General features: G+C 43.1%; 4 protein-coding genes across 5 annotated transcripts in view; all 4 read left to right on the forward strand.

The window, feature by feature from the left end:
* Positions 1-18,701: 18,701 nt before the first annotated feature.
* LOC140357106 (helicase ARIP4-like) lies at positions 18,702-86,298 on the forward strand. Of its 2 annotated transcripts, XM_072442024.1 has the most exons (23): positions 18,702-18,739; positions 31,656-31,784; positions 68,257-68,485; positions 69,021-69,154; positions 69,258-69,431; positions 71,514-71,716; positions 72,154-72,336; positions 72,735-72,868; positions 74,002-74,204; positions 74,880-75,083; positions 75,173-75,311; positions 76,055-76,232; positions 77,237-77,446; positions 77,535-77,653; positions 77,733-77,848; positions 77,981-78,080; positions 78,697-78,902; positions 80,089-80,258; positions 80,514-80,710; positions 81,513-81,706; positions 81,874-81,963; positions 82,038-82,133; positions 82,243-86,298. In XM_072442024.1, exons 2-23 carry the CDS (start codon positions 31,688-31,690, stop codon positions 83,094-83,096), a joined length of 4,230 nt encoding a protein of 1,409 aa, XP_072298125.1. In that variant the 5' UTR covers positions 18,702-18,739; positions 31,656-31,687; the 3' UTR covers positions 83,097-86,298. The 2 variants fall into 2 exon arrangements, with proteins under 2 accessions (XP_072298125.1, XP_072298126.1); XM_072442025.1 differs by lacking the exons at positions 18,702-18,739; positions 31,656-31,784 and adding an exon at positions 55,686-55,784.
* Positions 86,299-98,334: 12,036 nt separating this feature from the next.
* On the forward strand, positions 98,335-105,162 carry tmem115 (transmembrane protein 115). Its single transcript, XM_072442026.1, has 3 exons — positions 98,335-98,962; positions 101,143-101,507; positions 104,683-105,162. The coding sequence occupies exons 1-3, from the start codon at positions 98,471-98,473 to the stop codon at positions 104,930-104,932; spliced, it is 1,107 nt and encodes a 368-aa protein (XP_072298127.1). The 5' UTR covers positions 98,335-98,470; the 3' UTR covers positions 104,933-105,162.
* Positions 105,163-121,855: 16,693 nt separating this feature from the next.
* Positions 121,856-133,133, forward strand: rhoab (ras homolog gene family, member Ab). The gene is made up of 4 exons (XM_072442028.1): positions 121,856-122,020; positions 124,304-124,424; positions 130,378-130,508; positions 131,160-133,133. The coding sequence occupies exons 1-4, from the start codon at positions 121,865-121,867 to the stop codon at positions 131,331-131,333; spliced, it is 582 nt and encodes a 193-aa protein (XP_072298129.1). The 5' UTR covers positions 121,856-121,864; the 3' UTR covers positions 131,334-133,133.
* Positions 133,134-138,278: 5,145 nt separating this feature from the next.
* The window catches only part of LOC140357105 (uncharacterized), a 12,872-nt gene continuing 6,971 nt past the window's right edge, over positions 138,279-144,179 (forward strand). Inside the window, exons 1-4 of the mRNA XM_072442023.1 lie at positions 138,279-138,551; positions 142,391-142,471; positions 143,643-143,695; positions 143,766-143,819. Coding sequence (XP_072298124.1) covers positions 138,341-138,551; positions 142,391-142,471; positions 143,643-143,695; positions 143,766-143,819 — 399 coding nt within the window. The 5' untranslated portion in view covers positions 138,279-138,340. The remainder of the gene's footprint in view (positions 138,552-142,390; positions 142,472-143,642; positions 143,696-143,765; positions 143,820-144,179) is intronic.

Consider the following 144,179-nt stretch of genomic DNA (forward strand, 5'->3'; position numbering starts at 1 on the left):
GGCAGAGGACACAGACACACCGCAGGCAGAGGAACACCGCAGGCAGAGGACACAGACACACCGCAGGCAGAGGACACACCGCAGGCAGAGGACACAGACACACCGCAGGCAGAGGACACAGACACACCGCAGGCAGAGGACACACCGCAGGCAGAGGACACACCGCAGGCAGAGGACACACCGCAGGCAGAGGACACACCGCAGGCAGAGGAACACCGCAGGCAGAGGACACACCGCAGGCAGAGGACACACCGCAGGCAGAGGACACACCGCAGGCAGAGGAACACCGCAGGCAGAGGACACAGACACACCGCAGGCAGAGGAACACCGCAGGCAGAGGACACAGACACACCGCAGGCAGAGGACACACCGCAGGCAGAGGACACACCGCAGGCAGAGGACACACCGCAGGCAGAGGACACAGACACACCGCAGGCAGAGGACACACCACAGGCAGAGGACACACTGCAGGCAGAGGACACACCGCAGGCAGAGGACACACCGCAGGCAGAGGACACACTGCAGGCAGAGGACACACTGCAGGCAGAGGACACACCGCAGGCAGAGGACACACCGCAGGCAGAGGACACACTGCAGGCAGAGGACACACCGCAGGCAGAGGACACACCGCAGGCAGAGGACACACTGCAGGCAGAGGACACACTGCAGGCAGAGGACACACCGCAGGCAGAGGACACAGACACACCGCAGGCAGAGGAACACCGCAGGCAGAGGACACAGACACACCGCAGGCAGAGGACACACCGCAGGCAGAGGACACAGACACACCGCAGGCAGAGGACACAGACACACCGCAGGCAGAGGACACACCGCAGGCAGAGGACACACCGCAGGCAGAGGACACACCGCAGGCAGAGGACACACCGCAGGCAGAGGACACACCGCAGGCAGAGGAACACCGCAGGCAGAGGACACACCGCAGGCAGAGGACACACCGCAGGCAGAGGAACACCGCAGGCAGAGGACACACCGCAGGCAGAGGAACACCGCAGGCAGAGGACACAGACACACCGCAGGCAGAGGACACACCGCAGGCAGAGGACACACCGCAGGCAGAGGACACAGACACACCGCAGGCAGAGGACACACCACAGGCAGAGGACACACTGCAGGCAGAGGACACACCGCAGGCAGAGGACACAGACACACCGCAGGCAGAGGACAAACTGCAGGCAGAGGACACACTGCAGGCAGAGGACACACCGCAGGCAGAGGACACACCGCAGGCAGAGGACACACCGCAGGCAGAGGACACACTGCAGGCAGAGGACACACTGCAGGCAGAGGACACACCGCAGGCAGAGGACACAGACACACCGCAGGCAGAGGAACACCGCAGGCAGAGGACACAGACACACCGCAGGCAGAGGACACACCGCAGGCAGAGGACACAGACACACCGCAGGCAGAGGGGAACACCGCAGGCAGAGGACACACCGCAGGCAGAGGACACACCGCAGGCAGAGGACACACCGCAGGCAGAGGACACACCGCAGGCAGAGGACACACCGCAGGCAGAGGAACACCGCAGGCAGAGGACACAGACACACCGCAGGCAGAGGACACACTGCAGGCAGAGGACACAGACACACCGCAGGCAGAGGACACACCGCAGGCAGAGGACACAGACACACCGCAGGCAGAGGACACAGACACACCGCAGGCAGAGGACACACTGCAGGCAGAGGACACACCGCAGGCAGAGGACACACCGCAGGCAGAGGACACACCGCAGGCAGAGGACACACTGCAGGCAGAGGACACACTGCAGGCAGAGGACACACCGCAGGCAGAGGACACAGACACACCGCAGGCAGAGGAACACCGCAGGCAGAGGACACAGACACACCGCAGGCAGAGGACACACCGCAGGCAGAGGACACAGACACACCGCAGGCAGAGGGGAACACCGCAGGCAGAGGACACACCGCAGGCAGAGGACACACCGCAGGCAGAGGACACACCGCAGGCAGAGGACACACCGCAGGCAGAGGACACACCGCAGGCAGAGGAACACCGCAGGCAGAGGACACAGACACACCGCAGGCAGAGGAACACCGCAGGCAGAGGACACAGACACACCGCAGGCAGAGGACACACCGCAGGCAGAGGACACACTGCAGGCAGAGGACACACTGCAGGCAGAGGACACACCACAGGCAGAGGACACACTGCAGGCAGAGGACACACCGCAGGCAGAGGACACAGACACACCGCAGGCAGAGGACAAACTGCAGGCAGAGGACACACTGCAGGCAGAGGACACACCGCAGGCAGAGGACACACCGCAGGCAGAGGACACACCGCAGGCAGAGGACACACTGCAGGCAGAGGACGGGACCGGACAGTTGTTGAGTGATCACATGTGCTGGTCCCTCATGTAGAGACATTATTTATATGGACTGATAATCATGCTTTTATGGCCAGATCACAGTTTCGTAAGCGCAGTTAAAACCATACTTCTGAACTTTCTCCAGGGAGATACAGTGGATAGGTTTAATGCTAGACTGTGGAATATTATAGCCAATGGAACAACATTTCCATGGCAACCAGCAGGAGGAGGCTCCTCCAGGCCAAGTACAAGACAGCTTTTTTCAAGGTTTTGAGTAAGTAAATAAATAAAACAAATAAATCTGTTTTGGGATAAAAACATTGCTTCAAAGCCGCATATTATATGAGTTCATACACTTATGATTGCTTATTCTTTGGTTTTTCACAAAGGGAGCATCATTACTAAACTACATATGCATTTTGAACTAGTTTTTAAAGACTGTTATGCTAAATAGGATGTGTATGAGTCAAAGGGGGCGGGTCTGCTCAGACGTGAAAGAGAACGCTCCATGAACAGTGGGAGTAGAAGCTAAAGAACCAGGAGAGACTGACCAGAGAAAATGGATTGATGTTTAAAGATGTCAACGTTTACTACTACAAGAGCAAATCACAGGACATAAGGAGACTCGATATATTTAACACTGATGTTCAGAACAATGTGCAGCTCAAACAGCAACTCTTCAACGGCAATAGTTCTGTACAGAAAATGAAAGACCAAGACGTGGCGCTCCAAAAGACAAAGACGTGGCGCTCCAAAAGACAAAGACGTGGCGCTCCAAAAGACAGAACAACAGCTAGAAGAGCAAATAAAGAGATCCACTATCTGTACAACACTGCTGTTCAGGACAGTTTGCAGCTGAAACAACATAAACAGGATGATGGAAAAAGCGGTACATGGCAAAGGCTGAGATCAAAAACAAACAGGTCAATGGCAGAAGCCTGCAGCAGTAACAGCAGCGCCACCGAGCAGAAGAAGTGCAGAGGAACTCCAACAACGAGCACTGAAGCTGTTGGAGAAGTGGCCAATGAGCCAGCAGCTGCCCTGAAGATGCAGGATCTCACCTCCAGACTCGTCACAGAAGAAGCTGAGCAGGAAGCAGGAGGATTTGGAGTCTGGAGCCTTGAATATGAGCAGAGGAGGTTGCCCAGGCACCAAACGTGCTAAATATCCTCCAGCATTTCCCCTTCATCTTTGCATAAGGAAAAATAAAACATACAAAAAAACTTGTTTCAGTACAGTATGTATATTAGTAGTTATTCATGTTTTATTGTTTTAGATGTCAAAAACACAGCCTTACAGGTAGCTCAACAAACTCCATCATTTATCATTTTATGTCAAATACAAAATGACAAGAACGGTGTGGCTACCTTTAAGATCTCAGGAAACACCATGTCCAGCTGTCAGAGGAAAAACAAAGATAAAAATCAATGTAAAGATAATTGGACGGCGTAATGGTTGGTCTGGTGTTGAAAGCAGGGCTTGATAAATGTCCCGTACGTTTCTCCAGATCGATCTGACAGACTGTGGTCATTGACACAGAGAGCGCTGAATACTTCAACAGATTGAAAGAAGGTCCACGCCAACATTCCTCTGAAACAAGCGCTTACCCTGTGTCGTCTGGAGTCAAGACCGAAACCCTGTCATTTCTTACCTTTCTCTGTGTCAAGTAGAATGTGTGAAACCATTTCAATAAAAAGACTACTAATAATTGTTATTTTATTGATTTGTTCAGGACAATGTGTTAATGACATGATACATGATATACATGCTGTAAACACACCCGGCTGTAGCTATGGGATCATTTGCAAAGCCTGTCATTCATACACCAGCATACTACCTGGAGTCTTGCCTAAGGACACAATGGCAGTATGTACTACCGCCCCCCTGTGGCACCTGGCATTCCAGCAGTCTCCCATCCAAGTACCAACCAGGTCCATCCCTGTGTAGCTTAGCATGACCAATACTAGCTACATGCTAATGAACTTATTCCGCCCCACCCACTTTTCCCTCTTCTCCCACGTGATGAGCACTTCTGTTGTCATGGTACTTTCCATCCAGCTGGAATTCCGTTGGTTTGAATGGAGAACGAGGGAAATGTTCACGTGACCATCAAGTCAACAATGCACCGATTTCCTGAGCAAAACGTCTTTTGAGTCTGAGTAGAACTTATTTCTCTGGAGCTCGGCAGCCCGATGTTCACTAATACAAGCGGAGGAAGGAATAATCTGTTACAGTGAAATTCCACTATGAAGTTATGGTACCAATACCTGATTTTGGAATAATATGATGGATGAGAAAACACTGTTAGAACATGTTTAAAAGTTCAAAAAAGTACATTTTGCATAAGACGTGTACTTTAAAATGTTGGAAAACAGAACACTTTCTTGCATATTCCGAGCATCCTAATTGTTCACCACGGTGAGTTCATAAGCGCTGTTAACAACGCAGAGGGCGTTCATCTGTGAATGGATTTAAACAATGATCAGAGCTGAGAGAAAACTCCCTCAGAGGCAGCAAATGAGCGAGGTTTGGTTTAATGAACTGAACAATGCAACACGGAACTTGTCTTTAATAAATCGCTCTCTGGAGTTTAGACCCAACTAAGCCCAAGCAAGATTCTGCCTGAACCTGACCCAACCCAGAATATTCTATTCATTATTTTGCTCTGAAGGTTGCCTCTGTATAAATAAACTGAATAATAGCCTCATGCTTAAGTATCTGGAGTTTTACATTCCATTCAGTTTTTTACTGTCAGAATCAGAGCGTCTGGAAGAGCTTCATGTGTTTTTCATGTCTTTTACCTGCTCTTGTGCAGCAGCTGCTGCAGCGTTTGTCCCTCGCTCGCTCCTTTCACTCTTTCATCTGTGTGAGTCACATTCAGACCTCCTCACGCACACGCACATCACATTTAGCCTGTACAAGAGTCTGAAGCACCACGAGAAAAGACATCTGCAAAGTTCATAGGCAATCCGTTATAAATGAGGCCCCGGCGCGGAGTTTAACCGTAAAGTAAAAAGCATGCTAACCGTGCTAACCGTGCACTCGGTTACAGCGGTCTCTTTTTGACCAAATACAATACATCTGTTCTGGGGCAAAGCAGATTTGATCAACTACATGGACAAAAATGGTTAGTTAGAAAGAGTTCGAAGTCTTGACGAGTACCTTAAAATGTCCAATTGTCTACATTCAACTATGTAGACTGTGTTTGTATTTGTTGACCTCAACTAATGATCTTTTAGGACATATTCTGACCTCAATAGCAGCAGCATGAATATTATCAGCCTCTTCACCATCTCGAGTGTGCACTACTTTCTTTTTGTTATATCTACCAAGTTAGTCATCTAAACCTGTCCATTTGTCATATTCATTGTATTCTCATGTCCACCGGTCTCTTTGTAATACATCTATCCTGTTCATTGGGTTATGGTTTCAATGTGTGATATACTGTGTAGATACAGATAAATATATAAAGTCAAATCAAGGGTACAATAAAAGGGAACATTTTCTGATTAATTTGCCTCTTTTATCTTTAGCCAAATCAACATTGAACGCACTCACAAATAAAAGGTCAAATAATGAAAGCTGAAAAATATTTTGCGTTCAAGTATTCAAACAAAGAGAGTTCTATTGTATTTGTCATGACTAAGATGGTTGGATCTGCCACATCATGTTTATGATCTTCCCTGTGATGGAGAAGAGGATGCAGAAAGATGATGTGGTGCGTGGCTCCCTCTAGTGGACATTATGGATTATTCTTTGCATCATTAGTATAAAACAGGGCTATTCTATTATATTTTCCATGAGGACAGATTTTTAGGAGGTCTAATGTCCGGATAGTACAAACCTGCACCACAATCAACAGAAATCTATTGTTTCACTGAAATGAATACAAAAGAAAACAATATTGCTCCGTCACATAAAAACATGACAAAAGCAAAGACCAACCCAGTGTGGATCAATAATCAGACTGTAACTGCAGCAGATCAGAGCAGTAGATCTAGAACTAGACCTAGTCCTGAACCAAGACTAAACATGTGGATCACATCAGGGTTAAACTACATCTGGAATAGGACTCGACCACAGAACCAGGACTATGAGGTCTTAAATATAAACTACATTACAACAACTGATTCAACCGATGTTAAAGCAATAGTTCAGTATGAGCCGCCAATGGAATAGCCCTGGGTTAGTGTTTGCAATGTTTCATATGTTGATGATGTTTTGACTTACAATAGTTGGACTTCTGGCCAGTTTGGAGGAGAAGATGAGAGAAATGAGAGGGACTTTCATGGCTAACATTTACATCTGGTTTAACAGAGCTTTTGTTTACTGTATTAAAGCAACTGCAAAGGCCAGAGAATCATCATCTCTAGGTTTATTACACATTCTTCCCTTCCCAAGTCCTTATGGTTTACAAGATCACCCACGATCTGACCCTCCCGAAAGTGTCAAACAAGCCTTGCCCAGAGAAGTGAAGACTCTGTATATAAAGAACCAGAGATGCACACACTGACAGTAAAATGTACTTATATAAAGAACCAGAGATGCACACACTGACAGTAAAATGTACTTATATAAAGAACCAGAGATGCACACACTGACAGTAAAATGTACTTATATAAAGAACCAGAGATGCACACACTGACAGTAAAATGTACTTATATAAAGAACCAGAGATGCACACACTGACAGTAAAATGTACTTATATAAAGAACCAGAGATGCACACACTGACAGTAAAATGTACTTATATAAAGAACCAGAGATGCACACACTGACAGTAAAATGTACTTATATAAAGAACCAGAGATGCACACACTGACAGTAAAATGTACTTATATAAAGAACCAGAGATGCACACACTGACAGTAAAATGTACTTATATAAAGAACCAGAGATGCACACACTGACAGTAAAATGTACTTATATAAAGAACCAGAGATGCACACACTGACAGTAAAATGTACTTATATAAAGAACCAGAGATGCACACACTGACAGTAAAATGTACTTATATAAAGAACCAGAGATGCACACACTGACAGTAAAATGTACTTATATAAAGAACCAGAGATGCACACACTGACAGTAAAATGTACTTATATAAAGAACCAGAGATGCACACACTGACAGTAAAATGTACTTATATAAAGAACCAGAGATGCACACACTGACAGTAAAATGTACTTATATAAAGAACCAGAGATGCACACACTGACAGTAAAATGTACTTATATAAAGAACCAGAGATGCACACACTGACAGTAAAATGTACTTATATAAAGAACCAGAGATGCACACACTGACAGTAAAATGTACTTATATAAAGAACCAGAGATGCACACACTGACAGTAAAATGTACTTATATAAAGAACCAGAGATGCACACACTGACAGTAAAATGTACTTATATAAAGAACCAGAGATGCACACACTGACAGTAAAATGTACTTATATAAAGAACCAGAGATGCACACACTGACAGTAAAATGTACTTATATAAAGAACCAGAGATGCACACACTGACAGTAAAATGTACTTATATAAAGAACCAGAGATGCACACACTGACAGTAAAATGTACTTATATAAAGAACCAGAGATGCACACACTGACAGTAAAATGTACTTATATAAAGAACCAGAGATGCACACACTGACAGTAAAATGTACTTATATAAAGAACCAGAGATGCACACACTGACAGTAAAATGTACTTATATAAAGAACCAGAGATGCACACACTGACAGTAAAATGTACTTATATAAAGAACCAGAGATGCACACACTGACAGTAAAATGTACTTATATAAAGAACCAGAGATGCACACACTGACAGTAAAATGTACTTATATAAAGAACCAGAGATGCACACACTGACAGTAAAATGTACTTTGATTGTAATATAGCAGATGTGCTTTTATAACGATAATGTATGTTATGTAATCAGCCTTTACCTCGTTAGAATTGAGTAAATTGCACTGCTAAACTACCTATTTAATAGCTAATACTGTAACTTCAACACACAGGCTTCTGTATCTGTATTATATTATGTGACATGTATTGTGTTGTACACTGTAAAATGATGCACTTTGTTCCCTTTTCCTTTTCCTCTTCCTTTTTGAGCACTGCAGATGGAAACTAGCTTTCAAAGCTGTAATCTGGTACAAGCATATTTGCCCTCAGGCATTATGTAACTGCACGCTGTTAAATAAATAAATTAATACAAATACAGGGTCCATGAAAAATATGGAAAGTATGATGCATTAACATAGATTCTTTTGTACCGAGGTGGTAATAACCAGTCATTTTGAAAGCGTACTCCTTTTTCTGCCTTGAGAAATACTTTATAATAAGATATGATTTTGTAAAAAAATATATAAATAGTCAACATTTTGGCAATGCCCATCATAAACTTTCATTTTAAATGATTGAATGTTGGCCAAACAAAAGAGCACCCGCTTCGTCTGTAATGATAAAACTATTGATGCTCCAGTTGAAAACATAAAGTCTTGACCATGTAGTAGTTTCAAACACAGTTGTCGGTGAAATCCCTCATTGGTCCAGGCGTGTTCCATTGTAGAAAAAGCTCCAGTTGTTTCATCTGGACTCAGTTAGAAATGGGCTGGACTTACCACAGCATAGTATAAATATCTGAGTTCTCGACCTAAATTCTCTTATTGACAATGACTCTTGGATGAAGTCGAAACGTCTAATCTTTTTCTAACTGAGTCCAGATGAAACAACTGAAGCTTTTTCTACAATTCAAACACAGTTGTATAATAAAAGCACGTGTCAAGGTCTTACACCAGCACTGAGCGGCTACAAGGGGGCGATGTGAGACCAGAGACATCAAACCTACTACCAAAGTATAGTATATCATAAATAATGCAATTGGACAGAAGCCTTTGATTACATTTTGTTTAATATTCAACACAATTTTCAAATAGCTATTTTTAAAACTTGCATTATTTATGGTCAGTTCTGTTCTAAATTCATTATTTCAGATTAGCTCTGCAAGTGAAGTGATGAGGCGACTGCGTTGATGCCGGGGCCACTTCCGGGAACTTTCGCCTGAGCTGAGCGCGAGCCCCCACGAGCCCCCACGAGCTCCCACGAGCCCCCACGAGCTCCCACGAGCCCCCACGAGCTCCCACGAGCTCCCACGAGCTCCCACGAGCCCCCACGAGCCCCGAGCCCACGGCACGAGCTCATGGCGCGAGCGCAAACGCACGACAAACCGCCGCTGCGCCGGTTCTAACGGTAACACGGGGAAAGACGCGGTTCCTCCGTGTGCGGGAGCTGATGTTTGGAGGCGGACTCTGAGGTAAAGACGTTTTCTATTCTAATGAAGCGCGTCGTTACCGGTGTTTGTTGTTACGTGAGCTCGTGCGTCGCGTCGGTCCGGCGGAACAAAAGGATCGGGCTGCCGTAGACTGCAGACCCCCCCCGGTGGTGCCCCCGGTGCACGGGTTCTTGTCATGGTTCTTGTCCACAACTTCTTCCCGTCAGAATGTGCGGTTGCTTTGAGTTTCCGGTGCAGGCGCGTGTCATTCTTGATGCTTTTAACTCGTGAATCAACGTCACTAATGTTGACTTTTTTGTTATGAAAAATCATCATTTCACTGACTCAAAGTTGTCTTTTAATTGGTGCATGTATCGTTGATTGTCCTGCGTTTGAGGCTCGAGCGCTCAGAAAATTCCTATTTTCACCTATCCCCTATCCCCTCCCACAGCTCTGCACTTGTTTGCGGTTATTTGCTAAATTAGGGCCTTTATGACACGTGTAGGGGTTTTAAAATGTCACGTGGCCACTTTTCATCTGTATCTACTGCGTTGTAACAACAAAATGTCCCCATGTGTGGACAATAAAGACTCGTCTCGTCTCGTCTCAAAACAAGCGTCTCCTTTAAACAATTGTCTGAGCTAATGATTGATGCACCATGAGTCACTATAGAAATATATCTTGGTTAGAGTAACGCAATTACAGTCAAAATCAAATTGCAATTTTTGTAACTTGTATTATTATTATTAATAATAATAATAATGTTTATTATTATTAGGCCCGAGCGCCACAAGCTGGCGAGAGGCCTATTAATCTTGTAAGGCCGTGCGAAGCACGGCTGCGAAAGTGCGCACGTAGTGCGCACGAAATCGAGCGCGAAGCGCTCGCCCACTTCCAAACACTCACTAACGCACTCCTTCACTCATGCACGCCCCGTGCATACTAATTAGTAGTAGGAAAATGGAACATTACCGTTGTAAACGGGCGAAGCCCGTGCAAAAGTGCGCACTAAACGAGCACTTTACATATAAAGCACTCATTTGCGCTAAGTAGCTCACGAATACGTTCCCCATCTCTTGCATGTTCCGTGCATATAAGCATGTAATGCAAAAATTGAACATTATTACTGTATAGAGGGCCAAAAACACAAAGTGGGCGGAGCCCACTCAAAATTAACGAAAGTACCCGTCAGTGACCAGGGACCAACACCATGAGGTAGGAAAGCGCGAGCGCTTTCCGAAAATGTATAGTTTATGATATTTGAAAAATGGGAAACATTGTTTTCGCATCGGAATATTCTTCTTCTTCTTCTTCTTCTTCTTCTCGGGACCAACCCCCCTATTTTTCACCCAGTGAACATTGACGAAAAGTCACAAAAATGTTCACACCTCTAAAAATCGTGCCTCTCTACATTCTGGCTATTTCCCTTTTCTAAAATAAAAAAAATTGGCGCGTCAGCGCCCCCAAATGTACCAAAAATGCATTGAGAGATGGGAAATGACCCAAAAAAAATCTGATCGTAGAATCATGAAATTTGGCGCAGAGGTAGATGGTGACAAGAGAAGTAAAAAATATTATTACGGCAACGCCGTCCGCCCAACCAAATGTCGGCCATATTGCTTCAAAAATGGCTAAACATGACTTCGGAGTTTTTCCAAACGTCGTACTTTTACGAACTCCTCCCAGGGCGTTGGCCCTAAAAAGCTGAAATTTGGTGAAAATGCTACTGAGGAGTGGGACATCAAAAGTTATCCAAATGACATTGACCCTGTCACGGTCTCTGTGCGGCGAAGCCGCAAACTGTAGCTAGAATTTCAGAAATCTCCCATATTTAAAATTTCTGCCGTTTGCGCAGATAAAGTCCGAATTGCGTCAAATTAGAATCAGTTGTTAAACTCTTTGCCCTAAACCTACTTGAAGTGAAATAAATTCATTTGGCGCCACAGCGCCCCCTACAGATTTTATATGGAGGTTAAATGTTTAGTTTTGCGAAATTATATGAAATTTGACACACAACTCAATTTTAGCATCCCCATCAAAAAAGTCAATGAGACCCATGTCATAATTGTTATGGCGTTGCCGTAACGATGACCGAAACCTCCCATGTTATTCCAATGGGGCCAGAACATGTTTACACTTTAGACTTTCACAAACTCCTCCCAGGGCGTTAGACATATTAACCTGAAATTTGGTGAGACTCATCTTCAGGACCATCAAAAGTTATCCACATTTTCATTCAAAGAGTCACGGTGTCTGTGCGGCAAAGCCGCACATTTTGCCAAGAATTCAAAATAAAATTGCTTTTTGATGGTAAAACAAAGGGGAGAAGATGTGACAGCGTCACAGATTCAGCAGTAGGCGTAATAAAAGGACCATTGGGGCGCGTTAGCGCCCCCTCCTCTTGCGGCGTGGCGGCGGCGGCGTGGCGAGGGCCGATCATTGCCGCTTGCGGCTTTAATTATTATTATTAATATTAATAATAATAGAACATCCGTAGACGATACAAAGTAGGATTCTGTAGGCGATACATTGAAATATGAATTGAACTAGACTCATAAAATCCCATATGGTCTTATTCTGATGTAAATACAGACAGTTTTTCCTAGTATCAATATTAGTTCTACTTCTACTTCTACTCGTACTACTATCTCTACTATATTAGTATAGATTAGCTCCTGGATATGGATTTTCCTGACAATCCCAGTAAGGTATGATATCATTGTTAATGTGATTTGGGTGTTGGATCAGATTTTGTATATACTTGTATATAAAATACAGACCTGATTTCTGAACATTACATAAAACGATGTGGAGTGAAACAATGTTTAGAACAGAATCACCTTTATTGTCCTGGAGAATAAATCTGCTTCATGGTTGCTGGAGATGAAAGATTTAAACAAAAGACATACACTTAACAATACTTTAAAACACACCTTTAGTAAAAGTGCAGTTCAAATGTTCTGTGCAAGGGGGCGCTATTGATGTTGAGCTGTTTGATTGAAGCTGGGGCAACATATTCAGAGATGGTCGAAGTGCAGAATGACTTCAACAAGGGATACGACTAAACACACTGGCTTAATGGTTTAGCTGATAACATTAACAACATACTGTTTATGGTCACTAAACGGGTCAGAATTAGACCACAATGCATTGCAGCCAGGGGCGGCAACAGGCCTGTGAACTGTGCACGCGTCTGAATGATGGTCTCTGAAATGTCTCCATAAACGATTTTATTCTGCTAATGCAATTATTCTAGGCAATGTTCTTGTATCAGTGCAGCAAATAAAAGAAGGATTATTTAATTAATTGAATAACTTCTGAACTTAAATAAACAACTGTACACAATAAACTTTCACCAGAAATTCACTGTTTTTTTTAAATCAAAGAACTGAATAATTTGGTCTGCGAGATCCACATTAAATAAAACATGTGTGATTGATATTAGTCAGTAAATACTACAATACTACATATTCCCGGAGTTCAGTTCACTTTTTTATCCAGACGTCAAAGATGTATGGGACACTTGTCTGCTCTCTGGTGGCGCAATGGTGTATTACAAATATACATAGTAGACCAGGCAAATGAAAGGGTGTGTTTATGGATAGGACATTTGTAAAAACTCAGAGTAAATGTCCAGTGCAGATGCAGTAAACTAATGTCTATGTAACACAACAGCTATCTCCGATCACTTTTAAAAGTAAAATGCATATGACCCTTGTATGACCCGACCTGAAGCCGTCCCACTGGTTAAAGTGCCTTCTGTAAATGAGAGTGACCTCACTAAGTCCATGTGGACATGTCTGTGATGTGGGCAGAGACAGAGACTGTCCCTCCCACACAGATCTGGACCACAGAACTGTGACTCAGCTCCTCCTGTTAGTGTTACCTAACCTGAAAACAAGCACCACATCAGAGTGACCAGCAGATTTAGACGCTTTGATCACATTTAGGATCAAGATGTTGTGTTGAAATTGGGATTAGAGTGAAATTGTTTTCCGCTCAGATTTTATTCCTGGTATTTAGTGATGGACTATTGCATTTGTAGATAATGATTTTTATTTATTCATTCATTTATTTGAATTTTTTCAAAATCTAAAATAGAAACTGGTGCAAAATGGCACAACCCTATTTTGGAACATTTGTGTATGATTTTTGTTTTCAAGGAATCACAATTCAGTACTTGGCTGTGTGCAGGGAGAGGGCCAGAACTGTTTGGAAATCTCAAATCTGAAATGCTGGACCGTATGCACGAATCAAAATACAACCCGGATAAAGGTAATAATGAGGAAAAAACAATGTAACAGGATAAAAAGTGCATACAAATGGAAGATCCAGGTCACAGTGCTCATTTTGCACTCATATTTAGACTGAAATGCTCTTTTCTGGTCCTGTTTTTGCATCCCCGCTGTGTCCCGCTCCATTGAAAGCTGTGGCGTATTATCTCTTCAAAAGGAGCGCCGTAGAGTATTTCAAAATCAATACATGCCACAGCTTCTGCTCTATTTATTTGTCCGTGGAGAGATTCTTGAAGATGTCCAATGTTCTCTTCATTGTGCAAAAGCCGTAGAAGTTCAACTCTTTTACTGTTGAATCAGAAGAAAAAATAAATAAAAAAAGTCTCCCCACCACACAATATTTATTTCACTAAAGGTTTATATTTGAGAAACAAAATGCCTTGACAAGCCTTGGTGCGAATCACTATGGTCATATTTCAAGGAATTAAGAAAGGTGATAGAATTATTTCAGTATAATTGAGTATCTTTATCGTAAAAATGCTACAAAAATATTAAAATCATTTGCAATAAGGTACAATGTAATATTTCTGCACTTAATAATTTTACAGACATTTCACATTTGTCTGATAATTAAACCTCAACGTAGATACATTTTTAAGACTGTTATCACATTTTCTGACTATTGTAATCGTGATAAATATAGAGGTCTTAATTTGTGTCAATATCCCCCAACCCTACTTGTAAATCTATTGTAACAGCCAACGGTATTATTGGCCCTTGTGACGGTGCGATATCACAATCTTTCGGTTACTGTTGCATTCCAGTAATTTAGAGTGTTATTGTTTTCTTGTTTTCTATATCATTATAATTTTTTGGCTCCCTCCCCAAACGTTTTACACCCCAAAAGGCTAATGGAATATATACTAACTTGTTTATAGGTAATCAAAGGCTTCCTAGAGCCGCTAAAGATTTCCTTTACTTCGCTTTATCTCCACTCATCGACCCGCCCAGAATCAGAGTTTGTGCACAGCGCTTCCCGATAATGGTCCCGCCATCCCTGCTTTCTGTTTTAAGTTGACATTTATTAATTTCAATGTGATCCGAGGCCCACGTGACATAGACGGGAGCGAGGCCAGATCACAGTGTCGGTTACAGCGGGGAGCAGGGGATTATGGGTAAGTGGGACTGCAGGACTGGTGGCATTCAAGTAGCATTGGAAATAATAAACACTGTGGCAGAGTGGTTAGCCATCTTGTTTCTCTTCAAGGAGGCAATGTCCTTGTTCTTTCTAGACTTTTCAAGATGTCACGATTTCAAATTCAAAATCTTACGATTATTGTGAGAATAAACATTACAATTTGACAATTATTCACTAATTATTAACATCACAGCCACATTTTTTTCCCTCCTCGTTTTCTTAACACATTACCGTTCCTCAATATGTGACCTGCTCAATGCAATTAAACTTTCTGAATGATAAAGTTGACAAATTTTTAAAAAGCAAAATGAGGACAGGGTGAGCAGAAAGTATTACATTTTGCTTCATAAATTGCCACATTTCTTTTAATTGAACTAAAACTTGAAACAATTTTTTTAAAATGGAAAACTTAATTTTTGTCCTAAATGGTCACATTTATATAGCCCTTTTCTACCGTCAAGGTACTCAAAGCGCTTTACATCAAGGAACCAGTCACCCATTCACACACACATTCACACCCCAGATATACGCAGACACTGGGGGGCAAGTTGGGTTAAGTGTCTTGCCCAAGGACACAACGGCAGTATTCACATGAGGCAGCTGCGATCGCACCGCCAACCTGCGGGCCAGTGGATCTGACCGCTCTGACCAGTCGAACCGCCGACCTTTGGATCAGAAGACGAGCACTCTACCACTGAGCTACTGCCATGAATTTAATTTTTAGGGTCTTCGTGATTATATTGTGACCTAAATAATCTATTAATCTAATAAGACCTTGCTCAGTTAAAGGACCTGATTTTAATGTCACTTTCAGAGAAATCCCCTTTATAATATGCAATGTATTTGTTTTGGTAATAACAAGTTTTGTCTAAGCAGGTATATTCTTTGCTAAGAATTATGGAAAACAACTGCCAGACACGGTCCCAAACAGTCGATTCTCTCCCATTGTAAAGCGTTAGAAAAAATGACATATTGAGCGGAAATCGGTGCGAACCACACAGAAATATCTACGTTTCTGTCATGTTGCAATACACAGTCCGCGTCAATAGGAACGCTCTCCAATGCAGTGGTTCCCAAACACACAATTGGCCAGGAAATGTCTTGAAAGAGGGAGTTTTCCCCACAGTGCCAACAGGATCTGTCAGCGTGGCAGAATCAGAATCAGCAAGTTCTACAAAGAATAAAAAGCCGTTTTCGGGCCACACAGGGAATTTATGCATTGTCGACTTGTTGTAGCGGCCAGAGTTCTCCATTTAAACCAACTGGACGGGAAGTGCCATTACACCGAACGTGCTGATCCGTTGAAAATGGAGGAAAAAGTGGGCGGAATAAGGTCAATAGATCATTTCTGATATTGATACTGAATGATTCTCAGTGAAACTATCGATACTGAATCAGTGAAAGTATTGATACTTTGGCACATCCTGTTTCCAAAATGAATGGACCACGTGTCACTTCTTTATAAATACAATCATTTGAAGTGGTCTTTTATACTTATACTGACAGAATGTGTGCATAGAGGCTCAGTGCTGCCCTCTACTGCCAATTTTCGCTAGTATTGACGCGCCCACATTCATAAGCAAGACGTCACTGTGACTCTGAGGTCAATATTTAGTTTTTTTTAATTTTAACACCCCTTAGTAACTACAAACAAAAGTTGGTCCGGCTTTAGGAAAAAAAAGTAGTTTGGTTATGTATTGGAATAGTCAGTCATTTAGGTAACTGCAGTAGTGTTTGGGATTTGGGATAATCGTTGATTCCTTATCCTATCCCTGCATTCTGTTGCATCTTTGCACAAGACACACATCCTGCCTCCGTGTAAGTGCTGAAAAATACGCCAAAAGCAGATTCATGTGTCAGACAGTTACTTGACACGTCCTTTTTCCTGGTCCACCACCTGCTTGTGAGTATAAAGATGTTATTGCTTAACCTGGAATGCTCCATAGTTTGACAATAAATGTGTCCATCTCCGTGGAGACAATCAGAGAACGACACCGGGCCAAGTTATTGGTCTGTGAATGGTATTTTATTTTAGCAACACTTAAGGCAACATGCTATACTGTGAAATATTCCAGAAAAGCCGTAACATTTGCCAAATTCCATGCGGTAAATGCTGCATAGTTACAGGTGTATTTTTTTAAAAGGCTGATATAGGTTACAATCTTATAATGTTGCTAAACCATGTACTAATTCTGTACTTGATTCTTCCTGTACAAAAAGAGTAGAATGGTGCAGAAGTGCAGGCACAGAGGGTGAGGTGGACCCAGGGTGTTTGCTCTCTTTATGGAGAGTTACACAAGCACTGACCTGGGATCAACTGCACCACAGCACAGGGCGGTCAACAGTTAAGCAGAAGAAAGGAACTCTTTTGTAAATGATCTTGGTTAATTAGAAACGTATAAACCAAGTATAAACCAGAAGTTGACCAAGCCAACAATAAATTCAAACTGACCTGAAATTGTATTCATCATTTATTACATAGGGCAGCCAAAAATAAGTTATACTCTAACTTATTTATGTAAAAATAGTATTGGTACAATGTAATGGTCCAAGACATTATTCTTATTACCTTTTATAAGAGTAAAAACTATTTGGGGAAACTGTTTCTCAAGTAAGCATAACTGTAAGAGTAACTGTGTGGACATAATATCTGATCTATAAGCCGAAGAGCTTATATTCTGAAAGGATAGTCCACGGAAATTAGAATAAGTCAATCCTAAACACAAATGTTCAAATGATTTGTCCTGTTAGACTTACTCGCAGTGGGGAAGAGTAACCAAAGTATTTTACTGTTGGCGCTAACCTTGTACCAACCCTGTTATAAACTTTGACCTACCATTGATCTACCAGGTATAAAACCTTTTACCTCGAGAACAATCACTGTCTGTCCCAGTGTTCCTGTTGTTGTACTGTTCATATATTATATTTGAATCGCTCGTATTCTACACATTATGTTAACATATATTTTATGTTGCACCTTGGCGCTGAAGCAAGTTCTTCGAAATGTTTACCAGCAATGGAAATAAATCTGATTCTATAAAGTATTCTCTAGTATTTAGAAGCCGTCTGACGCCATATTTCAAACTGATCTGGTTGATAATGTGTATGAACGTCCCATCATCGTGCATAAAAGTCTCATCATTCTAGTGGAATAATTGCTTGGTGCAGCTCTAGACTAGAATCAAGTTCAGATCTGGACTCATTGAGAACAAGCCTTCTAGCCACTTTAACCAGAGCTGAACCCAAACAGAACCAAGTCCAACTAAACCAAGACTAAACATAAACTGGATCCAAACCAGGCCACAACAAGGACTTATCCAGGTCTGAACAAAAAACACATTTAAGCCCCTTTAATCCCAAATGCACTCCCTCCTTTGCCATTACCTGCACCTTTAAACCAGTAAACCCAGTTGTGCTTTGTTGCATACCATCACGGCCCCTCCCCCCATGCAGTCTTAACCCTATAGAGGTCAACGCGGTCGCTTCCCTATGCAGTCCTCGTATGAACCCACACAAACCCACTGACCCCAATACACACGCTCCGATTGGCTATAGCACTCAGCTGGAGCCAATGGCAGACCACCTATAGGCCCGTGGACGACGCCCCTCATCAAAGACTACAGGGTCAGTATAGATCTGTAGGTTTTTGTGGAGGATTTGGAGTCTTGAATGTAAGTAAAACTAACCCTTTTTGTAGATGGTTTTGACATGAGAGATGTAATGAAAGATGTTTGCGTTTTGGGACTTCTTGAATCATGCAAACTTTTATATTTGTGTCTGTTTTACTGATGTCAATAGTGTCTGGTTACCCTTTAAAGCTTCACTGTTTCACTTTTCTTAATCCAGGGAATTGTAATCATTTTGAGTGGAATGATTTGCATGTCTTAATTGTTTTATTTATTTTTTGACAATATATTATTTGACAATTAGAGTAAGAATCATGTGTTAGGATAAGAGGTTAGAGTTGGGCAACATCCCCTCTGGAATGTACATATTAAACATTAAACGCTGCAACTTACCCTATTAAATATATGTTTCAGCCATTTGACAAATATTCACCCTCTTTTATGTTGGTAAAATAGATTACATTTTAATTTGATTTGAAGAACTAGTCTACAAAAGCTGAAACCCTTGAGCGCTGCTGCAGTTTTAAATCATCACGCTAGAGCACTTGGCTCTGCTGCATATTAAAACATCAGTTTAGGCCCAAACAGCGCTGTCTAGAAGAAAGAGGACATTACTTTTTAATGTTGGACTTGGAGCACTGAGCAAGACATGTTGAGTAATGTGTGTGAAGCTAGACTTGGGTGTTTGTGGAGCTAGACTTGGGTGTTTGTGGAGCTAGACTTGGGTGTGTGTGGAGCTAGACTTGGGCGTGGACAGATTCTGACTTTATCAACTCGTGCGTAAAGGTTCATCTTGATGTACTTACTTTGGATGTTATTCTTTTAATTTCGATGAATTACAGCGTAAAAGTATCTTGCACTGGGCTGCTCCAGGTCTCAGTTTAAGATAAGATATTCCTTTATTGTCCACACATGGGGAAATTTCATTGTTGCGACGCAGGTAGATACAGAGGAAAAGGACAGATCACTTTAATAAGTTTAAATAAAAGTTTGAATGCGTTCAGGAGAGCCAGCCACAGGCCCCAGAGGTATTTGGTTTAATGAAGACGTGTATCCACTGTCAATCGACACTGATGGTTGAGAACAAACATTTTCCTCAAACAAATTGGAAGTTCAATTTTGGGTCTTATTTAACTCCGTGTGTGGTTTTCTCTTTGGTTTAACTTCTTTAAATCTGCTGATGCCGTTGCACAGATGAAAAGATGCGTCATTTCTTGTGCTCAGACGTGTCTTTGTGTGTTGTGTGCATCTGGTATAGAACGAGACAAGACCGAAAGCCTCGTTGTCACGCTTAGTTGTGCTCTTTTGTGTTAATAAGCCAGTTGTGCTCTAATTCTTGTTTTGCTTGGTAGTCTTTGCTGTGTTGTCTGTGTGGCTGTGGTGCAGAGAGACGGCTGCTCTGTGAAATGGAAAGAAACTGTTGCTTCTTTAAAGCATATTTCACAATAAAACCTTCAGCACTTTATATTGTCACAATATCGCACATTAATGTGCATGATATTGTACCAATATGTCACAATATCATCAAGTAAATGTATGTGATAAATATATAATTATTATAATTAAAGGTTGAATGGACGATTTTTTTGGCCCAAATCTGAGTCTTATTTCCTCGTGGCGTGGACTGCCCATTAGTCCTGCCACGTGTCAATCATAGAACTCACCTGCAGCCACGTGTGGCTCGTCCCCACGTTTCCGCGTGTTTAAGCGCATTGATCTATCATAATATAGTTCCCTCAGTGACGGGGCAAAATGAAAATGGAGAAAGACAGTTCGAGCTGACTCAGAAGAAGATGGAAATCTACGGGAGACGAGAGATGTGATGTGATCCGTCGCTAATAAACAAACGCACGTGTGTGTTGTATCAGTCCACACGGGGGAGTGGCACGCGCACAGGAGAGGCATGTGCACGGGGGAGTGGCACCTGCACGGGGGAGTGGCACCTGCACGGGGGAGTGGCACCTGCACGGGGGAGTGGCACCTGCACGGGGGAGTGGCACCTGCACGGGGGAATGGCACCTGCACGGGGGAGTGGCACGTGCACGGGGGAGTGGCACGCGCACGGGAGAGGCATGTTCACGGGGGAGTGGCACGTGCACGGGGGAGTGGCATGTGCAGTGGTATGTGCTATTTTAAGGAAGATTAAGACAATTTTAAGCAGATTTGGCTTTAATTGGATGGACAGGCAATATTACCGTCTATTTTATAAATAGGGGACATATGATTATATAAAAAAATAAATATCTCACAACTCTATTGGGAGTTAATTTGTTTAAGGTTAGGGCTTTGGAACATAGAATGTCAGTCCCCCCGCAACAGTGATGAACTTTATGTCCTGTCACGGTAAGGCTAACAACAATTATCATGCTAATAGCAAACTTCCTGCTTGGAGGAGAATAAATGCTCTATAATTAGCTGCAGACAGTGCACAATTAACTAGTATTCTCTCTATAAGATCTGCTTTTACAACATTTCACCAGGGCAAAACTCATTTGGCAAAACTCACTGACTTTAAGTCATTTACTCAATTAATTGTTTTTGGATCACAACATAAAAGAGAAGGCGTGGAGTAAGTTATGAATTGTGAGTCATCTCCATTTTTGTTTTTGCTTGTACTTCCAGATTAGTCTGTAGATAAGTGTAGTGTAGACAGTGTAGATAAGTCTGTAGATAAGTGTAGTGTAGATAGTGTAGATAAGTCTGTAGATAAGTGTAGTGTAGATGGTGTAGATAAGTCTGTAGATAAGTGTAGTGTAGATGGTGTAGAGAAGTCTGTAGATAAGTGTAGTGTAGACAGTGTAGATAAGTCTGTAGATAAGTGTAGTGTAGATGGTGTAGAGAAGTCTGTAGATAAGTGTAGTGTAGACAGTGTAGATAAGTCTGTAGATAAGTGTAGTGTAGATAGTGTAGATAAGTCTGTAGATAAGTGTAGTGTAGATAGTGTAGAGAAGTCTGTAGATAAGTGTAGTGTAGATGGTGTAGAGAAGTCTGTAGATAAGTGTAGTGTAGATGTTGTAGATAAGTCTGTAGATAAGTGTAGTGTAGATGGTGTAGATAAGTCTGTAGATAAGTGTAGTGTAGATAAGTCTGTAGATAAGTGTAGTGTAGACAGTGTAGATAAGTCTGTAGATAAGTGTAGTGTAGATGTTGTAGATAAGTCTGTAGATAAGTGTAGTGTAGACAGTGTAGATAAGTCTGTAGATAAGTGTAGTGTAGATGTTGTAGATAAGTCTGTAGATAAGTGTAGTGTAGACAGTGTAGATAAGTCTGTAGATAAGTGTAGTGTAGATAGTGTAGAGAAGTCTGTAGATAAGTGTAGTGTAGACAGTGTAGATAAGTCTGTAGATAAGTGTAGTGTAGATAGTGTAGAGAAGTCTGTAGATAAGTGTAGTGTAGATGTTGTAGATAAGTCTGTAGATAAGTGTAGTGTAGATGTTGTAGATAAGTCTGTAGATAAGTGTAGTGTAGATGGTGTAGAGAAGTCTGTAGATAAGTGTAGTGTAGATGTTGTAGATAAGTCTGTAGATAAGTGTAGTGTAGATGTTGTAGATAAGTCTGTAGATAAGTGTAGTGTAGATGGTGTAGAGAAGTCTGTAGATAAGTGTAGTGTAGATAGTGTAGATAAGTCTGTAGATAAGTGTAGTGTAGATAGTGTAGAGAAGTCTGTAGATAAGTGTAGTGTAGATGTTGTAGATAAGTCTGTAGATAAGTGTAGTGTAGACAGTGTAGATAAGTCTGTAGATAAGTGTAGTGTAGATGTTGTAGATAAGTCTGTAGATAAGTGTAGTGTAGATAGTGTAGAGAAGTCTGTAGATAAGTGTAGTGTAGATAGTGTAGAGAAGTCTGTAGATAAGTGTAGTGTAGATAGTGTAGAGAAGTCTGGTAAGTGTAGTTGGGGTCAACACCTACCCAGAATCAGAAAAGTTTAATTGCCAGGAACTTGCTTCAGCGATATTACATACTCTAAACCTGGCGAACCAATTGATCCCCTGGGCATTTCTTTTCTTTATCTTTAAAAGTGACTTAATATCCAGCTGATTTATAAAGTCCTTGATTGATTTCTGAACGTTCTGCGTGTCTGCCATGCGCTGTTATTGTTTCGCCGGGAAAGTTCCACAGTACGGCATTTTACTCGTCCAACTGGGTTGTGGGCGGGGCTCGTCTCGTCGAGGGTCACGGTAGTTCTCTAAGTGTCCGATTCTGGTTATTGCTGACTTATCGGGGTCAGTGTGCCTCCACGTCCGTCCTTAATCTGCTGTGTCTCCCTCTGTGTCACGCTCACATTAGGTAACGCCGCGGTGCTAAATACAGAAGAGGCAGGTGCTGGTTTCAGGTTCAGGGTTTATTTTTGACCCAAGCCTGGCACCAAAACGACAACAATGGGGTCAATAAACATGTGAGGCTGCTACCGATCTAGAACGCCTTCAGAGGGATGAAACCCACTGCGTTTCAGTTCTTCTGATCAACAAAGGGGAACACTAAATTCACCTGACTTGACAGAAAAACGCCATCAAGGGTCAGACATGTTTCAACTGACCCATGCGGAGAAATCGACAATAGGCTAATCCTCCGGTAAGTACTGCGCCGACAGGTCGTCCCAGATGGAATCTAGGTCAAATGCAGAGGGCAGGTCTCTATGTGGGGAACACTTGTTTGTATCCAAGGTCTGGTGATACCGCGATACTAATCAATACTAAAACTACTATTGAAACTAAATCAGTCAGTACCTTGTGCTTGCAGTAGGGGCAGTGGTGGTTGCTTCAATATTGTGGGTTCTTTTCCCGGCCTCAATCGTCTGCTAAAGGTTTCCGGTGTCACATTTAATGCTATAACTTTCCTGCAAAAAAAAGCTTTGGGCCAGAAATGTGTATATGCTGTACGTTTTGTTTTTTTTATTCCCGGATTGAAAAAGAATCAATACAGATAAGTAAAGACTGGGACGGAACATATTTATTTTTAGAATGGTCTTGATCTTTATCAGAACTAGGGATGTCAAGATTGATTATTCCCATCACAATGTAATCGTCGGAACAAAAACAAATCGTTACAATTTAGAAGCAAAATTACATCTTTTTAGTTCAATCTATCATCCAAAAATTGACTGAACTGTAAATAACTGTCAGATTTAACTTGATTCTGTCTTTCAGAAAGTTCAGTTTTGTAAAGCCGTGTCAGACCAGGAGAATGAAAGAAAATTCAAGACTTCAGTGTTGTTTGGTCTCGATAATCGTGAATAATCGTCACATCGTGGTGTTTTTTCGCACAATAATCGTCACACTAAAATTGGATATTGTGACATCCCTAATGGCTACAACGTTTTAGTGCTAATGCTAAATTACTAGACGTCTATTATCCCCGGTGGCACCTTTTTTGGGCTCTTTGACCTGCATGTCGCCCGGGACAAGAGCAGTCTGACCGGTGCATGTAAGAGTCAAAGTGGTTCAATAGAGTTGTAAATGAAAGCCTTCCTCCAGCTCTGTGACTGGCCCCCAGCAGACACACTGACCTTGTAGCGGCTCTGACAGGTTTACGCAATTCACATTATTCCCTCAAAGTCAAGTCAACTCAACGTTGTATGAAAAAACCTCTCAAGCTTGTAAAAGATACCATTTTATAGCTTTATTAGAACATCCCCGAATCCTGCAGAAATGAGATTTGACACAAACGGTGAGACCAGATGCATAACTTCTGGTGAGTCGAGGGAAGCTATTTATGAGCTTTAAAAACGCTTCTTTAAATATTACTAGATGACATCAACCCTAGCAGTTTGAGCTTTTGAAGAGAACTGTAACTCGTAGATGCCACAAAGGCACAAATGAAAGAAAACACTTCAATAAACACTTAACATTTTAACATGGTCAAAAGTTAGGAAGTACTAGAAGTGTCTACTATGTAATCATATAGATAAAACGATAAAATCGCAAATAGTTAGTAATTCGCAACAAAAAGAAAAAGTGTAGAGCATTTTCAAACATGTTATTCTGAATAATTTATTAAATACACTTCCCATTGTTATCGATGTTAATCAATAATTATGATAATTTGGTTCGGTTTGATTTCAGCCCTCGACCATTTCCCTAATGTCTGTACCCTCTCTCTCCCTCAATTTCATGCTACACGTTACAACTGTTCTGTCGAATGAAGCCTTCAGCCTGAAAATTAAATGTATTATATATGTTTTTGATTACCTCCTCCTCTTCTAATTTATCCATGCTTGGAGCTGGCCACAAACACTCCCTTACCCCTTCTGCACATGTGATGTATTTACGTCCAGAGCGCAGAGTCCTGGAGTGTGCAGCATGCTGGCATCGCTTCTTCTATAAGTTTTTGAAGTTGGTTCTTTATTAGCCCGGGCCTTATGTAAGCTCCTTATGCAAGTACCCGGCCCTCTGCCCTCCGCCCTCCGCCCTCCGCCCTCTTCCCTCTGCCCCCCGTCCTCTGCCCTCCGCCCTCCCTCCTCCCTCTCCCTTATCATTTATTCCCCCGTATGCCTGTTTCCTGCTCGCCTCTCCAGGTTATCACATGGGTACGTACGAGTCGGCCTGAGCACTCCTGATAAAAATGTGCGGTTATTGACCTAATTTACTGCAGTGATGGAGGGAAAGAGAACAGAGAACAGGACATGAGGTTTCTGCTGTAGAAAACGCAGGTTGCCAGTTATGAAACATGTTGGAACATGACAGATTTAAATCATTACTACAGTTATTAATGTCGATGTACAAAGGCTGCGTTTGACTGTACATGGGGCAGGGCTATGTGCATTTGGGGATGAGAACAATGTGTGTTTCTCTCTAAAGCCGAGATTCTCAAAGTGGCTCCGTCACACAGTGAAACGAGAGTCAACGAAAAGACGCAAAGTAAAAGCTACGGTCAATGGTGAAAACAGAGAAAAAACATTGTGATAGTTTTAAAACCCAAAGATCAAGCTGCAGTCGACAGGGGAACAAGGTTTGTAATATGAATTAATGTATTGTTGAACTATTTTAAATGTTTATTTTACAAATTTATGGACTGTTATGCTAATGTAATGAGCTATGAACAGTGATTATACGAACAAAATGTGAATTATTCTTTATTTGTTCTTCCCTCGCTCTGACGTTGGTTGAATGAAATAGAATGGAAACAATGAAAACTATGTTGTTGTTGTTGTTTTATGGCGGTTGGCATCCGAGTGTTGCATTACCGCCAGACTTTATTCCTTAGACTGTTGTTGCTGTTGTTATTGTTTTATGGCAGTCGACAGCCGAGTGTCGCATTACCGCCAGACTTTATTGTTGTTGTTGTTGTTGTTGTTTTATGGCGGTTGGCATCCGAGTGTTGCATTACCGCCAGACTTTATTCCTTAGACTGTTGTTGCTGTTGTTATTGTTTTATGGCAGTCGACAGCCGAGTGTCGCATTACCGCCAGACTTTATTGTTGTTGTTGTTGTTGTTGTTGTTTTATGGCGGTTGGCATCCGAGTGTTGCATTACCGCCAGACTTTATTCCTCAGACGTTTCGTAGTCCTCAGACTCTGTCGTAGTCCGTAAAAGTACTCCTCCCATTGCTTTGGTGTTACAAAGCCCATGAGGTCATGATATGTCTTTGTGACTAGAATAGTTGTTGTTGTTTCAGAGACCAGACTTTATTCCCCAGACTTTGTCGAAGTCCTAAAAGTTCTTATTCCATTGCTTTGGAAGTACAAAGCCCATGAGGTCATGGGACGTCTTTGTCGTTTTATCCTTTTATAAGTCCTTCTTCCATCACTTTGGCGTTTCTAGGCCCATGAAGTCAAAGCGCGTTAGAACATCCTCTTGCTCCTCATCCTCGGCTCAGTCTCCAACACCCCCCAACTCTATAAACGTTTACCCAGCCCTGTGCTACATAAGTAAGCAACCACAGCCTGACACAAACCCTGTGACTGGATCGCCAGAACGTTCCGCAGATTGAACTCCCGCCCATTATTCCGAAACCACAAGGCCAACCCAGCCCTTTCTCTATCATAAGCCTCACAGCGAATCAGCACATGCTCGACAGTCTCTGGTACCCGACAGTGACCACACAGACCGGTCGGATGTTTGCCTATCCTACTCAGTGACCAATTGAGTCCAGTATGGCCAATCCTCATGCGGGCGAAGGCCCTTTCCTCCCACGCGTTCCTGCCCATAGACCTGCAAGGACCCACACTACCCTGTATGTGATAGAGATGCCGTCCAGTAACACAGTGGCTCCAAAATTCCTGCCAAAGGCCGACCACATGACTCTTGATAACGGGCTTGATTTCAGATTTGCTTAACTCAACCGCCACATCAATTGATGGCCGCCTAAGGGAACGTTTAGCCAGTGTATCAGCCATTTCGTTACCATCCACCCCCACATGCGCAGGGACCCAAATGAAGGAAACCCTCACATCCTTCCTGGACAGGGAGAGCATCAGACAGAAGATGCCATTCAACACATCCTGTCTGCAATCCGATTTCCCAGATTTAATGCTTTGCAATGCAGAAAGGCTGTCAGAGGCCACCACAATGCCGCAACACTGCAAAGCAGATTCCGCCCATTCCAATGCCAACCGTATCGCTATGAGTTCCGACGTGAAAACAGAAAGGCGATCTGTCAACCTCTTCTTGACCGCCAGCCCCAGGTCAGGCACAAAATAAGCGGCGCCAGTACGCCCACTCTCAGGATCCCTAGACCCGTCGGTATAAATAAACACATCACCTGAGTGCTTATCGATGAGCGCTTGAACGGCAAACTGCGGTGCCCTCCCAGCGACTCCTCTAAGCTTGCCATGCAAGCTAACATCAACAGGAGCCGGGACAAACTTCCACGGAGCTATAGCAGACAAAGCCACCGACGGGCTCACACGCAGATCACCAACCCCCGCAAGCCGCGCCTTCGCATTTCCTACCTGGCTAAAAACCATACTGCCAGCCTCATTCTGCCCCCCATCAACCCTGAGAAAGTCCCTCACCGGGTGAGAGCTCGTATGACCTTGCACATTCACCCAGTAAGCCAACAGAAGTTCTAGCCTCCGGAGCCGTAACGGCAATTCCCCCAACTCAACCTGCAGCGCCGAGACAGGGGAGGTCCTAAAAGCCCTACAGCAGATGCGCAAGGCCTGGGCTTGCTCCACATCAAGCTTCTATGGCTGTTGCAGGTGATGATATAAAGCATAAAAGAGGTATTCGGAACTTTTCCACTTTGACTCAATGGGCTTTGAAGACAACATGAACGCTGTAGTGAGCAGCGCCGGCAGGAAGTAGTCTGTGTGACGTCCTGGACCTGCAGCAGGAAGTAGTCTGTGTGACATCCTGGACCTGCAGCAGGAAGTAGTCTGTGTGACGTCATAGACCTGCAGCAGGAAGTAGTCTGTGTGACGTCCTGGACCTGCAGCAGGAAGTAGTCTGTGTGACGTCCTGGACCTGCAGCAGGAAGTAGTCTGTGTGACGTCCTGGACCTGCAGCAGGAAGTAGTCTGTGTGACGTCCTGGACCAGCAGGAGGAAGTAGTCTGTGTGACGTCCTGGACCTGCAGCAGGAAGTAGTCTGTGTGACGTCCTGGACCTGCAGCAGGAAGTAGTCTGTGTGACGTCCTGGACCAGCAGGAGGAAGTAGTCTGTGTGACGTCCTGGACCTGCAGGAGGAAGTAGTCTGTGTGACGTCCTGGACCTGCAGGAGGAAGTAGTCTGTGACGTCCTGGACCTGCAGGAGGAAGTAGTCTGTGTGACGTCCTGGACCTGCAGCAGGAAGTAGTCTGTGTGACGTCCTGGACCAGCAGGAGGAAGTAGTCTGTGTGACGTCCTGGACCTGCAGCAGGAAGTAGTCTGTGTGACGTCCTGGACCTGCAGGAGGAAGTAGTCTGTGACGTCCTGGACCTGCAGGAGGAAGTAGTCTGTGTGACGTCCTAGACCTGCAGCAGGAAGTAGTCTGTGTGACGTCCTGGACCTGCAGCAGGAAGTAGTCTGTGTGACGTCCTGGACCTGCAGCAGGAAGTAGTCTGTGTGACGTCCTGGACCTGCAGCAGGAAGAAACATTGTCCATTAATTAACTTTTGTATAAACTAATATCTCTCTATTGAGATATTAATATTGCTTCCTCTTCCTCCTCTTCCTCCTCCCCCTCCTCCCCCTCCTCCTCCCCCTCCTCCTCCCCCTCCTCCTCCTCCTCTTCCTCCTACTCCTGCTCCTCTTCCTCCTCCTCCTCTTCCTCCTTGTCCTCTTCTTCCTCCTCTTCCTCCTCTTCCTCCTACTCCTCCTACTCCTCCTCCCCCTCTTCCTCCTACTCCTCCTCCCCCTCCTCTTCCCCCTCCTCCTCTTCCTCCTGCTCCCCCTCCTCCTCCTGCTCCTCCTCCCCCTCTTCCTCCTACTCCTCCTCCCCCTCCTCTTCCCCCTCCTCCTCTTCCTCCTCCTCTTCCTCTTCTTCCTCCTCCTCCCCCTCTTCCTCCTACTCCTCCTCCCCCTCCTCTTCCCCTTCCTCCCCCTCCTCTTCTTCCTCCTCCTCTTCCTCTTCTTCCTCCTCCCCCTCCTCCTCCTCTTCCTCCTCCTCCTCTTCCTCCCCCTCCTCCTCCTGCTCCTCCTCCTCTTCCTGCTCCTCCTCCCCCTCCTCTTCCTCCTGCTCCTCCCCCTCCTCCTGCTCCTCCTCTTCCTCCTCCTCCCCCTCCTCTTCCTCCTCCTCCCCCTCCTCCTCCTCCTCCCCCTCCTTCTCCTGCTCCTCCTCTTCCTCCTCCTCCCGCTCCTCCTCCTCTTCCTCCTGCTCCTCCTCCTCCTCTGGGACATAATGCAGTAAAGACAAACAGCTGTCAGCCGTGTTGGTGAGAACAGGCTTTAAGTTTTTAAAGTGACGTTCCTTTCCATTGTTGCCAGGCAGAATTCGCTGCTGAGTTTCTAAGGTTCAAGGTTTTGCCAGTTGAAAACATTAGTGATGCATTGTGGAGAATGTAGTTGTCCACATGGCTCCAGACTTGCTGGAAGTACAGGGAGAATGTGTAACTGGGCCCTTCTCCCATTGCAAATAGGACACACTGGTTGTTCTGTTCTTGTCTTGTGTCGAGCGCTTGTGTCTGAAAAGTGCAGCAGGTTTCTTGGTTCAGTTTGGTATTAAGTGCCTTTTTAAAGTGGATGTCTATTTTTTATGCAAATCAATGTGTCAAAGAAAGTCCATAGATGCAAGGAATATAAAATATTAGAGAGTCCTTTTAAAAAAAATATATATATATATATAATATAATATATATATAATATATATATATATATATATATATATATATATATATATATATATATATATATATATATATAATATATTGGTAGAGGAGAAGGAATGTACTGGTTGCTTCCCAGTACAATAAAGACCCAAATAATAGAAGGGCTAGTTGATAAAATTGACAAAAATACATTTGCATCTAAGAAAGCTTGGTAACTGATCATTTAGAAAAATATACAAATGCCAGAACTATTTTGACGATGACGATGCACAAAAGTATAGGTGGCATTTTGAATACAAGTTGTCTTTTGAATAATTGTGTCTTTACATTGTTTGAACCTTTTGTTGGGACATTCAAGGCAGACGACAGGTTAACCGCTCTGCCACTGTAACACAGGGACAACATGCAGACTTGGAATCAAACCCACAACTCTAATCACAGCTTGTAGTAAGTTTAGAGCCTCCAGGTGCATGATTTAGGTCAAGTTAAAACCGTTGTAATGGGGCCAGCTCTGACTCGTTGTTACATAAGACACACTGGGTCCTTCACAGTGCTGCTATAGAACCTTATGCAAATGGCACTGGATCAAGTCGTTTTGGGCCTGCAGAGAACGCGGCTCAAATGTTATGTGCCCTACTTTGAGACAAGGAAAGCCGGGCCCGTCCTTCAAAGTGTTGCACAAAGTTACTGCAAAGTCGTATTCAACTGTAGATGCAGTACCCAGTTTATATGTTTGTCTAGTATCTATGTTTAAATGCACTCCGTAATGTGTTAAATCAACAACGAAACGTACACCGTGAAGTCACAGCATTTTATTTTGAAGGAACATCCTGAAAAAGAATGTATGGAGAATATGTTTGTAATTTTATGCCGGCACATTTTCTGCTGATTTTCCAGATTGTTTTTCTTTGAACAAGTATCAATACAAGAAATAACATTGCATAACAGGACTTTTCTTTTTAAATGATCCACGTGGTCTAAACGGGTCTCGAGTGACAAGCCTTTTCCTTTATATAATATTATTATGACAACACGAGCTCATTTCAGAAGACATTTGTGCACAGTCTTACATTAACATTGTAGTGTCGCTGACCCGAAGACCTGTCAAACTTGTGACGTGTCCAGCAGTGATTTGGGGAGATTTTTGCACACTGCGCATTAATGAGCATTTCTGTAAATGTGCCAGTTTTAGCTGTAAAGTCCATTTTCAACTGTAGTACCTGGGCAAGGTGTAGTCGAGGAACATATTCAAAATGAACAAAAATATATACATTCATTACAATTAAAATGAGTAAAATTGGTAAGATATGATTTTAACAATTTAATTATATTCTCAAATCCAAGAACCCTATTCAAATAAATCATTTGAAATGTTGCTCCACCATTGAAGAAATCCTCAATCCTCAATTTCACTCAAAACATTTAAAAGCACAGCCTAAATAATCAACTGTGTCAACATCAGTCAAGTCATTTTACAAAATAATTGTATGTATTTGAAATGATTATATTTTATTGTTTATTTACTGAATTAATGTCAATAAGAAGCTATAATTAACCTCATTATTGTAATGTATGTATACTTTTTTACTGTTATGTAGATGGAAAGTAGCAGAAGCTAAATCTGGTACTTTTCTTTTGTAACATTTGTTCTAGGAGGACAAGATGATTCAGTTCATTGATAATCGTGATTATTCCGGTCACAATATAATCGTAAGAACTAAAAAATAATCATCTTTGCAAAAGAATGAAGTCTGATTGAATATTTGTCTCATTTCCAGGTGAGATGTGCCTGAGGTAGCAGAGTCTGAGCATGTGTGATGCAGAGGAGGCCATGTGCTGGGACCAGAGGAGCACTGACGATGACGAGGAAGACTACAGCGACGAAGAGGGAGAGGAGGAGACGTGCTGTGAGTACTTTTCATACTCATAATGTATTGTTTCTAAGGACGCATACTGTATCGTGCACGATTCTGAATATTTAAACATGATTTTGAGTAGAATTTGCTTTGGTATCTCGTGTTTTAAAATAAAAGGCCAACAAAAGCACACATCTTTATATCAGACATGCATTTCCCAGGTCAGGAATTGACTTGGAGCACCATCTATTGGCCGCAGAGGGAATTACAAAGGGGAAATAAACAAACCTAGCTTGCTCCCGTCATGCTAACGTAAGCACATAGTTGAAATTAACACCATTACGAGTCTTACGATGATTTATGGACCTAAACATCAGAGAAGATCTCAGAACTCGGCCTATAATGTCTGGGCTCAGAGGAGAGGACTCAGATTACTCAGGATCCATCAACTAGCTAAAATGTATGTATTGATGTATGGGCCTTTAAAGCTGCATTGTGTCACTTTTCAGGTGGCGCGTCTGCTACCTCCTCGTCACCATAGAGTTGTTATTGCTAATGCTTCGTCCTGCGTGTGCCACAGTTTAGCATCAAACTTATCAGTCACCATGGAGACACGCAGGTTACACCAGGCCAAGTTACCGGTCGGATCTGTGGCAAGGCGACACCGCTCATTGTGAGAACGCATGTTTTTCAAGGCTTTTCTAACATTATAAAAACACATGTACATTAATGTAAGATGCTGATATTTCATTTGGGCTGACCAAAATACTTTAATGTGACAATGCAAATGTGTTTTTTTACAAATGTGTTCAAAAAGTGTAAAGAAAGAAACAAAAGGAAAAAAGACAAAAGGACCTGCACTAAAAATGCGACTACACTGCTCTCATAAGACTTAGTAAAATAGGGTTCTGAGTTTATAACTAAGGTGGCAAAAACAAAAAAAGAAAGAGAAAATGTTAAAGATTGAAAGCATTATTTCTACTTTGTCTTCCAAATACAACCATTTCTTTAAATCCCCCACTATAAACTGACATTATGTGATCATTCTAGTTTGCTGTGATCTGAGCAGGTAAATGGACACAAATGTGCACTTATACACTTACTTACAATGGGGAGAGAAACCAACACTTTAAATCAAGCGTAAAGTACTGTTTGGAGTACAGTGTGTCGTAAGTATTGTGTCTAAATACATTACTCTAGTAAACATAGTTGAGTAAATGTCAGGGGCCCCTCTGCCCCTGACTCGTTCCCTAAGTGGCTGTTCGAGTTCACATCCTATCCACAGTTCTACTCCTGCTTTCCAAACCCATTGTCATTGGTTACACAACACATGATTTATCTCTGGCTTTATTAGCTTTGGTGTGGGAGGAAGATTTAGCGTCGCTCTAACTTCAGTGACGTCAGAGGCTTTGGGTGACACTGTCCTCATTATGAAACACTTCAAAAAGAGAGAAGGACGACAGCAGCGGTGAACATGTCCATGATGTGGGCAAATGATACGTCATCATGTTAAAACTAGAACTTACTCATTTTGTAACAATCATAATAATAATGCACTGCACTCCAACAAAGCAGAGGGAACTACTAGTTATGAGTCGACTAATCTATTTATTGAGTTTGAAAATAAACACAAACAGAAGAAGTAGTTGAAATGACTGAAGTTGTTTAAGTGCAAAGTGAGAATAACATATGAACATACTGGTCAACAAATATATAACATTTCAATTATTTTGTAGCTCATCAACATTAGAATATTGAGTAAATAGTTTATTATCAAAACTATTGTAAAAAAAAAAACACAAAAATTCCCAGACTCGATTTGCAGATTGAGAGTGACTATGAGAGTCGAAATGTGTTGTTCTTCTAAAAGTCAAGACGATACAACGTAATGTTTTCTACAGTGGAACCCTCCTGGACAAACGAGGGACGACACCGGCTTTGTCTCAAAAGCAGCATAACTGGGAATCTGGACGAATGACATATGTTGAATGATTGATCTGAGGCTTGATGCAGCCGGTGTCACTGTGACAGATGGAGTTCTGCACTGAACCTGTGAAGAACATTCTCACACCTCCATGTCTGAAGCCACAGCACGGCAACCGGGTTGTACATGTGCATATGGTAACCGAGGAGGGAGGAGGAACACACACAAGAAGGCAAGGAGGAGGAGGAGGGAGGAGGAACACAAACAAGGGGGCGAGGAGGAGGAGGGAGGAGGAACACACACAAGGAGGCAGGGAGGAGGAGGAGGAGGAAGAACACAAACAAGGAGGAGGAACACACACAAGGAGGCAGGGAGGAGGAGGAGGGAGGAGGAACACAAACAAGGAGGCAGGGAGGAGGAGGAGGGAGGAGGAACACAAACAAGAAGGCAAGGAGGAGGAGGAGGGAGGAGGAACACAAACAAGGGGGCGAGGAGGAGGAGGGAGGAGGAACACACACAAGGAGGCAGGGAGGAGGAGGAGGAGGAGGAAGAACACAAACAAGGAGGCAGGGAGGAGGAGGAGGAGGAGAGAGGAGGAACACAAACAAGGAGGAGGAACACAAACAAGGAGGCAGGGAGGAGGAGGAGTAGGAAGAGAGGAAACAAGGAGGCGAGGATGCATCTGAGTTGGGTCCGGGGCTTATAAAACGCAGTGGGTTGTACAACGTATTGTGTAACTGGAGATGTAACTTGTGTAACTCGAGATGTAACTTGTGTAACTGGAGATGTAACTTGTGTAACTGGAGATGTAACTTGTGTAGCTGGAGATGTAACTTGTGTAACTGGAGATGTAACTTGTGTAGCTGGAGATGTAACTTGTGTAACTGGAGATGTAACTTGTGTAGCTGGAGATGTAACTTGTGTAACTGGAGATGTAACTTGTGTAACTGGAGATGTAACTTGTGTAGCTGGAGATGTAACTTGTGTAACTGGAGATGTAACTTGTGTAGCTGGAGATGTAACTTGTGTAACTGGAGATGTAACTTGTGTAGCTGGAGATGTAACTTGTGTAACTGGAGATGTAACTTGTGTAACTCGAGATGTAACTTGTGTAACTGGAGATGTAACTTGTGTAACTGGAGATGTAACTTGTGTAGCTGGAGATGGAACTTGTGTAGCTGGAGATGTAACTTGTGTAACTGGAGATGTAACTTGTGTAACTGGAGATGTAACTTGTGTAGCTGGAGATGTAACTTGTGTAACTGGAGATGTAACTTGTGTAACTGGAGATGGAACTTGTGTAACTGGAGATGTAACTTGTGTAACTGGAGATGGAACTTGTGTAACTGGAGATGGAACTTGTGTAACTGGAGATGGAACTTGTGTAACTGGAGATGTAACTTGTGTAGCTGGAGATGTAACTTGTGTAACTGGAGATGTAACTTGTGTAACTGGAGATGTAACTTGTGTAGCTGGAGATGGAACTTGTGTAACTGGAGATGGAACTTGTGTAACTGGAGATGTAACTTGTGTAGCTGGAGATGTAACTTGTGTAACTGGAGATGTAACTTGTGTAACTCGAGATGTAACTTGTGTAACTGGAGATGTAACTTGTGTAGCTGGAGATGGAACTTGTGTAACTGGAGATGTAACTTGTGTAACTGGAGATGGAACTTGTGTAACTGGAGATGTAACTTGTGTAGCTGGAGATGTAACTTGTGTAACTGGAGATGTAACTTGTGTAACTGGAGATGTAACTTGTGTAGCTGGAGATGTAACTTGTGTAACTGGAGATGTAACTTGTGTAACTCGAGATGTAACTTGTGTAACTGGAGATGTAACTTGTGTAACTGGAGATGTAACTTGTGTAGCTGGAGATGTAACTTGTGTAGCTGGAGATGTAACTTGTGTAACTGGAGATGTAACTTGTGTAACTCGAGATGTAACTTGTGTAACTGGAGATGTAACTTGTGTAACTGGAGATGTAACTTGTGTAGCTGGAGATGGAACTTGTGTAGCTGGAGATGTAACTTGTGTAGATGGAGATGGTTTTAGGATGACCATACGCCACATTAAAAAGCATAACTGATATTTACAAATACTATCTATAATAATAGATTTTAAAATCAATTGCCAGGACCACAAATTAGGGTTGAGACATAGTAAAGTTCACAAATCTACGCTTTGCTTTTGTAAAAATAAGAATGAGATGCATTCATCTTGGACAGAAAACCATTAATTGTGGAACACTGCCATGTTTGAGCCAAAAAGTCTCTTCTATTTCCATTTTTTTCTCATTGACTGTCCAAAAAGACAAATGTGACGCACTGATGACAAACTGGAAATGACACATACTGGGGCTGTGCAGAAAAATGTACTTTTGATTTTGGCCATGTTTTTTAGATGGTTAAAAGCTGCTGTTAAAGTTCAAGTCTGAGTCATTATTACCCCCAGATTTATAACTTGGTTTGTAGGTTTTAGAGCGAGACTCTGGAGGTGACGCTGACACTTTCTCTTTGTCTGAGTTCAGCTGGAGAAAGTTGTTTTGCCTCCACACTGACTCTGGCACCAGCAGGAGGCCCTCTGGCACCAGCAGGAGGCCCTCTGGCACCAGCAGGAGGCCCTCTGGCACCAGCAGGAGGCCCTCTGGCACCAGCAGAGGCCGGTCCACACACTGACCTGTTGGATGCAGTGACAGAATCCACTGGTCCAGATTCACCTGCGACAGTGAAAAATAGATCTGAGTTTTAAAGCAGTAACTTTTTTTTGAGCTTTTGATCATATTATGTCATTGTTCCCTCATCAGAATATACCTGAGCTGTATTTGGCTTCATTTACACTTTTTAAACATTTGATGAATTTTGTTATCAAGTCCTCTCCTTCTGAGCCTTGGAAAAAACCTTTGTTCAAAATTTCCCAGATTTGTGACATAATACATAGAACTCTAAGATCGTCAGTGCTGTTCTTAAGTCACTCATTTTGAGCATTTCTGCTCTCATTAAAACTTGCATGACTACGCTGGCTGAAAGCTAGCTTTTGTTTATTCCCCTTTGGAATTCTCTCTGCTGCCTGTACATGAAGTTCTAACGTTTAGGATATACAGGATTTTCAGTTCTAAAATATGATATGCCAAAGTAAAGTTCCTCTAGAGTCTAGACCATGTTTAAAGGGTAAATAACAATGCAAATAGAGCAGAAGATGTGTACTTTAAGATAAGATAAGATATTCCTTTATTGTCCCACATGGGGAAATTTCATTGGTGCAACGCAGGTAGATACAGAGGTAGATACAGAAGAACAGATCACTTATAGGAAGTCTGAAAAACACTTTCACTAGAAGATCTCCTATAAATAAATAAAAACTCCCATAGACAAATAAATAAATAAATAAATACCATTGCATGTGATCACGACAGTAATTGCACATGAATATGTGTCACGACAGCACATAGATTGCACATGAATTTCACAGTAATTGCACATGAATTGCACATGAATTCCAACAGCAATTGCACATATGACAGAAATGCACATCAGTATTAGGTTAGGTCAGTATTGCGAGTGTTCAGTACTAACAGTTTTTGTTATAAAGTCTGACAGCAGCAGGAAGGAAAGACCTACGGAACCTTTCCTTCACACATCGAGGGTGGATCAGTCTCTCCAGAGCGGACAGAGTGTCCTGCAGGGGGTGACACTCATGGTCCAGCATAGATGTGAATCTAGCCAGGACCCTTCTGTCCCCCACCTCCTGCACCGAGTCCAGAGCACAGCCCAGGACGGAGCTGGACTTCTTGATGACTCTGTCCAGCCTCTTCCTCTCCCTCTCTGTGATGCTGCTGCTCCAGCAGGCCACACCGTACAGGAGGGCTGATGCCACCACAGAGTCATAGAAGGTCTTCAGGAGTGGCCCTGTCACTCCAGAAGACCTGAGTCTCCACAGGAGGTAGAGCCGACTCTGGCTCTTCCTGTACAGTGCGTCTGTGTTATGAGTCCAGTCCAGTTTGTGGTTCAGATGAACACCCAGGTACTTGTATGAGTCCACTCTCTCAATGTCCCGTCCCTGGATGTTCACTGGTGAGGGGGCAGTGGGGTGGCGTCTGCGGAAATCCACCACCATCTCCTTGGTCTTCCCCGCGTTGATGAGGAGGTGGTTCCGCTGACACCAGTCCACAAAGTCCTGCGCCAGTCCTCTGTACTCCTCGTCATCATCGTCTGTGATGAGTCCGATGATGGCAGAGTCGTCAGAGAACTTCTTCAGGACACAGCTGTCCGTGTCATGTCTGAAGTCTGCAGTGTTAAGGGTGAAGAGAAAGGGCGCGAAGACAGTGCCCTGGGGCGCCCCCACACTGCAGGTCAGAGTGTCAGACACACAGTTCCGGGCTCTCACAAACTGGGGTCGGTCTGTGAGGTAGTCCAGGATCCACTCTGCAGGTCGTACTCCACACCAGCCGTCTCCAGCTTGTCCCTCAGGAGCTGATGGTGTTGAAGGCGCTGGAAAGATCGAAGAACAGAATCCTCACAGAGCTGCCAGGCTTTTCCAGGTGAGAGAGAGAGCGGTGCAGCAGGAGATGACGGCATCCTCCACTCCGATGCCAGACCGATATGCAAACTGCAGCGGGTCCATGGCTGAGCTCACGGTGGAGCGGAGGTGGTCCAGGACCAGCCGCTCCAGTGTCTTCATCAGGTGGGACGTGAGAGCCACTGGCCTGAAGCTGTTGAGGTCTTTGGGGCGCGATGTCTTAGGCACAGGTACCAGACAGAAGGTCTTCCAGACCTGTGGTACCACCCTCAGCTTCAGGCTCATGTTGAAGACATGCTCCATAACTCCACACAGTTCATCTGCGCAGGACTTAAGGAGCCTGGGGCTGATGCTGTCAGGTCCTGCTGCCTTCCTCACTTTAATCCTCTTCAGCTCACTCCTCACCTGTGCTGCTGTGACAGTCAGTGGTTGGCAAGGGGACCGTGTGCTGGGGGGATGGGTGAGTCCAGGCGAAGTGGGGAGCTGATGGTCCGGGGCAGATAAGCGAAGAGGAACAGCTGCAGGGCATTGTCCAGCTGTGGAAGAGGGAGCATGCAGCTGTGCAGGGGGAGGGGCGGGTGACCTATCAAACCTCAAGAAGTGAGCATTTAAATCATTCACCCACTGTAGATCCCCCTCTGTCTGGGCAGGGGGGATTTTGAAGCCAGAGATGGTTTTCAGGCTCCTCCACACTCCCTGAATGTTCTTTTGCTGCAGCTGCTCCTCCATCCTCCTCTTGTAGCCGGCCTCAGCCTGCCTGATCTTCCTCCTCAGCTCCTTCTGCACAGTCCTCAGCTCCTCCTTGTTCCCTGACCTGAAGGCTCTCTTCTTCTCCTTCAGCAGAGCCTTCAGTTCACGGTTAATCCATGGCTTGTTGTTTGGAAAACACCGCACCGTCCGGGAGGGAACAATGTTCTCAAAACAGAAGTTGATGTAGTCCGTGATGCACTCTGTGATGGTGTTGATGTCCTCCCCATGTGGGTCATAAAGCTCAGTCCAGACAGTGGTGCTGAAGCAGTCCCTCAGAGCCTCCTCGCTCTCAGCAGACCACATCCTCACCTCACGGGACACCACAGGCTGCCTGCGCACGATGGGTTCATACACAGGCCTTAGATGTACAAGGTTGTGGTCCGAGCTGCCCAGGGGAGGGAGGGGGGAAGAGGAATAAGCCTCCTTGGTGTTGGCAAAAAACAAGTCCAATGTTCTATTGTCTCTGGTGGGGCAGGTAACATACTGGGTGTATGTTGGTAGAACAGAAGAGGGAGAAGCGTGGTTAAAGTCACCAGAGATGAGGAAGAGAGCCTGTTATTGTCATAATTATTGCTAATGCAGTTGAATTTTTGCCAGTAATGCTTATATTGTTCTATTTGTTTACACGCTACTGTAAAGTGCTCACAGAAAATATGTTTCCCACAATGGTTTGTACAACAAAGAGACTTAAACTTTGCAAGCCTTCAAGACAAATACTTATAATAATCTTTCACCAAACTCTTACAAACTTTCCAAGCGTTCCCATGACGACATCGTGATCACTTCTCATCCAATCATGACGCTTGTGTATATTTTTATCCGCCCTCAGAAGGACCTTTCCTCTGTTCCAGCAGATGGGAAAACATGTTTATTCACCGACCTGCAATCACCCACACCCCTCTTCTTTACGTCCGTTTCCCATAGCGACTGTTGCCAGAGTACAAGCCTCTCAGCCTCCTGTCGCCGGGGAGACACTTCCCTCTCTACAACGCTCCACCACCCCCTGTGCTCCCATAATTCCCCTGTATACCCCACGGTCCTCCACACTATATATGTATATATATATATATATATATATATATATATATATATATATATATATATATATATATATATATATATATATATATATATATATATATATATATTATAACTGCCCTAGATGTTTATTTGACCAGAAATGATCAATGATAGTACAAGTATAAGTCAAATAACTAAACAAATGCATCAATGATAAACTGTAAATGTGACACACAGATACTGCGGCAGATTAGACAAAATATGCGAGCCAAATATTGGTCAAATTTTCTTTTCTTTTTTTCAAAATCAAAAGACAAAAGAGAAACATGGTACACTTTTCAATGTCAAACTGATACCGATATGTGGGGAAACCTTTCGATATCATCAGTACCCATATTGGAACCAGCATATGACCCATTCCTAGCTTTGGCCCATGGTTGCTTGGTAACAGTTGTGAAATTACCTATATCCTACCTATACATCTGCTGCCGTGCCAACCAAGAAGTATAATTAAAATTTGAACTTCATCAGAATTGTCTAACTAGGGAACGGTAAGAGTGAAGCTCACTCTTACGTAAGATGCAAGAACCTGAACATGAAAGCCCCTCACAGTCATTTAAAGATGACTACAATAAATAGAGAGAAAAGCAAAAGACAGACTTTGTCTACACAAATTGTATGAGGCCAAAAAACAGCTAGCGATAGACTTACTTATTAATTACTTTGTGGATAATACTGTATGTTCTATCGTTGGGTTATGAGATTGTACTTATATTTTGCACAGTTCCTTCAGCTTTGACTTCGCAGGCTTCAGACACCTCTCAATATGAAGACTTTTGTCATCTCATGCTCAGCCATTCATATTTAGATGAATGTGAGGGGCATGAATGAGGTGTGCGACCAATTTGTTTGCACATTAAATGTGTTTGGCGCTGCTGCTACCGCCACCGCCACTACCACTACTACTAATGAGGGATCACACCGGTTTGTATTTGAACTACCCTTAAACAAATTAAAAAAGAACTAGGATTAGGTCTATGATGTATATTAATGCAACCAAAAGCCGCCACTGATGTAGAAATATGTATTAAAGGTATTTTACCCATTACCCTCTCCAAACGAGCTGTAAAACAGCTGCAGTTCATCCAGAACGCTGCTGCTTGGGTCCTGACTAGAACCAGGAAGTATGATCACATTAGTCCTGTTCTCAGGTCTCTGCACTGCCCCCTGTGGTTCAGAGAATAGACTTTAAAGCAGCTCTGCTTGTGTACAAGTCTCTCCATGGCCTAGCACCAAAGTACATCTTGGATATGTTAGTGCCATATGAACCATCTCGGACTCTGAGGACCTCAGGGACCGGCCTCCTGCTGGTGCCAGAGTCAGGACTAAACATGGACCGGCCTCCTGCTGGTGCCAGAGTCAGGACTAAACATGGACCGGCCTCCTGCTGGTGCCAGAGTCAGGACTAAACATGGACCGGCCTCCTGCTGGTGCCAGAGTCAGGACTAAACATGGACCGGCCTCCTGCTGGTGCCAGAGTCAGGAGTAAACATGGACCGGCCTCCTGCTGGTGCCAGAGTCAGGACTAAACATGGACCAGCCTCCTGCAGGTGCCAGAGTCAGAACTAAACATGGACCGGCCTCCTGCTGGTGCCAGAGTCAGGACTAAACATGGACCGGCCTCCTGCTGGTGCCCAGAGTCAGGACAAAACATGGGGAATCTGCGTTTCAGTTTTATGCAGCTAAAACCTGGAACAGTCTTCCTGAAGATGTGAGACAGGTTCTACTCTGACAATGTTCAAATCTAAGCTAAAAACAGTTTTGTTTAGCTGCGCATATGACTGAAAGGATTTTTTCTTTGCACTCTTCTCTTTTGTTTGTGATTTTATTAGTTTAGAAAATCAGTTGGATTGATAATTTTTAATTTAGTTAATTTTATTGTATTTCTGTTTCTGTAATTTCTTTGTGATTTGAATGCATTGTTCCTGCTGTGTGAAGCACTTTGAATTGCCTTGTGTATAAAATGTGCTCTACAAATAAACTTGCCTTGCCTTGCCTTACCCGATTTTATTTTTCATGTAGTAAAGTCAAATCTGTTTTCCCCGGTTTCCATATATTTCACAGCAGCTCTTAAGTTCAAAATGAGTCAGTTGTGCGCTGTCTGCATCAAATTATCATAGAGTGTTTTATTCTCATCAAAACAGGAAGTGCGTTGTTTGCATGCTAATGTTCGTTAGCTTTACCATGACCGTAAACTCTGCTCTGGCCTCTGAAAGTTGTGAAAAGCGGTGAATAATTTGGATGCTCAAAATGCATCCGGTAAGTGGGAAATACGCGTGGACTGCTCTGTTATAGCGCCTTTAACTTTATAATGAACCAAAACTGTCAGGTCCAGTATTCTATTTCTCTTTGGTCGTCTTGAACACCCATGTGACCATAAAACAAAGTTAATGTGGTCCGATCACGTCACGCGACCCAACACCAACCCGCCCACGTCTCGACATCATGCCACCACACAAGAGGGAGGGGCGGAGACTCACCTTTGCCACAGTGCCACAGATACACTACAAACTCCACCCACTTTCTCCACTAAGCCTCTGATAGCTAAACATGGTTATGATATTATGGGGCAAACTAAACCGCCATAACAAACCGCTTCACCGTCAACAGTTCTTTTAGCTCTGCATATTTCCTTGTCGGTCTGCCTGGTATGTTTACACACTAAAAAGCGCTGTACCTGATTCTTAAAAAAAACTTGAAATACTTGAAAAAAAACGTTTAAACCGTTTGCAGAAGTCCAAATGTATTACTCACTTCCTCACGTACTCCGAGCATCCTAATTATTCACAGTGACCAGGTAGCTGTAGTTATTGTGTTAAGATTCTAGTAGTATTTATTGTAGCACAGAACTTATCTTCATTCAATCTAGGTTTGTCAAAAGTATCAATTGTAATGACTACTAACAGATATAGTACTATTATTTTGTGTCCATGTCAGTCTATTGTTTTAAACCTTGAATAAAAGCATTTCTAAATTGTCATTGTGGTATCGAGACAAAGTATTTTCCTTAGAACCAAAATCCACATTAAAACTAGTATCATTAATACACTACCGTATTTGAACCGTAGTATAAGTCGCACCAGCCAAAAAATGCATAATTGAGAAGAAAAAAATATATATAAGTTGCGCTGGAGTATAAGTCGCATTTTTGATTTTTGATAATGAAACGTTATGATCCAAAAACGTGATACAGCTTCCACACTTCTCCTATTGGTCACCCTCCATAATGCTCGTATAGTGACGGGTCCTTTAAACCAATCCAATCGAAGTGTGAACTCTGAAGAAGTACATGTCGTATGAGTACTTGACGCTACAGTGTGACACGTCAAACCACAAGACATATCATAATAATCATTTTAAACATACTTGATATGTCGCGCTAGTTCCACTGGTGCATGTTCTGTTTTTCAGAAAAGTTGGATTCCTCAAAAGTGAGAAAAGGTAATTGTTTCTTTTTGACTTGTAGCTTAAACCCTGAACCCCAGAGACACATGAGCTCCTTCTGGATTACAGCATTTAACTTCTTACAGCTTTATTAGATTTAAACGGGAGATAAACATGTTGTTTTAGTGACGATTGCGACTGTACGCACTTACTTTATGCCAACACCTGTAATATCTCTGACACAAGTACTTTTCAGTATTTTGTAAGAAAAGAGATTCAGTCACACCACAGGACATGTTTCTGTTTATCATTGTTGAAATTACAATTAAATTAAACACAATTTTAATCTAAAACTATGTGTACTTTTCGAAGACATTTTTGTGCTCTGTTAAGTTTAATTTTTGAGGAGAAAAATACTTTAGAAAGCAATTTAAAGCGATAACAGAAGAAAAATGGGTGATATAATGTTTTAAGAAATGTATTTTTGTGTCACTACGAAAATTTTAATACATTTTTTTTTTTTTGCCATTCGGCGAGGTCAGGATTTTAAACCATAAGGTCAAAAAATACCCTAAAAAACCCCCAAACTGTCTAAAAGCTGTCTGACCAGGAACTGTGAAGAGGCAGGTGTTATTTTTAGGATTTTTCTGGGTTCTCTGTTCATTTTCTCGCCGGCGCTGTTTGAGTAATGTCTTCTCAAATACACATGCGACCTCTGCTGGTTAGTATTCTAGGACGTTATGTTTTCTTTGGTTTACGTAGAGTATCGACCCAAAACATGAGCCGTATTCCCCCTCGTCGGTCCAAACCAAAAAAACAGATGGTGTCGCTGAAGGACAAGCTGGACTATTCAAAGCTGGAGTTTCTTGGGGTTGTCGAGATGGAAAACTGCAGTTAGAAAATTGGGCATGCTGTATAGACACTACCCAAGTTTATATCTTATCATTCAGGGCAGTTTTCACAGCGAGTACCACCAAAGAAAAGATTTGGCCTTCCAGGTACCTCCCAATCGAAAAATGTGTCTAAAATGGGACTAAAGCAGGACTATTCTAGGTCTAACTTTGGACTAAGGACTACACCAACACCTTATTACCCAAAGACAGAATGCAGATAGAATCCACTCTGAATTAAAAAGGGTATTGCCCAGTTACCTCACAATACATTATGTACATCCCATTTAGCCGGTGTTAGGCGAGAGTTTTTTAATAAGTTGTTTTGCGAGCCCGCCAACGTCAAAAACAGAGATTCTAAAAATATATATATATATGTTTTTTTGGGCAAAACCTCAATAAAAATAAAAATAAAAATGTATTCTGCACCAGCATCTCCAACCTCCGAACATTTCTGCACGATAGATCGTCAGAGCTTTAAAACTCTCGCAGCTCACGGCTTCCTAGATCGACCATAGATCCATGAGATCAACCGGTAGATTAACATGAAGGATGCGGGGTGGGCGTGGCTTTGGCTCGCGCTCGCATTCATTGAACTCGTGTTTGATCGAGGAAATGGAGAAACAACAAATTAAAAAACTCGCCTTATGCATTGGAATTCAATGCATTGGAATTCAATGTTCACAGGGCCCTTAATACCAGAATACAACAGAACATACATAAAGAAGTCGCCTTTTCAGCCTCGATGCAGTAGTCAGCAGGTAACATGACATTTTATAATGAATTTGTTGTTTAAAAGTATTACTAGAAGCATCTCTGTATCGACACACGTATTGCCAACACCGTATAAATATTCTACTGATCAAAATCTATGAAAAGCCCATAGTGGTGGCTCTCTACTCTTCAGAAGTGAAATGCAAATTGGTGTCAGACTAAATCACGACTGTTCTCCACTGGGACCATGGGAGTTTATCCCATAGATTTTAAGTAAACCATTTTCTACAGGAACAGACGTGTTCTCTGTCCTGACAACTTTGGCTTCATAGAGAGCTAATTAGCATTTGAACGTGATGTAAAGTTCATTAGATGTGGGTTTGGGTTTCCATAGAGATCTGTACATTGCTCACAGAACGTTCAGTTCAGAAGAAGTGACAAAGTGTGAAGATAAATTTAGAAATAACAAGTTCCAGCACAGAGCAATGCCAAGTCCACAGAAAATATGTTTTGTATGAAGTGAAGCGTTATTAGTTATTGTACACTGTTGAAATGGAGTATATCAGTGAAATGTGAGGAGAAAGTGTGCACTGTAAATGTTCATCTTGATTTATTCTTTTGTCAGGGATGAGAAGTCATAATTCTCTTATTAGGAGGTTTCCAGAGTTTAAAGGACACATTCTGCAAGGTTGACTTGTATTTAGCTTCATACAGATGTTTTTTATCATTATGAGAAATGACTGCTGCTCCAGACTGGTTATTTTAGTTTTGAACATTGCTCATTCACGAGGAAATCCTGCACAATGAGATTCTATTCCCTTTATTCTATTAAAGTCATATGATTAAGCTTTTTATGAATTGACTGAGGTTAATTGAAGAGAGTGGAAACCCTTGTCTGTCCCATTGAGGGTCTGAAATTTGGAGACTTGTTGTAAACTGTCTGTTTGGCCCAAAAGTGAACAGTTTTCATGTCGTAAACTTCTTAAAACACTGTTAAAACAGTAGTTTTTTCAGGCCAAACTGGTTCTCTGGAGCTGGAGCTTATTTCTAGTTATTCATTTTGTTTTTGTCTTACTTTTTCTTAACCGAAATACAGTATTACCTGAATATTCTTTTTAGAATTGTCGAAAAAAATCATTACTCTGATACTAATTAATGTCATAAAGAGGGTTAAAACTAGTTATTAGGCCCAAGCGCCACAAGCTGGCGAGAGGCCTATTAGTCCCGTAAGGCCGTGCAAAGCACGGCTGCGAAAGTGCGCACGAAATCGAGCGTGAAGCGCTCGCCCACTTCCAAACACTGACTAACGCACTCCTTCACTCACGCACGCCCCGTGCATACTAATTAATAGTATGAAAATGGAACATTACCGTTGTAAACGGGCAAAGCCCGTGCAAAAGTGCGCACTAAACGAGCACTTTACATTGGGATGACGACCGTTTTGCGGTGGTCTTCCCCATATAAAGCACTCATTTGCCCTAAGTAGCTCACGAATACGTTCCCCATCTCTTGCATGTTCCGTGCATATAAGCATGTAATGCAAAAATTGAACATTATTACTGTTTAGAGGGCCAAAAACACAAAGTGGGCGGAGCCCACTCAAAATTAACGAAAGTACCGTCAGTGACCAGGGACCCACACCATGAGGTAGGAAAGCTTCCGAAAATGCATAGTTTATGATATTTGAAAAATGGGAAACATTGTTTTCGCATCGGAATATTCTTCTTTCTTTCTTCTCGGGACCAACCCCCCTATTTTTCACCCAGTGAACATTGACGAAAAGTCACAAAAATTTGCACACCTCTAAAAATCGTGCCTCTCTACATTCTGGCTATTTCCCTTTTCTAAAATTTTAAAATTTGGCGCAGAGGTAGATGGTGACAAGAGAAGTAGAAAATATTATTACGGCAACGCCGTCCGCCCAACCAAATGTCGGCCATATTGGTTCAAAAATGGCTAAGCATGACGACGTTTACTAACCCTACTTTTACGAACTCCTCCCAGGGCGTTGGCCCTAAAAAGTTGAAATTGTGTGAAAATGCTACTGAGGAGTGGGACATCAAAAGTTATTCAAATGACATTGACCCTGTCACGGTCTCTGTGCGGCGAAGCCGCAAACTGTAGCTAGAATTTCAGAAATCTCCCAAATTTAACATTTCTGCCGTTTGCGCAGATAAAGTCCGAATTGTGTCAAATTAGAATCAGTTGTTAAACTCTTTGCCCTAAACCTACTTGAAGTGAAATAAATTAATTTGGAGCCACAGCGCCCCCTACAGATTTTATATGGAGGTTAAATGTTTAGTTTTGCGAAATTGTATGAAATTTGACACACAACTCAATTTTAGCATCCCCATCAAAAAAGTCAATGAGACCCATGTCATAATTGTTATGGTGTTGCCGTAGCGATGACCAAAACCTCCCATGTTATTCCAATGGGGAAATCGCCAGAACATGTTTACACTTTAGACTTTCACAAACTCCTCCCAGGGCGTCAGCCCTATTAACCTGAAATTTGGTGAGACTCATCTTCAGGGGTGGACCATCAAAAGGTATCCACATTTTTATTCAAAAAGTCACTGTGTCTGTGCGGCAAAGCCGCACATTTTGCCAAGAATTCAAAATAAAATAGATTTTTGATGGTAAAACAAAGGGGAGAAGATGTGAGAGCGTCACAGATTCAGCAGTAGGTGTAATAAAAGGACAATTTAGGCGCGTTAGCGCCCCCTCCTCTTGCGGCGTGGCGGCGGCGTGGCGAGGGCCGATCATTGCCACTTGCGGCTATATTTGTACTTATTTCTAAAAAATGAAATGCAATGAGTAGGACAAGAGTTGACTTTTTCTAAATGTAGTGTTTTTTATCAAAACTAGTAAAGACCACATGTAAATATTAAATAAAGTAAAATTATTTAGTGTTAAAAAGTTGGAAAAATGGCTTGAAAAATCAACAACTGAAGTCATTCATGTTGGTCACTTATAATGAGGGGATGTACTTTTATTTAGCCCTTTTAAGATGCTATTTCATGCATCCTTCTGTGTTTTAAACTTTAAAACCGTAGCATTTGTTGGCAGTTGTAAGGATGTGAACTTCATGTTTTTTTCAGATAAATACCAGTGAGTTCAAGTGTTTGTTAGATCGTCCTGTCAATCTGAACTATCTGAGCAGCAGCTGTGACATTTAGCCATTTTCACTTCCTCCAATATCGTATAATCCTGTTCCATAACTCGCACTGCCCAAATGTAATACACTCGACTTGTGTACGTTCCAAACGTGTATTTTAAAAGCTCTTTAATGTTTTAAAATGAAAACTTTCTTGAACCTTCAGTAGCTCGATCAAAGTTACTTTGTGGGTCACACCGACCGTCAGTTCATGCACTCACATCCCCACAAACGTCAGAAAAGAAAGAGACTAAACCTTTTGCTGTAGTACATCTTTGTGGTTTGTCTCCAAGATACTTTCAAGAAAGTTGTCGTGGGCTTGGTAGCAGTAGCAATAATGGCAGCAGTATTTTAGGATTATTAGTAATAGACAAGTAATAGTAGAGATAGCAGCCGTTATATTTGCTGGAGTAGCATGCACGGCTGCACAATATATCACAATATTATCTACAACAACAATCGATACAGCACCAAACTAAATATATCTTCTTTTTTTGAATGAAAATGTGTGGTTTTAAATGAAAAAGACACATTTCATTTATTTTCTCTATTGATCTAATTTTGGTTTTGTCAGTATTAAGTCTGATTAAGCCATTTCAGTTTCAATAGGACTTCATGGTGGTCAAGGCGTCACGCATGACGACATTTACTGCATGTCCTCCCTTCTCTCTCACCCCTCATTCCACGCTCGCCTTTCCTGTCTGATAAAGCATTTGGGCCAAAAATTCCTTGGGGAGAAAAAAAAAGTTTATATAAATTATATTCGAATATCAAAATAGTATTGATATTGCAGTATTTATAAGCCACGTGGCATAGGTCATGCATTATTTTGAAGTTTTACATTCACTACATTTGTTCCAACCCAGAACCATCGAGCGACATCATCTTAACACAGTATAATTGACTTACACTCGGACAATAAATCAACTTTTTATTTTTCAAAACCCTCTTTGACCTCTTTGACCTCTTTGGCGTCTTCGCCCTGGTCCGTCTGCCCTGCTCCTCCTCTCCTCCTCCTCGCACCTCCTCTCCTCCTCGCTCCTCCTCTCCTCCTCCTCTCCTCCTCCTCCCTCCTCCTCGCTCCTCCTCCTCGCACCTCCTCCTCTCCTCCTCCTCTCCTCCTCCTCTCTCCTCCTCGCTCCTCCTCCTCGCACCTCCTCTCCTCCTCTCCTCCTCCTCGCACCTCCTCTCCTCCTCCTCGCAGCTCCTCTCCTCCTCTCCTCCTCCTCGCACCTCCTCTCCTCCTCTCCTCCTCCTCGCACCTCCTCTCCTTGCACCTCCTCTCCTCCTCGCACCTCCTCTCCTCCTCTCCTCCTCCTCCTCGCACCTCCTCTCCTCCTCCTCGCACCTCCTCTCCTCCTCTCCTCCTCCTCGCACCTCCTCTCCTCCTCTCCTCCTCCTCGCACCTCCTCTCCTCCTCTCCTCCTCCTCGCACCTCCTCTCCTTGCACCTCCTCTCCTCCTCGCACCTCCTCTCCTCCTCTCCTCCTCCTCCTCCTCGCACCTCCTCTCCTCCTCTCCTCCTCCTCGCACCTCCTCTCCTCCTCTCCTCCTCCTCCTCGCACCTCCTCTCCTCCTCTCCTCCTCCTCGCACCTCCTCTCCTCCTCCTCGCACCTCCTCTCCTCCTCTCCTCCTCCTCGCACCTCCTCTCCTCCTCCTCGCACCTCCTCTCCTTGCACCTCCTCTCCTCCTCGCACCTCCTCTCCTCCTCCTCCTCGCACCTCCTCTCCTCCTCTCCTCCTCCTCGCACCTCCTCTCCTCCTCTCCTCCTCCTCCTCGCACCTCCTCTCCTCCTCTCCTCCTCCTCGCAGCTCCTCTCCTCCTCTCCTCCTCCTCGCACCTCCTCTCCTCCTCCTCGCTCCTCCTCTCCTCCTCCTCGCACCTCCTCTCCTCCTCCTCGCACCTCCTCTCCTCCTCTCCTCCTCCTCCTCGCACCTCCTCTCCTCCTCTCCTCCTCCTCCTCGCACCTCCTCTCCTCCTCTCCTCCTCCTCGCACCTCCTCTCCTCCTCTCCTCCTCTCCTCCTCCTCCTCGCACCTCCTCTCCTCCTCTCCTCCTCCTCGCAGCTCCTCTCCTCCTCTCCTCCTCCTCGCACCTCCTCTCCTCCTCCTCGCTCCTCCTCTCCTCCTCCTCGCACCTCCTCTCCTCCTCCTCGCACCTCCTCTCCTCCTCTCCTCCTCCTCGCACCTCCTCTCCTCCTCTCCTCCTCCTCGCACCTCCTCTCCTCCTCTCCTCCTCCTCCTCGCACCTCCTCTCCTCCTCTCCTCCTCCTCGCACCTCCTCTCCTCTGTTACCTAAGGCAGCCTCTGTGCTGGGCGGGGCCAGTGACAAGGACGCTGTCACACAGGGGCGGGGAAGGCATTGCAGTCAGAAGAGGGGGGTTTCTCTACACACAACGGCTCAGGGCAGCTTTCATGGACGTGTTGTTTTGTAATTGTCCCATTGGCCTTTCTGTCCTCTTTAAGCGCACGGCGGGGCAGGGTTTAGACACTTAACGAGCACCATTTGCACAGTCCAGGTATGACAGCTCTGTGCCAAGCTAGATACCACTTTAACCTTTTCTTATGAGGGGCAAACTTGTGCTTCAAGTCGCGGGTGGATCATTCTAAGCTGCATAAGGGCACATGACATGGGTGAGTAGAGATTTTGACTTCTTTCACACGCGATTCCTCACAAACTTTCCATGCAAGTTACAACTTTATCTCTTACAAATATGTAGCTGGCGCTTTAAGACCACACCGACCTATATCCTAAGCCATGCCGGTCTAGTCTGAAGTTTCATAATGTGACTGTTACGAAATGAATGCGTCGGGACCAGGGAAAGTTGTTTGGATTTTGAAAACATATTTTGGTGGTGTATATATGTGTATATGTATGTGTATGTGTATGTGTATGTGTATGTGTATGTGTATATGTATGTAAATGTGTATGTGTATATGTATGTAAATGTGTATGTGTATATGTATGTGTATGTGTATATGTATGTGTATGTGTATGTGTATGTGTATGTGTATGTGTATGTGTATGTGTATGTATGTGTATGTGTATGTGTATGTGTATGTGTATGTGTATATGTATGTAAATGTGTATGTGTATATGTATGTGTATGTGTATATGTATGTAAATGTGTATGTGTATATGTATGTAAATGTGTATGTGTATATGTATGTGTATGTGTATATGTATGTGTATGTGTATGTGTATATGTATGTAAATGTGTATATGTATGTAAATGTGTATGTGTATATGTATGTGTATGTGTATATGTATGTAAATGTGTATATGTATGTGTATGTATGTGTATGTGTATGTGTATGTGTATGTGTATGTGTATATGTATGTAAATGTGTATGTGTATAAGTATGTAAATGTGTATGTGTATATGTATGTAAATGTGTATATGTATGTGTATGTATGTGTATGTGTATGTGTATATGTATGTAAATGTGTATGTGTATATGTATGTAAATGTGTATGTGTATATGTATGTGTATGTGTATATGTATGTGTATGTGTATGTGTATATGTATGTAAATGTGTATATGTATGTGTATGTATGTGTATATGTATGTAAATGTGTATGTGTATGTGTATGTAAATATGTATATGTATGTGTATATGTATGTGTATGTAAATGTGTATGTGTATGTAAATGTGTATGTGTATATGTATGTAAATGTGTATGTGTATATGTAAATATGTATGTGTATGTAAATGTGTATGTGTATGTGTATATGTATGTAAATGTGTATGTATGTGTATATGTATGTAAATGTGTATGTGTATGTGTATGTAAATATGTATATGTATGTGTATATGTATGTGTATGTAAATGTGTATGTGTATGTAAATGTGTATGTGTATATGTATGTAAATGTGTATGTGTATATGTAAATATGTATGTGTATGTGTATGTAAATGTGTATGTGTATGTGTATATGTATGTAAATGTGTATGTGTATGTGTATATGTAAATATGTATGTGTGTAAGTATGTGTATGTGTATGTAAATGTATGTAAATATGTATATGTATGTGTATGTAAATGTGTATGTGTATATAATTTTCCCATGTGGGACAATAAAGGAATATCTTATCTTATCTTATATGTAAATATGTATGTGTATGTAAATATGTATGTGTATGTAAATGTGTATGTAAATATGTGTGTATGTAAATATGTATGTGTATGTGTATGTAAATATGTATGTAAATATGTATGTGTATGTGTATGTGTATATGTATGTGTATGTGTATATGTATGTGTATGTGTATGTAAATGTGTATGTGTATGTGTATATGTATGTAAATGTGTATGTGTATATGTATGTGTATGTGTATGTGTATGTGTATGTGTATGTGTATGTGTATGTAAATGTATGTAAATATGTATATGTATGTGTATGTAAATGTGTATGTGTATGTGTATGTAAATATGTATGTGTATGTAAATATGTATGTGTATGTGTATGTAAATATGTATGTGTATATGTGAATGTGTATGTGCATGTGTATGTGTAAATATGTATCGTGTGCCTGGTTATAGTCACCAGTTGTGACTAATGATAGTGATGAGCGTGAAATTGGCTTCAAATTGCTGAATGAATATGTTCACTTACGTCTTTTTATCCATTTAATCAGGTTTATACTTCATGTCACGGGATAAACTAGAGGAATTGTTGCGTATAAATAATTAGACAATGTGAATTTAGGATTTCCCTGCTGTTTGGCCATGTTGTTTCTTCTTACAATGATGATGTTTATTCTGTTTAATGTCTTATAGGACTCTGCTGCAAGTTGAGGTTTACATTTAGTCTGATTAAAATGTATTTGTCGTGTAGTTTGACTTTGATCACAAACACTTTTCTTTAGAGGTGTAACTTTTCTAACAGAAGGTTCCACACTTGTCTTCATGCCTGGAATATTCCACAGCATGTCTTAAATCTCCATGGAGACGGGAAAATGGCACCAACCAGGTCAAGTTACTGGTCGGATCTGTAAATAAACACAGGTGTAATTCATCAAATGTAAGATGGATAGTTTTAAAGGAGACGTATAAGGCTTTTTTCTGGTACTTGGAATTGAACTGTAAAGTAATTGGATCAATTTTACATTTTATTAATTATACATATTAAGATAAGATAAGATATTCCTTTATTGTCCACACATGGGGAAATTTCATTGTTGCAACGTAGGTAGATACAGAGGAAAAGGACAGATAACATATAGGAAGTTTAAAAAACACTCTTAATAGAAGAACTCTTATGAACAAAAACTCTAAAACGGCTTAGTCCTAGAAAAAGGTCATTTGACAAAACTGATGAGCCTCTTGGCTCCAAAGTGACACATTTGTTGCTTTTTGGGCTGTGCCAACAAGTCTAAGAAGAAAGGATTTCTCTAACATTCCCAAAGCCATAAATGGATTACTGCCATCAGAGGAACCAGTGGACAGAAATCCCTCAGACTAGTAGTGAGCACTTTCAGGTTTCAGGTAGTTAGCAGCTGGTTAGTTTACACATTAAACAAGCAATGATGTGGCTTTATAGAAGTGTGCCAGGCTCTATTCATTTTAAATGGGATTATAAAGACGATAAAGCCTTTCTGATACTGTGGAATATACATCTCCATCTCCAGACTGTCCACTATAAAAGTTACATGTTGCGCCCTTCATTTATTTTTTCCCCTGCACTTTTTACTTCTTTTTTGTGTTGCTCTTAAGTTCTTGAGTTCTTTGGAGTTTAGTTTTTGTTTTTTAAAGTTCCCAACATTCCTGGGATAAATGTATAGGGCCTTAGAAGATCATGTGACATATTTGCGCTTCAAACTTGAACTTGTTCAATTCATTGTTCAACATTTGAACTATAGCGTGTTTATATATGCGTTATCCCTTTCAGCAAAAAACATTGTAACTGGCAGAAGTAAATAAGAGCTTGTGATATCAGGATATAGCTACTTTAATTTGTATTTATTGAATGGGTTCTAAAATGAAAATGGTTTGATTAAAAAGGGAACAAAAGCACTTTCAAAAATGTCATATCACATTTTTCAAAAGTTCTGAAGGTTTTTTGGTTTTTTTAACGTTCCTTTTAATGTTTAGGCTACTACAATGCACCTTAATCTATTACAGTTGTCTGATTATAAAGCTCATGTTTACTTTGGTCAGATCATATTACATCATGCATTTTAGCTTTTTAATCCAATTTTGCTCTAGCGATTACATAACACATTTTGATTACTTGGCTTTTCCCCTCAGCAATATAAAGTTAGCATAGAATTAGAAGACATGCTTAAATTTACCATACGCATGATTTCAGGGGCAAATAAATGAAAGGCGTATACAGATTTATATTGTCTCATAAACATTGGGAATTCAGATTTTTTACACAGTTGCTTCTGAAATTCAGTTATGGAACTATTAACTTACTGCTCTTCGCCATTGAAAGTAATGCCGTAGCGATCATATCGTATTTGTACGTCCGTGTACTTCTGCTGGAATCCTCCGTGTTCTGATGAACGTGATCACTAACTTGTCTTATTGATCCATCATAAATAATACATGTGTGTTCTCTTATGCATGTTTGTTAGAGTTTAATGGCTGATAGGCTTCCATCAAAACATTGACTGTATTTATCAAAATGAAGAGGTCATATTTCACCACATTTGATCAAGCTCATGTCAAACTGGAAAGGAAAGCTTTAAAGAACCACCTCCGTCCACACCTCCCAACTGCTCCTTCCTTTCGCCCTTTCGCTACATTTGGTAATTTGTTTCTTCTTCTTTGGTGTTTTATGGCGGTTGGTATTTGGTTACATTACTGTAGATGTACGTCTTAGACTTTAGACCTTCTTATGACTATTATTCTGGCAGTTGGGATCCAAGTGCTACATTAGCGCCACCTACTGTAGATGTGTGTTTTAGACTTTCCTAGTTTCTCCTTCTTCTCCAACTTTAGACTTTATTTAGACTTTATTCTTCAGTCTGTCGCGCTTGTTGAACGTCCCTCAGCGCGTTACGTGACCGACAGAACTCCTCTACGTCATGGCGCGTGGGCGTGTGCGTGCGGGCGTGTGCGTGCAGCGCCGCGCGGGCCCTCCCAGTACCACATGGTCCCTGCTGCAGCGTGGACACCGCCCGTCTGCAACCCCCCCTCGCAGGGCCCCGTCTGCTGCTTACGTAAGCTTTTTATTGGACACGCCGCGCGCGCGCTCCTCTCATTGACTCCTTTAACTCCAAAGGAAGAGCACCCACAGCTGTCCTACTGCTGTCCTACTGCTGTCCTACTGCTGTCCTACTGCTGTCCTACAGCTGTCCTACTGCTGTCCTACTGCTGTCCTACAGCTGTCCTACTGCTGTCCTACTGCGGTCCTACTGCGGTCCTACTGCTGTCCTACAGCTGTCCTACTGCTGTCCTACTGCTGTCCTACTGCTGTCCTACAGCTGTCCTACTGCTGTCCTACTGCTTTCCTACTGCTGTCCTAAAGCGGTCCTACAGCGGTCCTGAATCAACTAAACCAAACGCAAAGTGCTCTTCTATTTGAGTTCTTTCCTCACTTTAGTTCTGTAGAACTGTTGTCACCGGCAGCGCGCGCGGTGAGAAGAACCATGCTGCTTTTGGACGAGACGGAGACGTTTGCAGGTATGTTTTATTATAAGTAATAAACGTAAGGGTTTTGAGAACAGAAGTTGTCTGTTTGTTTTGGTCGTTGCTGTGACTCAGAAACATGGCAAAAGAACGACAGCAACATCTTAGATAACGATCGTTTCACTCTCACTCAAAACGTGCTCATTTGTTCATGTTTGAAAATTTAAAATAATTTGATCGAGAGTAAAATGATAATTTGTCGACCTTAAGTGTTTTGTAACGTTATGTGATATAATCCTAAAGCTACAAACCCTAAATGTGACGCAAAGGCGAGTTATTACGTATGAAATTGCGGTTATAACAGATATTTCAGCTTTAATAGCATTGCTTCGCTAAGAATTTGATAGTTTTATTCGTTCATAGGTTTGATTTCAATAGTTTAAGCGTTTGTGTCTCGTTGGAACTGCCCTGATGTGTTGTTACGAAAGCATGACACCGCGAGATGGCGGCTTTGTTTTTGCGGGTTTTGTCGGGGTTTTGTGCACAGAATAAGGCTCTAAAATGCCAATTACTTTAATAAATGGGCATGCAAAAGTTTGTAGATTTAACCAGGGAGTTTGTTGAAGAAGAATCGGTCGTGGATTTGCCTAGAACGTGTAAATTGTGGAGTTTCTTAAAGTGGTTGTGTAACAGTCTCGTCGCTGCACCGGCTTCTCACATTTATGTCATTATATTTGACATTTGACGTATTTAAACGTCTCAAACTCCATTTTCAGGCACAAATGGTGTTTTTCGTGTACATTTCTTTTGTTGTTGCTGCCTGTGCTCCCGGTGCTTCAAACGTGTGCGCTGTTGTGGTCCCGGTGCCGCGCGCTCATTGGCCGGTTGAGCGTTTGCGTCCAACGGTGCCGCGCGCTGATTGGCGGATACAGTGAGACGCTGTCCACGCGGCCGAAGAGCGCGTGCGGTGTCTGGAGGGGGGGATGAACCGGAAGTTAAAGATGTAATTGTCTAAATAATAAGTGTGTGATACAGTTTTCAAAACATTTTCTATTCATTTTTGCCTTAGACTTTTAGAAAAAATGAAACATTAAGAGTTTAATGGAGGGCGAGCCAAATTTGTATGCATTTGTTTTTAATTCTTTTGGGAAAGCCTCTGGGGAAAATGTGTGGGGAATTCACTTCCGGAATCCAGCGCTGGACAGTCATTGTTGTGCTCCATAGCCTGGAATTGATAGGTCTATTTGGCTTATTGTGTTCATTTTCTTTTTAAAAAAATTCTATTGGTTAAATGCTTCATTTCACTACTACTACTTGAAAGGATATTGTATATATTATTAGTCTGTACATTCATTCATTTTCTACCGTTCCCTTTGCGGGTGACTGGAGCCTATCCCTGTGACTTTGGGTCTTAGGCGGGGTACATTTGATTCAATGAAGCATCACTCTGTACACTGATGCTTAATAAAATGGCATATTATTTGGATGGTTTATAAATGGGCTATGGGCTGTCATTTTACATGTATCTAACAAGCTAGTCTCTTAAATTTGATGCTGAAACCTCCCAGATTTAGTCTGTTGATTGATAAGCATTTTTGGAACAACATTATGCTTTGTCTCTGTTGCCGTAGCAGCCATGAGTCAGTGGTAGTTCAAAAAAATCACCAGAAGAACAGTGTGTTCCTTCAGTCTGGGACAGTCTGTGCCTAAATTAAGAGAAGAGACGAGTTCAAAGTGAACTGCAGTACATGCCCAGCTAAGTCTGGCACAGTGTAAATGCTGTTACATTATGTACTGTACTGAGCACATTGTTACATGAGCCTACCTTTTATTATGCCCTTATATAACGTCCACAGGCAGAGCATCTGTGTTGCAATGTTCACTACTTTTTTCACTCCACAACCAGTAGAGCTTTTAATTGAAGGTGCACTTCTACTCAACTTTCTTGCTCGTTACTGTGGAGAATGTTCCACACAACATACATTACATGATAATGTAATGTAACCCTAATTTTTTAATCAAAACATGAAAAAGCAATTACATCTCAATTGACTCAAGCACTTGTTAGACTTCCCATTCAGAAAATATACTTGGTGAACCCACAAGTAAATATAATATATAAAGTAAATACCAAAGCTCCATTTTGCCTTTTCCGATCATCACTGGAGTGAAAAGATGGCGACGTCGTCAGTGCATTTCTAAAACGACAGGACTTTAAGTGTGGCTTCCAGTGGAGCTTTAGACAGAGTTTAGTCCTGGGTTGGACCTGGGTTTGTGCAGCTCTTGTGGGGTGTTCCCAGTCAGCATCCAAAAGAACCAGCAACAGGTGATGCAGAAGTGAAGGCTCTTTATCGAGGAAAACAGATACATTTTGTCACTTTACGCCATTAAGTGGAATGATAGTTTGACTATTTTGAATTCTCGATTCTCCAAACCTCCTCCATATAATAATTGCTATGTTTATTGAAAGGGCTTGTATGGTCTTTCAGAGAGTACACTGTGTCCTCTCTCCCCCTGCTCTCGCCTTCCGTCCCCCTTTCTCCTCCTTTCTCCTATTTCCTCTCCCCCTTCCTCTATCCTTTTTTCCTCCTTCTCTTTCCACCCTCCTTTCTTGTTTCAGTCTTCTTCTCTTTCGCTTCTCACCAGCCTCCCTCCACCTCTGCTCCCTTTCTCCTATGTCCTATCCTCTCACCTCTGTTTTCTCTCCCCTCTCTCCTCCCCCTTTCCTTTCCTCTCTCCTTAGCAGCTGCAGACTGACATAGTGGCCTACAAACCGTTAGCTCTACCTCGGGTCACCCCACGCGCATCTGCGAGCTTACATAACCGTTATGTTCTTCTAGTTAAAAAAAACATCTAATTATATATACATCTACAATATGCCATGTCTGAACCTATACATCTGGTAACTTAAGCCATTAACTTCATCATTATTTCTGAGTGGTATGTGTAAGAATGTCAATGATTAACTTGTAATGTGCAGGTAGCAGGAAGTAGACCTTGAAAGTCTTTGGATTAGCAACATGATCAAATATGAATCCGACCTATAGCATTATCAAACCTGTATAAAGTAGATGGTAGAATTATTGTCCAGATGCTACTTTGTTATGAGTACTTGCTATCGAAATTGAAGCAGTAATGCACTGCGGTACTCTGCCGTGCGGTACTCTGCCGGTGTTCGCTCTTGTCCCCAGCGGTCAGAACATCCATAAACTGAGTATTGTATTCGTCTGCGTCAGGAAGTTGAGCATAAATAAGCCTTAAAAAGTACCCGTTCAAGTGAAAATGAGACCGCAGTGTGCTCTCTGCATCTGACAGTGCGTCGCTCGAACTGGTAAATCCTTCTTGTGGACTTGGAGCTGGTCAAGGGACTCGCACTTCACACACGAGATCAATTGTGACGTGTTACTACAGCGTCAAACTCGACAGTATTCAAATATTCAACATGGATTCATTTGTTTAATCGTTACATTTCTTTAGCCTGCAGATTAGCGTTAGCCACATTGTTTACCGTCGGAACTTGTGATGTTCAAGTGGAAAATAATCGAAGCAGCGCAATTGTAGTGTTTCATTCTCAGAGAAGCAGGAAGTGCGCTGTTGGCATGCTAATTGTTGTTAGCTTTACCGTGACAAACCTCACTCTGTTCTTGTGAAAAGAGTTTATAAAGTCATATCTGGGTTTAATTATGATGCCACGAATGCATTAGCTGAATGAGCAATACAAATGAAACTGCTGCAAGTTCCAAATGAGTCATGTTTGAGTGTTTTTCACATTTTTAAGACCATAGGAATCAGCTGGTGGATCCAGAAGTTCCCCCTTCTAGACAGGAGTATATCCAGATCGAGATAAAAGCCCTCCTTGTGTGCTTATGCAGGTTTATTTGGAGTTAACATACAGCCACTTCTTTAGCTTCATTGAGGACACACACAGAAAACGCAGGGAAAAGAATATTCGCACTAAATATCGAATCCTTTTTCAACGTCAGATTGAAGCTTTTATCACCCATACCAATATTGGAGTTGTACAAGTCAATGAATTGTCTTTGCCAAACATTTTGCACAGCCAGCTTTCCTTACTTAACCTCAACTTTCTTTTATAATGTCAAGTCTATTCCGCCTTTTGTTTTGTAACCTACCACAAAGCCTTACTAATACTGTTCTGGACTGGTTGGCGGTTACATAAGGCAGGTGTCTGGTTCACGGTGCCATCTTTTGTCTTTGCACTTACGTAACTGGCAGGAAATGGCCCTTTGCCGGCAGTTTAAACCTTGCTTTTTTAATTCCTAACCTAAATGACTCCGGTTCCCTTCACCTCAGCTCCCCTCCTGGCACAATCGAACTATAAATTACTCACTTTGCTTGTATTGGCAGAGCGTTCAAAGAGAGACTGTCCTGTGGCCATTTGGCTCTGGTTCTACCGTCGGAAGAAGCAGACGACGAGGAGGAAGCTCAAATGTTCTAGCATATGTTTTAAGAAGCCGGTGCTGAAATACAGGTCAAGGTTATAAAGGATGAAGTCACTTTTGCAGTAGGAGAATGTGATCTGTCTTTAGCTGACGGTTAAATGAGTTGCTTTAAGTGTAGACGGTAGCAAAGATGCACATTTTAGGTTTAAAACAACTCTTTCCCCACCTTTTCAGCCGAATCTTTCATGTTTATTTGTGCAGGAAACTTTATAATGGATAAAAGGGTGTAACGTCTTTTCCCACATGGATGCACATTGAGTCAGCTTTTGTTTTGAGGGTTGCATTTCGCCTTGTCCCTCTGCAGCGTGCGTTCTGCAGCGCTTTTTTTCTACTGTTGTGTAACTGAAACCGGGCGTCATTATATAAGCTCCGACCTCAGCTCCGTAGACCCAACAAACGTGGCCAAGTCAATCATAAACACGCTCTAAACACCCAGTTTGACGTGGGTACGTTCGATTTATTCCGTCGGTCCTGAATCGTGACCCGTGGCGTATTTTCAGAACAGCGGCTGCAAATCTTCACATTCGGGCAAAACGTTGATGTCTTGCCCCGGAATGTAACGGCAGTAGCTCTACGGGGATGTCAAAAATATCACAAATCAGATGCTAATCTACACTAAAATTAGAATCAATACTAATTGTAGCAACGATCAATACTGAAAAGTTGATACGAATTTTTAAAGATCACATCACATAACCCGATCTAAAACAATCGTAATAGTAACTTGATCAGAATTGGTATAAGACCACATGGATCATTAATGAAACTACTATTATTCTTTGTCAAAAAAGAATGACTACTCTATTGTCCAAAAAAATACAAACAAGTTTATTATCTTTGTATCAAAATATTGAGTATTGATTAGTTTCCTTAGTATCTAAAATCAAGTTTAAAATATCTGAGTCGTTCGTGAAGTTAGCAGTCAGCATGCATGTTTGAGCAAGAAAACCACCTCTTTAATGCCACATTGTGGAACATTTCAGGCCACGGAAAGCAATATTATCTGCATAGAGACACTTTTTAAAAGAGTGCTTGACAAATCTGTTGCCTTAAAACATATTATCGTTCTTTCTGACCATTTGCATGGCCAGATTTTCCTCTAATCACGTTAAGACAAAGTGGTTTTCTCCGTCCTGGCCCTGCAGTTCAGCTCGACCTGTTGCTCCGTTCCCTCAGGTGTAATTACAAACCGACTGCAGCCTCTTCCCCCTCTTGTTTTATAACCTGCTCAGCTTTATGTAAGAGGCGCACTGAGCATGCTCACAAGCGCGCCAGTGGAGGAATACAGGGTTGTCAATGGAGAAAAGAAGGAGAGGGGAGCAAATGGAGAAGAGAGGGGAGCAAATGGAGAAGAGAGGGGAGCAAATGGAGAAGAGAGGGGAGCAAATGGAGAAGAGAGGGGAGCAAATGGAGAAGAGAGGGGAGCAAATGGAGAAGAGAGGGGAGAAAATGGAGAAGAGAGGGGAGCAAATGGAGAAGAGAGGGGAGCAAATGGAGAAGAGAGGGGAGCAAATGGAGAAGAGAGGGGAGCAAATGGAGAAGAGAGGGGAGCAAATGGAGAAGAGAGGGGAGAAAATGGAGAAGAGAGGGGAGCAAATGGAGAAGAGAGGGGAGCAAATGGAGAAGAGAGGGGAGCAAATGGAGAAGAGAGGGGAGCAAAGGGAGAAGAGAGGGGAGCAAAGGGAGAAGAGAGGGAGCAAATGGAGAAGAGAGGGGAGCAAATGGAGAAGAGAGGGGAGCAAATGGAGAAGAGAGGGGAGCAAATGGAGAAGAGAGGGGAGCAAATGGAGAAGAGAGGGGAGCAAATGGAGAAGAGAGGGGAGCAAATGGAGAAGAGAGGGGAGCAAAGGGAGAAGAGAGGGGAGCAAATGGAGAAGAGAGGGGAGCAAAGGGAGAAGAGAGGGGAGCAAATGGAGAAGAGAGGGGAGCAAATGGAGAAGAGAGGGGAGCAAATGGAGAAGAGAGGGGAGCAAAGGGAGAAGAGAGGGGAGCAAAGGGAGAAGAGAGGGGAGCAAATGGAGAAGAGAGGGGAGCAAATGGAGAAGAGAGGGGAGCAAAGGGAGAAGAGAGGGGAGCAAATGGAGAAGAGAGGGGAGCAAATGGAGAAGAGAGGGGAGCAAATGGAGAAGAGAGGGGAGCAAAGGGAGAAGAGAGGGGAGCAAAGGGAGAAGAGAGGGAGCAAATGGAGAAGAGAGGGGAGCAAATGGAGAAGAGAGGGGAGCAAATGGAGAAGAGAGGGGAGCAAAGGGAGAAGAGAGGGGAGCAAATGGAGAAGAGAGGGAGCAGTTAAAAACAAAGTAGTCTATGTTTTCACTGGTCAAAAGCCTCAAAATGGCACCAGAAAATAAGATAAGATATTCCTTTATTGTCCCACATGGGGAAATTTCATTGGTGCAACGCAGGAAGATACAGAGATAAAAATAGAACCTTTTGTGATAAATTGTTATTTTCGAGACGACTATAGTCAAACTTTTTACATCGCATGATACAAAAAAAGTTGATTAAGAATGTATTTATTTTATTGGATTGCGCAGTACACAAAAAAGATCAATACTTTGTATTTATGGTTTCTACTTTCTAACATTATTTTAGGTGAAAATGTACTTACTTTTATTATAAACCAATTCAGCAAAACCAGGTTACCCTTTTATAATAACGACATGAACAGATCATTCATTATGAAGAAATAGATTTTAAACATGACAATTCAAGCTTAGTAACTACATAATCATTGTTAGGGCTATGAGTATTAATGAAGTTATTACAATGCCTGACTCATTCTTAAGAAACAGTTTGTGACACAGTTCCCATGTCACAAAAGCCATTGGGACATGACCGACAGTTATATAAGAGAGTTACAAAGAACTCTTGTTTTACGTCTGAAAACAGATTTATGTTTGAACTATTAAGACAAGAAGATCCCACTTTGAACTCTATTATGATGATGTCAATGATGTCGATGTGGGATTTGGATTTTAGAGGAATTTTAAAAGATTTAAATTTGAATAGTTAAAAATCTTCCATAATTAGATAGAACTCAGAATTATTCCAATTCCAATACATAATATCACATGACACTAGTACTAATTAAGATAAGATATTCCTTTATTGTCCACACATGGGGAAATTCCATTGTTGCAACGCAGGTAGATACAGAGGTAAATACAATTAAGTCTTGATTAATTAACTGTAGTTCATTTCATTAAAAACAAAAAGGGAGGGCATCGGATTGAAATGTACCGTAAGTCGCACTGGACTATAAGTCGCACCAGCCAAAAAAATGCATAATAGAGAAGAAAAAAACATATATAAGTTGTGCTGGAGTATGAAATGCGGTGTGGAAATAACAAATAATATCACATACAAGTCGCTCCGGAGTATATAAGTATTTAAGTATGTAAGTATAAATATAGTATAAGTTGCACCCCGGCCAAAACTATGAAAAAAGGTGCGACTTACAGTCCAGAAAATACGGTAGGTCCACAGTTTCACACTGAGCCCAGCCTGTGGTTCTAACCTTAACCTTTTTCAATACTGCAATGAATCAAAATGGCACACAAATGAAATATATTTATTTATTTATTTGTGATGAGAATGTCTTCAGTAAAAATGTCTTTGTTTAAAATCCATGCCAGTGCCAAACTTACACTTGCGTTTGTTTCAGTATTCTAGGTTCTAAAGTGTTGGAAGTTGCTGCTTCTAAGCTTCTCATTAAAAGGCCTGTTTAATGCATTGGTGATATAAGATTGTACTGTACAATACACAGTGTAGATGACATTTTCCTGGAACCAGGAGAAATAAGTCACCTCACCTCATCCTTAAACGATGACACAGATCATCTCGCACACAGATCGTTTGCATTCTTTATAGTTACATAAACGGTTAAACACGGATGAGTTCATGTAACGTCTGTACAAGACATTTCTCATTCTCAGGCAGGAACAGGTCCCTCTGGCCTCATATTTTTAACACTTTCAAGTTCAAGGCTTGTATATTTGCATAACTGTAGGGCAGACACGTATTTGTAGCTTAGAGGAGCTGAACAAGTATTGTAAGATATTAGAATATTGTTTTAGTGGATATACTATTCATACGACGACTACTACTACTACTACATGTCTGTATATCTATATCTACATCTATCTATGTATATATAATACCAGGAAGTGCACTGTCGGCATGCTAGTTGCTGTTAGCATGCTAGTTGCTGTGTTAGCTTCACAGTTACAAAACTCGCTCTGTAAATTGTGAAAATTGCTTATAAACTCATCGCGGTGAATAATTAGGATGCTAGGAATACGTGAGAAAGCCCATTTAACATTTATTTGCTCACACAACCTGGAATAGTGTTGATCTATTGTTTGTTTGATTTCAAGAGATGAGAAGTCATGAATAAAGTGTCAGTACTTACTCAAACAGCTAACACTTGCTAATGTTCCCCACCGTGGCACTGACACGGACTTAACTCGTCTATTCACTTCATTGTTATGGCCTTTTAAACTTGTTCGCACCACCAGGCATTCTCCTGTTCCGACCCCTGTCCAAAGCGAGGGGCCCCGTGTTCACTGACAGCTGGCGCTCTGTACTGTTAATTATGTAACATCTGTCTGGCTCCTCTCGACCAATCGCAGGCCCATTTTAACTGTGGCGATTTTTCTGATTGGCTGCTGGCCTCCCTTTTTGGGTGTCCACAGCACCTAGACACCTCTTGCCCTCGTCCCGGTTTTTCTCTCTGGGCTTTTGGTTGCGTCGAGACAGACTTTCATTAGTTATATAAGCCATTTGATGTTTGGCGGTGTGTAACGTGCTGTCTGGTCCCGACAGAGAGCGGTGTGCACAAATACAGCTTTGGAAAGTTTATCAAAAGTTCTATAAAAGGGATGTAGTTCATGACGGACAGTGATAAACACTGTTTCTGTTGACCTCCAGTATCTAGTAGTTTGAGGTTTGTTAGTCAACTGTAAAGTGCGTTATAAATAACATTTATTATTATTAACTTTGTTGATCTTGTGACACATTTTTGCTAACTCTCAATTTTGTTATTATAATTAATAAAGCATGAACAATTGTATTCATAATCAACTAATAGTTAAGAATGATTTAAGCTTTGTACTTAATTCATATCCAAACTCCTTAATTATGTAGTTACTTATGTAGTTCTAACTCTTGATCATGCTTTTATTCAGGCTAATTAAAGTGTGGTTATTGATATAATTTACAGTTGTTGTTGTTGTTGTTGTTGTTGTTGTATAGTTAGATGGTTCCAAATTACATCAAATTTATATAAGAAATGTAATTAAAGAAGTTTAAATGAGGGGGCCTCCAACATAAACTAAAATAAAATGTTTAAACATGTTTTAAATGTCATGTTCACTAAAAATAAACTAAAGAGTGATAAAGATTAAACAATGCAAAAACACATTATTTTTAAGAACATTTTGTCGGAGTGAATCATTAGCCCCGCCCACTTTGTCCCTTCTCTTAGTCTGGCTTATGATTTTTATCCAACAAAAGGTCTTTTCAGTAATAATTCTGACTGATGATGCTACTTATTTTCTACATTTATCTGCTTTTACAACACACTGTACAGAATTACATGGCGTAAAACGTGTTTTAGACGCGAAGACCCTTTAATACACAACGTTGTCGTTGTATCCATTAGACAATTTGGGGATCATCCCATTTTTGTTTTATGATCCTTTTGCTTATCCATAGCTTCTGAACCTTTTGTCTTGCATGCATTAAGTATTTCTCTTGGCTGCCTATGACTACAGATTCCGGGACTTTTAAGATAACTCCATTCCTTCCCATAAACGTGGACCAATAACATTTAAAATTGATGTATGCCTCTCCCCTCTCCTTCCCTGTACATCTCAGGAATCATTACATAACTGTCCCTTTGCTGAAGCCCTGTTTTCACTTCGATATGGGAACTCGTAAACAAGCATCCTTTTTGGACATTACTGAACCACACAGAGCTTGAAGAAAAGGCGCCACTTATCTCCCTTTTTAGATGTTTGGTAACTGTCTGCTGAGTAAAAAAGAAAAAGTAAGTAGAAAGACGTTGGAGCTATTACTGACTACAAGGCATCCTGATTTTTCTTTTGATCACTGTCCACATGTTGTTCTTCTTACATAAAGCCAGCGTTTGAGTGTGGAAATAATGCTGTAAAACTCAAATAATGCGGTGGCTTTAGCTTGTTTGTTTAAGATATTGAAATGAAAGACAGAGGAGGAACATTTGAGGAGGATGTGGTGGTGTGGTAGAATCGGATGCAGTTGAGATTGGTGGATTTGGCCTGTAATGTCTGATTCATGACATTCGATCCCCGATTCATCTCCATAGACTTGTCACTGATGATGGATCGTGGTTTGAACCGCTGAGTCACTTTTTCTATTTTTTTGGCTCCTAACTCCTGTGTTTCTAGAATTGGTTCAACTGACATCCTCGTTGGGCCTTTAAGTTGCTGTAATGATATTTATTCATACATTGCAGCTCAATCGTTTCCAACAGTGAGATTTTTTTTATATTAATTGTGGTTTAAGGAAAGAATTCTTATCTTTGCTATTGGTTGACATTAAAAATATTGGTAAAGATATCTACTACACAGGCCTGTTCTTGCTTCCTTTCAATAACTAAATCGCAGTCATTTCTCTCTCTTTTTTTATGTAATGGAAATGCTACTGTTCAGTTGTGTCAGTTGTGTAGGGCTGTGTAACTACCGTATTTTCCAGACTATAAGTCGCATCAGCCAAAAATGCATAATAGAGAAGACAAAAACATGTACAAGTCGCACTGGAGTATGAAATGTGGTTGCAAGTGTGAAAATAACAAATAATATCACATATAAGTCGCTCCGGTGTATATAAGTATGAATATAAGTATAAGTTGCACCCCGGCCCGACTTATAGTCCGGAAAATACGGTATTTGATGCTCAACAGGTCCCTCTTGAAAATGAGACATTTCTAGAGCCTTATCTGTACGATTAAAGGATCAATAATGAACATTAGCAGATATTTGAACTGTAAACAACTCTACACAATATTGTTTCAACAAATTCAGCTGGATTTCTGCCTCTCCCCCTCCGAGCAGAGACGGGCTGGACAAGATCCGGGCCTTGTGTAACCATCATGAATATTACACTTATGAAAGACGTCAACAACAAGCGTGACATGTGAAGTGTGTCCAAGGAGAGTGCTCGCGTTGGCAAACAGAGACGCAGCCAAAGAACACGGTTTAGAGATAAATCGGCGCTCTGGACTTGTAGAATCTGGGAGAGGAAAAACTCACATAAACACGGCTCAATATCTGAAAAGGCATTGGATTTTCTATTGCGTATTGGACTGTTTCTGCATAAGATCAAAAGCACTTATTCTTTGGACCACCACCCTGACGACCTCATTTAAATTAAACAAAATGGGATGTTTTAGTCCTTTTTATACGCACAGTGATAAGCCCAGGTAAAAAACATACTTAAAGCCCATTGAGGGATTTGCATATTGGCACTTATTCACTAATTATTTACATATCCTCCTTAATACCTCATGTTCTGTACTTTTGCTCAAGTGTACTTACTTGGTTACACAACATCTTTCCCTTTGTCCCATTTAAACAATAGTGTATCTACTTGAAACATGATGTCACTGTCTCCATGTTCTAACTCCCATGGGAACGCACTGAAAGAAATGTTGGGTGTGTCAATTAAAATACTTTTCATAAGTTGGTGTCGATCAGGCGTTTGCAAATATTTCTGTGCTCTATTCATAACTGGCTTAAGGGTAAATGGAGTGTGACTACAGTTAATTATAATACCTGCGCTATTATAAGTCTTATAACAATAATCGTGGATAAGTTAAATAAGTAAATTGGCAAGATTGTGGTTGTTTAACTGGTTGCTTTTTTGGCATGTTGATGAGACTTAATGAGGTGTGTCAATGTTTTGGTATTACAGTTTGTTTATTTGAATATTTATAGGTAAAAGTTTGATCTGTAATTATCTATTTGACGATTTTGACAAACCTGCTTTACTAAAATATATTTGTATTTTATTTTCTGTTGCAGACCAGTCCCACCACAGCGCCCCCTTCAGCTCGGAGAATGAGACACAAGGAGTAGACCCGGGGGGGTGGCAGTGCACTTCTCCCCAGTCGTCCTCTCCGTCTAGGCCACTCCTCTCCAGAGACCACACCCACAGGCCCGGAGACTCCGCCCATGGCCAGAGACCCTCCCACACGCGGGGTATCACCAAGAAGAGGGGCTCCAAACCACAACACATGAGACGCAACATCAGGTACATAAAACTGAAATGTTATTACTGTAAAAACTGTGTAACCCCAGTTCTATGCATATGAGCGTGGAGTAACTGGTTGTAACCCCAGTTCTATGCATATGCGGGTGAAGTTACTGGTTGTAACCCCAGTTCTATGCATATGCGGGTGAAGTTACTGGTTGTAACCCCAGTTCTATGCATATGCGGGTGAAGTTACTGGTTGTAACCCCAGTTCTATGCATATGCGGGTGAAGTTACTGGATGTAACCCCATTTCTATGCATATGCGGGTGAAGTTACTGGTTGTAACCCCATTTCTATGCATATGCGGGTGAAGTTACTGGTTGTAACCCCAGTTCTATGCATATGCGGGTGAAGTTACTGGTTGTAACCCCAGTTCTATGCATATGCGGGTGAAGTTACTGGATGTAACCCCATTTCGAATAGTATGGTACTAGTTATTCATATATAATGTATAAAATAATAGTAACACTATAATAATCATTGGGATCTATTACTGCTGTTTTTTTTATGCTTTTGTGTCTTCTCATTTATAGAAAGTTGCTTCGTGAACACCAGTTGGAGTCAACTACTAAAGTAGCCCAGCAGGAGGAGCTAGAGAGACGGAGGCGACTTGAACAGCAAAGACAACAGGACTATCCCTTACCACTGCTGTCGGAGTACACTACAGGTAAATGCCATTTAGTGGAGAATAAATGTAGCCTATTTTCATTTTAAGAATAATCACACAAGTTAACTCTTTATTTGAAAGTAATAATTGCCTTATTCTGCAGCTGATGTAACAAACCACTTAAAGCCATCTTCCGTATCCACGGCAGCAGCCTCTCAACAGGAAGTCCAGGTCCGTAGACAGAAAGTGGTCTGCTTGAACTCCAGCAGCACAGGGATTAGAGAAGAGGACTGCAAACCTGAAGGACTAAACTTAAAACAGATCTCACACAAAACTGGTAAGAATCTATTCAGCTCATGGCTCAGTGAAAAGCAAGGGAAATGTAGTGGTAATGAGAGAACCAGGCATAAACATTTTAGAGACAAGAGTCTTTAATTATAGACAGCTCTGAGCCTGGGGCTGGAATACAACTCTGAAGACATGACTCAATGACATGTTTTTCAATTGGTGATAAATATGATAAATAATGGTCTTAAAATGAAAGTACTCGGGTCCCATGCAGTCGAGTTTATTATTAATATTTCAAGTCTAATATTTAGTAATTTGCTTTTATTTGTCAATCATGGTCATAATCAGAAAATACTATAACTTTGACCATAGAAGCAAACTTGAGGAGCCTAGCAACCCCAAGAATCAATGCAGCTGATTATATACGAGTTAAACACAGCATCACGATTCAGTTACTTGCACTTATCCCCGTGCAAAGTGCTCGTACAGACGTGTAAATAGACCTGCTTTTGTGGATTAGCTGCTCTTGTTCAGAATATTTAACTTAGCCACTGGAACAGGCAGTGCTGAACTCCTCTGTCCGTGCATAAAGAAGCATCCGGTATTTATCCATGAGATGAACTGGTGTTTATAAGTGGCTTACCGTTTAGAATGTTATTAAGAGAATACAGATAATGTTGACGTTCTGTTCTGAATAATGACAAAAATCTCTCCTGTATCTTCACATTTTTGCATACAAACCTAATCATAATCATTTTAGTTTAGTTTCTTTCATACGTCACTGATACAAATTAAAAAAAAAACAGATAAACTTTTAAAGTACTATTTTAAAATGTTTCTTAAAACTTTTCTTTTCGTAAGTATCTAAATTCAAAAAGCCTGGATCTTATTATGATCATCTTTGCACAATGTCGTTACACTTCATTCCAATTCGATGGAAAAAAAGACGTTATTTCAACGGAGGAAAGAACAAAATGAGTCAAATGGAGCTCTATATTAAATGGGTACAGCTCATGTGTGTTGTGCATGACATTGTTGATCCTGTGGCTCCTTGTGAAGTGCAGTGTGTGTTGGTGGCACAGTGACATGCTTGTATAACCCTCCTCTGTACACTTTAATCCACTTGAATAACACATGGCTCTTATATAAGGCCTGTTCACACTGAGCGCCCGCTTGTGTAACCTGCTCCAGCGACTCCCACCAGCCTCAAAACTGGGCGATGCCATACATTTGAATATCAACTACCCACATCTCAGAATAGTAAAAGAGTTTCTTCTTTTGTGAATTGTGCAAACAGCAAATCGGTTTCAGATAAATAAATACCAATACATGACATTTTTCAGGGCCAGTTTATCGCCTAAATGGAGCATTTGATTTGAAAGGAGACTTGTCATGCTTTTTTCAGGTACCTATTATTGAACTATAACATAAGTAGATCATGTAATTGGCTCGAGCCATGAAAATGGCGAGAAGCCATAGACGCAATCTAGTACTAGAGCTAAAGATTAAAGTCTAAAGAATAAAGACTGAAGAATAAAGGCCGAAGAATAAAGTCTATACTACACGCAACGCAGTGTCGGGCCATCGCGATCAAAACACGGGCGCACAGCGTGGGCATTATGTTCACATGATGTAAACTGCAAGATTGATTTAAAATGGTTTAGTAATAGAAACAGGTCCATTGACTTGACTGAACACGCAGCAGATTGTCATTTACATGTTTTTATTTTAGAAAATTGTCTGCGTGACATTTTAGAACTTTACATGTGTCACTGGGAGTCTTCAGGGATGAGGATAGGGGATAGAGGGTAGGGGACATTTTCTGAGCATGCAAGAAGAAACGAGGTTAAAAGGTCAGTTGATTTTGCATAACATGTCCCCTTTAAAATAACATGAAATAAACTATTTTTTCTAACTGAGTCCTGATGACTACAACTGAAGCTTTTTTCTACTATGGAACACGCCTGGACGAATGAGGGATTACACCGACATGAAACAAACTAATTCACAGGAGAATATAAAACAAGAGGGAGACGGTTAGCTGCAATATATGAGGATGAGGACTTGTATAGTGTTGGTTAGTATTTATTTGTATTTATTTGTTTCAATGTTCTCTCTTCTCCCGGAACAGTGCTAGAGGAGGATGCGGCGGTTCCTCCCTCCAGAGAGAGCCCCTCAGAGGAGGGGGACTCGGAGTCCCACGGAGCCCACATGAATGACTCTCTGAACAGGCCCGACGCTCAGGGAAGAGTCCTGGTCAACGCCAATCATCCAGACTGCGACCCAGACATTTACCTTTCACCACAACTCGCAGAAGCTGTCAAACCACACCAGGTACTAATATACTCATTATGCATTATAAATAACATTTTTTTTTTAATTCAGAAACAAAATACAACAAAAGTGCAGAAATGTCACTTTATCCACTTATTTTTATTTCTTGTGGATTCGACTTGTAAAATGATGGAACAAAATTCAAGCATTGTGGGTTTTTTCCTCATTTTAAATCTACTCAAATAAAGACAAACTAGTGTTATGCGAGGTTGTGTACAATTCTATTATTGGCTTTATTTAGTCAAGTTGAGTTTATTTCATGGCAAATGTCACACTGCCTTTAGGGATGAGACTCGATTCCCTGATTGATTTTGACATCATTTATAATACATAAATTAACAAAACTACTGTAGCTCACGTCAGTACAAAGTGGATTCATCGTGTGTAGCGCTGCGTCTTGGATACGTGGTCATAACTTAAACTCGACTTGCTCGCAGGTCGGAGGCATCCGCTTCTTGTACGACAACCTGGTGGAGTCGCTGGAGCTCTTCGGCAGCAGCCCGGGGTTCGGCTGTATCCTGGCTCACAGTATGGGTTTGGGAAAGACGCTGCAGGTCATCTCGTTCATCGACGTGCTCTTCAGACACTCGCAGGCGCACACCGTCCTCGCCATCGTACCGGTGAGTACAGGAAGAATTTCTGTCTGTAAAAGCCAAACTGCGGTGGGCAACATACAGTATTGACATTTGATCCAAGTTTAGTTTTACATTCGATATTAAACACCCAAAAGAGTATTTAAAATACAAAAAAATACATGTTAGTTTATTTACACAAAAGAGGAGGTTATGCTCATTTCCATCTGCATTCCCTGGATATTGAATGTAAAAAATGTCGATAAACTACATTATAGTGTAGTATCAATTCTTAAAAGCATATGTTTTGTGTCTTTGTATGTCATTACCCTCCGTTCTATTCAAACTTGCCTGTCCAAGCACCACATCTGAACGCGTCTTACAAACCTGTGAAAATACTATAACCACACGTTCATATTTCAAATCCAGACATTCTTCCTGTGCAGGTGAACACTCTGCAGAACTGGCTTCACGAGTTCAACATGTGGGTCCCGGCGCCTGAAGCTCTCCCGCCCGACGCCGACCACAAACTCCTCACTCCACGCGCTTTCAGAGTCCATATACTCAACGACGAACACAAGTCAGTACTTAATCACGCTGCGCTCCCCTTCAGCTAAATATAAATGTTACAATAAATACTTTAAATTAATATATAGGAAAAACATGTAAAATCAACTTTCATGAGCTTTTTTAACTAAGCTAGGTCTAAATGAACCCTATGGCTGAGTGTTTTGTATTTCATAAAGCATGCAGGGAAAAGTGCACTGTCCCTTTAAGAGACTTGACCCAGTAACATTATTCTAGTTGCGTCTCTCACCCGTCTTACATAATGCCACCCGTCTTCTCTAGAACCTGATATGTTCACACTATAATGGGATGGTTAAAAAATTGTCTTTCTTTATCATTCCTGTTTTTTTGTGCGAGTAGGTTGGAATTTTAATTTGCGGCTGTGACTAATTATAGTACATGAAATTGTCATAAATGTCATTCAGTCGTCACACAGGTGTTGCAATGGCAGTCTGAACTTCCTACCTTATGACAGTATTTACAATTTCTTTATCGTTTATGATGGATTTCTTAGTTGCCAGTGGCACTGAGTTCATCAGTTAATGTTTAAAGTACAGTTTTCTTCACTTGGATTTATTTTTTAATGGCACAGGTGGCAATCCCTCAAGGCACACTGATATTATGTAAGAAGATGACATATTTAAATTAATAAATGAATCATATACAAATCATAATCGTATAGTCTGGTGCAGTATGTACATTCTCTAGTAGACCACCTGTTTCCATGGATTCTCAGTGTTTACTAAGTCTTCTCCCTCTGAGCCTCAGTAAAACACTTGGTTTTGTGACATTATAGCGAGATCTCCTGCGTTATTTTTAAGTCCATAAATCATCGCTACACTTATGGAGTCAAATTGTGCGTTCATGATAATTGCCTGTCTGCATTAGCATGTCAGGGGAAAGCTAGCATTTGTTTATCTCCCTTTTGTAATCCCCTTTGCTGCCAGTAGATGGACCCTGACGGATTTTGTATTTGTTTTTACCTTCTAAAACATGAGCTTGTTTAAAGGTCAATAACAATACAAATAATGTATAATACTTGCCTTTTAAAACTCCCTCACAAATCCTCAGTAGAGCGATAGAAATGTAGACCAATGTAAGCGTAAGTTACAGATGCATTTTCCTGATTTGACGTTGAACTTTCAGGAACACCACGAGCCGGGCGAAGGTGGTGCAGGACTGGTACCGGGACGGCGGCGTGTTACTGATGGGCTACGAGATGTACCGCCTGCTCTCGCTCAAGAAGAGCTTTGTGGCCGGACGCAAGAAAAAGAACAAGAAGAACCCAACCAACTCTGGGTCAGTGGTGGATGTGGACGAGGAGGACAGACAACAGGAGCTGCTCAAAGGTACGAGCGGCTTTTATCCTGACGCAGCGCAATTTTGTTACAGACCAACCACGTATACGTGTAAAATAGTGCAAAAAGGTTCTGCGACACTGGATGCTCCTCTAAAAGTCTTCACTCTCTTCTCTGTCTCATCTGCCCTCATCTTCATGCTCCTGACCCTGTTGAAATCCTGTCTCCTGACCCTCACAGTTTGACCACATCCACTCGCACAGCATTTTCTAACATCCATACCTTTTGCTTTTTACAAGTTTTTCATTTGCAATGGGAACGGAAAGCAATACGTGCACAATTTAGTGTGAACAGCAAAAAACACTTTGTAGCTTTGTCAGGGGTTAGATACCCTAACCCATTAACAATTCAAAAGTAAAATATGAACTGACATCAGACTAAAATACTAACAATTTTAAGTCTTTAGTACAAAAAATAATAATATCAGTTTGTTCGCTTTTTCTTTTCAAAGGATGGAAAAATACAATTTTCTAGTCTTAAAATTGTATTTGAGTTTCATAAAAAGTATAGTTTGGGGTCAATACATAAAATCCCCTACAGTACAATATTTTCATTCCAAAATGTAGAGATCACTACTACCTGGCATATGAAACGCATTTATAAAGTTGTTGTTGATGTTGCCAATACAAAAATAAAATGTTAACATCTTGATTCATCCGTCCACAGGGATAGAAAAGGCTTTATCTCGACCCGGCCCTGATGTGGTGATCTGTGACGAGGGCCACCGCATCAAGAACTGCCACGCCAGCACCTCCCAGGCCCTGAAGAGCATCCGCACCCGCAGGAGGGTGGTGCTCACCGGGTACCCTCTGCAGAACAACCTCATCGAGTACTGGTGCATGGTAGACTTCGTACGCCCGGACTTTCTAGGTAACAAATTCACTTTGACTGTGCAGAACCTTGAGTCATTGCTTCATTGTGTTGGATTTACATTGTATATTTGTGTGTTTTTTCTTCAGGGACGCGTCAGGAGTTCAGTAACATGTTTGAGAGGCCCATTCTGAACGGGCAGTGTGTGGACAGCACTCCTCAGGACCTGCAGCTCATGCGGTACAGGAGCCACGTGCTGCACAGTCTGCTGGAGGGATTCGTTCAACGGTGAGCGAGGTCTATTGTTGTCATGATTATAACATTTAAAACTCCATTTCAATACTTCAGAAAAAGCTTGATGCAAGATAAAGGCAAAGAAAAAGTTAAAATATTCAAATATTACCTTTTGGTCTCATATTAGTCTCAATACAGACCAATCTAACCCTATTCAGGAAAGATGAACAAATCTTCTACAGTGTTGATATTTGAGTATCTAATTTAAATACTAGGTTTGAATTCAACATTGAAAAACAACATTATATTTTTTTACAACCCTAGTGTGGCCTTTAAACAATATTAATGGTAATCATGGCAAAATATCTGACAGAGTGGAAATGACTTGAATTCATAGAATATATATACTGTTTAGAGTTTTTTCCCCTAGAATATTTTATTTTGTTAGATTTTTGGTCAGTACAGATGTCTGACTATGTTCACAAGTACAACAAAATCTGATTCTCTAATTTATCTAAATGATGTGCATATCTCAAAGATATCAGAGAGACCATGAGCAATAAGAATCATTTGAATAATATTTTAGAGATATTTCAAATTAGTCAAAAAGAAATGCTCAATATAAAAAATCTAAACTAAATCATTCTGAACTATTTAAAACGAGATTCATATTCTGAATTCAAACCATTCAAACTCATGTGGATATTATCTTGTACAGTTTGGAGGTTGCCATAATTCTGCAGTGGTTGCATATTAAAAATTGCAATAGTAATTCTGTTGTTTGTACATTTCCACAGCCGGGGTCATGACGTCCTGAAAGAGCAGCTCCCATCCAAAGAGGAGCACGTGATCCTGGTGCGCCTGTCTCCCCTGCAGAGGGCGCTCTACACCGAGTTCATGAACCGCTTCCGAGAGGCGGGGAACACGGGCTGGCTCAGTCTGAACCCTCTCAAAGCCTTCTGTGTCTGCTGCAAGGTAACGGCCTTATATGGGATATTATGTGTGATTTTCACACTTGCAACTGCATTTCATTCTCCAGTGCGACTTATATATGTAGTTTTATCTCTATTATGCATTTTTTGGCTGGTGCGACTTATATTCTGGAATGGTACGGTACTCTTTACAGCTCGGCCCATGCAGCTCAGGCTCGGCTTAGATTGGGTATATTTTTGAGTATACTGATTACGATATTCAGACAAAATGCAGAAATGTGTTAAACCACGTGATAGTTCAGGTTCAGGACAAATGTGGCATGTATTTTTGTAACACTTTTGACTATAAACAACATACTAAAACTTTGCATAGCTTCAAAAAACAAAAAAATCATGACATTATCTAAATTTTGATATATTGCTCTGCTCTAACTTGGAATGTTAATTGTGTTAACTGTTTTTTATCCAGATAGAAACATGTACTTGACCTAGACAATTCAACTTATGTCAAGTTAATTTAGCTTTGATTAAGAAAAGAAAATCAACCAATAAAGGAATAACACGGCATTTTCGCATCCTCGCTACAAAGCAATTTGCAAGCAATAAAGTGAAACGACAAGTCAAACAAATCTTAGTCCATCAAGTAAATCGATTGCAAGTGTTCACTTTTGTAGACATGGTAACATTTAAACAAGCAGAACAGGACACAGAGAGTGACGAGACAAAAACAAAAGGACTAAGTCATCTAAAGTAGGTCTATGTCCCTGTGTGCAGTGGTTCCATTTGTTTTAGTAAAAGTTTTTATTTCAGTTACATTGTATCTTCCATTTCATTATTACTTGTATTTGCTGCAGCCATAAGTACAATCCACAGGTATCCATCTCTCGTTTTTACATTTTACATCCTAAGTACATACAATTCTCCGTCAAATATTTATGAATAATAGTCATCCCAAAATAAAGGTTAACATTATTCCTCCAAAAGCCAGATTAGATTTAGTTTATATGTGGTGGACAATAATGGAAAGTGCGTTTGTTCGTCTCTCAGATTTGGAACCACCCAGACGTGTTGTACGAGGCTCTGCAGAAGGAAAACCTGGCCAGCGAACAGGACCTGGACCTGGATGACATCACTTCCTCCCGCTGCCACGCGACGGCCAATCAGAAGCCCAAACCGCTGGAGACGCCAAACCCCATCGGTGGACTGAGTCTGACCCAGATGCAGGAGAAGGCCAACCAGGTCATCACGTACGAATGGGTGCGTGCCTTAATTTACCCCCACGATTGCAAGAAACACGTCTGGATTAACGATTGTTTTTTTCTTGTTGTTTGTTCTGCTTTTCCAGGCAAAGGAAATTATGGACGACTATAAACCCGGTGTCCTGGAGAATTCTGCTAAAATGGTTTTGTTGTTTCATTTGATTGAAGGGAGCGTGAGAAAGGGAGACAAGATGCTGGTTTTCAGGTAGGACTAGGATTATTCTTCAAAATGCACTGTCTGTAAATGCAACACAATATCTGATGTGTTCTCTTTCCTCCCACAGTCAGAGTCTGTCCACGCTGACGGTGATCGAAGAGTTTTTGGCCAAGCAACCGGTTCCTCCTTCGCCAAATTCAACCAAACCCAACCAGAACTGGGTCCGAAACATCAACTATTACAGTGAGTAGTATTATTAGTGGTGATTAAAGCGCTTCCTCCACTTCATTCTCCATTGACTAACAAAGAGTGCTGCCACCTGCTGACATTTTTTGGAAACTGCAGTGTTCATTGGGTTTATTCCTGCTTCTTCAGGACTGGATGGCAGCACGACAGCGTCAGAGAGAGAACGTCTCATAAACCAGTTCAATGACCCAACAAACACATCGGCGTGGGTCTTCCTCCTCTCCACCAGGTGACCACAGCACTAAAGAAACGATCAAAACTATACCCGCGATGCACCAATGTCTGCAAAATGTACTTTATTCTACCCTTCATTAAAGATGTTTCCTTCCCGATACTGATATTGATACTTTGCTTTAATTATGTTCTGTAGAACAGCACCACTGAAAGTACATTTGTTAAAACTCAGTTTATCACAGTATTTGTCCAAATTCTTCAATTAACTATGGAACAGTACAGTGTCCTTTTATACTGATAAATTAGTCTAAACTTGAACTGATATCCTGGAACCGATACTCAATCCTATACATTTTCCTAGATTGGTTCCAGTATCGGTATCGGACCGGCCTATTTATCGCTTGCCATTTAATTGTAATCCAAACCAGTGGTCCCCGACCTTTTTGGTCTGAATCGAGTACTAGCAGTGGTGGAAAGAGAACTAAGACTAAAAAGTACTGCTCTAAAAATGTGACTTACATAAAGGCAAGAAGTACACGTGGAAGTTCAGATCAGTCTTTGATACAAAATGTTATCCATCCAACTGTGTAAAAACTGTTTTAAACTTGTCCGCATTTGTAACCATTCCATATGAGCAAACCCGCAGTCCTGACCCTCCACGTGTCCTGCAGAGCCGGCTGCCTCGGGGTGAACCTGATCGGGGCCAACCGCGTGGTGGTTTTCGACGCTTCGTGGAACCCGTGCCACGACGCCCAAGCCGTGTGCCGAGTTTACCGTTACGGCCAGAATAAACGCTGCCACATCTACAGGCTGGTGTGTGACTTCACCCTGGAGAAGAAGATCTACGACCGGCAGATCTCCAAACAGAGCATGTCCGGTGAGGGATGAGTCTGTACTTTTCTTAATGACGACTTTACTATTATTACTACTTACTTTTCTTCTTTCTGATCATAATGTACTACTTAGGCAGTCTAGACTCGTTTAAAGGCTTTGTCATCAGAATGTTAACAATTCTGGAGGCATAAATGCAAAAATTGGCAACCATGTTTATTTTTTTGTGTAAAAATGACATGTAGTTTTGGATTTGAATGGAATGACATTTCTAGCCTCAAAATTGTATTTGAATTTAATTTCAAAAATAAAGAATTTGCGAACATTTTTGTCAAGCAAAATTCAGGATTTTGTCTCAGTTAAAAATGCTCAGAGTCTGTAATAATTTCCTATTAAATAAATAGATAAATAATGTTAAAAACAACAACTGTAAATGTCTTTAAACCTGGTTACTTATTTCGGAGTGTTTTTCATTTGACGAAACATTTTGTGATATTCTGAAGTTAGAAACGTTTTAATGGTCTTTCAACAACAACAAAAAACATAGTAAAATGTTATAAGCACCAATATGTTTGAAGTTTGCCACAGAAACCTGAAATGTGTCACATAAAGACGCCTTGTGCTGGTGACAGGACGAGTCTCTGTGCGGGACGAGTCTCTGTTCTCTGTGCAGGACGAGTCTCTGTGCAGGACGAGTCTCTGTGCAGGACGAGTCTCTGTGCAGGACGAGTCTCTGTGCAGGACGAGTCTCTGTGCAGGACGAGTCTCTGTGCAGGACGAGTCTCTGTTCTCTGTGCGGGACGAGTCTCTGTGCAGGACGAGTCTCTGTGCAGGACGAGTCTCTGTGCAGGACGAGTCTCTGTGCAGGACGAGTCTCTGTTCTCTGTGCAGGACGAGTCTCTGTGCGGGACGAGTCTCTGTGCGGGACGAGTCTCTGTGCAGGACGAGTCTCTGTGCGGGACGAGTCTCTGTGCAGGACGAGTCTCTGTGCAGGACGAGTCTCTGTGCGGGACGAGTCTCTGTGCGGGACGAGTCTCTGTGCGGGACGAGTCTCTGTGCGGGACGAGTCTCTGTTCTCTGTGCGGGACGAGTCTCTGTGCGGGACGAGTCTCTGTGCGGGACGAGTCTCTGTGCGGGACGAGTCTCTGTTCTCTGTGCAGGACGAGTCTCTGTGCAGGACGAGTCTCTGTGCAGGACCTACTGTGTCTAACCTTCACTCTTCTGTCCCTCAGACCGTGTAGTGGACGATCTGAACCCAGTCCTGACCTTCACTCGGAGGGAGGTGGAGTCTCTGCTTCACTTTGTGGATGAAGAACCAGATGCGGTCCAGCTGCTGCCCGGGAAGGGACTGGAGTCTGTCCTCAAGAGGGCGCTGTGCCTCTACCCACACCTCATCACCAAGGTAAAGACTTACACACCGTGAAAGCAGTTGGACAGTTTTGTTAAAGTCTTTGCTGTGAAGGGAGAATGTGTTAGAGCGGGAGATCAAACCAAAGACCAGCAGAGACTCAGAACAGCCTCTGGGCCTCAGAACTCCTGCCATGGACACGATAAACGGATACTTTTTGAAATGTACTTTTGGCAGTAGTAAAAAGAGCTGTTAAAAATGTCATTGAATGTAGTCTGTAACCGTGTATCTCCTGTTTTTCTTCTATAGCAACCGTTCGCTCACGAGTCTTTGCTGATGGATCGGCGTGAGCTGAAGCTGAGCTCTGCAGAGAAGAGGGAGGCGAAGAAAGGCTACGAGGAGGAGAAACGTGCCTCTGTCCCGTACACACGGCCCTCCTACGCCCACTACTATCCCGCCAGTGACCAGAGCCTCACCAACATCCCTGCGTTCAGCCAGAGGAACTGGTCAGCCAATGACTGTTTACAAAAGAACATCTAAATACTATTTTATAAGAGAAGATTTAGATTTAGAATATGAAACTAAACCATAAATAATAATACAAAAGTACAGCTGAAGGTTCAAATTTAAATCTGGCTTTTGTTGCAGCGATAAAATGCAAATATAGGATTGGAATTGTCCATTATGCTTGACCTTGCAAAATGTCCAACATAATGGACATGAATCATGTTGTATCGTTATCGTGCTGCACTAAATATTCATTTAGTTTTTATTTTGAGCTTTTATTGCTCATATTGATAAATACATTTGTTGTTATAAGTCCATGAAAAGTCATGGAAAAGCTGTTCAAAAACCTGATGTGTCGCCCCTTTTTAAACGGTTAGGGTTATAAAGGGTAAGGGCTAAAGGTAAGGGGTAAAGGTAAAGGGTAATGGGTAAGGGGTAAAGGTAAAGGGTGAACGCTCTGCGCGTCTTGTAGAAACAATATGTCTCCCACTTGACGCAGTTTAACTCTATTCTTGATTTGCAATGTACATTGATAAGAACCAATAAAGATGATTAAATTAAGCCAAACTAATTGACAACAAAGCAATTTTAAAATAAAATCATGTTGGTCAAAACTATGGTTAAGCTAATAAACATCCTGAGAATAAAACACTTTATAATTAGATGCAGACAGTACACAACTATTTGATTCTGACCATAAAGATGAAATGTCTTTCAGTTATTTCAGTGTAATATAATATCTATATCTTTATATAAGATATAAAATATCTTTCAATCAATCATGCGTTCTCGTTTCCCCAGGCGTCCTCCTGCTCGTGTTGAGGACAAACCTGTGACCAGTGTGCGTCCGGTCAAGTCAGCTACAGTTCCCATGATGCCTCGCCTGGCCACAGACCCCACCCCCAACTCAGACTCCGCCTCCAAACTAGGAGGGTTTCCTGTCAACTGTCTGCAGAAGGCCGGGGTGGTCGTGCAAAAGATCGTCACGACGACTGGTATGAGATGAATATCATCCAAATGTGGAAATCACCTCATCATAATGTCATTTAAAGATGTGTCTTACTTTTATTGGCAATTTCACAATATAATATGTTAGAAAATTCAAAAACGATGGATGTAATTTCAGTATATTCAGTAAGCGCTGTTTGTGTTTCTCCTTCAGACATGGTGATCCCAGGCACCACCAGCTCCACAGATGTTCAGGCCAGAATCGCAGCAGGAGAAAGTATCCACATCATCAGAGGAACTAAAGGTAAACAGTTCATTTGAGCGTGTAATAAACATGTAATAAACTGTAAATGCTTCACTGAGCTTATGTTCTCTCAGGGACCTACATTCGAACCTCAGATGGAAGAATCTTTGCCATAAGAGCAGCAAACAAAGCAAAAGCACTGGAGGAAAAGGCAACAACACCACCCAAAGGTACAGTCCTACCTAAACCACTTCAATGTTGTAGTTCAGTCGGCCTGCTGTAAAGTGCATTGCTGAGCTGATTTGAAGTTAACCATGTTTTAAACTTACTCCTCTCTAGACTCTCAGCCTGAGCCCGAAGACCTTTCTCCCAATAGAAGCAACAGCAGCGCGTCACCTGACAGGAAGCTGCCGTCTCTGCCTCGCCCAATGTCCCCGGATAGCCCCGAGATCATCGACGAGCTCCAGCGCTACACCAGAGCCCCCGAAGAGAAACCTCAACCCCCTCAGCTCAACGGCACGGCCCTTCCCAATATGGCCGACGTTACTTCTGCCTCCGCTTCGTCCGCTGCTCCCCAAGACTTGCGCGTCGGCTCCAAGCGCAAGTCCTCCTCTCCCGCGCCGGAAGAACGTCCCGGCAAGCAACCCAAGGCGGGCCCGCCACACTCCTCGGCCCCCGCTGCGTTAGCCTCGCAAAGCTACCCGTTCAACAGCGCGTACCCCCTGCCGCACATCGCCTTGAACCCCGCCGTTCTCAGCCATTCGCTCTACATGAATTCGCCATATTTCCAAGCGTCTCAACTGGGCGAATCTGGCTATTTGTACCCGGATATCTCCACAACAACTCCCACAAAGTCCATTTCGACCGCCACCACTTCGGTGTCGCCCAATCCCAGCGGCATTCCTCCGTACATGCTTAGCCCGAACGTGGCTAGCTTCTCCGGGATGCTACCTCCGAGTTACCCCATGTCGTACACGCAGTCGTTGGCCAGTCTTTACTCCAAATCGATGCTGAACGGAGATTTGCTCGGGCCCACTGCCACGCCCGGCCCGGCTGGCGCCAGCTTTCTCTCTAAATTCCCCACAAGCACAGAAACAAGCAAACGCGAGTCCGTGCTCGTCAACGGTACTAACCTCAGAAGCGCCAGCAGCTCCGATAACGACGACGACGTGATCGAAGTGAAAGAGGATTAAAGGACAGGATGTGTTTGAACGTTTGCTTGCGTTCTTCACCGGGGTAAATACTGGTGGCATTGCGAGGCCATTAGGGAAGCTAAAAATGCTCATTGCTGTGCTAAAGCGGTTAATTAATAGTAACAATTTGAATCTCCAAACTTTTTTTTTTTTTTTTTTGGACTGTGGGCTTCCGCATCGAAATCACTGGACTCTTTGTAAACTGCTGTGGATTAAGCCTGCAGTGACCCCGTTAGGCCGCTAATTGTACTGCATAGAAGCGCTAGTTTCTGCTTCGCTGAGGACCTTTTCCGCTTACAGAGTTGGCATTAACTGCTAGTAGCAACATCGTGTTCTAAATGTCTCGTCGGTTGTTGATTCTTGCTACTGAGAAAAAGCATTTTGAATTGAAGTGGATGTATTCACTGCCAGGACATGGGAATTGTACAACCTCGAAAAAAGAAAAAATGGGATCATTTTTGAGGCTTGATTTTTAAACCAGTCGCAGAAAAACCTTACACTTTAGCAATGAGAATGTAACGCTAAATGCCTTTTCAAACCAGGCCTTATTTTGAATCTTGACCTTCCCTCAGACCATTGAAATCTGTTTTCTCCTGGTTATGTAGTTGCATCGACAGATACTTTCACTTCTTAAAACGATTCTCCCTTTTCTATAGTTGTATTGCACATAAATGTTGACGTAGCATCATACAAATTACCTCCAAATTCCAAACTTATTTCGTCTCCGGTTAAGCCATGAAAAAATATTTCAATAAAATAAATAGCCCAATTTGAATTTATTTTTTAAATGCTTCTACACCAATAATTGTAATTAGTTTTCAGCTTTCATATTAATTTGACCTGAAGATATTACCCCAGATGCCGTTCTATTTTAGTACCAATACTGGCTTAAAGATAAAATGATAAACTGATAAAGAAATTCATGTTTAAACTATGATGACCTTGGTCTGAGGGCAGAAGTGGAAAGATCTGTTTGTTTTTTTGCATCTATATTTATGTGAACCGATTGCCTAAAGAAAAAAAAGCCAGAAAACGAGGAAAAAATTCAATTTGTAGAGGCATTGAAATATGAACAATAACACATAAAACCACTTTGCCAACAGAAGATGCCTTTTACTGCCTCCATCTGTTTGAATGTGAACGGTGAGAGGAAGACGTCTCACCGCCGGCAGTCTCACTGTAGCCTCCAGGACACAATCATGCAAAAGACTCAGTCAAGCCTTTATCATGAGCGGAGACGATGGCACCGTGAGCGCAAACGCCTTCGCAAACAGGAAACCACAAAATGGACTCCACGGTGACAAAAAGATCGTAGATTTGAAAAGTTTGATTTGATGGAGTGGTTCTTGGACTAATATTGTATCTCAAGATGTAACGTTTGGACATATTTTGGTCATATTCATAGTATGAGCTCGACAAAATGTATTGAGTGTTTGCTAATTATGGCTTTGGTAATGATCCAAAATGACTCCATCAGGCTGGACTTTCTAATGCGTCAGATACTTTCCACTCTGTTTTCATCTCATTTCATCTCATTTCGTGCGGTAACGTCTTCATCATCGTGAAGCAAACTTATTCTCTTATTTTTAAGCACAAAAGATTGAAAGGTTTTACAGTGCGTATATTTCACTGTATGAATAAAAGACACTGTAATAGCATTTAGGTTTCAAACTGGGAAAATAAGGGTTTTCCAAAGAGTGGGATAATGCAGGTGGAATATGCATGACAAGAAGGGGTTTCCATGGTTACGTTTTATTGAAAGTATCATCTATCAAGATTGTACCTGTAACTGCGGTGAATGTTGACCAGTTTTGTGATGGTTGAAATCCTTCAAAAGACACATTTCATAAAGAAGCAGTATTTTGTTCTCCACATGTCCAGCTTTGACTTGTACCACTCTTTGGAATGATAATATATAAGAATTTAAGTCAATTCCACAACAGTTCTTAAAAAAACAATTCAATCAACAGAAATCCAAAATTGCAGTATCTTCCAAAAACGTAGCTCCATCTTCCATCGTCGCATGATTCATAACCAGCTTTTTAAATGTACTTCTTTTTACAAGTTTTATGGATTTACCAAATTGATTTTATTTATAACAGTTAGTATTTATTCATTATTGTTTTGTATTTTTTGTACAATTTTGTCGGGTTCGATTGTTGTCATGTTTGCATTTGTGTTCATTTTGTTACCTTTTGTTGTTACTTGTTTCTCATCTGGACCAATCAATCACTGCAAAAGCACAGTTTAGAAATCAGCATAGTTAGCATGCTAGCATTCTGCCAGGGAGGAATTGTGGGTGTTCTCCAGATTTATTTGCTTTTCATAAAAAATGTTGTCTTGTTTTGGACAATCTTAAGCTATTGTATTGACATGATTTGAGTTGGATTAGGATTTTTCTTGATCAACAGCAATACGGCCTTTTCACGATACCGGGGCAGGGGAGTAGCTCGCCGAGGGCACCAAATGTGCTGGGGCCGGCCCTGGTTGAGTGTATTTACAGATTGTACAAATGACTATTACCCAATTGTTAACAAGATTGTGCTAAAATCCCAGTGGGCAGAATGTGCAGCATTAGTGAAGCCGTAAGTATTCTCTGCTTGGACGCTAATTTGCCTTATGAAATTAAAAATAATATGACAATGAATATGTAAATAAATGTATGGACTGTCATAAAGGTCCATACATCCTCAGTAGCAATGTGATTGATCGAAGTCGTCCACCATTTTTCTTCGGTCAATGCCCAGAACTCTTCCAAAGCTAAAAAGGCAACACCATCCTAACTAACATGTAGATCATTTCCATCACAGCATGGGCAAAAACATTGGCCTTGGAACGTCTTCAGCTTGTGTTCATCGCAGCAATAGAGTCTTAAAGGTCGTTCTGTTGCATGTGTTAATGACACAGAACACAAAGCCACTTCTTACAATGTGACGGCAAGTGCTTTGTCCCGTGTCTGTTCTTTCTTTTCCATATCAAAACGTGTACGTTATCCTTTACAGCAGCCTTGGATTGATACTTGAATTTATTTATTTTACCTACAAGCCGAGTTTTGTCGAAGTGTGAGGCGAGCTGCTGCTGCTGTCTGTAGGGAACGAATCAAAGATGTGTGTGCTCTTCTGTTGTCAACGGATGATGTCTCCGGTTTTACTTTAAAAGCCTTTTTTGAAGTTTGTAAATAAAGAGAAACCGTTAAAAATAACTCTTTCCTGGTTCATTCTTTGGGTTTGGGGGGGTCTCTTTGTTTGGCACCGGAAACAAATGATTCAATCTCATCATGGATATATGCAAACTCTGAACACTTCATACTAGTAGCACCTGTGGAAATATGATTATTGGTGAAAATGCATTTCCAATACCTTTGCCATTGCACAGCAGAACAAAACACAGACCTGGCCTTTATCAAAAGTCAAGCAGAAAAGGATTTGGTGACTTGGATGATTGAAGACAACTCCTGGATCGGTTGGGACACCAACACGGGCTGGAGGTGGTCTGGAGTTCACACACTGGATGAGTGGGGGCCCTCTGGATGTGAACAGCTCCATCTGCACCTTGGAGGATCAGAGTCACTAAAGACGGGAGCTATGCCCAGACACTGCCCTTCCTCTGCTACAAAGGTAGGTGATGAGAAATGTGACGCCTAACAAGGAGATGCAATCAACCAGTGGCATGTGGTCAGGGCAAACAAGGCCAAATATCCAAATAAGCCTGTTTACCCCTCACTTCTGCTTGTTGAAGCATCGCTGGAAGTCAGTGTCTTTTAGCGGCCTCTATAGGCCACTGAGCAGTACTGCGTGGGAAGCTTGGTTTCTCCTCTCACGCGTGCTTTTAGAACCGGAGCGGACAGTGGCTTGTTTTAGCTGAATAAACATGTGGGAATCGCGGCTGTTTGTCTAATTGTGTCTAACCGACGCAAAGCAACAGTAATAGTATTTACAAAGACACTTCACTTTTTTTTGTGCAATGATTTTACCTAAACGTGTATTTGTGGGTTATATGATTTTATTTTCAGAAGTTTGCATTTATTTAATTTTGTTTGCAAAATTACAAACTGTTTTTTGTTTGTTTGTTTTGTAGATATTGTTATTTATTATTTATTAAGTTTGTTTACTGCACAAAATAAAATGAAAAAATACAAGTTGCTGTGGCAGTTCTATTTCATGCCCACAGCTCCTCTCTGGTGCTCTCTTATACTTATACTTATACTGCATCTGGTAGTTTTAAATCCACTGAACATGGCAGTAGTGCTCTTCTCCCACCCAAGCGTACCATGTGACCGCTCTGACCAATCAGAGCGAGAGCTGAAACTAAATATTAAAAAGCTGTTTTTAAGAAACGGGGGAAAATAAACGATTTGAAAAAAAAAGTAAATTGTCACAAAATGTGACGAAAGCTGTAGAGGCCACGTCAGCAGAACAGGAACAGTTGATTCAGCCAGACTTGCCTGTATTTTAAAAGGGTAAACTCTCTGTTACTGTGGTATGCTGGAAGGATCTGGCATAAAGGTGTAATTAGTACTGTGGCCTGGTGTAAGAAGCTGTGAAACATCAACAAAGCCATGGAGACTTTGAGAGAGGGTCCAGCAACTGGAGGCCGAGCGGGCAGCAGGATGCAGCCAAACCTAGACTGACCTGTGTGAGAATCTTAGAACTCTTCAGCATTTATACCTGACAAAAGAGAGCCACTGTGTATGTGTCTTAAATGTACTATAATTGAAGTGAGCAGAACTGCACTTTGGGGCATATTTGTGGGAAACTAAATAAGCCCACGTCAGTTGACTCCTCCACATGTGACGAGCTCACAGTTTGCCATGCTAAATGCTTCAGTGCAGAATCAGCAGGAGAAGATGGATCAAATGTCTAAAGCTCTGGTAGACATGGAAACATGTCGGTGTAATTCCCTGTTCGTCCAGGATAAGATTAGATATGCCTTTATTTGTCCACACATGGGGACATTTTGGTGTTGCAACGCAAGTAGATACAGAAGAAAAGAACAGATAACACTCTTAATAGAAAAAAACTCTTATAAACAGAACTACTATGTACAGAACAGAGAGAGAGTTCCATAGTAGAAAAAGATTCAGTTGTTTCATCTGGACTCCAAGAGTCATTCTCAATCTGCGAATCAAGACCGGGAACTCAGATATTTATCCTACTCTGGGTAGGCCCTGCCCACCGGGCGGGACTTCCTGATGAAAAGGTCCATTAAATCAGTCCTTTAATGGGCCATAAGCCTCATACTGACCCTGACTCACACTCTCTCTCCTCCCCGTGTAGCTCATTAGCGCGAGCTCTGACTAGAATCTCACACCCAAAACAATCAGAAATGCAAACTCCTATGACAAAATACAGATAAAACAATGGCTCATTGCCAACAGGATCTGTCAACACTAACGGCACCTGCTCTCTCTGCTGCCCCCTGCAGGCTAACGACACCTGCTCTCTCTGCTGCCCCCTGCAGGCTAACGACACCTGCTCTCTCTGCTGCCCCCTGCAGGCTAACGACACCTGCTCTCTCTGCTGCCCCCTGCAGGCTAACGACACCTGCTCTCTCTGCTGCCCCCTGCAGGCTAACGACACCTGCTCTCTCTGCTGCCCCCTGCAGGCTAACGACACCTGCTCTCTCTGCTGCCCCCTGCAGGCTAACGACACCTGCTCTCTCTGCTGCCCCCTGCAGGCTAACGACACCTGCGATCTCTGCTGCCCCCTGCAGGCTAACGACACCTGCTCTCTCTGCTGCCCCCTGCAGGCTAACGACACCTGCTCTCTCTGCTGCCCCCTGCAGGCTAACGACACCTGCTCTCTCTGCTGCCCCCTGCAGGCTAACGACACCTGCTCTCTCTGCTGCCCCCTGCAGGCTAACGACACCTGCTCTCTCTGCTGCCCCCTGCAGGCTAACGACACCTGCGATCTCTGCTGCCCCCTGCAGGCTAACGACACCTGCTCTGTCTGCTGCCCCCTGCAGGCTACTTAATGTAAATAGTGTATATGTTTCTAGCATCTGAGTAAAATCATTGCTTTATTGTATTTTTTATTCCCAATTTTAGGCTGACTGTAACAGCATCTACGGGACTACAGATGAAAAATAGCCTTTTGGCTAATTCTGGCATATTTACAGAAATGTTTATTAATATGCACTGTCCCTGAAATGAATGAATAAATAAAGATAATGAAGGAACCTCTAAGCGGCGACAGAGACCTCACCGAGAGTTTAGTGGAACTTTACTGTGGAGGAAGAAGGAGGAAAATGGCTCCACCTGAATTAGCTCCTTTCCGTATCCTTGACCCGGATGTGCGTCATTGTCATGGTAAGGACCGTCCAAACTGATCAGTGAAGTCAAGAAAGAGTAAGGAAAAGCGACATTATTTGTTTTTATCTACAGATATATTACATCACAATGTACATAAACCTAAAAAACTAACCCAAATAGGTTCTTTATTAAACTATAAGGTGTTATTAAGCAGTATTTGTAACTAACTATTTACAAGCATTTATCATTTTGTCATTTATCATTGAAAACTGTTTAGTAAGCATCTTATTAATGCTTTTACACACGTCTTGTACATGGTTTAATAACTATTTTTTTGTTAGTGGTTTATTAACTCAAAGTATTATAAGCCATAAATGCACAAACAAATAACTAGTACTTATTAATGGCTTATAGTTGACGATAGAACCTTAAAACCTACTTTTTATAATATGTTGTTGTTCAGGGCAGTCAAAGTTAACACATTAACTCACTAATCACTGACGCATTAATTACGACTGACGCTGATTAATCTGTTCAAAATGTTTTGACCAAATGCGCCCTTTTAGATTCTAGAGGCTTCCCCAAGCAAAGGATCACATCATGCACTTTGCTCCTGATTTGATAGTATACAACAACAACAACAACGACAACAACCACAACAACAACAGACAAAAAAAGACAAAAATTAAACCAAAAGAAAATGTATCACCGACGACCCTCCTCTTAAATGTTTGTTACATGGTTCTATTTGTTACATGGTTCTATTTGTTACATGGATCTATTTGTTACATTTATCTATTTGTTACATGGATCTATTTGTTACATGGTTCTATTTGTTACATGGTTCTATTTATTACATGGTTCTATGGATCTATTTGTTACATGGATCTATTTGTTACATGGTTCTATTTGTCACATGGATCTATTTGTTACATGGTTCTATTTGTTACATGGATCTATTTGTTACATGGTTCTATTTGTTACATGGATCTATTTGTTACATGGATCTATTTGTTACATGGATCTATTTGTCACATGGTTCTATTTGTTACATGGTTCTATTTGTTACATGGTTCTATTTGTTACATGGTTCTATTTGTTATATGGATCTATTTGTCACATGGTTCTATTTGTTACATGGATCTATTTGTCACATGGTTCTATTTGTTACATGGTTCTATTTGTTACATGGTTCTATTTGTTACATGGTTATATTTGTTACATGGTTCTATTTGTCACATGGAACTATTTGTTACATGGTTCTATTTATTACATGGTTCTATTTGTTACATGGTTCTATTTGTTACATGGATCTATTTGTTACATGGATCTATTTGTTACATGGTTCTATTTGTTACATGGATCTATTTGTTACATGGTTCTATTTATTACATGGTTCTATTTGTTACATGGCTCTATTTGTCACATGGATCTATTTGTTACATGGATCTATTTGTTACATGGTTCTATTTGTCACATGGTTCTATTTGTCACATGGATCTATTTGTTACATGGTTCTATTTGTTACATGGTTCTATTTGTCACATGGTTCTATTTGTTACATGGTTCTATTTGTTACATGGATCTATTTGTCACATGGTTCTATGGATCTATTTGTTACATTAGTTCTATTTGTCACATGGATCTATTTGTTACATGGTTCTATTTGTTACATGGTTCTATTTGTTATATGGATCTATTTGTTACATGGTTCTATTTGTCACATGGTTCTATTTGTTACATGGTTCTATTTGTTACATGGATCTATTTGTTACATGGTTCTATTTGTTACATGGATCTATTTGTTACATGGTTCTATTTGTTACATGGTTCTATTTGTTACATGGATCTATTTGTCACATGGTTCTATTTGTTACATGGTTCTATTTGTTACATGGTTCTATTTGTTACATGGTTCTATTTGTTATATGGATCTATTTGTCACATGGTTCTATTTGTTACATGGATCTATTTGTCACATGGTTCTATTTGTTACATGGTTCTATTTGTTACATGGTTCTATTTGTTACATGGTTATATTTGTTACATGGTTCTATTTGTCACATGGATCTATTTGTTACATGGTTCTATTTATTACATGGTTCTATTTGTTACATGGTTCTATTGGTTACATGGATCTATTTGTTACATGGATCTATTTGTTACATGGTTCTATTTGTTACATGGATCTATTTGTTACATGGTTCTATTTATTACATGGTTCTATTTGTTACATGGCTCTATTTGTCACATGGATCTATTTGTTACATGGATCTATTTGTTACATGGTTCTATTTGTCACATGGATCTATTTGTTACATGGTTCTATTTGTCACATGGTTCTATTTGTTACATGGTTCTATTTGTTACATGGATCTATTTGTCACATGGTTCTATGGATCTATTTGTTACATTAGTTCTATTTGTCACATGGATCTATTTGTTACATGGTTCTATTTGTTACATGGATCTATTTGTTACATGGTTCTATGGATCTATTTGTTACATTAGTTCTATTTGTCACATGGATCTATTTGTTACATGGTTCTATTTGTTACATGGATCTATTTGTTACATGGTTCTATTTGTTACATGGTTCTATTTGTCACATGGTTCTATTTGTTACATGGTTCTATTTGTTATATGGATCTATTTGTCACATGGTTCTATTTGTTACATGGTTCTATTTGTTACATGGATCTATTTGTTACATGGTTATATTTGTTACATGGTTATATTTGTTACATGGTTCTATTTGTTACATGGTTCTATTTGTCACATGGTTCTATTTGTTATATGGATCTATTTGTCACATGGTTCTATGGATCTATTTGTTACATTAGTTCTATTTGTCACATGGATCTATTTGTTACATGGTTCTATTTGTTACATGGATCTATTTGTTACATGGTTCTATTTGTTACATGGTTCTATTTGTTACATGGATCTATTTGTCACATGGTTCTATGGATCTATTTGTTACATTAGTTCTATTTGTCACATGGATCTATTTGTTACATGGTTCTATTTGTTACATGGATCTATTTGTTACATGGTTCTATTTGTTACATGGTTCTATTTGTTACATGGTTCTATTTGTTACATGGTTCTATTTGTCACATGGTTCTATTTGTTACATGGATCTATTTGTCACATGGTTCTATTTGTTACATGGTTATATTTGTTACATGGTTCTATTTGTTACATGGTTCTATTTGTTATATGGATCTATTTGTCACATGGTTCTATTTGTTACATGGATCTATTTGTCACATGGTTCTATTTGTTACATGGTTCTATTTGTTACATGGTTCTATTTGTTACATGGTTCTATTTGTTACATGGTTCTATTTGTCACATGGATCTATTTGTTACATGGTTCTATTTATTACATGGTTCTATTTGTTACATGGTTCTATTTGTTACATGGATCTATTTGTTACATGGATCTATTTGTTACATGGTTCTATTTGTTACATGGATCTATTTGTTACATGGTTCTATTTATTACATGGTTCTATTTGTTACATGGCTCTATTTGTCACATGGATCTATTTGTTACATGGATCTATTTGTTACATGGTTCTATTTGTCACATGGTTCTATTTGTCACATGGATCTATTTGTTACATGGTTCTATTTGTTACATGGTTCTATTTGTCACATGGTTCTATTTGTTACATGGTTCTATTTGTTACATGGATCTATTTGTCACATGGTTCTATGGATCTATTTGTTACATTAGTTCTATTTGTCACATGGATCTATTTGTTACATGGTTCTATTTGTTACATGGATCTATTTGTTACATGGTTCTATTTGTTACATGGTTCTATTTGTTACATGGTTCTATTTGTTACATGGATCTATTTGTCACATGGTTCTATGGATCTATTTGTTACATTAGTTCTATTTGTCACATGGATCTATTTGTTACATGGTTCTATTTGTTACATGGATCTATTTGTTACATGGTTCTATTTGTTACATGGTTCTATTTGTCACATGGTTCTATTTGTTACATGGTTCTATTTGTTATATGGATCTATTTGTCACATGGTTCTATTTGTTACATGGTTCTATTTGTTACATGGATCTATTTGTTACATGGTTATATTTGTTACATGGTTATATTTGTTACATGGTTCTATTTGTTACATGGTTCTATTTGTTACATGGTTATATTTGTTACATGGTTCTATTTGTTACATGGTTCTATTTGTCACATGGTTCTATTTGTTATATGGATCTATTTGTCACATGGTTCTATGGATCTATTTGTTACATTAGTTCTATTTGTCACATGGATCTATTTGTTACATGGTTCTATTTGTTACATGGATCTATTTGTTACATGGTTCTATTTGTTACATGGTTCTATTTGTTACATGGATCTATTTGTCACATGGTTCTATGGATCTATTTGTTACATGGATCTATTTGTTACATGGATCTATTTGTTACATGGTTCTATTTGTTACATGGATCTATTTGTTACATGGTTCTATTTGTTACATGGTTCTATTTGTTACATGGTTCTATTTGTCACATGGTTCTATTTGTCACATGGTTCTATTTGTTACATGGTTCTATTTGTTATATGGATCTATTTGTCACATGGTTCTATTTGTTACATGGATCTATTTGTTACATGGTTCTATTTGTTACATGGTTCTATGGATCTATTTGTTACATGGATCTATTTGTTACATGGTTCTATTTGTTACATGGTTCTATTTGTTACATGGATCTATTTGTTACATGGTTCTATTTGTTACATGGTTCTATTTGTCACATGGTTCTATTTGTTACATGGTTCTATTTGTTACATGGTTCTATTTGTTACATGGATCTATTTGTTACATGGTTCTATTTGTTACATGGTTCTATTTGTCACATGGTTCTATTTGTCACATGGTTCTATTTGTTACATGGTTCTATTTGTTATATGGATCTATTTGTCACATGGTTCTATTTGTTACATGGTTCTATTTGTTACATGGATCTATTTGTTACATGGTTCTATTTGTTACATGGATCTATTTGTTACATGGTTCTATTTGTTACATGGTTCTATGGATCTATTTGTTACATGGATCTATTTGTTACATGGTTCTATTTGTCACATGGTTCTATTTGTTACATGGTTCTATTTGTTACATGGTTCTATTTGTTACATGGTTCTATGGATCTATTTGTTACATGGATCTATTTGTTACATGGTTCTATTTGTTACATGGTTCTATGGATCTATTTGTTACATGGATCTATTTGTTACATGGTTCTATTTGTTACATGGTTCTATTTGTTACATGGTTCTATTTGTTACATGGTTCTATGGATCTATTTGTTACATGGATCTATTTGTTACATGGATCTATTTGTTACATGGTTCTATTTGTTACATGGTTCTATTTGTTACATGGATCTATTTGTTACATGGTTCTATTTGTTACATGGATCTATTTGTTACATGGTTCTATTTGTTACATGGTTCTCTGGATCTATTTGTTACATGGATCTATTTGTTACATGGTTCTATTTGTCACATGGTTCTATTTGTTACATGGTTCTATTTGTTACATGGTTCTATTTGTTACATGGTTCTATGGATCTATTTGTTACATGGATCTATTTGTTACATGGATCTATTTGTTACATGGTTCTATTTGTTACATGGTTCTATTTGTTACATGGTTCTATTTGTTACATGGATCTATTTGTTACATGGTTCTATTTGTTACATGGTTCTATGGATCTATTTGTTACATGGATCTATTTGTTACATGGTTCTATTTGTCACATGGTTCTATTTGTTACATGGTTCTATTTGTTACATGGTTCTATTTGTTACATGGTTCTATGGATCTATTTGTTACATGGATCTATTTGTTACATGGATCTATTTGTTACATGGTTCTATTTGTTACATGGTTCTATTTGTTACATGGTTCTATTTGTTACATGGATCTATTTGTTACATGGTTCTATTTGTTACATGGTTCTATGGATCTATTTGTCACATGGTTCTATTTGTCACATGGATCTATTTGTCACATGGATCTATTTGTTACATGGTTCTATTTGTTACATGGTTCTATGGATCTATTTGTTACATGGATCTATTTGTTACATGGTTCTATTTGTCACATGGATCTATTTGTTACATGGTTCTATTTGTTACATGGTTCTATGGATCTATTTGTTACATGGATCTATTTGTTACATGGATCTATTTGTTACATGGTTCTATTTGTTACATGGTTCTATTTGTTACATGGATCTATTTGTTACATGGTTCTATTTGTTACATGGATCTATTTGTTACATGGTTCTATTTGTTACATGGTTCTATGGATCTATTTGTTACATGGTTCTATTTGTTACATGGTTCTATTTGTTACATGGATCTATTTGTTACATGGTTCTATTTGTTACATGGTTCTATGGATCTATTTGTCACATGGTTCTATTTGTCACATGGATCTATTTGTCACATGGATCTATTTGTTACATGGTTCTATTTGTTACATGGTTCTATGGATCTATTTGTTACATGGATCTATTTGTTACATGGTTCTATTTGTCACATGGATCTATTTGTTACATGGTTCTATTTGTTACATGGTTCTATGGATCTATTTGTTACATGGATCTATTTGTTACATGGATCTATTTGTCACATGGTTCTATTTGTCACATGGATCTATTTGTTACATGGATCTATTTGTTACATGGTTCTATTTGTTACATGGTTCTATGGATCTATTTGTTACATGGATCTATTTGTTACATGGATCTATTTGTTACATGGTTCTATTTGTTACATGGTTCTATGGATCTATTTGTTACATGGATCTATTTGTCACATGGTTCTATTTGTCACATGGATCTATTTGTTACATGGATCTATTTGTCACATGGTTCTATTTGTCACATGGATCTATTTGTCACATGGATCTATTTGTCACATGGATCTATTTGTTACATGGTTCTATGGATCTGTTAGCGTACTCACTTTCCCAGAATGCACCGCTGCTGCGTCAGCTCACGTGCCCATGTGCGTGCCTCGTGATTGGACGTCGTCGTTGCAGGTGACGTTGGCAGACGGCGCAGCTCCCGTACCTCTCGCCGCGGTCTCTGTAGCAGAGGAGTGTCCGCCGCGATTAAAACCTATTTCTGCCGCCGACTGTTCACTATTTCAACCCAAACTGTGACAGAAACGAAGAGGGTTCATTTACTATTTGTTACGTCAGAATTGTTCTTAATCTCACAGAGTTTTGGCTCGTTTTGCGCTTTGTTTTGGAGGCCTGTCGCGAGCTGCGGGGAATCCTCGGACTCGCTTTGGGAAAACGCTGGGCCGAGACAACGCTGACTCCGGGCAATGGAGCTCCAGGACTTGGATCACCACTAAAGGTGACACGATGACGCCTCAAACACGGCCTCGCCACTGTGAGACACCGCTAAACGAGCCTGTACCGCCGATGCTAATGTGTTGACAAGCAGCAGCTTTACTCTCGAGCTCGTGCAGCAGAAGTTGGCAGTTTGAGGAAGGATTTACATTGTGGATATTGCTCTGGTTCTCCACCTCGAGCTTGTGGCGACCGTTCCTGTCCATGTCGGGAAGTTTCAGGTCGTTTGTGCGGGTAGTTTGTGTAGTAGTTGGTGCGGGTAGTTTGTGTTGTTTGTGTAGTAGTTTGTGTTGTTGGTGAAGGGCGAGTTCTCACAAACGTGTGGCATTTGATCATGAGTCAATAAAACGTGTCTCATTCAGTGTGATTCACGTCATTCTTTGCTAAACCATGTGTATTTGTTTAATCATTCATTGTTTTTAAATGGCAGATGTGGTTCTTGCCTTTTCCAATTCCTTTGACAGTTTAAAGGTAACTCATAAATCAACGGGGCGTGCACTTCAGGGTCAGAGGTCAACATTAGGACAGTGTAGTATGACATAGTTCAAAGATTAATTGCAACTAGTTGATTTTATAAATAATGGTCGACAAATGTAATAATTGAATCATCGCTTTGAGAGTTGTTATGACTGAGACAGAGCAGCAGTTCAATGATGCTAGAATTATGTTACATTTGTGTTTTTGTTGTCGTGGATAAGTTCTCAAACTGCATCTTGGTCAAATCTGGTTGTAATGTCATATTCACAGGCCTTTTGCGATTTAAAAAAATGAATTAAGGAATCAAAATGAATACTCGATGAATCGATGATCTAACTAGGGGTCGGAATCACAGGGCCCTTCACGATTCGATGCACGGTGCTCAATACGATGATATCACAATGTTGCGATACGTGTGATAATCGATATAATGCTCGTGATATTCTACGATCTATCAATAATGACTCATGGCGATGTGTCGACACAGCACGATATATCGATATATCGGCACCCCTATGACACCAGTCTGGAACAGTGGTTTTCAATCTGTGGTACGGGCACGCTCGGTATGTTGTAGGGCTGAAACAAGTGAATTAATTCATCGCAAAAAAACTATTATTAAATTTGTTATCTTCAACTAATTTAGTAATTGTTTTTGTGAATAGTCCAGAAAACAAAGTCCAAAAATACTTGTGCTGATTTCTGATTCTGATTCTGAATATGTTTTTATGGATCGGACACAGGAAACATGCATAATAGTGTTTCTGATGAGCCTTTATAGCTTCATCTCCATCAAATTTAGTAAAAACTCTCATATTAACGACAAAAGAATGGATTAACCAAAAGAATAACTGTTAGAACAATAAAATAGCACAGTCATCGTTAGTTGGAGACATAATATGTTGGCTTTGTGTTTATTGGTAATGTTGGTGTCTTAGTCGACTTATGATTTCATTATGATTTTATGGAACCCTGTGTTAATTGGGCAGGTGAAAAGTTAACTAGAATATTATCATTACATCAAATACTGTATTAAAGTACCGACAGCGCCATTCGGTTTTGCAATACCATCAAACTAAAGCTGCTTTTCCTCCTCCAGCTCTCCGGGCGACGCCTTTTGAATATGTGACGCTACCCGCACTCCTGCCCGCCTCCTCACTCCGCCGTAGCTAATCTTCTTACCAACCCCCAAACGACCCAGCGCCCCTCGAATTCGTCCTCCCCGAACTCCCACCATGAATCGTTACCTCCCCGTGGCCAGACAGCACTTCCTGGCGGCGCTGGCCAGCACTAGCGTGGTCGTGAAGTCCATCAGCGCCGTTGTAGTCTTGCTCTATCTCCTCTCGTTCGCCGTGGACACTTCTTACTCCTTAGGAATCACACCGGGATATCTCTTCCCGCCCAACTTCTGGGTTTGGACTTTGGTCACACACGGCATGGTGGAGCAGCACATTTGGGGCGTGGTCGCCAACGTGGGGACGGTGATGGCCTGCGGCCGACTCTTGGAACCGCTGTGGGGCGCCCTGGAATTGCTGATCTTCTTCGCCGTGGTGAACGTGGCGGCCGGTCTGCTCGCCGGGCTGTCCTACTTTCTCACGTACGTGGCGACGTTTGACCTGGACTTCCTGTTTGCGGTGAGGATCCACGGAGCGGCCGGGTTCCTGGGTGGAGTGCTGGTGGCGTTGAAGCAGACAACGGGAGACACGACGGTGCTGAGAGTGCCGCAGGTGAGTGAGCGCTAAACGTAACTCGACACAGAACATGCAGCGGCTGGAGAATGTCGTTTTTCTCCTCTGCGCTTGCCAAACTTCCAACAGAATGAAAAATACATCTTAAGGCACATGCATCCGCCACTTTGGTTCGCGGCCCATGGGTTGAGAAAGACAGTTGTAAGGATTCGGCTGATCTGTTTAGTTTCACCAAAAACGGGCTGCATCTTACAATTATTTGATTAGTGGACGAGTCAGCGATTATTTTTGTTATTAGTAAACTCTTTTTATTTCTATTGTACATTGAAACATGCAAAATTGACTTTTTGGAGCTTTTAGCCGTGTTCTAACATTGTTCCCTCATCAAAATCATACCTGGAGTAGCGTTTAGCTTTGTTCACGCTAGTTTGAGGAAATCCTCCCCACTTTCTCAAAAGCAGACCTCGCTGCTGCTCCACAATCACTGACTCTGAGAATCTTCTCCGCTGTTTTTAAGTCCAAAAATGGCCGCCGTGCTCGCCAATCCTCGTCTCATCAGGATCAGTGCAGCAGCGTGCCGAGACCAGGAAATAAACTGACAGTGTGTTCTATGAAGGGGAATTACACAGTTTGCAGTGTAGGAAATGGGCAGAGATCCCAATGTAATTTTGTTTGTTATAAATATTTTCTTATTTTAATTCTGAAAGCCAAACTAAAAGTTATCAAGAGCATGTTTGAAAGTCAATAACTATACAAATAATGCATCATATTAACCAAAGAGAAGTGAAATATGGTGATTGAAGTCTTCTAGATGGAGAACATTTACAAATGAAGTGTCATTTTTGACGAAAATCCAAAATTGTTGATTCTTTATTGACATTTTGATTTAATAATGCCTCTGTATAGTCTAGATAACGATTAAAATCATAAAAAGAAATCCAACTAATGATTGTTTTGAACGTCAACTGGTCACAATTAGTCGCTTTATCGTTGCAGCCCGATAAAACCCTTTAAAAACATCTTTACTGGGTGCTATGTATTTATAGAAGGGTTCATTGGGTTTCAACAAAATGACAGATCCAATTTGCATTTTTCAAATTTAATAAAAATCTCTTACAACTAATCAGTCAATCAAAAAAAATTGCCTGATAAATCTAAATGAGTTTGATAGCTAAATTACTCGAATCCAACCAGCGGCGGCGGTTAATGCTAAAAGCCTGTCTTTTCCGCACGAGCAGCAGGAAATGAACGATACATAACTTTATTAGCACTATAATGTCACACTGTTTACCCAGATCTGGAGCTACAGTGGAACAGTTATTTCCAGGTTGTACTCGGAGCAGGTTTGGTGCATTTGTCCGGGTTAGGGTTAGGGTTCAGCCATTGTTCTTCTGCCACATCAGTGTTTGTGGGTGAATGGTGGGAACTGGCAGCTCATTGGCTGCGTGTGCTTTTCACGGAAACCAAAATGGTCACACTATTTTCATATCCAAACAGAGCTTTTGGTTAGTTGTTAAGCAGGGACGTTCAACAAACAACGAAGACAAATACAGTTACGTTGGGCCGCAACGATCGGAATGATTGTGACTAGTCGATGATTCATGTTAAGTGTACGTAATTGGATTTTGATCATTGTTATCTGGATCAGGGTTGTCAAAGGTATCGAAAATCCAATAGTAATTAATACTAAAACTGGTGTCAAAACAAGATACGGTACTCATTTGATTTTGAGGAAAAAATTGGCAAAATTTGACTTGTCCTGAACAATTTTCGAATTTATCAGAACGAGTAAAATACAACATGGTAAAATAAAGACGGTACATTATTCTGTGTTAAAGTCTGTTGAAAGAAAAAGGATGATATAACGGTATCGAGGCTATCGCTTAGTATCAAAATAGAGTTTGTGTTGTGCCGCTGCCACAGGCGCCAAAAGACCCTGTACAACCAAAACAATGGATATGAAAACTAAAACAGAACTAAAATCAATCATTCACTTTATTTATAAATAGTTTCAACCTTTATTTGGTAAAAAAAAAGATTTTTTTCTTCTTTTTTTTATGACAGTGCATATGACAGATTATTCCCTGCTTTTATGATGACAGAAGACGACTATAATGAGGAACACTCTATGTGTTATCTATATATATTTGTAATCATTTTCCTCTAGATATTGAAGTTTTAAAGGTTCCAGACGATTGATCCGTAAACGTTCCCTGCAGGTGCGGCTAAAGGCGGCGCCGGCCCTGGTGCTCCTGCTGCTGGCGCTGCTGCGTCTCTCCGGGCTCCTGGACAGCGCCGCCCCTCTGGCCGCCTACGCGTACGGGGCCTTGTCGGGCTGGGTCTACCTGCGCTTCTACCAGAGACACAGCAGGGGACGGGGGGACATGTCGGACCACTTTGCCTTCGCCAGCTTCTTCCCCGAGGCGCTGCAGCCGGCCGTGGGCTTCCTGGCCGGCCTGGTGCACGCGGCGCTGGTCAAGGTTAAGGTGTGCCGGAAGATGGTGAAGCGGTACGACGTGGGGGCGCCGTCCTCCATCACCATCAGTCTGCCGGGGACGGACCCCCAGGATGCAGAGAGAAGAAGGTGAGAGACAATTGTGCATATTTGGCTCGAGCCTTCCAGAATGGAATGGATCGAGACATTGTTCTTGCCATTGTTTCTTATTATTATTGTTTTGCATGGTAACATTTTGCCACAACTCGGGCATTTTTGACCCTCTAACATCGATGAATGTCACACATGGGGTCATAGGTCACACATGGGGTCATAGGTCACACATGGGGTCATAGGTCACACATGGGGTCACAGGTCACACATGGGGTCACAGGTCACACATGGGGACATAGGTCACACATGGGGTCATAGGTCACACATGGGGTCATAGGTCACACATGGGGTCATAGGTCACACATGGGGTCATAGACGCGATCGGCTCGGCCCGAACTCCAATAAAATGGAGGTTGTGAGAACGCCCGTCACAACAGTGGCAACTAGTTCAAAAAAGAAGAAACATGAAACGCTTAATCTTTTCGCGCGGGGAGGGGGAGGCGGTCGCGCGGGGAGGGGGAGGGAGAGGGGGAGGCGGTCGCCCGGGGAGGGGGAGGCGGTCGCCCGGGGAGGGGGAGGCGGTCGCCCGGGGAGGGGGAGGCGGTCGCGCGGGGAGGGGGAGGGGGAGGGGGAGGCGGTCGCCCGGGGAGGGGGAGGGGGAGGCGCGGGGAGGGGGAGGCGGTCGCGCGGGGAGGGGGAGGCGGTCGCCCGGGGAGGGGGAGGCGGTCGCGCGGGGAGGGGGTCGCGCGGGGAGGGGGTCGCGCGGGGAGGGGGTCGCGCGGGGAGGGGGAGGCGGAGGCGGTTGCCCGGGGAGGGGGAGGGGGAGGCGGTGGCGGTCGCCCGGGGAGGCGGTCGCGGTCGCGCGGGGAGGGGGAGGCGGTTGCCATCATCGCTGCTCCGCGGCTTTAATTTTCAGTTAGTATTCCTTGCGTTTTGGTCAAATGTGAGCCATTCTTATGTTGAATCTTATTTGAGGCGATAATACAATGGAAGAACTTTTTTTTTTTTTCTGATTTTAAAATTCCTCTTTTTAAAATGCTCTCTCATCAGAATGTTTGATCATAACACATTAAAAAAATTATAAATGGAGATCTGATTTAAAGGCAAGTGATTTAAATAAATTGCAGAAATTGCTTTTTAATTGTTTTCCCCCATATTTCCAGTGTATAAATGTGTTCAATTACAATAAATGGGGAAAATTCTAATTTCTACGTTTCGGGAATATCAAATTGTGAGAGAGAATCCAAAAGCTGCGGGAAAAAATCATCCGTGGGGATTGTAAGATATGAAATAAAATACATCGATATCTATACTTTTTCATATCTGCACCAATAAGGCCACTTCAATGCGAAGCACTCACTTCTGAGAAAAGAAAACTGTTGTCAAAACCTGTGCGAGGATTTAAAAATATATATCTATTTTTTTTATTGAAATCCACCCTACATACCTGGATTTTTTTTTTCAATGTTACCGGAAACACATTTATTTTATTTGGTCTAAATTAGACTTTAATCCGAGCTTTATTTGAACACAAAAGTGACCATAAAGAGGGTCAGGGTTTGGCTGATTAAAGTCTGTTTTTCAGTTGGCCAGAGGCAAAAACAAACACCTTTATCGCGGTGAATAATTAAGATCTATCTAAATCTCAGACCTAATCTAAAACTGCATCTGGCAGTGCAGCGCTCGTGTAAATCTTGTGCAGCAAAACAGGGAAAGCTGCTTAATTGACAGTGAAAGCGCGTTGTTAAGAGCGACGCATCTTCGCTGTGTGAAGGAGAGGTTTCGCAGGTCTTTCCTTCTGCTGCTGTCAGACTTTATAACAAACACTGTTAGTCCTAAACACTCGCAAATACTGACCTAACCATGTGCAATACTGACCTAACCATGTGCAATACTGACCTAACCATGTGCAATACTGACCTAACCATGTGCAATACTGACCTAACCATGTGCAATACTGACCTAACCATGTGCAATACTGACCTAACCATGTGCAATACTGACCTAACCATGTGCAATTCCGTCATATGTGCAATTACTGTCGTGATTCATGTGCAATTACTGTGAAATTCATCTGCAATCCATGTGCTGTCGTGAAACATATTCATGTGCAATTACTGTCGTGATCACATGCAATGGTATTTATGTATTTATTTATTTATTTGTATCTTTATTATTTTCCCCTCCATCCCTTGTTGGGTTTTGTCTATGGGAGTTTTTGTTTATAGGAGATCTTCTATTGAAAGTGTTTTTTCAAACTTCCTACAAGTGATCTGTTCTTTTCCTCTGTATCTACTGCGTGGCACCAATGAAATTTCCCCATGTGGGACAATAAAGGAATATCTTATCTTATCTTATCTGGAAGAGGAATGTGAAATACAAAACGCATATACAACAACATATAACGTGATAAAATGGTTATATTACTTATCTGTTGTAGATTTTGTCTCGGTTTGAAAAGGTAATTGTGATCTTCATTTCGTGCCGCTGTACTGCGTAACAAAACCGCCATTGGCACGTCTCCATGGAGATGTTATTGCTTTGTCTGGAATGTTCCACAGTTTAGCATTATATCTTGTATTCGGATCGAGAAAAAAACAACGATGGCGTTTATTGCGTGGTGTTTGATGTTAACGTTTCCAGAGCTTTTAAAGCCTGTATCTTTGTCATTTTTGGATCTTTTGACCCAGAATAAAGCCTGGATTAAAGTGTAGTTTCACGTGTGACCCCTGCCCTATATCATGTATCATTATAAATATGCCACTACTACTACTATTCAGTGATACTTTGAACTCATGGCCAAGTACTCGGGGCGTTCCCGTTCTCCAGGGAGAGAAACCGTGCTCCTGTTTGATCGGTCTGTAACATGTTGTGTTTCGGTGAATTCCCACTCCGTCATCTCCCCTGAGTCTTTTCCATTCACTCCTTTGTCAGATCCATGGACAGTTCTGCTCACCCACACGACACACGATCCATAATACATCCCATCATCTACATCATCTGTTTGAAGCGCTGTTTTGAAGTTGACATGAAGTACTTGTTTGTTCAAAACTAGTGTACAATTGTTGGTGGACTTCAAAACAAAAAAATGTTGACTGACTTTTTCCACTTTCTTTCAAAAACACCTCTGCCCTTATTCATTTTATAATATTTCAGCAGGCAAAACATTGAGGTCTTGTCATGAATTGTCTCCGTTTCCATTTCCTTCCAGACAACTGGCCCTGAAAGCGCTGAACGAGCGCCTGAAGCGGGTGGAGGACCACTCGGCGTGGCCCAGCATGGACGACGAGGAGGAGGAGGAGGACGACGAGCTCAGAACGCACTCGCAGCCCCTACTTCCCGTTTCCTCTTCCTCCTCCGGACCAATCGCAGCCTCCGGCACGTCCCACGGCGGCACGGCGCCAGCTTCGGTCCCAGAGTCCAGCATTATCAGCTTTGAGGATGCGCCTTCCAGATCGTAACGACGTTTGCAAAGAAATCCCACTCCCCAAAAAACCAAACTGTGGACGTGACGGTTGCTATGGAGCTGTACAGTGTTGAGAAGTTGATGTTGACTCTTTAAGCCCCTCATTCTCTTCTTGTAAAAGCTGTTTTTTCTGTCTTGGACTTTCTCGCAGAGCTCTGTTCACTGCTTCCATGTCCGTTTCTATGTCCGTTTCTCTTTGACTTTCTAAATAAAGAACGAAATGGGTGTTTGTTCACTTCAATATTTTAACGTTTAACCCCCCCCCCAACAAAAAATGAGATAAATCATTAACACTTCTTTTATTAGACTAGAAGAGTATAAGAATTTTATTCTTTCTTAGTTTTCAAAACGTGTTAAATGCTATTTTTTAATACTGTGTTCAATACTTCTTCTTAGTTGGTTATACTTGTCATTTTATTTATTGCTATTGCTATCTTTTATTTTTCTTCAGTAAATCCAATTGAATACTTTTCCACCTGTCAATAACAAACAGGGACATCTACAATGATCATTTATGGAGACTTGGACCATTTGTGCCAAATTAAGTTAAGGTCAGTGATTATGTCAGTGAGTCTTTGATACATCTTAAAATCATGGGGACATTTAAAATTACATTTATTTGTATACAAATATTGCAGGTATTTTCTGATGGTACTAGAATAGATTTTGTTTCCCAAACATTCCACCAGGGGGCGCAGTGAGACCACAGGTGCCTTTTTTTAAAGCGTCCTGTTTAAAGGTGATATATTTTGGTTTTAAATAGTTAATTACTATGGGAACGGCTCTATTTTTAAAACCCATGAATAACAACCTGACACTTATTTTTTTTATTTGACTTTTTTATAAATGTATGTGTATCATATTTTACAATCCGGTTACCTGTAGTGCTTTGTTCTTGTCCGTGAAGGTATTGATCCTAAAATCGTAGTATGTTTGATTATGTTTCAGTTTTAAGCACAATGTAAAACATGAATTATGGCTGATACAAGTTAATCAATTCATTGCAATTAATCGACTGCTGGAATAACAGTCAACTAATTTAGAAATCAAACAGTCGTAGTCTGATCCACACGCAGACGCCAACGCGTGTGCAAAATGACATGTAAAAAGTGTAAATGTTGTTTTGAAATATTCTTTTCTTGTAGAATACTCCATGAAAGCCTCAATAAGCAGCATAATTTCAGTTTGATCCGGGTCAAATTCAGTCATCAACTAATTTTCACAACTATTTAAAACAAAATATGTCTTTTGAATGGTGAAAAGTCCTCAAAGTTTTGCTGAGAATATTTATTTATTGTTCGGTCAAAAAAAAGAAAGAAAAGGTGCTCAACACCCAAGCACAAAACAAGATAAGAAATAAAAATGTGTTAAAATATGAAGAAAATGAAGCAGAAAAACACAATAGGACAACGTGTTTTCCCCCTCCACTTACCGTCCTCGACCATTTGCCTCATGTCTCTCATCTTCTCTCCCCATTTCCTGCTACAGTTCTGTTGATAAAGCCTAAAAGAGAGAAAGTATAATAAGTCTAATAATGTTCACTGTTTGTATGTTCTATCTTAATTCATTTCACATGTTTTTTATCATTATTCATTATTTATTAGGCCCGAGCGCCACAAGCTGGCGAGAGGCCTGTTAATCTCGTAAGGCCGTGCGAAGCACGTAGTGCGCACGAAATCGAGCGCGAAGCGCTCGCCCACTTCCAAACACTCACTAACGCACTCCTTCACTCATGCACGCCCCGTGCATACTAATTAGTAGTAGGAAAATGGAACATTACCGTTGTAAACGGGCGAAGCCCGTGCAAAAGGGCGCACTAAACGAGCACTTTACATTGAGATGACGACCGCGAAGCGGTCGTCATCCCCATATAAAGCACTCATTTGCTCTAAGTAGCTCACAAATACGTTCCCCATCTCTTGCATGTTCCGTGCATATAAGCATGTAATGCAAAAATTGAACATTATTACTGTATAGAGGGCCAAAAACACAAAGTGGGCGGAGCCCACTCAAAATTAACGAAAGTACCCGTCAGTGACCAGGGACCCACACCATGAGGTAGGAAAGCGCGAGCGCTTTCCGAAAATGTATAGTTTATGATATTTGAAAAATGGGAAACATTGTTTTCGCATCGGAATATTATTTCTTCTTCTTCTTCTTCTTCTTCTTCTTCTTCTTCTTCTTCTTCTTCTTCTTCTTCTTCTTCTTCTTCTTCTTCTTCTTCTTCTTCTTCTTCTTCTTCTTCTTCTTCTTCTTCTTCTTCTTCTTCTTCTTCTTCTTCTTCTTCTTCTTCTTCTTCTTCTTCTTCTTCTTCTTCTTCTTCTTCTTTCTTCTTCTTCTTCTTCTTCTTCTTCTTCTTCTTCTTCTTCTTCTTCTTCTTCTTCTTCTTCTTCTTCTTCTTCTTCTTCTTCTTCTTCTTCTTCTTCTTCTTCTTCTTCTTCTTCTTCTTCTTCTTCTTCTTCTTCTTCTTCTTCTTCTTCTTCTTCTTCTTCTTCTTCTTCTTCTTCTTCTTCTTCTTCTTCTTCTTCTTCTTCTTCTTCTTCTTCTTCTTCTTCTTCTTCTTCTTCTTCTTCTTCTTCTTCTTCTTCTTCTTCTTCTTCTTCTTCTTCTTCTTCTTCTTCTTCTCGGGACCAACCCCCCTATTTTTCACCCAGTGAACATTGACGAAAAGTCACAAAAATGTTCACACCTCTAAAAATCGTGCCTCTCTACATTCTGGCTATTTCCCTTTTCTAAAATAAAAAAAATTGGCGCGTCAGCGCCCCCAAATGTACCAAAAATGCATTGAGAGATGGGAAATGACCCAAAAAAAATCTGATCGTAGAATCATGAAATTTGGCGCAGAGGTAGATGGTGACAAGAGAAGTAAAAAATATTATTACGGCAACGCCGTCCGCCCAACCAAATGTCGGCCATATTGCTTCAAAAATGGCTAAACATGACTTCGGAGTTTTTCCAAACGTCGTACTTTTACGAACTCCTCCCAGGGCGTTGGCCCTAAAAAGCTGAAATTTGGTGAAAATGCTACTGAGGAGTGGGACATCAAAAGTTATCCAAATGACATTGATACCTCTCACGGTCTCGGTGCGGCGAAGCCGCAAACTGTAGCTAGAATTTCAGAAATCTCCCATATTTAAAATTTCTGCCGTTTGCGCAGATAAAGTCCGAATTGCGTCAAATTAGAATCAGTTGTTAAACTCTTTGCCCTAAACCTACTTGAAGTGAAATAAATTCATTTGGCGCTACAGCGCCCCCTACAGATTTTATTTGGAGGTTAAATGTTTAGTTTTGCGAAATTATATGAAATTTGACACACAACTCAATTTTAGCATTCCCATCAAAAAAGTCAATGAGACCCATGTCATAATTGTTATGGCGTTGCCGTAAAGATGACCGAAACCTTTCATGTTATTCCAATGGGGAAATCGCCAGAACATGTTTACACTTTAGACTTTCACAAACTCCTCCCAGGGCGTCAGCCCTATTAACCTGAAATTTGGTGAGACTCATCTTCAGGACCATCAAAAGTTATCCACATTTTCATTCAAAGAGTCACGGTGTCTGTGCGGCAAAGCTGCACATTTTGCCAAGAATTCAAAATAAAATTGCTTTTTGATGGTAAAACAAAGGGGAGAAGATGTGACAGCGTCACAGATTCAGCAGTAGGCGTAATAAAAGGACAATTGGGGCGCGTTAGCGCCCCCTCCTCTTGCGGCGTGGCGGCGGCGGCGTGGCGAGGGCCGATCATTGCCGCTTGCGGCTATATTTAGGCCCGAGCGCCACAAGCTGGCGAGAGGCCTATTAGTCTCATAAGGCCGTGCGAAGCACGGCTGCGAAAGTGCGCACGTAGTGTGCACGAAATCGAGCGCGAAGCGCTCGCCCACTTCCAAACACTCACTAACGCACTCCTCCACTCATGCACGCCCCGTGCATGCTAATTAGTTGTAGGAAAATGGAACATTACCGTTGTAAACGTGCGAAGCCCGTGCAAAAGTTTGCACTAAACGAGCACTTTACATACCATATAAAGCACTCATTTGCGCTAAGTAGCTCACAAATACGTTCCCCATCTCTTGCATGTTCCGTGCATATAAGCATGTAATGCAAAAATTTAACATTATTACTGTATAGAGGGCCAAAAACACAAAGTGGGCGGAGCCCACTCAAAATTATCGAAAGTACCCGTCAGTGACCAGGGACCCACACCATGAGGTAGGAAAGCGCGAGCGCTTTCCGAAAATGTATAGTTTATGATATTTGAAAAATGGGAAACATTGTTTTCGCATCGGAATATTTAGGCCCGAGCCCCAGCAGGGCGGAGGGCCTATTGCTCCCGCAACGCTGCCGAAGGCAGCGTTGCAACTGTCTGACCAAACATGCGGGCGCAGCCCGCATGTTTGGTACCCCGTCGCCCCTGGCAAGTACAGTGAACTAGCCCATGCCGAAGGCATGGATCATGCATACTTACTCCTGCTATGACAGAAATAGTCAACAATTAGTGAATGGGCGCAGCGAAGCGCTGCATTCCTCCAAAAACCCTCCTGGCATCGTCCCGTATGCGAGAATCCATGCCGCAGGCATGGGCCATGCTTGTATCTGCTCAAATCAATGGAAGTCTATGGGGAGTGGGCGGGGCATCCCGACGGAATAGGGAGTGACGAGCGCGTAAGCGCTCGTAATGATGATTCCACCCCATGGCGGCATCGGGAAGGCTTAGAGCTTTCAAACGATGTATAATTTGTTGTTATAGTGGAAACGGCTATATTGTTTTTGCTAAAAATATTATTATTTTTATTATTTTTCTTGTTCTTCTGCTTTTTGAGCTCTAATTTGACCCCCTGAACATGCTCAAAAACTCACCAAACTTTACCCAAAATTCAAAATCGGCGAAAAATTTTGTTTTTTCTGGGCCATTTTTTTTTTCGTTAAAAAATGGCGCGACAGCGCCACCGACAAAAGTCAAAATACATTGCGCCTATGGGAGACGCCCCGAGGTCAACTTTGTCGTAGAGCTACGAAATTCGGAACACGCATTCCTCTTGTGAGGACAAAAAACAAATATTATTGTGGCCACGCCCCCAGAATTACCCTATGCCCGCCATCTTCCTTTGAAAATGAAAACACGCTGTGTTAGCCATTTTGTTCACGTCAAACTTTGACGAACTCCTCCTAGGGCGTTTTGCCCACCGACTTCAAAATCGGCGGACGTCCTCTGGACAAGTGGGGCATCTAAAGTTATCCAATTTTTTGAGATACCTTTTACGGTCTGTGTGCGGCGTAGCCGCAAAGTTGGACAACTTATTTTGGGATATTGCAGATCTAAAAATTGTTCCCATTTGATCAAAACGAGTCCGATTAGGACCAAATTTGAATCAGTTGTTCAACTTTCTAGTTTGGACCAGTTTATGCTGACAAAATTGAAATGGGCGCGATAGCGCCCCCTACAGAGTGACCTTTAAATTAACATTGAAGGTCAAAAATTAGTTTTACCAAAATTTTCTAAACTTTACCCAAAATTCTATTTTGGCGTCGCGATCAAAAAAGCCAATCAGACAAATGCCTTAATTTTTACGGCGTAGTAGTAGCGATGACATAAACCTCCCATGTTATCCCTATGGGAAAACCGCTAAATCTCTCGAATATCCACATTTTTATGTTTTACACTTTAATGAAGTCCTCCTAGTGCGTTTTGCCCACCGACCTCAAAATCGGTGTACGTCCTCTAGACAAGTGGGGCATCTAAAGTTATCCAAATTTTAAGGATAGCTTTTACGGTCTCTGTGCGACAGAGCCGCAAACTTTTCCCTGAATTCTGACTATTTGGCCTTCAGAGTGGCCTATAAACAATAGAGTTTTTCCAAATGACATTATATTTTGCACAAAATTCTAATTTGCAATCCTGATCATAAAAGTATGAGAGCCAAAGTCATATTTTGTACGGCGTAACCGTAACGATGACAGAAACATCCCCTGATATCCTTATGGGAAATTCGCGAAATTGCTCAAATCACCACATTTTTACGCTTCACACTTTAACGAACTCCTCCTAGGGCGATTGTCTGATCAAACTCATATTTGGGGAAAATCATCTACACAAGCGGGGCATCAAAAGTTATCCATATTTTGATTCTAAGTGCTACGGTCTCTGTGCGGCGGACCCGCAAATATATGTCACAAATGGGAAAACAGTAAAATCTCTCAAATTACCATATTTTTATGTTTTACACTTTAACAAACTCCTCCTAGTACGTTTTGCCCACCGACCTCAAAATCGGTGTACGTCCTTTAGACAAGTGGGGCATCTAAAGCTATCCAAATTTTAAGGATAACTTTTACGGTCTCTGTGCGACGGAGCCACAAACTTTACCCAGAATTTGGACTATTTGGCCTTCAGAGTGGCCTATAAACAATAAAGTTTTTCCAAATAACATGACATTTTGCACTAAATTCTAATTTGCCATCCTGATCATAAAAGTATGACAGCCAAAGTCATATTTTGTACGGCGTAACCGTAGCGATGACAGAAACATCCCATGATATCCTTATGGGAAAATCGTTGAATTGCTCAAATCACCACATTTTTACGCTTCAAACTTTAACAAACTCCTCCGTGGGCAATAGCTCGATCAAGCTTTACTTTGGGAAATATCATCTACACAAGCGGGGCAGCAAAAGTTATCCATATTTATATTCCAAGTGCTACGGTCTCTGTGCGGCGGCGCAGCAAATTTGACTGACACTTGTGTTCATTTGCACTGGATTGGCCATGTCCAATGTGTCTCCGTCTGTCAAGTTCTTTTTTAATTCAACACAATAAGGGCGCCATCTTTATCAAGTCGAAAGCGCAGAGTCGGAAGGCCGGCGGCCCGCGAGGGCCGTTGGATGCCGCTTGCGGCTTTAATTATTTTTATTTTTCTTGTTCTTCTGCTTTTTGATCTCTAATTTGCCCCCCTGAACATGCTCAAAAACTCACCAAACTTTGCCCAAAATTCAGAATCGGCGAAAAATTTGATTTTTTCTGGGCCATTTTTTTTTTCGTTAAAAAATGGCGCGACAGCGCCACCGACAAAAGTCAAAATACATTGCGCCTATGGGAGACGCCCCGAGGTCAACTTTGGCGTAAAGCTACGAAATTCGGGACACGCATTCCTCTCGTGAGGACGAACAAAAAAAATCATTGTGGCCACGCCCCCAGACTTACCCTATGGCCGCCATCTTCCTTTGAAAATGAAAATACGCTGTGTTAGTCATTTTGTTCACGTCAAACTTTGACGAACTCCTCCTAGGGCGTTTTGCCCACCGACTTCAAAATCGGCGTACGTCCTCTGGACAAGTGGGGCATCTAAAGTTATTCAATTTTTTGAGATACCTTTAACGGTCTGTGTGCGGCGCAGCCGCAAAGTTGGACAACTTATTTTGGAATATTGCAGATCTAAAAATTGCTCCCATTTGATCAAAACCAGTCCGATTAGGACCAAATTTGAATCAGTTGTTAAACTTTCTAGTTTGGACCAGTTTATGCTGACAAAATTGAAATGGCCGCGATAGCGCCCCCTACAGAGTGACCTTTAAATTAACATTGAAGGTCAAAAATTAGTTTTACCAAAATTGTCTAAACTTTACCCAAAATTCTATTTTGCCGTCCCGATCACAAAAGCCAATCACAAAAATGCCTAAATTTTTACGGCGTAGTCGTAGCGATGACAGAAACCTCCCATGTTATCCCTATGGGAAAACCACAAAATCTCTCAAATTACCACATTTTTATGTTTTACACTTTAACGAACTCCTCCTAGTGCGTTTTGCCCACCAACCTCAAAATCGGTGTACGTCCTCTAGACAAGTGGTGCATCTAAAGTTATCCAAATTTTAAGGATAACTTTTACGGTCTCTGTGCGACGGAGCCGCAAACGTTTCCCAGAATTCTGACTATTTGGCCTTCAGAGTGGCCTATAAACAATAGAGTTTTTCCAAATGACATGACATTTTGCACTAAATTCTAATTTGCCATCCTGATCATACAAGTATGAGAGCCAAAGTCATATTTTGTACGGCGTAACCGTAGCGTTGACAGAAACATCCCATGTTATCCTTATGGGAAAATCGTAGAATCGCTCAAATCACCACATTTTTACACTTCACACTTTAACAAACTCCTCCTAGGGCGATTGTCCGATCAAGCTCATATTTGGGGAAAATCATCTACACAAGCGGGCCATCAAAACTTATCCATATTTTGATTCTAAGTGCTACGGTCTCTGTGTGGCGGACCCGCAAATATATGTCAGAAATGGGAAAACAGCGAAATCTCCAAAATGACCACATTTTCACGCTTCACACTTTCACCAACTCCTCCTAGGCCGATTGCCCGATCAAGCTCATATTTGGGGAAATCATCTACACAAATGGGGCATCAAAAGTTATCCATATTTTGATTTTAAGTACTACGGTCTCTGTGCCGTGGAGCTGCAAATATACTGTCACAAATGGGAAAAACGCCAAATCCTTGAAATGTTCACATTTATGCTTCACACTTTAATGAACTCCTCTGTGGGCAATAGCTCGATCAAGCTCATATTTGGGAAAAATAATCTACACAAGCGGAGCATCAAAAGTTATCCATATTTTTATTCCAAGTGTCACGGTCTCTGTGTGGTGGAGCTGCACATTTGACCGACATTTGTGTTCATTTGCACTGGTTAAGCACAGCATTGTACATGTCCAATGTGTCGCTGTCTTAGTTCTTAGACAATTGCGTTAGCGCCATCTCTGTAAAATGCAGAGAGCAGAGTCGGAAGGCCGGCGGCCCGCGAGGGCCGTTGGATGCCGCTTGCGGCTTTAATATTCTTTCTTCTTCTTCTTCTCGGGACCAACCCCCCCATTTTTCACCCAGTGAACATTGACGAAAAGTCAAAAAAATTTGCACACCTCTAAAAATCGTGCCTCTCTACATTCTGGCTATTTCCCTTTTCTAAAATCAAAAAAATTGGCGCGTCAGCGCCCCCAAATGTACCAAAAATGCATTGAGGGATGGGAAATGACCCCAAAAAAATCTGATCGTAGAATCATGAAATTTGGCGCAGAGGTAGATGGTGACAAGAGAAGTAAAAAATATTGTTACGGCAACGCCGTCTGCCCAACCAAATGTCGGCCATATTGCTTCAAAAATGGCTAAACATGACTTCGGAGTTTTTCCAAACGTCGTACTTTTACAAACTTCTCCCAGGGCGTTGGCCCTAAAAAGCTGAAATTTGGTGAAAATGCTACTGAGGAGTGGGACATCAAAAGTTATCCAAATTACATTGATACCTCTCACGGTCTCGGTGCGGCGAAGCCGCAAACTGTAGCTAGAATTTCAGAAATCTCCCATATTTAAAATTTCTGCCATTTGCGCAGATAAAGTCCGAATTGCGTCAAATTAGAATAAGTTGTTAAACTCTTTGCCCTAAACCTACTTGAAGTGAAATAAATTTATTTGGCGCCACAGCGCCCCCTACAGATTTTATATGGAGGTTGAATGTTTAGTTTTGCGAAATTATCTGAAATTTGACACACAACTCAATTTTGGCATCCCCATCAAAAAAGTCAGTGAGACCCATGTCATAATTGTTATGGCTTTGCCGTAGCGATGACCAAAACCTCCCATGTTATTCCAATGGGGAAATCGCCAGAACATGTTTACACTTTAGACTTTCACAAACTCCTCCCAGGGCGTTAACCCTATTAACCTGAAATTTGGTGAGACTCATCTTCAGGGGTGGACCATCAAAAGGTATCCACATTTTTATTCAAAGAGTCACGGTGTCTGTGCGGCAAAGCCGCACATTTTGCCAAGAATTCAAAATAAAATTGCTTTTTGATGGTAAAACAAAGGGGAGAAGATGTGACAGCGTCACAGATTCAGCAGTAGGCGTAATAAAAGGACAATTGGGGCGCGTTAGCGCCCCCTCCTCTTGCGGCGTTGCGGCGGCTTAGCGAGGGCCGATCATTGCCGCTTGCGGCTATATTTAGTATTATTATTGGATGTTGTGCGCGTGCGCGTGGCGAAGTTCCGGTCCAGCGCGTCTCGTGGCCGCGCAGGCGTGGCTCGCGCTCGCGGCGCGCGCGCTCGTCACCCCTCCCCCAGCGGCGCGCGCACGAGCCTCGGCTAATTCATTGTACCAGAAGGAGCGAGAAGGAGCCACTGTTCTCCGCCGAATCCAGGGGAAACCGCGCTACTACACACGCAAACTGCAGGTAAACTACTTCCACGCGGTGCTCGGACTCGGTTAACCGTGCGCGCGCCGCGGTCGTGGCGATTTGGTCAAAGTTCTCCACGGCGCGGTGAGGCCGTGCTAACTCGATGCTAAACAAACCGTTATCCTGCCGACCTCGATTACGAACGCCACTTCCGCACTCGTAAAACGGCCGTATCTGCTTCAATACGCATCCGTTTTTCCACGTAAATACGTCCCTCGCTAGACCACGGTCTCGTTCTACTCCCGGTGTTTTCAAACGAATGGAAATACTTTAGATTTCAACCCAATTGAACCCGTGAGACGTGAGACTCCCGCGCCGAACAATGAAGCTCTTTCTTCGGGAACGCTCCCTTCGCACTTTACTCGCACTTTCGTAACAACCGCGTCGCGCTTTTCGTCGACAAAATCCGCCTTTGTTTTTTGCCCACTCCTTGATTTTGTCGAACCTCGTCGCTTTGCACGTATTGTAATGATTTATTTTGTGGTGCAGGGACTTTAGCAGGTTAGCCACACACCCTTCCTTGCACTGCGGACACACGGCCATCTGTTGCCGCTGTGATGACGCCATGTTTGTGGAGACCCACCCAGCTGCTTCTTTACTCATGACCATCATTTATGGATCAGGTTCTACATGTTGCCATCATGGGGGGGAAACCGAAATATTCTGGCGATACTGTCAAATTATATCTCGATTGTTTGTTTGTTGTTTTGCATCATCTCGACAGCGATATGGACGCAATGTTCATACATCAGAATGAATATGCTAAAATGTGCATATAAATGTCTTTGTTGAGGTTCAATCACCGGGCAAACCCCACAACCGGGCTTGAATATCACTTTACGGCACTGGACATTTGTGTATATTGTATGTTACTATAGATATTCTTCCTTTACATATTGCCATATGCCACTTCTACCTGGCTGTTTGTAGTTACAGTGACGATCGTAACTGCAGCAAAAACCCTCCATAAATGGAAAAAGATGCATTGCCATGAAGTCTTTTTACTCACAGAAGTGCATAGAAAACATGCAATCTTTTGTAGTCCACTTATTGTCATGTTTCCACTCTCTGGATTTGTACTGCAGTGAAACCGCATACCGGTGGGTAATTATACTTAACATACCATTTACAGCATGGTTCAGTGTAGCCTGCAGGTAGGTGTACATCTTTACTGAGTAGCACCGTAGTAATCCGATGGCTCGTGTTAAGTTTGAAGACAAAGGTTTTGAGGCCTCGTGTTTTCTGTGTCTTTGGTAACATTGGTGTTTAGATGTTTCACTTTACTCCAGTCTATGGGGAAATGCTTTCTGGGCCAAATGGTGTTTGGGTGAGTGCTCGGTGGGAATTCAGTGCCCCAGGCCGTCTGCTCTGTGCCAAGCTGCCTCCTCTTGTGACCTAGACCTATACATGATGTGTACTTTGGTTTTCGGATGAAGGATTCTCTCATTGTTTTGATGTGGATTTGTTTACTTGGAGAGGGACTCTGACCAGAGCTAAACAGATGTAGGATTTTGCCCTTGACTTTGACACTATCATTTCAAAAGCTTAATTTATTCGTATATATTAGGCTTGTCACCATTATTGCTATATCAACTTATCATTCAATACATGAAAACTACAACAGTATTTTTGGGGGCACCATGTTTATTGTGTGAGTGCATCGTTTTTTCTTTTTGTGCCATGATACGATTTGAATTGAGTCGAAAAAGTAACTTTAATGACTCGTTCTCAACAACTATACTAACCAACCACGTGTGCGTTAACTGGGCTATTTCTCATTATAGGCCACTTAGAAATGTTCTATATTATCCTGATTTATTGTGTTAGTGGCACTAATTGATTAGTATATTGTTTCATATATTCTGTAGTAAGGCATTAATAATTTGTTATCATGAAAGGGCTAGCCACTGTAGCATACGTCATGCTATCTATGACTTTTATTTCTAAAGCACTTGACTACTAGAATACTGTATTTGAAGCCGTGGCCAAAACAATGCTAAATTAGGACGAGTTTGAATGTCTCACTCTGAGATCACTGAGGCGTCCAAAGTCAAACTCCACCCAAATTTGTGTCCAATTGCCTCGTTTGTGGCGTAGCAGCCGTGGATGTGATCCTGCGACTCCGTGTCGGGTCGTGTGGGCTTTTCTGAATGACAAACGGTGAATCATCAACTCCTATGTTCCTGTTCACAAAGGGGGACTGAGGAGGGACAATGGCATGAAAAGACTGTCGCTGCCACTTCATCGATGAACAGATTTTAGACATGGTTGTCATCGAATAATTGATATTTGCACCATATATAATCCAAAACATGCCACGATCTGAGAGACGGTTTTATGATCGCACAAAAATGACATGGGCAGTGTGTCAATTTAGTGTCTTTGTCTTTCACTTCAAAACCTCCTACACTTTCACGTTACAAACTAATATTTGATTAATTGAAATCATTGCTAAACTAATCAATTACCAGAATAATCGTTAGTTAGAACCCCGGTGCCACCAAAGCCGGAGGAGGTTGTGCTACAGCGGAGTCGATAGTCATTACATAATTTAATAGTTCATGATTACAGCAGAGCAGCGGCTCGGACCGTTTGACAACGGCATGACTAATAGAATCCTTCAGCACAGATAACGCCTCAAGAAGAAATCATTTTATATATGGTAATGATTAAGTGCTGCCATAGTTTATGTTCTGCACATTAATGCTGCTATTTGTAGAATATGAAATTGCCCTGGCTCAATATGAGGATGACTTTGTGCCATCGCCCCAGTTGAAAATGTCCTCTGCCAGGTTTGAGTGCCGGGTCTAAGCCGGAGAGGTGCGTTTGCTCCTGTGACACCGCGGGGCCCCATCAGCAGCTCGCCTCATGCATTAAGAGTGTTGGCAGTTTGGTTTTGGAGAAGGGCTGCACGGTATTACGATGAAGAAGTGCCAGTATGAAGGTGTACAGTGGGATTGAAAGGCCATGTTGTTCATACTGTGAGGATGGGCATCTGACTGTATTGACTCATTTATGTCACTGGGTCTATGTAAAAAAACCTGCACCCTTTACAGCGTTTAAGATCATGAATGGATTATCGTTGGTCAGTATATGCACCTATCATTGCACATATGGAGAAAATGACCAAAGGAGAGTCAAATCTGTTCAAACCATGATGTCCATCCCAGTATAGGCATCATACGCTACTTGTTTTGTCCCAGTTGATCTTTTTCCCCAAATCTCAGCAAAACAAAGTGGTAGAACGGAGAAGCATGACTGTTTTTGTTCATCGTTATATCGTACTTAAATCCCGTTTAATAAAGCTTATGGGCCTAAAAGAAAAGGTCCCTTCCCTCTTGAGGATCCAGGTCACTGTGCACTACTTTTCAAGGAGAACTGGAGAGCTTGAAATAGGAACTGCTAAACAAACTTAAATCCCACTGCTTATCTCTTGTCTATAAAAACAGGATTTTGGGCAGTTTCCCGGGGACCTTTTTAACCAAAGTACTTGCCGACTGCGATTTTGTTGCAATCAGTTTTCACTCTCTTCATGACTGATACGATAAAAGGTTTTGCATGTTCTGCTTGATATGCCGTGCCCGGTCCGTACAGTGCTGAATCTGCCCTCTCTGACACATATCGATTGATTCCTTCCATGATTTCATTGCCCTCAAACACCCTCGCTGGTCTTTGGTGAGAACACTCTTTGAACTCCGGGTCAGACAGTTCACTGCCGTACCGAGCTAATGGCCTTTTTCCTGTTGCGTCGCTCTTGATTTCTGTGCCGTGTTTAGTCTAGAACCAGTTTTAATCTTCCCCATGGAGAGAAATCCAGTCACAATTTAACGCTTCACATCACCAGCACGTATCGTATGTCACCCGTTCACGTCGCCGTGCCTCGTTGTGGCCGGCGGCGTGCATTTCCCCGGTTTACGCCGCAGGTCTGTGGTCCCCGACATAAGCCGTGGCCCATCGCTCCCGGCGGTGGCTGCCCCCGATTTTTGAGTCTTTTGTTGTCCTCTAGTCACAAACGCACCGCGCTAATCGTCCTGACACCGCTGTCCCACTTTAGGAAGCATCTCCGCTCCGTGTGCTATACAGTAATACAATACAAACATGATAAAGCAGAACAAATCCATACACAGGAAGGACATTGATGAACATTAATTCGTGTGTCGATTCTTATTTTTAGTATTTTGTCTTTTTTGATTGAGCAGCTGTTAAAATGAAAGCGGCTGTTTCCTGTTCCAGACCCCCAGGAAGTGCATTGTTCACTAGTGTCACGAACAGTACAGCAGCACACGCCCATCGAGCCTCAGTTTGGCAACGGGATGAGTCACGGGGCGTGGTCGTGTTTGTAGCAGCAGTTCATTATTTCTAAACCCAAAGTATCTACAGGAGGAAACCGGGCAATGACGGGCCGTAAAACACAAGAACGACCCGGGTCGCAAGTGTTGGACCCGTATCATCTGGAGACGGCCTGATCTCTAAAGTGAGAGTGAGTTTGGAAGTATAAAACGATAACTGCAAGGCAAGTTTATTTGTAGAGCACATTTCATACATAAGGCAATTCAAAGTGCTTCACACAGCAGGAAGAAATTACAGAAACAGAAATACAATAAAATTAACTAAATTAAAAATTATCAATCCAACTGATTGTCTAAAGTAATAAAATCACAAACAAAAGAGAAGAGTGCAAAGAAAAAAATCCTTTCAGTCATATGCGCAGCTAAACAAAACTGTTTTTAGCTTAGATTTGAACATTGTCAGAGTAGAAGCCTGTCTCACATCTTCAGGAAGAATGTTCCAGATTTTAGCTGCATAAAACTGAAACGCAGATTCCCCATGTTTAGTCCTGACTCTGGCACCAGCAGGAGGCTGGTCCATGTTTAGTCCTGACTCTGGCACCAGCAGGAGGCCGGTCCATGTTTAGTCCTGACTCTGGCACCAGCAGGAGGCCGGTCCATGTTTAGTCCTGACTCTGGCACCAGCAGGAGGCCGGTCCCTGAGGTCCTCAGAGTCCGAGATGGTTCATATGGCACTAACATATCCAAGATGTACTTTGGTGCTAGGCCATGGAGAGACTTGTACACAAGCAGAGCTGCTTTAAAGTCTCTTCTCTGAGCCACAGGAGCCAGTGCAGAGACCTGAGAACAGGACTAATGTGATCATACTTCCTGGTTCTAGTCAGGACCCGAGCAGCAGCGTTCTGGATGTACTGCAGCTGTTTTACAACTCGTTTGGAGAGACCAGTGAGCAGGCCGTTACAGTAGTCTAATCTACTGGAGACAAACGCATGGATAAGTCTCTCTAAATCTGGTTTTGACACTATATTTTTGATTTTGGCAATGTTTTTTAGATGGTAAAAAGCTGCTGATGTTATTGATTTGCTGTGGCTATTAAAGTTCAAGTCTGAGTCCATTATTATTATTTGAACATGTAGGACCAATTCGTCCACTGCATCACTTGATCTATTGGACATTTAGATAAAGCCTCAATTCAATCTTGACCACATTAAGTAGACTTGGAGTGGACGTTTCCCATAAGTGGCAGCTGCGGCCATCGTGATGTGGTCCTTCCCGTCAGCGCGAGACCTGCAGCGCTAATAAGTCAGGGGTTAACTGTCGTAAAGTGCCCTGTGTTCTGCTGCTGAGAGCGATGATGAGAGGGATAAAAGTACTGAGCCCCTCCCCCGTCTCACAAAGAGCCATTTTTCACTGGAAGCAAGCACGAGGCAAATGTCAGCGCACACCTCACGGTTTTACTGCACATGTAACACACGTCTCTGCCAAAGAAGTTGGCTTCAGAAACGTGTCACAGCCACTAATCTGTAGCACGCGTCTTTCGGATACAGGAGGCTCTTGGTCATTCTTCCACACCTACTCCGGGCTTTGGAATGATGTCCCTTCAATTTTAGTAGCTCTTTTCTCAGCTAATAGTTGTTTTTTTCTAACTGTAAGAAAAAATAAATCTTTTGGAACACAATCTGTAACTTTACAGTGTTTAGGTCTTTGCCAGGAGTGTAAAAAGGGACTGAGAAATGGCACGGACCATGTGTTTTGTGATTGGTCAATCCACCTGTCACTCACGCTCATCAGGAAGCAGAGGCTCCAGTTCCAGACTGTGGCGTTTCTGTCAATTATCGGGAAAACACAGTCTTTGCTTGCCAGGCAAATTGGCAGGATCCTGTGGAGTCTGCTCAGATCCGGTGGAGTCTGCTCAGATCCGGTGGAGTCTGCTCAGATCCGGTGGAGTCTGCTCAGATCCGGTGGAGTCTGCTCAGATCCGGTGGAGTCTGCTCAGATCCGGTGGAGTCTGCTCAGATCCGGTGGAGTCTGCTCAGATCCGGTGGAGTCTGCTCAGATCCGGTGGAGTCTGCTCATGGTTGAGCGTGACTCATTGTGAACGCGGCGCCTCGTCTTCACTTCCCCCTCACACCCAGCAACGAGCAGCAGTCTGGCAGCGACTCAAAAGGCCCCGCACTGCCTCACGCTTCTGCAAACTCATCCTAAGACTGCACTATACAGCACTTTCCTAGTTAGTTGGACGGTTTAACACTGGTTTAGTCCTTTCCATGTTTTTACAAAACTTCTGGCTTTTCCCCTCAACCAACGCACAGTCGGTGGGTTGCACTGCTTGCATTTTTTGAAAGACTTTGAATTGAATTTCCCGTTTAATTCTGGTCTGTGTGCTCTTTTCAGCAGAGATGGCGGCGATCCGTAAGAAGCTGGTGATCGTGGGCGACGGAGCGTGCGGGAAAACCTGCTTGTTGATCGTCTTCAGCAAAGACCAGTTTCCAGAGGTGTACGTGCCCACCGTGTTCGAGAACTACGTCGCCGACATCGAGGTGGATGGGAAACAGGTGAGATGCTTCCCACGTTTAGGTTCTGAAGAGTTTCAAACAATGACCAGGTGTTTCTTTGAGCTTAAAAGTCGTAGGACTAGTTTGCGTTCCACAATAATCACACGGGCGACTGAGCATTGACGGCTGATGATTCGCGGCGGCTTTGAGCAGTGTCTGCTTCCTCTGCTGCTTCAACACCGCGCCAAAACGATTAAAATCATGGTTAAGTCGCGTTTTTCTTGGCACTACATCCCAAATGCGTAAAGATTTGACAGTTGTTGAGCATAGAGCGGTATTAAAACAAACACTCAGATCACAATATGTCGATCGTGCCAAAACGGCTTTCAATGTTTATTTCCTGAACATAAAAATCATAATTTAATCATAGTTGTAGTTCTTCCGCCACAGTCTAAGTCCTACTTACTGACTGAGGGTTTGCCATACACCCCTTAATTTAAGGTCAAGTAGCCCAGCAGTTTCAGGAGCCGCGGCACGGCCATATAGCCTCATGGCTAACCTTAATCTTAACCCTAACCTTAATCTTAACCCTAACCTTAATCTTAACCCCAACCTTAATCTTAACCCCAACCTTAATCTTAACCCCAACCTTAATCTTAACCTTAATCCTAACCCTAACCTTAATCTTAACCTTAATCTTAACCCCAACCTTAATCTTAACCCTAACCTTAATCTTAATCCTAACCCTAACCCTAACCTTAATCTTAACCTTAATCTTAACCCTAACCTTAATCTTAATCCTAACCTTAATCTTAACCCCAACCTTAATCTTAACCCCAACCTTAATCTTAATCCTAACCTTAATCTTAACCCTAATCTTAATCTTAACCCCAACCTTAATCTTAACCCCAACCTTAATCTTAACCCTAACCTTAATCTTAACCCTAACCTTAATCTTAAACTTAACCCTAACCTTAATCTTAACCCTAACCTTAATCTTAACCCTAACCTTAATCTTAACCCTAACCCTAACCTTAACCCTAACCTTAATCTTAACCTTAATCTTAACCCTAACCCTAACCTTGCGCGGTCTAAAATGGCGCAGTCCAGCAGTTGGCACAAAATAACCTGTCAGTTTGGGCTCTGTAGACAGTCCTTTAAAGAGACTCAATCCCATCCAAATGAATACAAAAGAGCCCAGAATCTTTAATAAACGCTTCTTCACTTTGTCACAAATGACTCCATCTCAATTAGAAGGTGATTAATGACATGATCCAGGCCGTCTCTCGATGGAACATGCGCGTGGTCTTCTGCCCTCAGCCACTCATCTGTGGGCAGTTTGTGCTCGTTTAGTTTCCTCATTTACACCAAACTCAGAAGAGACGGGGTTTTCTAGGACACATCAGGTGACACCGTTCATCTGAGGCGCGTAAATGAGAGCACGGACTTCTAGAGATCTTAGAAGTATGCAACCTAATGTTACCTCTGCTGCTTCACTCACTTCACTCTTCCCACGCTCGCCCCCTCCCGCTCGCCCCCGCCCGCTCCCGCTCGCTCCCTCACGTTCGCTCGCTCCCTCCCGCTCGCCCCCTCTCGCCCCCTCCCGCTCGCCCCCTCCCGCTCGCCCCCTCCCGCTCGCCCCCTCCCGCTCGCCCCCTCCCGCTCGCTCCCTCCCGCTCGATCCCTCACGTTCGCTCGCTCCCTCCCGCTCGCCCCCTCCCGCTCGCCCCCTCACGCTCGCCCCCTCACGCTCGCCCCCTCACGCTCGCCCCCTCACGCTCGCCCCCTCACGCTCGCCCCCTCACGCTCGCCCCCTCACGCTCGCCCCCTCCCGCTCGCCCGCTCCCTCACGCTCGCTCCCTCACGCTCGCTCCCTCACGCTCGCCCCCTCCCGCTCGCCCCCTCAAGCTCGCTCCCTCACGCTCGCTCCCTCACGCTCGCTCCCTCACGCTCGCTCCCTCAAGCTCGCTCCCTCACGCTCGCTCCCTCACGCTCGCTCCCTCACGCTCGCCCCCTCACGCTCGCCCCCTCACGCTCGCTCCCTCCCGCTCGCCCCCTCACGCTCGCTCGCTCCCGCTCCCGCTCAATGCAAACGTCTGCAGTTACAGTCGTTTTCACACACGTCTGTGCGTTTAGTTCTGTTGTGTTTACATCCACCGCCCCTCGTTAACTCCAGAGCCCCGTTCTCCTCCTTTACGTGGCCCTAACTTGAGACGGTGTGAAGACGACCTAAATGAGGCTTTGTACATCACAAACTTGAACTGCCACGCGCCTGTATTGTCTGGTTCTGTCTCCTCGTGTGGCTTTGTTTGCTGAACTGTTGCTGCTGCTGTGCTCGTGCAGGTGGAGCTGGCTCTGTGGGACACGGCCGGTCAGGAGGACTACGACCGACTCCGGCCCCTGTCGTATCCAGACACGGACGTCATCCTCATGTGTTTCTCCATAGACAGCCCCGACAGTCTGGGTAAGAGCGCCGCCCTGCGAATACGTCCTCAACGATGACGCAGACTTGGGCATTTTCCCCATAATCCATCAATTTGTCTTGCACAGTTAATGCAGAAAAAACAACACAATGTATACAGAAAAGTACTATGCAACGGTGTACATGAAAAGGACAATTAAACCCGTGATTTTTTTGGTCTGCTTCTAGAACGCCATCGACCGTGACGTCCGCTCCGTTACCGTTACAGTGACTTCCGCTCCGTTACCGTGACGTCCGCTCTGTTACCGTTACCGCGACGTCTGCTCCGTTACCGCGACGTCCGCTCCGTTACGCGACGTCCGCTCCGTTACCGCGACGTCCGCTCCGTTACCGCGACGTCCGCTCCGTTACCGCGACGTCCGCTCCGTTACCGTTACCGTTACCGTGACGTCCGCTCCGTTACCGCGACGTCCACTCCGTTACCGCGACGTCCGCTCCGTTACCGTGACGTCCGCTCTGTTACCGTTACCGTGACGTCCGCTCTGTTACCGTTACCGCGACGTCCGCTCCGTTACCGTGACGTCCGCTCCATTACGTTACCGTGACGTCCGCTCCGTTACCGCGACGTCCGCTCCGTTACGTCCGCTCCGTTACCGCGACGTCCGCTCCGTTACCGCGACGTCCGCTCCGTTACCGCGACGTCCGCTCCGTTACCGCGAGGTTCGCTCCGTTACCGCGACGTCCGCTCCGTTACCGCGACGTCCGCTCCGTTACCGCGACGTCCGCTCCGTTACCGCGAGGTTCGCTCCGTTACCGCGACGTCCGCTCCGTTACCGCGACGTCCGCTCCGTTACGCGACGTCCGCTCCGTTACCGCGACGCCCGCTCCGTTACCGTGACGTCAGCTCAGTTACCGTTACCGTGACGTCCGCTCCGTTGCCGTTACCGTGACGTCCGCTCCGTTGCCGCGACGTCCGCTCCGTTACCGCGACGTCCGCTCCGTTACCGTCCGCTCCGTTATCGTTACCGTGACTTCCGCTCCGTTACCGTGACGTCCGCTCCGTTGCCGTTACCGTGACGTCCGCTCCGTTGCCGTTACCGTGACGTCCGCTCCGTTGCCGTTACCGTGACGTCCGCTCCGTTGCCGTTACCGTGACGTCCGCTCCGTTGCCGTTACCGTGACGTCCGCTCCGTTGCCGTTACCGCGACGTCCGCTCCGTTGCCGCGACGTCCGCTCCGTTGCCGCGACGTCCGCTCCGTTGCCGCGACGTCCGCTCCGTTGCCGCGACGTCCGCTCCGTTGCCGCGACGTCCGCTCCGTTGCCGCGACGTCCGCTCCGTTGCCGCGACGTCCGCTCCGTTGCCGCGACGTCCGCTCCGTTGCCGCGACGTCCGCTCCGTTACCGCGACGTCCGCTCCGTTACCGCGACGTCCGCTCCATTACGTTACCGCGACGCCCGCTCCGTTACCGCGACGCCCGCTCCGTTACCGCGACGTCCGCTCCGTTACCGCGACGTCCGCTCCGTTACCGCGACGTCCGCTCCGTTACCGCGACGTCCGCTCCGTTACCGCGACGTCCGCTCCGTTACCGCGACGTCCGCTCCGTTACCGCGACGTCCGCTCCGTTACCGCGACGTCCGCTCCGTTACCGCGACGTCCGCTCTGTTACCGTTACCGCGACGTCCGCTCTGTTACCGTTACCGTGACGTCCGCTCAGTTACCGTTACCGTGACGTCCGCTCCGTTACCGTGACGTCCGCTCCGTTGCCGTGACGTCCGCTCCGTTGCCGCGACGTCCGCTCCGTTACCGCGACGTCCGCTCCGTTACCGCGACGTCCGCTCCGTTACCGCGACGTCCGCTCCGTTACCGCTACAGTGACTTCCGCTCCGTTACCGTGACGTCCGCTCAGTTACCGTTACCGTGACGTCCGCTCCGTTACCGCGACGTCCGCTCCGTTACCGCGACGTCCGCTCCGTTACCGCTACAGTGACTTCCGCTCCGTTACCGTGACGTCCGCTCTGTTACCGTTACCGTGACGTCCGCTCTGTTACCGTTACCGCGACGTCTGCTCCGTTACCGCGACGTCCGCTCCGTTACGTTACCGTGACGTCCGCTCCGTTACCGTGACGTCCGCTCTGTTACCGTTACCGTGACGTCCGCTCCGTTACAGTGACGTCCGCTCCGTTACCGTTACCGTGACGTCCGCTCCGTTACCGTGACGTCAGCTCAGTTACCGTTGCCGTGACGTCCGCTCCGTTACCGCGACGTCCGCTCCGTTACCGCGACGCCCGCTCCGTTGCCGCGACGTCCGCTCCGTTGCCGCGACGTCCGCTCCGTTACCGCTACAGTGACTTCCGCTCCGTTACCGTGACGTCCGCTCAGTTACCGTTATCGTGACGTCCGCTCCGTTACCGCGACGTCCGCTCCGTTACCGCGACGTCCGCTCCGTTACCGCGACGTCCGCTCCGTTACCGCTACAGTGACTTCCGCTCCGTTACCGTGACGTCCGCTCCGTTACCGCTACAGTGACTTCCGCTCCGTTGCCGTGACGTCCGCTCCGTTGCCGTGACGTCCGCTCCGTTACCGCGACGTCCGCTCCGTTACCGCGACGTCCGCTCCGTTACCGCGACGTCCGCTCCGTTACCGCGACGTCCGCTCCGTTACCGCTACAGTGACTTCCGCTCCGTTACCGTGACGTCCGCTCAGTTACCGTTACCGTGACGTCCGCTCCGTTACCGCGACGTCCGCTCCGTTACCGCGACGTCCGCTCCGTTACCGCGACGTCCGCTCCGTTACCGCGACGTCCGCTCCATTACCGTGACGTCCGCTCTGTTACCGTTACCGTGACGTCCGCTCTGTTACCGTTACCGCGACGTCTGCTCCGTTACCGCGACGTCCGCTCTGTTACGTTACCGTGACGTCCGCTCCGTTACGTTACAGTGACTTCCGCTCCGTTACCGTGACGTCCGCTCCGTTACGTTACCGTGACGTCCGCTCCGTTACCGTTACCGTGACGTCCGCTCCGTTACCGTTACCGTGACGTCCGCTCCGTTACCGTGACGTCAGCTCAGTTACCGTTACCGTGACGTCAGCTCAGTTACCGTTGCCGTGACGTCCGCTCCGTTACCGTGACGTCCGCTCTGTTACCGTTACCGCGACGTCTGCTCCGTTATCGCGACGTCCGCTCTGTTACGTTACCGTGACGTCCGCTCCGTTACAGTGACTTCCGCTCCGTTACCGTGACGTCCGCTCCGTTACGTTACCGTGACGTCCGCTCCGTTACGTTACAGTGACTTCCGCTCCGTTACCGTGACGTCCGCTCCGTTACGTTACCGTGACGTCCGCTCCGTTACGTTACCGTGACGTCCGTTACGTTACCGTGACGTCCGCTCCGTTACCGCGACGTCCGCTCCGTTACCGCGACGTCCGCTCCGTTACCGCGACGTCCGCTCCATTACCGTGACGTCCGCTCTGTTACCGTTACCGCGACGTCTGCTCCGTTACCGCGACGTCCGCTCCGTTACGTTACAGTGACTTCCGCTCCGTTACCGCGACGTCCGCTCCGTTACCGCGACGTCCGCTCCGTTACCGCGACGTCCGCTCCGTTACCGTGACGTCCGCTCAGTTACCGTTACCGTGACGTCCGCTCCGTTACCGCGACGTCCGCTCCGTTACCGCGACGTCCGCTCCATTACCGTGACGTCCGCTCTGTTACCGTTACCGTGACGTCCGCTCTGTTACCGTTACCGCGACGTCTGCTCCGTTACCGCGACGTCCGCTCCGTTACGTTACCGTGACGTCCGCTCCGTTACCGTGACGTCCGCTCCGTTACGTTACCGTGACGTCCGCTCCGTTACGTTACAGTGACTTCCGCTCCGTTACCGTGACGTCCGCTCTGTTACCGTGACGTCCGCTCCGTTACCGCGACGTCCGCTCCGTTACCGCGACGTCCGCTCCATTACCGTGACGTCCGCTCTGTTACCGTTACCGTGACGTCCGCTCTGTTACCGTTACCGCGACGTCTGCTCCGTTACCGCGACGTCCGCTCTGTTACGTTACCGTGACGTCCGCTCCGTTACGTTACAGTGACTTCCGCTCCGTTACCGTGACGTCCGCTCCGTTACGTTACCGTGACGTCCGCTCCGTTACCGTTACCGTGACGTCCGCTCCGTTACCGTTACCGTGACGTCCGCTCCGTTACCGTGACGTCAGCTCAGTTACCGTTACCGTGACGTCAGCTCAGTTACCGTTGCCGTGACGTCCGCTCCGTTACCGTGACGTCCGCTCTGTTACCGTTACCGCGACGTCTGCTCCGTTATCGCGACGTCCGCTCTGTTACGTTACCGTGACGTCCGCTCCGTTACAGTGACTTCCGCTCCGTTACCGTGACGTCCGCTCCGTTACGTTACCGTGACGTCCGCTCCGTTACGTTACAGTGACTTCCGCTCCGTTACCGTGACGTCCGCTCCGTTACGTTACCGTGACGTCCGCTCCGTTACGTTACCGTGACGTCCGTTACGTTACCGTGACGTCCGCTCCGTTACCGCGACGTCCGCTCCGTTACCGCGACGTCCGCTCCGTTACCGCGACGTCCGCTCCATTACCGTGACGTCCGCTCTGTTACCGTTACCGCGACGTCTGCTCCGTTACCGCGACGTCCGCTCCGTTACGTTACCGTGACGTCCGCTCCGTTACGTTACAGTGACTTCCGCTCCGTTACCGCGACGTCCGCTCCGTTACCGCGACGTCCGCTCCGTTACCGCGACGTCCGCTCCGTTACCGTGACGTCCGCTCAGTTACCGTTACCGTGACGTCCGCTCCGTTACCGCGACGTCCGCTCCGTTACCGCGACGTCCGCTCCATTACCGTGACGTCCGCTCTGTTACCGTTACCGTGACGTCCGCTCTGTTACCGTTACCGCGACGTCTGCTCCGTTACCGCGACGTCCGCTCCGTTACGTTACCGTGACGTCCGCTCCGTTACCGTGACGTCCGCTCCGTTACGTTACCGTGACGTCCGCTCCGTTACGTTACAGTGACTTCCGCTCCGTTACCGTGACGTCCGCTCTGTTACCGTGACGTCCGCTCCGTTACGTTACCGTGACGTCCGCTCCGTTACCGTGACGTCCGCTCCGTTACGTTACCGTGACGTCCGCTCCGTTACGTTACAGTGACTTCCGCTCCGTTACCGTGACGTCCGCTCTGTTACCGTTACCGTGACGTCCGCTCCGTTACGTTACCGTGACGTCCGCTCCGTTACGTTACAGTGACTTCCGCTCCGTTACCGTGACGTCCGCTCTGTTACCGTTACCGTGACGTCTGCGCCGTTACGTTACCGTGACGTCCGCTCCGTTACCGTGACGTCCGCTCCGTTACGTTACCGTGACGTCCGCTCCGTTACGTTACAGTGACTTCCGCTCCGTTACCGTGACGTCCGCTCTGTTACCGTTACCGTGACGTTCGCTCCGTTACGTTACCGTGACGTCCGCTCCGTTACCGTTACCGTGACGTCCGCTCCGTTACCGTGACGTCAGCTCAGTTACCGTTGCCGTGACGTCCGCTCCGTTACCGTGACGTGTGATTTTCCCCTTGTCAGTTCAGTTTGAGTCGTTCATGTTCATGAGTCGGCACATTTATAAAAAGAGGAAACGATGTCGACGCGCTGCCATCACGGTCTTTTAATTAAACAAGTTTAAACAAATACAGGTTATTTTTGCCATAATGTATTATAATAAATGATTAAGTCAGTCCCAGATGAGGCCCGTTCGTGGCCAAGGCTTTTGTCATCTCTGTGTAAGACAAAGGAAGACACGGGGCGTTTCTTTGTGTGGTTTGTACTGCGTTAACCACAGCGAGTCTGATAAAGACTGGAGCCGTGGGGCGAGACCAGCGCCTTTTAGATTGAAAATGACTCGTAACATCAAGAATGTCAACACATTTCTGCGACGATTGAGATGAATACACGGACTCATGATGTTCTCGTTGTCCTCGTTTTCAGAGAATATCCCCGAGAAGTGGACGCCGGAGGTGAAACACTTCTGTCCGAACGTTCCCATTATTTTGGTGGGAAACAAAAAGGACCTCCGCAACGACGAGCACACGCGCCGAGAGCTGGCCAAGATGAAGCAGGTACCAGACTTTAACTTTGTGCTCATTTTAAAAGGAAGGAAGTCATGATGAAGCAGGAAACGGTCTTTATTGTCCCTGGCCTCGTTTCATCCTGTGTAAAAGCAAACTCCAGTGTTCATGAGTTTCAGGGCCGTGGAGTTGGTCACGTTTTGGTCGAGATTCAGTCACTTCTAATCCAAGAGTCTGCTTTTTAAAGGGGCTGCACCTGATTTTTACCACGACAAATATTCTCCCAAAACAGGCAAAAACAAACCAGTGTAAAATAGTTTAAATCGGTCCAAAGCTATTCCTAAAATCCTTATTCACTACGGTGTTTAGAATCGCTTTTAACGACGTTCAGAGGCCACTAGCGGTAAAGCTAAAGGCAACTAGCATGCTAACTGTGTACTTCCTGGAGGCGTCGCTAGAGGAGAGAACGTTCTAAAGTTAACATGTCAGAAATCAGGTTTAACTGGTTCTGTAATGACACATTTTAGAAGCAACATTTTTTGTCATCTTTACTCAAAACGACTGAGTTTTTACTGCGTTTTATCACGAAGCTTGTGTGCTTTTGTTACTATCCAAGTTGACTGGGATTTTCTGCATTATTTTATAGCATCATAAATCTACATTTCCCACCGTGTGACACGTCTATATTTTGTCATCCAATAGGAGCCGGTGAAGCCAGAGGAGGGCCGAGAAATGGCCAATCGGATCCAGGCGTTCGGCTACATGGAGTGCTCAGCCAAAACCAAGGACGGTGTGCGGGAGGTGTTCGAGATGGCCACCAGGGCGGCGCTGACGGCCCGCCGCGGCAAGAAGAGCAACAGATGCGCGCTGCTCTAAAGGCAGCGCGCGCGTCCGCTGCGTCCGGACTGTTTTCCGCCCGGGTTCAGACCTGGGACCAGGGCTTCTACTGGACCACAACACGCTGTATACGACTGGACCGAGGAGGGAGAGGACTTTCACTCCACCGCCGAGCCCATTTAGGAACGTCGCTCTGTATTAAAAAGAAAAAATAAACGATGTAAAGTATTGACGGATCGGTGTGGATTCGAGCTGCATGTGCACAAAGTCTGTTTCAATCTAGTGACGAGACGGCGACGTCATAAGGGCCACATCTGGGTGTTATTTTGTGGGTTTTTGTTACGTCGGCATTTTATTGCCCTTTTTATAACGCTCCGACATCGCCGCGGGTGAATCCCACACCAAACCCTCCCCTCTCCCCGCTTCCCTCCGTTACCAAGAGATGACCGGCGCCCCTCCCCCTCCTCCTCCCCCCCCCGCTTCAAAACCAGGACTCGACCCGAGGAGGCAGACCGCACCGGGACTAAACCAGAGCGAAACCAGAGCGAAACCAGAGCGAAACCAGAGCGAAACCAGAGCGAAACCAGAGCGAAACCAGAGCGAAACCAGAGCGAAACCAGAGCGAAACCAGAGCGAAACCAGAGCGAAACCAGAGCGAAACCAGAGCGAAACCAGAGCGAAACCAGGACTCCCGATCCGCTTAAGGACTTTTGTAAAATGATTATTCCAAGTGAGGCGCGAGTTGTCAGTCATGCATGTAGACAAGAAGAGACGGGACAAGCGCGCAGTGTAGTATTTTTAAATTCTAAGGCGATGTACAAGTTTGTAGCGGGCGGACACGTGTGGCCAGCGACGTTCTTTCAGCCCGTGCAGTTTCTATTGGACGTTTTATAGAATCGTTGGTAATGGGGAGTAAAAGTGCGAGCGGGGCTTTGGATTGGTCAAAATAAATGAGCCGTTTCTTTGTGCGTAAAGGCTGATAAACCGGAATAACTATTGAATAATTGTGTTATAATGGTTATCTTGACTCTGCACACTCTTAAAAAAAAGAACTCTTTCTGCTTTTTGGCAATAATTCACTTGATTCTAAAATGGTCTCAATCTAGACGCCTATTATTTTGTTAAAGGTGCATTAAAAAAAAAAAAAATCTCAATGTTGAAATAATCATTTGACCAGTCAATTCGGGGAAAAGGTTCAGTTGCAGCCGTACTTTGTTCCAAACTTCTGTAGTTCCGATATTTCAGTGGAAAAATAATAGTCTTGAAATCGCATGCGTTTTTAAACTGCCTTGTATCATTTTTATTATTAATATGTCATCGCCTTGTCCAATCCCTCTTCTGTTCTCTTCCTCCTTCAGACTTTGTCCTGATTTGACGCCTTTTAATTTTTGGGGGTGGAGCCAATTCCAGAAACCTTTATTATTTTTTTCTTTTACTCGTTTTGTTTTTATATATATTTTTATTTCTCACTTTTAAGGTTAAATGTGTTTTAAAGTCTATCAGTATTTAAAAAGTTACTCTGCTTCTGCCTTCTTTTCTCACGTTAATCTCCTCTAATTGGTCGCTTCCACCTGTCAATCAAACCTGCCAAACGCTGTAATATCTGGAATGTGCTGGTTCAATTTCTGTTTGTGATTTGGGGAAGATGAAAAATGAAAAAAACACATTGGTAAATAATTCTGTACAAATCTTGTTTTAAGTTTTATTGTATTTTTAAATTTGTGAAATGGGAGGTAAAAAATAAGCTGTATGCAAAGTGTAAATAACTCGACGCACACAGCGCGCTCCGTATTTGTAAACTAGCTTCGGTTTGTGTAATAAATGACTTTGTATTATAAATGTGACGTGTGGCTTTGTGGTGGTCGGAGGAGTCTCTGAACCGTTCGACTCCAACGGGCTGAAGAGCGAGACGTTGAGAATAAACGGGGGAATAAGCGGTTACAGCGTGATGTGAGTTTAAGAACGCTTTTGATGAACTGTACAGTACAAAACACCAGATCCAGTGTGAACATGTTCATGCATGAAGTTAATGGAGACAATAATCCATAATCCGTGTTTGCTGGTTTAGTAACGTGGATTACCGTATTTTCCGGACTTTAAGTCGCACCTTTTTTCATAGTTTTGGCCGGGGTGCGACTTATACTTATATACTTATACTCCGGAGCGACTTATACATGTTTTTTTTCTTCTCTCATGCATTGGACGAACACAACAGCACTAATGAAAGGGCTGGTGCGACTGATAGTCCGGAAAACACGGTCATTCTGGATCATTCCTGGTTCATATTTGCTTCGCTTGATTCTTTTTTTTTCTGTTTCCATTTCAAACTATTTCATCCAAACGAGCAATAAAGTAGTAAAAGTAGTAAGTCAGTATAAATAAACCCCAACTGGTCATTTTACACAATGTTTTCAATAACATCTGTGTCTTAACTCAGTGATTTATAAGATGAGTGATTGGATGTAGAGGTGGACCAACACAACAGCACTAATGAAAGAAACAGAATTGTTACAGAAATAATATCTATACGTCTCTGGTGATCCCAGGCCAGCAATTACAATAGTTTCAACTAAAAGTCTCGTGTCTGAGGGATGGTTATTATCTTGAGCAAAAAATGTGTCTTAAATTCTTAGTAAGGCTTAAATTGGACATTCATTGGTTTCAGTTTCCTTGTTTATTGGGAGATTTTATGATCTTTGCCCAGAAAAAATACACAACCAGAGAGTGAAAAACTATGAATAATAATAATGGCACAATAAAAAGAGCTTGGTAAAGTAAAGAGCTTATAATTTCATTCTGGTTCTGTACGCAATGTTGGTAAAGCCTTTAGTACGTTTATTGTTGCACTGAACTCTAATAATAAAAGCGATCTAGTGTTAGGGATATTGTGTCAAAAGTGGGGGAAATTTTGAATATTCTAGTCATAGGAATTACTGAGCACAAGTCCCAATCATCACAATCCTAATCGCCTGCTCTGATTGGCCAGAGCTCCAATGACATGCAGATTGCGGATTAAAGTCATTTAATTTAGCTTCAAACTGTTGAAAGACCAATCTAAAATGCTACTAAAATTGCTTGAAAAAGAAGCAGTTTTACTCACACGTTTTAATACTCTGTGTGCCACGCTGTCCTTTTAAAATAGCAAAGTTGTTGGATTCTTGGACCACGTGCGGCGGATTTTGTCCCTCCGTGTCCGAGCTACACATTATTCCAATCCTTCCGCTGGGTTCTCTTCATTTGCTTGGGTCAAATGCGCACAAAAACAAATGATCTCATATCGTTTTGGCAACTGCGACCTCGAAGGAGAACAAAATCGTGCATTTTCCCTTCTGCGGCTGATGCCCGGGCCTACAGTGAGTGGGATGAGGCTCTCTGTGGGAGGGGGCCACGGAACGCTGTTGTGTAACTGCGGAGGAGTCCGGGGGCCACAGGCAGAACACGGGAACACACACACAAACACGTCTGCGATCCGGTATCTTAAGACATTTCTCGCTTGTAGTTTGAACACATCCGGATAAGTTTCTCCCAAAGACGACGTGCAAATTGTTTTTGATCCTGGAGGAGAAACGAGGACGAATGATGACTCTCAACAAAAATACAGAGTGGCCCGGGCTACTACTGTGCTGTACTCAATGAGCCACAGTTACACTTAGATCAGGGGTGGGCAAACTACGGCCCGCGGGCCACATCTGGCCCGCTGGGCTTTTCAATCCGGCCCACCAAGCTTGTCCAAGTAATATTAAAAAAATGACTTTGCCCTCAGGCTTCTGTCTGCACTTGTATCCTTAATAAATATGACGTGAAATGAATTAAAGAATAGATTCAATAGCCTATATTTATTATATAGCAAATATAAGATAAGATAATCCTTTATTGTCCCACATTTTCCCCATGTGGGACAATAAAGGATTATCTTATCTTATATTTGACAGAAAAGTGATATTTTATTTGATATTTAATTTTTGTGATTTTTTTTTTCCACACCAATGGTGGCGGGCCGGCCTCCGCTGGATTCGAAAATATGGCCCTCGGAGGAAAATAATTGCCCACCATTGACTTGATGGTGGAGAGGTGTCTTGCTTGAGGGCACAACAACGCCCTGTCCCTGTGATAATGTAGTGAGAGCCAAATGAAGCGGGTTCGAATCGACGGAACGCAAGGGTGAAGCGAGGAAACAGATGGTGCAGTGGAAGAGGTGGAGCTGTGGAAGAGGTGGAGCTGTGGAAGAGGTGGAGCTGTGGAAGAGGTGGAGCTGTGGAAGAGGTCGAGCAGTGGAAGAGGTGGAGCTGTGGGCGGCGGTGAGAAGTTAAAATAAGGCTTCTCCACCTCCAGCGGGTAACACACCCAAACGTACTGTGCTGTGCAGTGCAGTGCTGTGCTGTGCAGTGCTGTGCAGTGCTGTGCAGTGCAGTGCTGTGCTGTGCAGTGCTGTGCAGTGCAGTGCAGTGCAGTATTCTCACAGCAGAGCAGTTTAGCGAGCGCAGTTTGTTCATTATTGCATCGGGAATTCTTGGATGTTTTGTCTGTTGCTGAAAGCATCAAAATATGAACGACTTGTTCAGACAGAGACAGAGACAGAGACAGAGACAGAGAAATGGTTTATTGCCATGTACAAAAGTCACAAACAGGAAGATGTCTTGGTGATTCGATGCAACTTAAAACAATGAAGAGTGGGTCCAGCTCCAGTCTCCCTCGTGTCCCTCGTGTCCCTCGTGTCCCTCGTGTCCCTCGTGTCCGTCTGTGAGAGTGGGATCTCTCCTTCACTGGAACTCCTCCAGGTTTCTACGCTTTTTTCCCAAAGAGGTTTTTTTGTAGTTTTTCCTGCAGAAGGAGAGTCTAAGGACAGAGGACCTGGGACATTGTCCCTCGCCACCACAGACATTGTTCATTCGGCCTCAGAGGCGACTGTTGTTGTGATTTTGGGCCTTACAAAAATAAATTGATTTCCTCCTCCACGTCTCCACCTCCGCTCCTCCTCTGCTCCTCCGCTCCTCCTCCGCTCCTCCTCCGCTCCTTCTCCTCCGCTCCACCTCCGCTCCTCCTCCGACACTGAGCAGCGCTGGAGCCCGGCCGTCCTCTTTATATACCGCTCTATTTTTAGCCGCACGAGCCCCAAGTATTTTTAACCAATATGAGCTCATCACCGGCACTTTCCAGCCAATCAGATGCGAGACTATTCGAACCGTGGGACCAATGCCAGGGCAGAACGGGAGAAAGGGGTGGGATCATAGTTGCAAAGAGTAGCTGAGAAGATGGAGGACTCACTCGGATTTATTTAGATGGTACATGTTTCATTGGGTAAAATGCGTAAGTTATTTCTTTTGTGTTCTGAGTCTGTTAAAGAGACAAAACATACTTTTCCCAGGTTCTTATGTTCAATAAGTCTACTTAAGTTAACATAAGTGGAAACAAAATCAAAGCTGAGTTAACATGGGGTGTCCTGAGCAAACTTCCAAGTGGCAAAATATGTTTAACAAAGTCTGAGGAATAAAGTCTGGCGGTAATGCAACAATTGGATGCCAACCGCCATAAAACAACAACAACAACAACAACAACATGTTTAACAATAAGATGTGATTTCGTAATACTTTAGTTGGTAAAATTGCAAAAGAATAATAAAGAAAAACGAATAATAAATGATTGCCACAACTCAATATAGGTTGAAAAAATAAAGCTAACATTTATTTTGGCTAAGTTAATTATTTTCACAATTTCTTTCCCCCCACCGAGTAGAAGATCTCTCCTTCCACAATCTCCGTGTTTCGCTTGTGACTTTAGTACAAACGGCTCCAACACCTTCGCCTCCGTGACCCCGTCCGTGACCCCGTCCGTGACCCCGTCCGTGACCCCGTCCGTGACCCCGTCCGTGACCCCGTCCGTGTCCCATCGCTGTTATCGGACCGGACTGATGACACAGGGCACTTTTTAAAGCAACTTACACTCACTTTTCTCCATCAGCGCCGAGGTGCGCGTGGAAGTGCGTGCGCGCTCTCGCTGCTTTCCGCGCTCCCGTAGGTTCCAGCGCGTCAGCCGTGGGCGCGCACACTGGGCCCTTGAATAGATGTCATAGATCCATGGCCCCTCACATGGAGAAAAGTCACTCTCAACAGACGCATCATCAGTCAGAACCCACAGACTACACATGTTTATGAAGCTGTAACTGGTCCAGAAGTGTTACAAGGCTGATTATAGCTAAGCAATGGAATATTATTGATCATATTCACGAGCTTGTTCTGGTGGTACACGATCTGTGATTGTAGTCGTTACCTAATTTATCCACACTTTGTGTTGGTCCTTTGTTGGGATGTATGGTTTAGTCCTATTGTAGACCTATTTGAGTCCTGGTCTAGATCTGGCTGGGTTTTGGATGACATCACAACATTCTCTTATGTTGTGATGGCTTACCAATAATATTTAAAATATTAAACGGCAAAAGGGTGTATTTCACTCAGGATATAGTTTCGCCGCCCTGTGAGGTGGAGCATGGTTTATTGTCAAGTTTAACCTATTTCAGAAGCAGGTGGCGCACTCTGCTCAACTGAGAAAAGGCGTCCATCAAACGCCACCAAATAGCGCTGCTTACTGCTGCCCTCTAGCGGTAAAAAGTGGTACACGGCACAAAATAACATGGCAGTTCTGTAGACACTCCCTTTGAATAAATTCAAAGCTGGTTGACCTATCTAAAGATTTACAATGTGAATTATTTTACAAGTTACACCTACCAGGCTACTGACAGTTCACATTGCATGTTTAGCCCTGAATGTAAAGTAATATTGGGAAATACATACAATTAAAAAGTAATGGTGCATTTATATTTCAATAATGAGGGAAATATATTTTTTATGGATACGGTATTCAACAATATTTTCAAGCGTGTGTGAAAAGGCTGTTATATTTCCATTTTGGGGGGGAATCTAATCATTTGTTTGTTCATTTGTTTGTTTTTCCTCTTCTTCCTTCTTCCTTATACACACCGCTACGTCACTTCCTACGTCCGCTTCCCATTAGCGCTCGGGGCTAATTCTGAGCTAGCCGTCATTAGCTGTATGGCTATGCCTGGAAAATGCAAGTTCCAGAACGCGTGGCTCGAGAAGGACATTTACAGGGACTGGTTGATGCGGGATGTACGCGATATCCATTCCGCCAGGTGCCGGGCGTGCTGCAAGTTCATCAAGCTCCAGACGATGGGCGAGGCTGCGCTCACTTCTCACGCGGGCGGAGCAGGGCACAAAGCCGCGGTCCGCAAACTGATGGAAGGTAGTCACGGAGCGTGTGTCTCTGCGTGTTTGAAGTGCACATGACACGTTAGACAATGGGCAGCGATTATATGTTAGATTTGAACAAAAAAGAAAAAAAAGTCCCTATTTTTTCCAAGTCGGAACAGTTTTGGTGATGATTTGACTTCCTGGTTGGACATGATTGTTATGATGACAAAATACCTGATAACACCTTTACAAACTGTCAGAATAATGTCAGCTGTTTGTAAACTCGCATTGTTTATAAGATATAGACAGCTTTCAAATGTTCATCACAAATGGCCTCTTGACTGATGTAGAACTATCAATATTTACCAGACAAATATATCTTATGAGAATTTGTCATAATGCACTTTAAAGGTGGACAACGATATAGAATAATGGTGAGACTTTCCTTGGGACGTGTTTGTTGACAGTGTAAATAAAAGTTAAAAGTGCCACTAGATGCTGCCTCACTATTTACACTAGTTTACACCATTTCTGAAAGTGATGAAATGTAAAAATTATGTACATAATGTTGATCCTTTAGAGCTTGACAAAAGTTGACACGTGGCACAGACCTTTCCATGTTTTTGCTTGTGTCACGCGGGTATTTCTTTGGTGAAGATGATAATACATAATGTGTATTTGCTCTTGTAGAGGCGTCCGGACTAAAAATACAGAAGAACTCGATGATTGAATGAAACGAGACCGAGCTTTATATGTAAAGGTGCACTATGTAACTTGTTTGGTGGAGGTTCCATGGAGAATTAGTGCTTTATCTGGAACAGTCTACAGTATGGTATAAAATGAGTCCATGGAGACATGCAGGTGATGTCACTAGGCCAGGTAACAGGCCAGATCTGTGGAGAAGTGACCCTACTACACTGAAATTTCCCCATTGTGTGGACAAATAAAGGCTATCTTTTCTTATATTTATCTCTACTCGCACTATAATCTGTAATACTGTATATGCAAAATAGGTATGTTTAATGCCATACTCTGGAACGTTCCAGGCAAAGTAATATCATCTCCACGGAGACGAGGACAGATGTTACAGTAGCTCATTTTTAGTGTTACGATTATTGTGAGAAGAAACATCACATAAAGATTCACCCAATTATCGACGCAACAAAACAAAATTTAAATTCTTTATTTTCTTTCAATCTAATACATTACAGTTCCGATAGTATGTGACCAGCTTCAGGAAATCAAACTTTCTGAACGCAAAGTAAAGTTGTTATGATATTAACTGCCTCGTTCAAAAGCAGTGTACCTTTTTTGGAGCGCAGATTGAATGGAAAATGCTTAAAGGCGCAATGGACAATTTTTCGGCGATTTGAGAACTCAGGCGTAAGTGCACATGCCACTCCCCCGCGCTTATGCCACTCCCCCGCGCTTATGCCACTCCCCCGCGCTTATGCCACTCCCCCGCGCGCATGCCACTCCCCCGCGCGCATGCCACTCCCCCGCGCTTATGCCACTCCCCCGCGCTTATGCCACTCCCCCGCGCGCATGCCACTCCCCCGCGCGCATGCCACTCCCCCGCGCGCATGCCACTCCCCCGCGCGCATGCCACTCCCCCGCGCGCATGCCACTCCCCCGCGCACATGCCACTCCCCCGCGCTCATGCCACGCGCATGCCACTCCCCCGCGCTCATGCCACGCGCATGCCACTCCCCCGCGCGCATGCCACTCCCCCGCGCGCATGCCACTCCCCCGCGCGCATGCCACTCCCCCGCGCGCATGCCACTCCCCCGCGCGCATGCCACTCCCCCGCGCGCATGCCACTCCCCCGCGCGCATGCCACTCCCCCGCGCGCATGCCACTCCCCCGCGCGCATGCCACTCCCCCGCGCGCATGCCACTCCCCCGCGCTCATGCCACGCGCATGCCACTCCCCCGCGCGCATGCCACTCCCCCGCGCTCATGCCACGCGCATGCCACTCCCCCGCGCATGCCACTCCCCCGCGCGCATGCCACTCCCCCGCGCGCATGCCACTCCCCCGCGCGCATGCCACTCCCCCGCGCGCATGCCACTCCCCCGCGCGCATGCCACTCCCCCCGCGCTCATGCCACTCCCCCCGCGCTCATGCCACTCCCCCGCGCGCATGCCACTCCCCCCGCGCTCATGCCACTCCCCCCGCGCTCATGCCACTCCCCCCGCGCTCATGCCACTCCCCCGCGCGCATGCCACTCCCCCGCGCGCATGCCACTCGCCCGCGCGCATGCCACTCGCATGCCACTCCCCCGCGCGCATGCCACTCCCCCGCGCGCATGCCACTGCCCCGCGCGCATGCCACTGCCCCGCGCGCATGCCACTGCCCCGCGCGCATGCCACTGCCCCGCGCTCATGCCACTGCCCCGCGCTCATGCCACTCCCCCGCGCACATGCCACTCCCCCGTGTGGACTGATACAACACACACGTGCGTTTGTTTATTGGCGTGACAGATCGCATCACATCTCTCGTCTCCCGTAGATTTCCGTCCACTTCTGCGTCAGCTCAAACTGTCTTTCTCCATCTTCATTTTGTCCCGTCACTGAGGGAACTATATTATGATGGATCAATGCACTCAGACACGCGGAAACGTGCTGCTCGTGGGGACGAGCCGCACGCGGCTGCAGGTGAGCGGTAGGTGCAGGCTTTTAGCTAGAGGGCTGTCTTCCCGTCTTTTGGACGGGGTATCTCGACATGTGGACGGACATTTTCGGGGGCAAGGACGGTGTAATTTTTATTAATACATTTTAGAAAAGTTTTTAAATTGGGCCGGGAAGCGTTTGACGATAGTCCACCGTGGTCCGCACCATGACATTTGAGTGTTTACAATAGAGCTGGGTTTCGATTCAAATTTGAAGAATCGATCCGATTCGATCCGGGGGTTAATGTTATTAAAAATGCAAAATGTATTTGAACCGTTTCCTTCACTTCATGACTGTGTAGAGAAGCAACATATTAAAACTAGTATTATATCAATATTAAACAGTATAGTATACAGAGTATTGGTAGTTACTGATGGAAGACTGATGAAAAGGTTAAGGGTCAATCTACCTTCAAGATAGATAATCTAGGAGTCCTGAATTATCTTTCTTGAAGGTAGATTGAAGTTCACTGAGGGAAATGTAGAACAGAATTTTAATTTAGAAAATAACAATTTAAAAAAAAAAAAAAAAAAAAAAATCGATCTTTGGACGTACAAATCGATAATCGGTCATTAATATGCAAATCGATTAAAAATCGGAAAATCGATTTTTTTCAACCCAGCTCTAGTTTACAAGTGAAAATTTGCATGCTGCACGCTGATTGGTCGACAAAGTTTGTGTGCTTGGCTCTGATTGGCTGCCGAGCCGTGGTCTGGAAAATGCCGAACCTCCACGGCCAAATACCATGTAAACTACGGCGCGATACGCCGCTTCTAAGTGGCAGTGTGATCCGCACAGCGAGAGGCGCAGGCGGCGCCAGAGTATGTGAAGTCAATATGATACGAGAGGCGTGCGGCGCCGCTCTAGATCGACTCCGCGTTTAAAGCGGCGCTTTATTTAGTAAAAGCGTTGAAAAAAGGTCGTGAAACAGGCGCGAGTGAAAATTTGAAGCCCCCGGTTGGACGGGGTGTTTTCATATCCTAGCTAAAAGCCCCTGGGTAGGTGCGTTTTATGATTGACACGTGGCAGGACTAATGGGCCGTCCACGCCACGAGGAAATAAGACTCAGATTTGGGCCAAAAAAATCGTCCATTTAACCTTTAACTTTGCTTCTAAAATGGCCCCAATTATTAGTTTACGATTATAGTGTGACCTGAACAAAAACAATGATGGATTAACAGAATCAACATGAAGTTCGAACAGTTGTTTCCTCTTCTTCAGCACATGCCTGGTTCAGGTCCCAAAGCGCACAGAGTATCAGAAAGTCTCCGGGAGATGAAGGCAGCACCCCGCTAACTGAAAGTAAGTTGCAGAATGAAAACCCCAAGACGGTACCGTATTTTCCGAACTAGAAGTCGCTCCAGACACAAAATGCATAATAGAGAAGAAAAAAAACATATTCAAGTCAAACTGCAGTATAAGTTGCATTTTTGGGGAAATGTATTTGATAAAATCCAAGACCAAGAACAGACATTTCATCTTCAAATGTAATTTTAAATAATAACAGTTTAAAGAACATGGTGAATAGGTGTATGTATGCTAACGCTAACACCTTCAGCTACATGACGTATGCTAACACTAACACCTTCAGCTACATGACGTATGCTAACGCTAACACCTTCAGCTACATGACGTATGCTAACACTAAATCAAATCAAATCAAATCAATTTATTTTTGTAAGGCCCAAAATCACAACAACAGTTGCCTCTGAGGGCCACAGGGAGAAATGAATCAACAATGTCTGTGGTGGCGATGGAGTCAGACAATGTCTGTGGTGGCGAGGGACGATGTCCCAGGGTCCTCTGTCCTTAGACTCTCCTTCTCGGCCAGGAAAAACTACAAACTAACACCTTCAGCTACATGACGTATGCTAACGCTAACACCTTCAGCTACATGACGTATGCTAACGCTAACACCTTCAGCTACATGACGTATGCTAACGCTAACACCTTCAGCTACATGACGTATGCTAACGCTAACACCTTCAGCTACATGACGTATGCTAACGCTAACACCTTCAGCTACATGACGTATGCTAACGCTAACACCTTCAGCTACATGAGGCACAGACAGAACTGTGGTGTCTGGTATGTTAGCGTAACATATGAACAGTTATTCAGATAACTATAGCATAAAGAACATGCTAACAAGCTAACATGCTAAGTTTACCAAAGCATCGGTTTTACCCCAAATCACTAAATCCACTGAATTCTTCTTCCTGTGTCACTTCTAAACAACTCCACAAACTCCAGAGGTAGAGGAAGTCGCTTAGAGCCTAGAGCGCCCTCTTGTGGCTGACAGTGTGAAAATAATCAACATGTGACATCCGGTTGCCGTGTGAAAACAACAAATAATATCACATAATTCGCTATGAAAAATATGAAAAAAGGTGTGACTTATAATCCGTAAAATACAATAATTTATTATGCTTAAAATGAAATAAAAACTAACTTTACTCTTTTCTTTCTGCAGGTAATATTCTCTCAATAAACACCACTGGGATGGTAAATGGCGGCTTGGCACAGGTAAACGTCAGTAGCCGTTTTCATTTATAAATTATTTCCCCTCACAATCTTCACCCGTCTTATTTTTTAGGTTAAAGGAACATTTTGGCCAGAGGAGGAGAAACATAGGCCTGGACTTTCTCAGGTGAGACTTGAGCTACAGGAGCCTGCATGACACCGACATTTCTAAAGGCAACTACTGGCCCCGCTACACACAGAAAACTGCAAACTTGACTCTATTATTATTCATGAATGCAGTCGGATGTGACCCCACTTTTATATACCGCTGGACAATATGACAAAAGGAAAAACATTCTCGTATTTAATTTGATTTTTTTTGGTATTACTAAAAACAAACTTGCTTTTAACGGAGCTCGAGATTGTATCGTCACACCTCATAGAATTTTCTGAAAGACTAATGCTAAATCAATAGATATTTTAAGATGCTGAATACTACCGGTATCCTTCATTTCAAAGTCTTCAGACACTGTAGTCTGATAAATGT

This window comes from Eucyclogobius newberryi, unplaced genomic scaffold, assembly GCF_026437365.1.
Source record: "Eucyclogobius newberryi isolate DKJ021-1_F unplaced genomic scaffold, fEucNew1.0.hap1 SCAF_124, whole genome shotgun sequence".
Lineage (NCBI taxonomy): Eukaryota > Metazoa > Chordata > Actinopteri > Gobiiformes > Gobiidae > Eucyclogobius > Eucyclogobius newberryi.

Coding starts and splice junctions, on each gene's coding strand:
- LOC140357106 (XM_072442024.1), top strand. CDS start 31,688: ATGTGTGATGCAGAGGAGGCCATGTGCTGGGACCAGAGGAGCACTGAC. Junction 31,785..68,256: donor GGGAGAGGAGGAGACGTGCT/GTGAGTACTTTT, acceptor TTTCTGTTGCAG/ACCAGTCCCACCACAGCGCC. Junction 69,432..71,513: donor ACAGATCTCACACAAAACTG/GTAAGAATCTAT, acceptor CTCCCGGAACAG/TGCTAGAGGAGGATGCGGCG.
- rhoab (XM_072442028.1), top strand. CDS start 121,865: ATGGCGGCGATCCGTAAGAAGCTGGTGATCGTGGGCGACGGAGCGTGC. Junction 124,425..130,377: donor AGACAGCCCCGACAGTCTGG/GTAAGAGCGCCG, acceptor CCTCGTTTTCAG/AGAATATCCCCGAGAAGTGG. Junction 130,509..131,159: donor AGCTGGCCAAGATGAAGCAG/GTACCAGACTTT, acceptor GTCATCCAATAG/GAGCCGGTGAAGCCAGAGGA.
- tmem115 (XM_072442026.1), top strand. CDS start 98,471: ATGAATCGTTACCTCCCCGTGGCCAGACAGCACTTCCTGGCGGCGCTG. Junction 98,963..101,142: donor CGGTGCTGAGAGTGCCGCAG/GTGAGTGAGCGC, acceptor CGTTCCCTGCAG/GTGCGGCTAAAGGCGGCGCC. Junction 101,508..104,682: donor CAGGATGCAGAGAGAAGAAG/GTGAGAGACAAT, acceptor ATTTCCTTCCAG/ACAACTGGCCCTGAAAGCGC.